This window comes from Perognathus longimembris, chromosome 1 (assembly GCF_023159225.1).
Source record: "Perognathus longimembris pacificus isolate PPM17 chromosome 1, ASM2315922v1, whole genome shotgun sequence".
Taxonomy (NCBI): Eukaryota; Metazoa; Chordata; class Mammalia; order Rodentia; family Heteromyidae; genus Perognathus; species Perognathus longimembris.
Genome location: NC_063161.1, coordinates 105,592,634 through 105,736,812, shown reverse-complemented (window position 1 = coordinate 105,736,812; position 144,179 = coordinate 105,592,634). Strand labels below are relative to the sequence as shown.

The following is a 144,179-nucleotide window of genomic DNA, read 5'->3' as shown; positions in this document are numbered from 1 at the left end:
GCACTGGTCAAAAGTACAGCGAAAAAATTCACTAGGATTATATAAGATTTCTATTCAGCAAAAAGACAGTCTAAAAATAAATATGTACAGCTATTGTTCATTAAAGTTGTCAATTGAAATTAAGTTAGAATTTTTTGTGTATGTCAGTAACTAGGATACGACCTTGGAGCCTTGTGCTCTCACTTGGCCCTTGTGCTCAAGGCTAGCACTCTATCTTCTGGCTTTTTGTTGGTTAATTAGAGTATCATGGACTTTCCTGCCCAGACTGGTTTGAACTGTAATCTTCAAATCTCAGCCTTCTGAGTAGCCAGGATTATAAGCATAAGCTACTAACACTTGGATAAGTTAGAAAAAAAACAACAACCAGTGGTTCAAAGTGGAGATAGAATATTATTTTCACTTGAGAATTCTCCCCCAAACTATCCAAAATGTCACAGCAAAAGCAAGCTTGCAAATAGGCAAAGTAAGTGTTCACTTGCAACCCTATATGAATACAGGTTATTCAGATAACTGATATATATGTGATATATTAAGATATTTTTGTCACATCATGTCCCAGAATTAATTAAAAAAAATTTAAATCTTATCCAAGGAAAATTAAATTTAAATTATTATTAGAACCAAACTGAGAAGTTATCTGAGAAAGAAAGGAGAAAATAGTTAATAAGTTATATTTCTTGTTAGTTTTTATTTCTTTTGTCTTATTATATATATATATATACATATATATATGCAGAGAGAGAGAGAGAGAGAGGTAAATAGTATAGGAAAATTCTTAACAAAACTTCTAAATCTTTTTATTGAAAAATGGTAAGAAGCCAGCTACAGGAACTCAGGAGTGTAATTCTGTTACTTAGGAAGCTGAGATCTGGGGATAGAAGTTCAAAGACAGCTCAGAGAGAAAAGTTTAAGAGACTCAATTTGCAACTAACCAGAAAAAGAAGCTAGCACTGGAGATGTGGCTAAAGTGTAGAGTACCAACCATGAGAGAAAAAGCTGGGTGTAAGACCCTGAGTTCAAGCCCTGATACTAGCACAAAAATACATGACACTTCCCTCCCTGCCCCCCCAAAAAAAGAAGGAAGGAAAGGAAGGGAAGTGAAAGGAAGAGAAGGGAAAAGAAGGAGAGGAAAGAAATTATACGATATAAAAAGATTTTTGCTGCTTAGTTTTGGAGATAAAGTCTTTTTTTCCCTCTTATTTATTGTCAAAGTGATGTACAGAGAGGTTGCAGTTTCATATGTTAGGCCTTGGGTACATTTCTTGTACTGTTTGTTACCTCCTCCCTCATTATATTACTGTTGTACTTTCAACATGCTATGTGAAACCGTCGCTTCTATTGTTGATGATCCTCTTGTATCCCCTTCCTGTGGTTGTACCTGCACTATCACTGTATCCTATCTGAGTACATTGGAAACTGTATATACTGGTATTAGAACTAGGAAAGTGAAAGGGAATATCAAAACTGAGAGACACAGGATAAAAAGACAAACGACTACAAAAGCAATACTTGCAAAACTGGTGTAAACCAACTGAACAACTCATAGGGGAAGAGGGAAAGGAGGAAGGGGCAGGGGGGAATGAGGGTGGAGATAAAGTCTTTTGGACTTTTCTGTTAGTCTGGCTTCAAACTTCATCCTCTGATTTCAGCCTCGTGAGTAACTAGGATTACAAGCATAGCCCTTAGTGGTCCACAAAGAATTGCTTTAAAAAAGTGCTCTACACCATGGACTAAGTCCACATCATGCTAAGAAGCTACCAACCAAGCCCAGTTTCTTCCCAGGCAGATGGGCCTCATTATGGCCTCAGAGTCCCTAACATTCCTCTTCCCATTCTCGTTGAGGAAGTTGGTGGGGGGAGATGGTGCATTTAAATATTGAAATAGGGATAGTAGGCCTAAGCTATGACTTCTTGACCCCACTGCCATCTTAATGCCTTAATAGGTAACCTGGACATTTCACTCAATTCTGAGAACTATAAGTTGGGTCATAGGTCATTCCCAGAACTGTAGATACGTCACGGGTTGTTCGACTCCAAGAAATCCCTGACCTTTACCCTGATTGTTAAGGTTGTTGGATTCTGGCAAATCTTTACCCCTGATTGTTCTCCCTAGTTAACTTCTAATAAACCCTAACTGCCTCCCTTAGTTAACACATAACTGGCTTGTTTTGCTTCTGTAAACATGCTTCACTATGCATCATCTGCAGTTTTTGCCTTTAGAAGCTTTGTGCTAACAACCTTTGGGGTTGCAAGTTTTCTGGGACACTCGCCTGCTTACAGTGGCTGGGATTCTAATAAAGGCTTCTGATTTGACATCTCAAAATGTGGCTTCTTTGTATCCCACAGATTGAATTCCCCTATAACAAGATGTGACGGAAAATGGGGACAGGCCAACACAATAGCACAACAACCCAGAAAGAAATGACTAAAACAGAAGACACTCCCCTAGTCCTCACAACAACTCATCGAACACAGAACAGTCGAAAACCCAAGGGGCCAAGATCAGCACTGGTGTTCAGAGTTTATAGCATCCAGGGCAAAAGAAAAAGTCTTCCTAAATGTGGGCCTCAGTCAAAGGCAAGTGAAGGTGGAAGAAACTGAGGAGATCCCAGAGCTAGGAGGGGTGAAACCCTGACCTCTAATCCCACTGCATCCAGCCAATAGGAGCCCAGCTACCACGGTGGAGATGCAGGAGGTGCACATCACAGATGAGAAGCCCCTGTTGCCAGCATGGACACACGAGGTGGCCAAGGAGACTGAGTTAGCTTCCTGAATCCGCCTGGACTAGGGACAGACTCACTCTGTAGAGACAGCCTATGGCTCTGTCACTTTTTACTACCTATGGCACCCCCAGACCTAAATGCCCAGTGATATTCACCTACCATGACGTGAGATTCAACTATAAATATTGTTTCCAGCCACTGTTTCAATTCAGGGATATGCAGAAAATCATCCAAAATGGCTTTTGGGTTCATGTAGATGCTCTTGGAATGGAAGAGGGGACTCCTGTATTCCCTTTGAGATACTTGTATCCACCTCTGTACCAGCTCGCAGACACTATCCTTTGCATCCTGCAATACTTAAATTTCTCTACAATAACTGGAGCTGGTGTTGGAGCTGGAGCCTACATCCTGTTACAATATGCTCTTTCCCACCTGGATACAGTGAAAGGTCTTGTTTACATCAACAGTGATCCCACTGCCTAGGGCTGGATGGATTGGGTAGCTCACAGGTTAGCCAGCCTCACTTCTTCCATTCCATAGATGATCCTTGGCCAGCCAGGAAGAGATCTGGAAATTCTGAGTTGATACAAAAATACATAAATATCATGATGCATGTACCCAGCAAGGAGAATACTGAACTGTACGGGAACAGCTACAACAACCTTCGAGACCTGAACATTGAGCACTGTGGTGAGACTACACTCAAGTGCCCTGTGACGCTGGTGGCAAGAGACCAAGCACCCCATGAAGGTGCAGTGGTGGAATGCAACTCAAAACTGGACCCTATCCAAACCTTATTCCTTAAGGTGGCTGACTCTGGAGGTCCATCTCAGCTGACTCAGCCAGACACACTGACTGAGGCCTGCAAGCACTTCTTGTAAGGCATGGGCTATGTGGCCTCATCTTATATGACTCCTCTGTCTCCATCTCGCACAGCCTCTCTGACTAGTGCAGAATCCATTGATGGCAATCAGTTCACTGCCATACTTGGTCCCTGAGTAGTGAGTCTAGGACTCTTCCTTCAGGGCCCCCAGGCACACTATGGAGGTCTCCTGCTGAGTGTCCTTTATTTCCCTGGTGTGGAACCCAACCCTCACCTCCCACAGCACTGGGAGGTACATAGGGCCTGGGGCCAGAGTAGGCAGGTCATGCAGGAAGATGATCTTGACGTTTGATTGCTACCCTAACCTTGACCTTTAACCTGTAATTCCCCTAGCTCCTGAGAGAGATGTCCTAATATCTCTTAGGGATCCTAACCCCTAAATTATCCCCTTTCCTATTTTGGTGTTAAGGAGGAGAAGGCATGTATTCCCTCTGATCCAGGTGTCTGTAGATGGGACAAGAGTTTTCTGATGATGCCTCCATCAGCCTCTCTCTTCTTATCTCATATTTCCAAGGTTAGGGCATTTGGGGTGGGGGCTCCATTCACCAAAGCTAGCATAACTTTTTCTGATCCCTGTTGACCTCTGAAGGGAATGGGCCTAAATGAATGAATACTGAGGGGAGGCTTGCTGGTGGGTCTGTGATCTTCATGATGTGACAAGAACACCCACTATGTATAAAAGAAATTGTGATGGGAGATGGTGGATGATTATTAAGTATGGTGGAAGGGTTGGAGCTGGCACAATTGGGAGGGGCCTATGGCCATTTGGCTTCACTAACTTTGGTAGTTATCAGTGTGTGTCTAGAGCAGGATGGGGGAAGGAACCAAGCTTGGGTCAGGCTGCTTGGGGCTTGACATGAGATGGGAAGTTCTCTAGAGCTCTGACCACACTGTGTTAGGTGTGGAAGGTAGCCTCCTGTCTCCCACTTCTGCAGTGACAGTAAACTAGAGAAATCTGAATAACAACAAAAAAGGAAAGTCTTCCTAAATTTTACCTAGGGAACATGTTTTACTTGTGGGAAACATCAAGAGTTAAATGAGATATGTCTTCAGCACTGGGAGACAAACTTTGCCAGGGACTGGTCTGGATTTTCCTCACCCATGTGCTCTGCTGACCCAATGCTGCTATAATGTAATAGGAGCCCTATGCCAAAGGCCCAACTCCAGGCTCCCCTGGATGTGAAGTCTGTTCATGTGCCCCAACACATCATTAAAGAAGAGCTGTGGGGGAGGGGCAGAGAAGTTCAAAAAGGAGACACCAGTAGCCACAGGAAGAGGTAATGCAATCGCTTCATCCCATCTTCAGGTAGAGAACCTTGTGTTAGCTCAAAACTGAGGAGGCCCTGGTAGAGCATGGGAGTTCTAAACAATTATTAAACAGTCTGGTCATAGATAGGGGCTAATCATTATTTCAGGATGAGTCACCTAGGGCCTGGTGACAAGAAAAGTCTCTGATGTTTCAACTTGGACTTTTGTCACAAGTTGTTTTTGGTTTGGCCTGATCTTTCTGGATTCCAAGGTGGCTCTGGGTGGGTGCAGGAGAGACTGACTCAGAGCAAATGACAGGAATGGGAACTGGAAACAGAGATGGTAGGTTCTTAGTTAGCTTGGTCCAAGGAAGGGAGTCAGTGCCTTCATGCAGCAAAAGCAGTAACACACAGCCAAGCATTTCAAGGTTTAAGCAGCATGAAGGAGTTATTCTCTTACTGTTGTGATTGTGAATGCAGTTAGTCTCACAGGGCTACAGGATGTTGGGTAGAGGAGAGGAAACTGTCTCCTGACTTCCTCAGCTTGCAAGACCTTGGCTCAGGTTCCCTTCTTCTTACCTCTACACTTTTTGTGCTGCTCCCTTCCTGCCACCCCTAAACCTTACCTTCTGCTCTTTTCTCACCTCCACACATCACTGTATGCTTCCCTCCCACCCATATACCTTGCCCTTTGCTCCTTTTTCCAACCCTACACCTCATATTCTGTTCTCTGCCTCCCACTTTCTGCTCTCCTCTCACGTCTATACCTAACCCTCTGTTCCCCTCTCTCTCTCCTACACCTCACCTTCTGCTCCCCTCCTCTACCCCTCCACCTTCTCTTCTGCTTACACATCTCTTGTTTCCCACACCAAGCTTTCAAGTCCTTCTTGAAGAACTGTGACATGCATGGCCCATCTGAATAATCTGGCCTAGTCTCCTCTCTTTAGCTCTGTGATTTTCATCAGTGTGGCTTCTTTACTTTTCACAAAGTAGCAAAAACGGGACAGCAGGAGTTCCATCTCTGGGTCACTCCTGAGAGCCATGGTCTTCACCTATAGTTCCTTAAGCATGGCCCCTGTGCAGGACCCAGTGTTATATCACTAAATCCTCCCAGAGTTCCACAAATCCATTCCAGCTACCTCCCCAGAGCTTTTGGCTTTGCAGTTTCCAGCCAGGATCCCTCACTTCCCTGGCTGGAAGTTCTAGCCCCAGAACTCAGTACAGAGCTTACCAGTTCCCATCATCGTTTCTAATGCTCCCTGAGACTATCTGCCTGTTTGGGAGTCTGGAGTTTGATCTTTCCTGTCTTGATTGAGTTCTTCTGACATGGATAGAGCTCTTCTTGAATCCAGAACTAGCTGTGGAGAGATACGAGTTTTAACTTCAGTAGAAAAAGCTTGCAAGTTAGCCACTAGCATTTATTTATTGCCAGGTTTTTAAAAATTCCTCTTCTATCAAAATGCTCACCAGACTTAAATGAAATGAAACTGAAAAACTCACAAGGAAATCTTACAACAAAAAGTATTCATGGTATCATTATTCATGTTAACTAATAAAATGACTCAAAATGATAAAAAAATATATATAATTTTCACTGTAAGGTCCACTACAGAACTTATTTGTCTACTAGAGCCAAATAAATGCTCAGAATATGCCCAGGATGCATTGTGTCCAGAAAACTGAGAGCTGATTACCATCTGGCCTAATTTTACTGTGGATAGATGTATTAAATTGTACAGAGTTTTATATAAACATACACATATTTATATGGTCAGGGTTTTATAAATAAAAATCAAAGGACATACAATATCATCAACAAAGACATGTGATTTCTAAAAGACACGTTTTATACCTAGATGATTTTTAGAAAACAATTATCATTCCAGAGCATGACCTTATTTGTGTTGCTGAGGTTGAAATATAAACAACGAAAATTCTGTAGAAACCATGTATGCAAACAATACTCAAATTTATACTGAAATTAGTTCTAAGCTCTTGTCTGAGAAAGAGGCAAAATCAATTGGCTTTATTACAATTAGAGTGAAATCTAGTTGCTAGTGAGTCACACAATATAATCTTAGATACTCAAGAGGTTGAGATCTGAGGATCATGGTTCAAAACTAGGCTCAGCAGAAAATATGAAAGACAGTCATTTTCAATCATCCAACAAAAAGCCATAAGTGGAGATATGACTCAAGTGGTAGAGTGTCAGCCTTGAGGGAAAATGATCAGGGACAATGCCCAGGCCTGAGGTTAAGCTTTGATACTGTCAAACACACACACACACACACACACACACACACACACACACACACACACACACAGAAAGTGAGACATACCTACTTCAAAGATAGGGACACCTTTATGCTATGTCAGCTTCCTACACCAATGAGCCAATATGGTGAGACCAACTAACCTGGCATATCCTCCTCAATGCTATCCAGATTTGCTTAAGAAAAGGAGGCTGGTTGGCTTTCAGGATGCTTCTGGTCTACTTAGGTTTAGCATCATCTTCCCTTCTGTATTGCTGATGGGGGATGTCCTTGAGCATAACTTATCCTATTGGAAATAACAATAGAACAATAAAAGAATTTTAGGGAAAAGTTCTGAGATCCATAAAAATGTTAAGCAGGAGGGTGCTGGTGGCTCACACTTGTAACCCTAGCTATTCATTCAGCAGGCTGAGATCTGAAGCCAGCCTGGGGAGGTGGTGCCCTGGCAACACCTTGTTTTTTTTAGCTCAGTGGCGTGAGATACCAGACATATTTGTCTGAAATCTATCTACTTACCTATGTATGTGTATGTATGTATGTATGTATGTATATATGTATGTATGTATGTATGTATGTATGTATCTATCTATCTATCTATCTATCTATGTCTATTTATTTATTATCTATCTCTCCTACCTATATCCTATTGGTTCCTTACTTCCTTCTCTCTCTCACTCCCTCCCTTTCTTCCTTCTTTTCTTTTACCTTTATATCAGTCTCCTGTTTATCATCCATCTTGCTTCTTCCTTGGTTGTAGAGCCCACATGTTCACATGTAGATGGGTGTCATGGTTTCACTTGCTGAACTGAACATAATGTGCTGATGACACTTGGTCCTTTCAGGAGTCACTTAATGCATTTCAAAAGGACTTACCTTCCAGACAGGGATTTAGCTTCATTTGGTAGCCTAATATATTTGTGCCTGTACCTAATTAACTTATTCTGGATTTATTGTTTAAATTATTATTATTTTTTGCCAGTGGCTCTTGAACTCAGGGTCTGAGCACTGACCCTGACTTCTTTTTGCTCAAGGCTAGCATTCTACCTCTTGAGCCACAGCACCACTTCTGGCTTTTTCTGTTTATGTGGTGCTGAGGAATTAAATCTAGGGCTTCATGTGTGCTAGGCAAGCACTCTACTGCTAAGCCACATTCCCAGCCTCTACTGTTTAAATTTTGTTGCTAAAATATATTGTTGCATTATGATAGATCTTGCATAACCATGACTTTTTCTTTCTCTCTCTTTCTTACTTTCCTTTCTTTCTCTTTCCCTCCCTTGCCACTCCCTCCCTCTCTCCTCTCTCCCTTCTTCCCTCCCTCCCTCCCTCCCTCTCTCCCTCCTTCCCTCCCTTCCTTCCCTTTCTTTCCTGCTTGCTTGCTAATTTTGTCATTTTTTATTGATACACACATTATTTATGCATGTTTATGGAAGGCAGTTTAATAAGTTTGTGCATGTAAACAATGCATACTTTTCAAATCAGGATAATTACACTTCAATTGTGTCAAATGTGTCTCTGGAAGTCAATGTGCTGCTTTTTGCTGGGGTGTATCTTTAAAAGCAGAATAGCAGCCAGGCACTGGTGACTCATACCTGTAATCATAGCTACTCAGGAGGCTAAGATCTGAGGATTGAAATTCAAAGTTAGCCCAGAAAGGAAAGTTTGTGTGACTCTTATCTTCAATTAACCAGCAAAATGCTGGAAGTGGAAGTATGGCTCAAGTGGTAAAGTATTAGCATTGAGCAAAATAGCTCAAGGACAGTACCCAGGCCCTGAGTTCAAGCCTCAGGATGGGCACCAAAAACTAACTAACTAACTAAGCAAACAAGCATAATGGCAAAACTTTCAGATGAATAGATTTTCTGATATTTCTAGATAGTGTTGTACAATTTCCAAGCAATTGTATCAGTGTTCGTCCCCACCTGTATGCACAAACACTTTGGTTACTTCATACCATTCCCAATACCAGTCAGTCCAGTTAATTCTTTTCATTTTGCATATAATCTGTATATAGTGATATTTTATTACCATCTTTATTTATACTTCTTGAGTGACTGATGAGTTTTGAATATCTTTTGGATATTTGCTTTTTCAACATTTTACTGTACTTTTTAAGATTGTAATACATTAAAAATATATTTTTTTAATTTTCTTTTTGGGTTAGAGTTTCACTTACTTGGCTCAAGCTGGTCTTGAACTTGCAATCTTCCTGCCTCTGTCTCCTAAGTAGCTTGGATTATAGGCACGTATCACTAATTCATCCAGAAACAACAACAATAACAAGCCTCTTGGTGTACAGCTTTATGCATTCTAACTTGTGTCAACATGAATAACCATCCCATAAGCAGGGTTTAATCATTCCTATCACTCTGTAACAATCAAGCTTATGTGTACCGTGTAACCCTCTCATTTCTAACTTCTGGAAACCCTGATTTACTTTCTGTTAAGAGTTTTGTTGATTCCACAATGTCTTCTATAGAGAATGCATTGTGTGTTTTTCTGGCTGCACCCCAGATTTTTCTTTCTCCTTATTCACCAGCAGTTGGAACACAGGTTATCTGTAATGTCTGCAGTGGAAATTATTCACCTTTGTTCAGTTTCTATGTTCAGTAAGTCTTCATGTTTTAACCAAGTTTTACAATGACCTACTATAATTCTTAACCTCTGCTTTATCTTCATCAAGCTTTAGCAAGATATTTCTCATTCCAACAGGTGAAAACTTCTTGCTTTTTTTTGTTTGTTTGTTTGTTTTGTTTTTTACTGGTCCTGGGGCTGGAACTCTTGGGCCTGGGTGCTGTCCTTGAGCTCCTTTTGCTCTTAGTTAGCACTTTACCACAGGAGCCACAGCAGTCACTTCTGGCTTTTTCTGTGACTATTTTGGAGAAAAGAATCTCACAAAGTTTCCTGCACCAGCTGCCTTTGAACCCCTGAGAAGCTAGGATTACTCATGCGAGCCACTGGCACCTGACAAACTTGCAAACACAAATACCGGAACATCTCGCCGCCCCTCCCCCCCCCCAAGTCAGTTTCTTTAGTGGACCACGATGGAAATCTGCTTTGTTCTCATAACTCAATGTTGTTCCCCACTTCAGTCCAATCTTTTCATGTATCCAAAGACCCTATATGCAGGACTTGCCTCTCTCCTCTCAGCCCAATCTTTTAATGGAGGACTGATTCCTGCCTTATTCCCCAGGTCAAGCAAAACACCAGGTGAGTGCTCACCTGCTTGCCTGGGCTTAGTGGAAAGTCTCCATCACCCCAGGCTGGACATTCCACTCCGGACCTCACTGCAAGTACCCATCCCTAGTCAAGTAAATGCAGCCTGATTCTTACTCCTTTGTTTCCTTGTTAAGACCCATATAAACTGGAGCCCAAATCCAGTCCCTTGCACAACCTCCATACCCACAAGAAGGTCTGTGCCCCTCACTGGAAATAAAAGGTCTAGCCTGTTGATGATCAAGTCAGTCCTATTCCTTTTCCATTCTCCTCCATTTTCCTAACAGATGCAAACCCATTTTGCTCTCAGATTCATGGGTTATTCCCCACTGCTTGGTTGTCAATGTCCCTTCAGAGATCCTTCCCATGTCCCTCTGCCTCCTCTATTTAAAGAAGAAAACTTTTGTGTCTGTTTGATTTTGAGGTGTAACAGATATCTGAGACTGAAGTGTTCCCCCTGTTGCAATAGCTTTATTTTCGTTTTGAAGTTACTTTCTTCCTTCTATAAGTCTCAGCTGACTTTTATTTGATGCTTTTGATAAATCTGGAGAATTTTTCAGTTAATATTTCTTAGAAATGTTTTCCCTAGACTACCTGGTTTCTCAGTCTTTGGAGCTTCTATGACTTGAATGTTAAATCTTTTTGGTATTGTGTCATAGGCATGTAGCTATGCTCAGCTCACTTCTCTTTCCTCAACTGTTTTCTCTGTTTCACACATTGTATAATTTCTCTCTTCCTCCTCCCTCCCTCCTCTCCTCCTCCTGCTCTTCCTCCTTTCCTTTCTTTCATTTTTAGTGATACTGGAGTTTGAACCCAAGACCTCATATTTGCTGGGCAGGGAGCTCTACCGTTTGAGTCATGCTTCCTTTAACGTGTGTGTGTGTGTGTGTGTGTGTGTGTGTGTGTGTGTGTGTGAGAGAGAGAAAGAGAGAGAGAGAGAGAGAGAGAGAGGAAGGGAGAGGGGAGGAAGGAGAGAGAGGGTACTGGAGCTTGAACTCAGGGCCTATGCACAGTCCTTTAGCTTTTTCTGCTCAAAGCTAGCACTCTACTTGAGCCACAGCTTTATTTCTGGCTTTTTGCTGGTTAAATGGAGGTAAAAATCTCAGACTCCTGAATAGCTAAGAGCACAGCTGCAAGTGAACCCCATGGTGAGCCCCATGCCCCTGGTGCTTCTAGCCATTTTGTTTTTATCATCATCTTGAATAGGCCATCATCTTTCCCCTGGGCCACTATAAATTGAAATGTGTCTGTTCATGCTTCCCACTATGCTGGAATGATAGGTGCATGTCAGCATGTCCAGCTTTGTTTATGATGGGGCTTTACAGACATTTTTTTCCCCTAGACTGGCTTTAAAATCAGGTCCTCCCAATCCCAGCCTCCTGAGTAGCTAGGATGACAGACATGAGGCTCCATGCCCATTTAGGTTGAACGATTATGGTCTTCAAATTTCCTGATTTCTCCCTCTCACCTCTTTTTCCCCCTACTGCTATTAAGGTCATCTAGTGAATTTTAAATTTTGCTGTTATATTTTTTAATGGTAAAATTTGTATTTGTTTCTTCTATTTTTCTCCTATGATTTTCTACCTCTCAATTAATTTCAAAAGCATGTGTCTGCCCTGCTGGAGCATGGTTTTAACAGTAAATTACTCAATTTTCAATATAAATAAAATATAAATTAATGTCAATATGAGTATAATAAAATACAAATCCTTACTATCAAATGATTTTCTGCAGGCCACTAGTGGCTCACTCTTTTTTTAAAAAATTAATTTTATTTATTTATTGTTCATGTGGGACCAGGGAATTGAACCCAGGGCCTCATGCATGCTAAGCAAGCACTCTATCACTAAGCCACATTCCCAGCCCTAGAGGCTCACTTAATCCTAGCTACTCTGAAATCTGATGCACAGTGGCCTAAAGTCACTTGAAGCAGAGAGAAGTCTGTAAGGCTCTACCTCCAAAACTTAACTAGCATAAAAAGCAAGGCTGGAAGTGTGGCTCAGGAGGTATAGTGGCAGCAGCGCAAGTGCAAGACTGTGAGTTCAAACCTTGATGCTCACAAAAACAAAAGCAATTTACCAATAACATACATTTAATTGATTGGGGTGCATTCTACACATCTATGAAAATATCATGATGAAATTCCTCTGTACTACTAACACATACTAATAAAATCTTTTTAAAAAGTAAAAAAATTAAAATAAATACAAGAGAATTCTAGGACATACACCCTCAGAAAAGCAGAAAAACACACAAAAATAATTTTTCTGTTTAGACAATACACTTGAAACATTCATGCTTTTTAGAGGAGTCGTTTCTGTATACACCTTGTCTTTTAAAAAATGAAAATCAGATTAACTTTTAATATTGGAATAGAAAGTAGAGTTCCTTTAGAAGGAGATAGAAGGTAATAGTCCCAGGAAATTAGCATTGGCTTGTTATTATTACCCATAATCCTTGCTTGTAGGTTTCTGACAGCCTTGAGGGGAACAATGGGAACATAGATCTCATTGTCTAAAAATATTTCCATAGTCATATTGAACTATTCAGCATAGAAAATACTGTGAAGTTAGCATTCATACATATCTTTTTTTACTTTTACAATCTTAAGTGATATACATAGGTACTTAGAAGGTTCTAAAAAAACATAAGATACTCTTGACTGAATCTGAAAGACAACATAAATGATAGTATCTGCTAATTGATACACAAAACAGATCGTATTTTAAATTCCTTTGCTGTCTAGTTGTGTTATTATTCTTAGCAAGCTTTAAACCTAGTAACAATGAGACATATTCCTTACTTAGTACCTTATCCAGTGGTTTCAATATTTTTCTACATTGTCATTTTAGGGAAACTATAGAAAAATTGCTATAAGTTCTATTCTTATTTGTGGGGCATTATAAAGTTAAAAACACCATTTTTTGTGTGAGTACAATACTCATGAAAAACTTACTTGGAAGCAACATGAGTGATCAAGTTTATTAACTATGTTACTATATCAGGATATTAAAAGTCACTTATTTAACTGAATATTATTTGGAACATCCAGTATTCTGATGTCTAAATGTGTATTTTTATAGCAGTAGATCTGACATAATGATAATTTATTAATGGTGATGATGTCAGAACTGTTAGTTCCTTAAGAGTATTTTAATTCAGAACAAGAATTGTGGACATTTTCCCTTCCTAATCAGCTTAAAGTGGACATAGCAATTATGATGGATGACAGAATTCTCCACCTGGCAGTGGTGGTTGCCATGGTGATGACCGTGTGGGCAAGAAGCACCGTGACTCACAGTGTTTTCTCTGCTTGGTTTCATCATCTCCAAAGGGGAGAATGTGCATCTGGCTGTGGATTGCTTTTCCGGTCCCCTTTGTTATCTTCTGAGCTGCCAGTTGGGGGAGGGGTGGGAAAGGATGGGGGAGGAAAGGACAGTGTGGAATTAAAAACCATTTCTCCACATAAAAGGGGAGTCATCTGTTTTACTAAAACACAATCTGTAAGGAAACAAAGGAAATCTGATTTTATATCATGGGGACTACGTGATTACTGAGACCCAGCCACTGAGGCATGATTAATCCTCTGTTCTTGATGATAAAATCAAAACAAATGTGTTCTGCCTAGGTGCTGGGCCAGGCTTCTACCCCACAGCAATTGCACAGTGAAGGAAAAAGAAAATGGACTTTTTTTTCATACATTTTAGGAGCACTTGGATTCTCTAGCAGTGAGGTATTATTTCTAAAATATCATTACTGGTTTGGAAAATATGTACAGTCAATTTGAAGTTAAGATTCAATGCTTAAATTCTCCATCTGCCAGCTCTGAAGGCTGCAGAATATTCTTTATTTTCCCAATGGCTTCAGTGTCTCATATGTAACAGAAAAAAAAATACATAGTAGTAAGGTTTCATAGGAGAATATGTGAGAAAATGAGCTCATATGCAGTTGTTTCCCTTTCTGCAGGAAGACATTCTAAAACCCAGGTGGATGCTTGAGAGCATAAGATATTCTTATATGTGCTATTCTTTTCTTCCCTCTACATTCACATCTATGACAAAGTTTAATTTATAAATTAATCAAAGCAGGGTAGGTACTTAGGGTGACTTGCCTTTAATCCTAGCTACTCAATGAGCTGAGATCTAGAGGATCTTGGTTCAAAGCCAGTAGAGGGCAGAAAAGTTTGCTAGAGTCTATCTTCAATTAACCACCAAAAAGCTGGTCTGGAAGCATGGCAGAAGTGACAAGCCAACAGGAACCCCTGAGTTAAATATCTGGTACTGCAAATAAATAAATAGACTAGGCAATGTAAGAGATTTACTATGAAACATAATAATGAAATGTAATAATCATAACAATGTAATGTAATAAAGGTTATGTATGTGTGTGTGCTGGTATTGGGGCTTGAACTCAGGGCCTGGGCACTGTCCCTTATGTATTCTTTTGCTCAAGGCTAGCACTCTACCACTTGAGCTACAGCTCTACTTCCAGTGTTTTGGTGGCTAATTGAGAAGAGTCATACACATTTTCCTGCCCAATTGGCTTTCAACTGCAATCCCGATCTCAGCCTCCTGATTTGCTGTAATTGCAGGCATGAGCCACTGGAACCTGGTGTAATCAAAGCTACCTAAAACCGATGAATTATTTATTTCTGGAAAGTTCCATTGATATGCTTGGAACATAGTTGGTCACAGATCACTAGGTGTATAGAAAGTTGAACCACAGGAAAAGGGTGCTACTATCTTGACACTGTATCTGACATAAATACTATCATGTTCTTGGCTTAGGGAACGTCATATCTATAAGGCTGTCACCATCATCACATTCAGTGGTTCTTTGAGTGACAGATAGTGGGTGTTATTAAGCTTCCTTATGAAGTGATTTCCCTTAAACACGTCAAGTCTTGTAGCCCATAACTTAGCTTTCCTCTATTCACTAGATGGTAGCACAAGTGGAGATGACAGCTACTGTTTTGAGTTTGTCGCTTCCGTGAAGCTGATATGTCACAACACTGAGATGAGGACCTCCTGTATAATGACAGGTATGTTCCCTCTGCTGACCAGATGTTTCCCTCTGGGGATTATTGCAAAATTTGGGTAAGTACATTGGTGTGCCCCACTGACACAGGCTGAGCTGTAATTCAACCCATATTAGTCATCAAACTGGAAATTGTTTGCTGTGCCTTCTACCGAATCTACTTACTCCTCAGGAGAAGAGCTCAGTGGGAAAAACTATTTACTGTCCTTTCTCAAAACCTCATGAATCCACATATAAATTTATCACAACAGGCCAGAAATTCAGGGATCTTTGTAAAAATCATTAAAAAAAAATTTTTGTGGTGAAGTTTCATTAGGTGTGTGTGTGTGTGTGTGTGTGTGTGTGTGTGTGTGTGTGTGTGCGTGCGCGCATGTGCGTGCATGTATGCCAGTCCTGGGGCTAGAACTCAGGTCCTGGGTACTATCTTTGAGCTTTTTTGCTCAAGGCTATTACTCTACACTTGAGCCATGGCTCCACTTCCAACTTTTTGCTGGTTATTTGGAGATAAGAGTGTCATGGACTCTTCTGCACAGGTTAGCTTCAAGCTACCATCCTTAGATCTTAGCTTCTTGAGGATTACAGGTGTGAGCCTCCTATTTCATAGAACTCTTTCAGTTTGGGGAAATTGTCAAACTTAAAATGATGTATTCAGTTACAGCTGCTTCTCTGTATATCTGGGTTCTGCATTTGTGGATTCAACCAACCGCAAACAAAAAATATTTAGGGAAAAATTGTATTCTGGAGTGAATACATATAGACTTTTTCTTCTTATTTCTTATTTTTTCTTTTTTCCTAAACAATTCAACTGTTGTTTGAATGGCTTTAACTTTGTATTAGGTGTTAGTGTTATGCCCAGATTTCAGGGTTCCCAAAGACCACCAAGGAGCCGAAAGCCGATGTAATCACATTAGAGTCTTTATTGCAAGCTTGAGCCTGGACTCATGATCTTCACTGATGCAGTGGGTCTGAATCAAGAGCCCTGACTCTTCATTCAGCAGGGTTATCCACAGAAGCATACAGCGAATCATATTTCATTGCGGGAAAATCATGAAACAACATAGCAACAAGCTAGTAACTAAAAGTGATTGGCTAACTTGTAGGCTTTACAATGATTGGTTTAAGTAAATGACCTAAGTCTCAGGGGTGTTTGTCCAAGTCATTCTTGACTTGAGGGGACATCTGGAATTTCCTGTTATTTCTTGATTACTGGTTATTATGAGAGTTTCACTGCCCAAAGAAGTTATTGACACTTTCTTGATTACTGGGCCATTATAAGAGTTTCACTGCCCAAAGGCGTTATTGACACTTTTCCTGGAATCTCTGTACTTCTGTATTTTGTCACAGGGGCAGGTTTATGGTCTTAAGCACACACCTGCTGGGAGTGGGCCTTATTTCTCAGAAGTGGCTACTCTCATTTATGAGGGACACAACACATTAGCCATGTTTCAAAAACGCAAAACACACTGGCCACACTTCAATACATTTCCTTTCTGTCACAATGGCTAAAGCATTCTAACTTTAACTGATCTCTGATCAAATGAAGTCTCTCTGGCTACCTTGATTATTTTAGACTGCATTTTGTTCAGTCTCTTCACATTGACATGTTCTGCAGTTATTCCAGGAAGCTTCAGAGCCTGATCAGGCCCAAGCTACAATATGGAGGTGCACCGGCTGCTCAGGTTCTTCATTAGATCTGGAGATGATCTAAAGAATACTAGAGAATCTACATGGCTTATATGCAAACATTATGTCATTTTGTGTAAGAAACTTAGCTGACCATTGATCTGGGCACCTATGGCAGCTCCTGGCACTCAACCCCTCACCCTCACCTCTCCTGTGAATGCTAAGAGGAACTATGCTTTAGAATTCTAATTTTCAGTGGGATGTCAGTGGCTCACACCTACAATCTTCGTTACTCAAGAGGCTGAGATCTGATGATCATGATTTGAAGCCAGCCTAGGCAGGAAAGTCTGTGAGACACTTAGTTCCAATAAACTATCAAGGAGCTGGAAGAGAGCTATAGATTGTGTTGTTATAAGGTGGGAAAACAGAGAAGCCACATTTTGAGAAGTGGAATCTTGGAGTCTTTACTAAAAGGCCAGTGACTGCATGGTGTATTCCTGTCTCAAAGACCAGCTGCCAGCAAATACACAACACTGTTGGGAAACTGAGCCACAAAGACCAGAGAGGAAAGAAAGCACAAAAACAATACCAACAAGCCAATTCAGCTCTAATGGAGAGCAGAATTGGGATGCCAGGGTGACCGGACAAGAGGCAGGAGACAGGACACAGGACAGGAACATGGAGACACGTGGCATGGTATAATAGCATCTGAGCTGGTCCAGGCCTAAATAGAGACAGGTGAAGGGGCAAGGCCACAGGAAACTCCCAGTCCTAGGCACTGGACTGACAGGTTAATAACCTATCATCCAAGTGTAAACCCCTGTCTCCAGGGATTTGGGCATACCCATCATCTGGCAGGTGGGGGTTTCACCTTCCCTATCCATGAAGACAAGATGCCAGACCTTACCATCCACCATGTGGCCAAGATAGTGTGGGCCAGACCCCAACCCCCTATTTCAAAAGAGTGTTAATCTTGATTGAAAAAGTTCAGGGACAGCACCCAAACCCTATCCATGTTCAAGCCCCAATACCAGCACTAGAAAAATAAATCAAACTTTCATTTGAAAACTCAAATCTTGCCATTTTTAATCAATAAAAGTCAGTTAGTTCTCCTGAAGTGATAAGCTCACTTTGTTACTTCTTTGAGGAAATGTCAGTAAAAATCTTAAGTTTGCTTAACCAGATTGTCAGTTATTCTAGAAATTACATAGGCTGTTCCATGATAATTGTATTTCATATCACAATTCCTACAATTGCACATGTAATGACTTTTGCCTCTTTGCAGCAGATAAATCCTACAGGCATTTCCCTTCTCATTGCAACTAAGATTGAAGAGATGTATACATAGAAAGAAGATTGAGGGAAGTTAGGGCCTTTTACTCTTTCATTAAGGGTATTCTTAAGCAACACTGGCATCTATTTAAAGTAAATGCAAGTCATCAGGGAATGTAATGGCCACTCATTTGTGTCCAAGTCCCTGCAGGCACACCCCATGCTGTGTCCACTATTGTCACAAATATGAGTGAAGCATAAAAAAAAATAACCCAAATGGAAATGAAGATAGTTTTGATCCATCAGCTCTCTTAAAGGGACTCATGCATCCTTCTGGAGTCCTCAGACTGCACTTTAAAGATTGAAATTTAAGCTCATTTTCTCTACTTTTTGAATACTAATGCTCTGACTACCTGTGTAAGTAAGCGCATCTACTTACATAATGGTGAGGTTATCACATAAAGTTATTGTGATCTAAGACACAGAAACATCATCTTATTCTAGGAGGCATGTTAAGATCAGATGAACAACCTTCAATAACTTTTGTAATGCCTGGAGTAAGCAATCCAATTTCCAATAAATATATACACAGACTGAGCTTTATTGACCATTTAGATTAAAAACTAGGCTACTTAGGAGTCTGAGATCTGAAGATTGCAATTCAAAGCCAGCCTGAGAAAGAAAATCTGTGAGAGTCTTACCTTTAATTAACCATCAGAAAACAGGAAGTAGAACTATGACTCAAGTGGTAGAGTGCTAGCCTTGAATGAAAAAGGTAAGGAACAGTGCCCAGGCCCTGAGTTCAACCCCCAGTCCCAATATACACACCTATAATGTCACATAGAAAACATTTTCTGGTTATAGAAAGCACAATCAGAATTCATGTTATAACATGACAGAATAATTGTAACTATAACAAGAAAGTGGCTCTATCTCAAACTTGTATCTTTAAAGTAATATACCAAGATAGAGATTTTAGATTACTTTTTTGTCAATTCGGCAAATTAGATTTTCAAAACATATGTATTATTAATATTCCTGTTGCTCAAAGATTTTTCTATTAAGTTACTAAACAAAATATGATTGCTACTATAACTCCATCTAAGGCTCTCAGAAAGAATTTGGACTCATGACCATTTTTATACCAACTGGCCTTATCTGGTTTTGTTGCTAAGGGAAAATGCCCAGCCCATGAGTTCAAATCCCAACACTGGCACACAAACACAGACACACACACACACACACACACACACACACACACACACCCTCAAAAATGTGCTTTCAGTGTTTTGAGTTAAACTGGTATTTCACATTCCTGTTCTTCTGACTTAGAAGCATGAACTTCCTGTTATACCAGCTTCAGCTGACTTGGCTCTGATGTGTCATTACATTGTGGGCATCCTTAGGGTCTCCTTTTAACTTTCTACCCACGTGGTCATAAACATTGAATTCATTTTCACACACATGATCACACACCAAGAAACATAATAGCAACATTTGTTTGGTCTTATTTAAGAAAACTGTGAGTAAGGTCTCTTCTATTCTAAGAATTTGATGGGTTCATCCTTTAGTCCATCTAAAACTGGTCTATGCATGCTGTGAAGAAGTACTTTATTTATTTATTTAGTGTTGCTACTGAGACTAGAACTCAGAATCTTAGTGATGTCTCTTAGCTTTTTCTCTCAAGGAGGCACTGTACCATTTGAGCCACAGCTCTACTTCTGGCCTTTTGGTGGTCAATTGTAGATAGGAGTCTCCTGGACTTTTTTTGACTGAGGTGGCTTCAAACTGTGTCAGATTTCAGCTTCCTGTGTAACTAGGATTACAGGCATAAGCCATTGGTTTTGGCTTATTGCTTCCTATGAATTTGTCTCAGTACCATGTATTGAAACGACTATCCTGCTCCCACTGGATCAATATAGATTGTCATCCTGTGAGATGTTTCTATAGCGATTATTCTGACTGGTGTACTTGAATATTTCTCTGCCTAAATACCATGGGCTTTTAATTTCTTTATGTTTAATGTAAATTTTTATGTATTTGATAAATCTTAGCTTGTTTTGATTAAGCATATATTTGGAAGTGGAGGCATGGCTCAAATGGTAGAGCACCAGATGAGCAAAAAAGCCAACCAATAGTTTGAGACCCTGAGTACAATACTGTTGCAAAAGAAAGGAAAGAAGGAAGGAAGGAAGGAAGGAAGGAAGGAAGGAAGGAAGGAAGGAAGGAAATATCTAGTATTTCTAACCATAAGCTTGTATTTTCTTTTCACTTATTTATTTAATTTCTTTCTATTTCTCAACAATACCCCAGAGAAACACAAACTCTCATGCAAGCCATTTATTATTATTATTATTATTATTATTATTATTATTTTGGTGTTGGTATTGAAGTTTGAACTCAGAGTCTGAGCACTTTTCCTAAGTTTGTTTTTTTCCCCTATCCTGGAACTTAAACTCTGGGCCTGGTCACTGTCCCTGGGCTTCTTTTGCTCAAGCCTAACACTCTTATCACTTAAGCCACAGCACTGCTTCTGGATTTTGCTGTGATTAATTGGAGATAAGAGTCTCATAGGGGAGGGAGGGGGGCATGAGGGACAAGGCAACAAACAGTACAAGAAATGTATCCAATGCCCAACGTATGATACTGTAACCTCTCTGTACGTCAGTTTGATAATAAAAATTTGAGAAAAAAAAATACAAATAAAACGCATTCATTCTGGAAAAAAAAAAAAGAGTCTCATAGGCTTTACTGCCAGGCTGGCTTTGAACTGTGATCCTCATATTTTGGCCTCCTGAGTACCTTGGATTACAGGCATGAGCCATGGGTGCCCACACACTTACTGCTTTTTGATGGTTAAAGGTAAAAAAAAAAAAAAAAAAAAAAAACTCATGGACTTTTCTGCCCTGGTTGGCTTCAAACCTCAATCCTCAGATCTCAGTTTCCTGAATAACTAGGACGACAGGAGTAAGCCACTGCTGCTTGGCCCAAGCTGATATTTTTAAACCCATTTTTCTTTTACAAAGTCAACTACAACTGAATTTCATTATTGCGTGTGGTCCACAGGCATTCTCTATCCACAGTTCATGACACTCATCATTTTGGACTCCTAGCAACTTACTATTGACCTTACTTGGTGCTCAGAGGCAACCATTGGTCATTGTTCCAGGGGGAGAGACATCTACTGAACAACACTTTTGGAAACTACTTATAATGTATAAATGTAAATCACACAAAGAAACTCATTCTTCTGTAGGATTAACGTGAATACTTAATATAAGTTACTAAGTAAATTATTTTTCAATTGGTCAAGAAGGCCTGGAGATAACTCTATGACTCATGTTTACCTATTACCAACACTATTTTTTCTGTTCCTTGTCTTTCTCTCAATACTGTTTCCCCTGAATGTGATATTGTTTAGAGGTCTTTGGGTTTATTGTCTCAATCTGACAAAGAGTTGAAGGAAAAGGCACAAGAAGATAGGGGAAGAATTTGAAAGTTTTATTATAAGAGCCACACTAATTGAAAGAGAAAGTAAAAAGGAGTTCCCACCAAATAGAGAATTATGGGACAGGAAAAGAAGGAGTAGATTGAAAGTAAGAATAAGATATCAGGGTAAACTGAGGAAAAGCCTCTTGGCTATTGGAAGGTTGGTATAAACATTCAACTTGGACTCCCAACTAGGAAGACCATATTATGCCATATAAGGTCTATCTATCTGCTTTCTAATAAGGAGGAGGTTGGGGATAAGGGGAGGAGGAGGAGGAGGAGGGAGAGAAGGGGAGAGAAAGGAGGAAGAAGAGGGCTCTTAGAGTAAGAGAGTGAGAAGTGTGGCTGGGAAATCCATAGCCCAGTTTATAGGCTCATGGGGATCCTTCTTTTACATTTATTTTTTGGCAAATCTCAACTGCTCTGGCATCTGACTGAGTCATACTCCCCCTCACCCACCCCAAGGGGAGGAGCTGACTGTCCCCTGTGTGGGAATGCGCCAGTCATCCAGGATTTTGGTTTCCCAGAGGAAGGGCTGTAGGCTCCCCCAACAGTCTTTGGTTTTTTAAGGTCTTATTGGAAGAGGAGGAGGTACAGGTTCTGTGAGCCATCTCTGCTTTCCCCAGGGTCAAGCAGGAAGAGGACAGGGTGTCACTTCCAACACCATCCCTCCCTCAAATGACACCCCTAGGTATGTGCTGACTGACATTTGTGATGGATACCTGCCCTCTAAACCTACAAGAATGGTTGGACAATTGTTCTAAGTGGCAATTCTGAGATTAGCAGTCACTGTTGGAACATAATCTTGGAACAAAGCCCAGCAGACTTCCTCAAGCCATTGACTTGATATCAACTTACAAAGGATGGCTTTGATTGGGACTCAATGCTGCTTTCTTATTATTGGCTAGAATTATGCTATTGAGCTTTTTATTTCAAAAGAAACAAAAGGACTCTTCTGTATACCATACTGTAATTGGACTGAGAGGTTATTTCTTGTGTATGTACCAGTCCTGGGGCTTGAACTCAGATGCTGAGTACTATCCCTTAGCTTATTCCACTCAAGGTCGGTGCTCTACTACTTCAGTCACAGCTCCACTTCTAGCTTTTTTGGAGGTTAAATAGACACATAAGAGTCTATGGACTTTCCTGTCTGGGTTGGCTTGGAACCTTGATCTTGATCCTCAGATCTAAGCCTACTGAGTCACTAGGATTAAGGTGTGAGCTACCAGCACCCAGTTCAATAGACAGTAGTTGTTTTTTCTTTAATTCAAAATGCCCAAGGTACATTAATCAATAGGATATTGCCTTATTTGTCCACATTTTCCTGCCATTGTGACTCAGTACTGTCAAAAGTAAATTTTTAATAGCATGTGGTGATAAAAACTTGGGCCATACTTTTCCTGGCTGTTCAACAAGGTCACTATGAAACAATAACAGTTTCTTGCCTAACTGCAGTTGCTCAAGTGAATCATCTGATATTTACAAGTCCTGTTCTTACTTCCTTTTATCAGATAGAGGGGAAAAACATCTCTTCAGAAGGAAATCTGAACCAGCCCTGTTTAAATTCCTTTTAGTTAGGCATGAAGGGCATTATGTTTTAAGTGCCAACATCTGGGATTTCATGATTTTGTTCCTTTTTTGTGCATTTGATATACTTTTTTACACTGATAATGACTTCAGAGTTTGAGGGCAGTTTATGTTTGAGATAGTTAAGACTATTTTTACTTTTTCCACTCTTATTCAGAACCACAGAAACTCTATTCAGAGCAAAAAAAAAAAAAAAAGAATAAACTCATTGTTTAGAGTAGATAATAGAAGAGTACCAGATGACAGAGAAAGAATACACTCATAAACCCAATTTTCTTTTGCATAAGAGCAAATGTACACTTTCTTTGCACATTATAAACAAGAAATATTTCCTTAACATGTGTACAGACTGTGCATGTGATAAATATATTTAAATGGGTCAGAGCTTCAGGTCAAAATTGCTTTACTTTGGTAAAAGCACAGACATTTGAAGCCTCTAGAAAGCTACAGGAGATCCAACAAGATCACAATGCAAAGCAAAAAATAAATTTCCTTGTCTGGGCTGACATTTACAAAAGATTTCCCTCATGGCGGCAACAGAAATTGACTGAGCTCTGTGCCAAAATCCAGAGCTAGTGCCTTGGCTACTTGCTATTTTTTCCTCCTAAATTCTCCTCTTTGAAACACACCATCTTGCTTTTTACCCATTTGTATCTTTAAAAAAAAAATCTAGAAATAATCATAATGGTTGAGACTTAATATATACTGGGTATATGTGTTTAAGGATGAAAGAGAATAATAATTCATGTGGTAGTCTTAAATATAGTATCCAGGATATGATAAAATAAACATGAGTTCCTAGGGCACATCTTAGTTTTTTCTTTAAAAAAAAGAAAAGAACTCTCAATACTGTTAAAAGTGAGCACACTGTAATATTCTGGGAATAATGAGGTCTCTCTCTCTGTCCCTGTCATATTTTATCACCTTTGTTTTACTTCCTTTAAGAAGACACATAGCCTGGCACTGGCAGCTCACACCTATAATCCTAGCTACTGAAGAAACTGGGCTCTGAGAATCATGGTTCAAAGCCAGCTTAGGCTGGAAAATCCGTGAGACTTTTATCTTGAATTAACCACCAAAAAACCAGAAGTAGAGTTATAGATTAAGTTGTAGAGTGTCAGGCCCTGTTGTAGTTGTAGTGCCCAGGCCCTGGATTCGAAACCCAGGACTGGCAATAATGACAAAGAGAGAAAACAAAAAAAGATATGCATATTCAGGTGCTGGTGGCTCACACCTGTAAACCTAGCTACTCAGGAGGTTAAGATTAGATGGAGGTTTAAAGCCAGCCGGGGCAGGAAAGTCCCCTTGAGGCTCTTTAGCTGAGATTATGAGGATCATGATTTTAGGCCAGTCCAGGGGAAAATGTTCATAAATGTCCATCTTAACAGGAAAACAAAAAGAAGAGGGAACTGTGATACATGCCTATCACCCTAGTTATGTGTTCCAGATCAGCCCAGAAAAAAGCAAGGCTTTAATCTAAAAAATAACCAAAGGAAAACAAAAACATCACATTTGACCTCTAGGACCAGGTTTACAGGTCTGAGAAGGTAAGTGATCTACTCAGGTAAATTTCCTAGTCCCACCTTACACTAGCAGGAAGCCCTAGGTGGATGGGATATTCAAGATACCTCTCCTTGCAGCAAGACCTTGCAGCACCCTAAAGCTGGTCACTTTCAGCTTGGAAAGCTTTAACACGATGTTTTTCTCTTAGAGAAACGTTCTGATCTCTTCTCCATTGTTAAGGTTCTTTTACATTTCCTCACTCCTAGCTAACAGCTACCTAACAACCAAAAAAAGAAATTATGCTGTTCTTAACAAATATAAAAGATGGTCAAATTTAGATTTTAGTATCAGAAAGTAAAATCAAGACAAAGAACAGGAACGAAAATGGAACAAGTAGTTTTCCCTCCCACCACACTTCCTCTTTGACTTTCAAGCACTTAGAGATACAAAAGGGCCTATGGGCTTCTGCCCTTGTCTTTGAAGTAGTAATAAGCTACTAAGTCTTCCTGTGGCACATTCTGTAATCCTAGCTCCTCAGAAGGCTGAAATCTGGATCCAGATGACAGTTCAAAACCGGCAAAGCACGAAAGTCTGTGAGACTCTTACTTCTAATCAACAAAATAAATATGGCAGCAAAAGAGTGTACATGGCATAGACATGCTACAGAAAGACAGGCCTTTTGCCCATCTCACTCATCTTGCTCCATTTTCCTTATTACAGAGCCTGGCCTTAAATAATGAGCCTGGTTAAATAATGAGAAGTGGACTACTTGAAAACTGGAATCCTCTGGTTGGCAGTTCTTCTTTCTGTCCCTGTCTCATTCCTATTTTCTCATTCTCTTTTCCTTCTTACTTCCTCATTTCTTTGTGGTTCTCTGCCCTCATTTTCTTAGCAAGCAGATATTAGTTTACCAGCATATCCTGCCATCTTCAAGTACTATAGGCAATTTTCTGACTTTTTCTACTAGCACACCACAAGGACATCTGAGTCACTCCTAGTTGTTCATCAGATTCTGTAGAAGTCAAGGTCACAATCATAGCTAAATTCAAAACTCACAATGGCTGAGGTGAAATAGCAATCTATCCTCCACACAATCCCCACAGTGTTACTCTAGATTGGAAAGTAGACTCCTTGAAAGTGGTTGTCCTGGGGACCTAGCTGCTCCTACTCTATCCCCAAGATGGTTTCAAGGTCATTTCTGAGGATGCTCTGTGCCAGCCAGCTGTAAGAGAAGAAAACTTGGAGAATTGTGCCTGGTAAGCTTTAAGGTACCAACCTATAAGTCAATCATCCTGTTTGCCAGAACACAGCCCTGCAACCATGTATAACTGCAGAAAAAGGAAAAATAAAAATACAGTTTGGCTAGGTGTTCAGGGAGAAAGAAGGCTGGGTGAACTGCTAATCAGTTCTGTCACAGCTAAGTAAAGCCATGTGCTAAGGAAAGATTTCTATTTCTTTTTCTCTTTTCCTTTTTAGCTTCTAGTCAGAAAACTGTGTAAAAACTTTCCTGTATAGCCATGAATACTCAGTGCTTATTATTTATTCCTAAATACATTGCAAGCCCAGTCATCAGGCATACCCATGAAGCTATCACATTCTGTTTGCCTGGGGACAAGGGAGCCCAGAAACTCCCAGGATAAAGACAAAAATACCCAGGAACCCACCAGAGAGCTACGAAGGCATTGCCTGAAGACTATACAAATTCACACATTCACTGCGGTGTTTTTAGATACAGTTGTACATTCCTCTTAACGTCCCAGTGGATTCACAGTGCTATGTATTGATGTGTGTATATGGTGTGTGTGTGTGTGTGTGTGTGTGTGTGTGTGTGTGTGTGTGTGTGTGTGTGACAGTACATCCTTTCAGTTTCATTTTCCCCCTTTGTAAAAATAAGGTCCTTAACTCAAGATGTTTAAGAATCCTATTATGGTAGATGACCAGTATCTGCCAATCATTATTAGGGAGTAAAGAACAGAATGTTTCAACTCACAATTTTGGATCCATCAGATTATTTCTCAGTGTTAAGATCTTTTGAGTTTATGATACAGCTCTGGCAATCTCAGGAATCTATTAAGTCCCCCACCCCATCTGCCTCTAGGAATTCAGGTGCCTAGCACCTAGAGGTGGGGGTGAGGAAATAGAATTTTACTTCTTGAGTTTTCAGCAAGTCTCCATCATCTATTAAGATGCAAAGATAGTGGTGAAGAAAAGATGGTGTTACTTAGACCCAATATCCAAATTTCAAAATGATATGCAAAAACAACTTTAAAATTTTTTATTGTAAAACACAGAGTCAAAAAGTGAGTTTTAGGGTTTCCTTTTCCGAGATATGCTTCTTGTTTTCCTTTCTCTACCCACTCATGAAGGGTTGGCAACTTTTGATCATTTCAAAGTAGAAGACAGGTATGGATAGCCCCCCTTACTCTCTTTTTCCTTATGTAATTGAGCAAATGGATCATGTCTGTAATCCTAGCTACTCATGAGCTAAAACCTAGAGTATCTAGGTTTAAACCCAGATGAAAGAAACACTCATGAAGCTCCACTTCTAATTAACCAGCAAAATTATTGACTGGATGCATGGTTCAAGTGGTAGAACACCAGACTTGATTGAGAAAGTTGAGGTAAGAGCAAGAGGCCCTATATGCCTCTCCATTATTGGCAATAAAAACAGCTAGGTACTGGGGGCTCTTGCCTGTAAGCTATTTGGGAGGCTGAGATCTGATGATTGAAGTTAAAAGCCAGCTCAGGCAGGAAAGTCTGTAAGACTCTTAGCTCCAATTCCTCTGGAAAACTGGAAGTGGAGCTGTGTCTCAAAATGGTAGAGTGCTAGGCTTGAGCAGAAAAGCTCAAGGACCCAGGCCCTGAGTTCAAGTCCTAGGACAAAACAACAACCCCACCCAGCCCCCCACCCGCAAAAAAACCCCAGGAAATTATGGGAGGGAAAACTAGTTGCTGCTATTTCTTTTACAGTTTTGCTTTCATTGTTTGCATCTAAAATTTTAATGTTTGTTAAATACAGATTTCTCTCTCTTCTCATCTATCTATTCTGCCTCAGATGGCAAAGCGGATTAGGAATTATCATGAGATCTGGGCATTGGTGGCTCATGCCTGTAATCCTAGTTACTCAGGAGGCTGAGGTCTGAAGATTGCAGTTCGAAGCCAGCCCAGGCAGAAAGTCTGTGAGACTTACCTCCAATTAAAAGACAGAAAAGTCTGGAAGTGGTAACATGGCTCAACTGGTAGAGTACTAGCCTTGAGCAAGAGTTGCTCAAGTATAGCACCCGGGACCAGAGTTCAAGGCCCAGGACTGAAAAAACAAGAAGGAGGGACTAGGAATATGACCTAGTGGTAAAGTGCTTGCCTGGAATACATGAACCCCTGGGTTTGATTCCTCAGCACCACATATATAGCATAAGCCAGAAGTGGCTCTGTGGCTCAAGTGGTAGAGTGCTAGCCTTGATCAAAAAGAAGCCAGGGACAGTGCTCAGGCCCTGAGGTCAAGCCCCAGGAATGGCAAAAAACAAAACAAAACAAAAAAAAAAAAAAAAACAAGAAGGAGGAGGAGGAGGAGGAGGAGGAACTGTGAAGCAAATGGATAATTTGAGAAGGAAAGAGGCTCTTGCTAAAACATATGAACTCCTCTCTTGGGCCAGTAAATATCCAAAGGGTAATCCCCAACGAAGAAAAACTTGGCACCCATGCCTCCATTCAGAATGTGTCTTTGCTCTAAGCTGTTCTCTCTGCAGTCATCTTTCATTCACCATGGGATCCAAGAAGGACAGGTCTGATGATACCATCTTGTGACAAGAATCAAAACTAACCACCCCCCCACCCTAATAAGGCCTTTTCATTTATGACCAGCAGCTGTCTGACCATCCTGGCATGATAACGAGTCAGCCTGTACTTGTGACTGGGATTCTTCTTCTCAAGTTCTTTCTCTGTTTCAACCTAGAGCTCATGTCTATTACCCCAAGGATGGTCTTTCTTTGCTTTTTTTTGCATTGTGCTTGTGTTTCCTAATAAATGTCCTTCTCTGACCTTCACCACTGCTCTTTCTTGATTTGGCATGTTGAAGTGAGTTGGGGGTGGAATCTGATATGTTGAAGCCTTTTGAATTGGGACTCTAGCCAACACATCTTGGTTGTACCTTGATGCCAGAAAGGGAGGCAGTGAGAAGTGCATGATGCCCAGTCTTAGAACAAAAAGGCAAAACATAGAAATCCAAAGAGCTAAGAAGAACAACTCTGGGTACTTCATTGTCAAATATACAACTCAGTACCTAGTTCAAAACACGGGAAAACATGGGCAACTCCCATGTAGTGTTGGGTAGATGGTATAATGGATATCAACTAAAGTATAAAATTGAGTATATTATAAAACGTCTGTCACAAGATCCTTTGACATGAATATCTTAAAGTATTTAAAAATCTTAGAAGACTTTCCAAGCCAGAGTCTTGATAGTCCACAGTCTCTGCTATCATTAACTTGTCTGCTTGAAGCAAAATGAATTACTCTAGGAAAAAGAAAAGGCTTATTTTGGTGCCTGAGTAGAAATGAAAACAATGCAAAATCTGATAGGATCACTTTTAATAACAAAGTGCCAAGATGCAATATTTCCTCACACCTTTTCTAAATGGCCTCTGAAAAGACATTATGGAGTTTCTGCTCTTCTTAGAGCTGGGTTTCCTTTTGTATCTCCAAATAGCTTGGGGGGGGGGGTGGAGGGCATCACCACATTGCTGTCACTGTTAATTAGTGTCTCTGGGATGCTGCTTCCTGCCCAAGGCTCTGGCCATACCCTGCCAAGCTCAACAGGGACAAGCAGAAAAAACAGTGTTTACAGCCCAGCATGGCCTCTGCTTATGTTCTTTTCTGGTTCTATAAAGGACTCATCAAGTTCTCCCTGTAGGAGTGAAGTCATTTTGTATGCAGTGAGATCTCCACCTAAGCTAATCTTGGAATGAGAGACCTCAGTTGGACAGAAAATTTTATCAGAGGAGGAATCAAACACCTCAGAAGTGAATTATCACGTAACCCAAATCAGAAGCAGTGAAAGAATCCCATTGACTTACCTTATGAATCTATTTTAAGTTCATGTCATTACACACACTCTATTATTATTGCTTTCCTCTTTCTGAAATCCTGGGTTGCTTCTTATGAGAGGAAAAAATAATCAATCAAACACCTCAGAAGTGAATTATCACGTAACCTAAATCAGAAGCAGTGAAAGAATCGCATTGACTTACCTTTATGAATCTATTTTAAGTTCACGTCATTACACACACTCTATTATTATTGCTTTCCTCTTTCTGAAATCCTGGGTTGCTTCTTATGAGAGGAAAAAATAATCATGTTCTGTAGAAACTTGCATAGCATTTTTTGAGGCTTTGCAGATAGCTTTATAAACGTATGGTTACAATTATGGACATTGATTCTGAGGATAATAGTAGATTTAGACACATACTAATATGCAGTACAGAACCATGTTGTGTATTGTCTTCAGTCCATTCTTCCTTCTCTTGCTAGTAAGATTCCTCCACTCCAGGGAGTGGGGCTTTGTCAGCTACTAAGGTTGCTTACCTATTAAAAAAAGCAAAGCAAAACTCTCACCTGTCCAAAGCTTGAAAAATGGACTCAGGAACAAGAATGCAGGAGAATGAGACTTTTATGGGTTGTTTTTGCAAGGTCAGTGTTTGGTGAGTAGGTACTCCCCCAAAAAGTTGCAACAAGTAATTTAATCCCTAATGCACGTATCTGCCCCCATGCCATCATTAATTTGAGTACTATGGAGTGTACAATCTTCCCAGATGCCATCTAAGTTTTATTATTTTTCATTGGGTAATTTTAATATAGGCACATTTTGGGGTTTTAGAGGAGTTCTTGTCTCCATCCCTCTCCCATGTGGAGGGAAGGCTCTCCTGAGCATGTGCTTCCTGGCAGGTACACAATGTTTTACTGGCTTTCTCATTTTGTTGCAGTCTCTCCCCTCCTCCTTACTGTGTGTATCTAGGAATTTTCCAAGTCCATAGGCTTTATTATTGTCATGTTAGCAAGCTATTATATCATTGTGCAAGCAACTTTTCACTCAGGGTCAAGTGCCTTGTCTTGAAAATGGACCACCCTGACTTGATTTTCCATAGACCTTAGCCAGGATAGTCCAAACGAGTGGGGAGAGAGTCACTGTGTTTATCTCTGTCTTCCAGCTCAGCCTGGGAGAGCTGAGAGGCCCAGCCATAAGAAGAAGACAGCTAGAGAGATGAGAATGAAGTGGAAGGAGTTAGGCAGGGTGGAGGGGAGAGGCAGAGGCTCTATTGTTTACTGTTGGTGAGACAGGAACTCCCTCTTCCTAATCATTAATTTTTATCAGGTGATAATCCTCCACCCATTTTAAGGTGATAATCTAGCATCTGCTTGTGTGTGTGTGTGTGTGTGTGTGTGTGTGTGTGTGTGTGTGTGTGTGTGTGTTGGGGAGTGAACTTAGGGTCTTGCATTCTTGCTTGGGTTTTGCACTCAAAGCTGGCATTCTTTACCATTTGAGTCATAGCTTGACTTCTGGCTTTTGCTAGTTAATTGAAGATAAGATCCTCATGATTTTTTTTGCCTGGACTGGCTTTGAACTGTGATCCTCAGATCTCAGCTTCCTGAGTAGCTAGGAATACAGGAATATATGAGCCACAGGCTCCTGACTCATCTAAACTTTTTTTTTTTGGCCTGTCCTGGGCCTTGGACTCAGGGCCTGAGCACTGTCCCTGGCTTCTTCCCGCTCAAGGCTAGCACTCTGCCACTTGAGCCACAGCGCCGCTTCTGGCCGTTTTCTGTATATGTGGTGCTGGGGAATCGAACCTAGGGCCTCGTGTAACCGAGGCAGGCACTCTTGCCACTAGGCTATATCCCCAGCCCCTCATCTAAACTTTTTAATGCCAGGGTTTTTTTTGTTGTTGTTTGTTTACCAGTCCTGGGCCTTGGACTCAGGGCCTGAGCACTGTCACTGGCTTCTTTTTGCGAAAGGCTAGCACTCTACCATTTGAGCCACAGAGTCACTTCTGGCCATTTTCTATGTATGTGGTGCTGGGGAATCGAACCTAGGGCTCCATGTATATGAGGCCAACACTCTTGCCACTAGGCCATATTCCCAGTCCTCATCTAAACTTTTTATAAATGAAAATATATTTGTCCATGTGTACAGTATGATAATTTAATACTCATGTAGAGTCTGTAATGATCATGTTAGAAATAAGCATTATTGTCTCCTCAAATACTGTTATTTCTACATGTCAAAACTTCTGTACTTCTTTATTTCTTATTTTGGAATATAGCATAGATTGTAGTAGAGAGCAGTCCTTCCTGTGTACACTTGAAAACCAGAACTATTTCCTCCTATCTATTCTTCCTATCAGTGCCTCTTCTCTAATCTCTTCTCTCTTCCTACTCTTGCAGTCTCTAGTAACACTAGTCGACTCCATTTTTCTACGAGATCAACTACTTAGTGTCTGCAATAAATGACAACATGAACTGTCTTTCTGTGCCTGTCTTCTATCATTTAACATGTCATGGAGGTATTTTCATTGGATTATTTGGAGCAGCAGGACTTCAATTCTTCAAGACTGAAAAATATTCATTTATTTAGACATAATATTTCCCCATCCATTTATATATCCATCCATCCACCCACCCCCACATCCATCCAAATAGGCTCTTAGGTTGAGTCTATAGCTGAGCTACTGCAATTAATGCTTCCTGACATAGGTTAGCTATAGGGAAAGATCACTGAAACCAACCTCTTCTCCTAGTCATGCCTTAAGACACACCCATAGCCACTTCTCTTTGGGGCTAGTTTGTGGTTTGGACTTCTCCTGAGAAGTAATAAAACTCTAAGCCAGTTCTAACCAAACTAAGGCACCTGTGCAGTGGAACCCTTTGCATTCTTGGCCTGATTTTTATGTGGGTTGCATCTCATATGCATCTTAAAACTATACAAGTGCAGATTCCTTTCAAATATCTGCCAAATAATGACCCCTCATTTCCCTACAATCAGTCCACTATCTACTATCACTATCCATTATCTACTATCAGTACCATAAACTCCCTCACTCTGAATCTTAGAAAGCTAAACATTTCTTGACCATATGTTTGCTCTTTAGCCATCCAGCTTGGCCTACTGTTTCCCTAGACACTGTACTTTTCTGGTTTTGTTTTGCTTTTGTTGCCAGTCCTGGGCCTTGAACTCAGGGCCTGAGCACTGTTCCTGGCTTCTTTTTGCTCAAGGCTAGCACTCTACCTCTTGACCTCTTGAGTCACAGCGCCACTTCTGGCTTTTTTCTATATATGTGGTGCTGAGGAATCGAACCCAGGGCTTCATGTATTCGAGGCAAGCACTCTTGCCACTAAGCCATATTCCCAGCCCCGAGTTTCTTTTTTTTTTTTTTTAAACTAATTTACATTCCTTCCAGTTCTCTATTTTCATTATGCTTGCCAACATTTGATATTTCTCTTTTTGGTAACAGCTCTCTTAACAGGTGTATAGTTTCGATTTGTAGTTCTATGATGATTAGTGGTTTTAATCAATTTTTCAGTTTTTAAACATTTTTTAGCTCCCTGTATGTCTTGTTTTTAGAAATGTCTATCCATTATCTTAGCTTATTTTGAAACCAGGTTTTTAGACCCCAGGCCCCAAAGTTTAGGAGTCCCAAGTCAGGTTAGACCACACCCCTATATAAAGAAATATGGTGAAGGGCAGAGAAAAGAGATGTATGACAGGACAGCCACAGGAAGACAACACTTCAGTACATCTTGACATCTTCCAGGGTACAGACATTGGCCTTAGGTTAAATAGGGAAAATTGGGGAAAGGAAATGAGGAAGGTATGCATAGTTAAAACAGTCCCTGGTCATAAAAGTGTGGTCTGATGGGTAAGTTGCTTAGCCTTTGTTCTTGAAAGAGTTCTGGAGAAGTTGCTACTAATTTATTATTGGAGCAGAATAGAAACAAGGTAGTCTCTTGAGTTCTGGACTATATTCTTTAAGAAGATAAGAAGGCATTACCTGTTTTAGAGTCTTCCACATACAATACTTACTACTCATTTTTCTCATTTCTACTGCAAACAAGATGCAAAGAGACTGCAGCAGAGAATAGTTCAGATCAAAAAGCACAGATACAAAGTTGGTAACTTTTAATTAATTCACAGAAACCAGCAAGAACATCCAACAATTTTAAAATTAGATTATTTAGAGTTGTTGTTGCTGCTGTGCTCTATGATGTCTTTATATATTTTTCTATAAAGTCTCCATCAGTGTCTAGTCTCTCTAGTTTCTATCTCTACCTGGTTAATGATTATTAGAGTTATATATATGCTCATGATAACTGGCTACTTACTACTTGGTAGGTCCAACCCTAGTGCTTGATACGTATTTTCAGTTAATTCTCTCATTTAATTTGTTCCCTTTTCAGTGAAGTTACTCATGCAAGACACACTACTAGGAGATGGTGAGCCTAATTCAAATGCATACCAGTAAGTGCTAGAGCTCATAATTTCGAATTTTTCATTGAGAAGGTCTAGTACTATCAACTGTGGGGCAGGAGACAGGTAGTCCCCACAGAAAAGGAGAGAGTGACATCAAGCTACCTTCTGGCTCCATTCATTTTTTCTCTCTCTTTCCTCTTTGGTATTACTAAGACCAAGTAAGTTTCAGGGTGGCTATGATTTTTTTCAAAGGCTTCCTTGGTCACTAAATATACTTGGGAATCTTTTCATTTGTTTGGCCTTGAAAAATGTATGGATACATCAACCAACTACAGATCTTTATATAGGAAACAACTGAATATTTATTGCCTTGCAGAATGATAGGGTTACTGTCTCCCATATGCTAGACATTGCTGGGTATTGACATAAAGAAGTAACTCCTCCAACACCCGTGGAATACTACAGATGTTCTCTACCCTATGATGTTTCCCACATAACCCACATGCACAGAGTCTACCCTGTACAGCTAAGGAGGAATGAGAACCTTTGTGGGTGATGATTGTTAACTGAAATGACTTGTAATTTTCATTTTGAAGTCTCTGGATACTTTTTTGAAATCTGAAAGTCAGAACTTGGATTTACCAGATGGTAGACTACCGGCACTGCTGTGTAGCCTTAGAAAATTTCTTTAACCATTCTGACTGATCTCTGGCCACAAAATGAAGATTGTAGGAGTTACTCACATTGTCTGGCTGAAGAGTGACATCTGCATGCAGTCTCCAGGGCCTGGCATTGCTTTAATCTGTCTTCTCTTCCTGCATACCACATACTGCAAAACTCACAAGAATAGAGGCTAATTAAATTCACAATTTATAAAGAGTTGACAAGCCCAAGCTCTTGGAGCAAGTGTGTAGTTGACATCTAGTGATAACCTATTTTTAAATGTAAAATTATATATATATATATGTGTGTATAATACTGATAAAATCATATCACATTATTATATTGCACATGTGATATATAATATGCATTATAATATATACTATTGCATATAGTGCATTACATAATATATAAGTAACCCAAAACATGTACAACATGATTTATGGCATATATGATATGTACAATACAATGTATGATATATGTATTACATTGTTAATATAATATACAATATAGCGCATGATACCATATATTATATTACAGATTATATGTATATATGAGATATTATTTATATTTACATCCATTAGTTGTACAAAGGGAGTTCATTGTGACATTTCCATGCATGTCAACAATGTATCCTGATAACCACACTTATTCTGTCCCTCTCCTTTACCTCATGCCTTCTTTGCAAAACAATTTCAACAAGTTTTAGCATTCTATTTTCATACATGTGAATAATCAATACTGACCATATTCATCCTCATTCACTCTCTTTGTTAGCCTTGTCCTCTCTTATGGTACCCTCCCTGAAGTCTGCTTTACTTTTCTGTCATTCATTATTTTAGTGTGTATTAATTGCACAAAGGGGTTTCACCATGGTATTTCAGATATATATCTGCAATTCTTTCCATTTTCTTTCAAATGACATTTATTTTTCTTTAAACAAAATATTCTATTCTGGGCTGGGAATATGGCCTAGTGCCTCATATACATGAAGCCCTGGGTTCGATTCCCCAGCACCACAGATATAGAAAACGGCCAGAAGTGGCGTTATGGCTCAAGTGGTAGAGTGCTAGCCTTGTGCAAAAAGAAGCCAGGAACAGTGCTCAGACCCTGAGTACAAGCTCCAGGACTAGCCAAAAAAAAAAAAAAAAAGAACAAAATATTCTATTCTATGTGATATATGATGTATGAATATATATATATATATATATATATATATATATATATCCATGTGCACACACATATAACTTATCTTCCTTATCTATTTAATTCTTTGGGATCACTAAAGCTGATTCTACCATTTGACTATGGTGAGTGTCTTTTTACTAAAAGTATTTTATGCCCAAAGCTTCACAAGACAAGATTGGAGCAAACTTAATAGTTCTAGGTCTCCTTATTTATAAACCACTAATCCTCTCATGGGGCCCCCACCCTCATAACCTCGTCTGGCCTTAATCACCTCCCAATATCTTCGCTCCAGATAACATTAACCCAGGACTTTGGGGATTAAAATTTTAACATACACAAGAGATTTGAAGACATATTCAAACCATGGCTTACGTGAGAATCAAAGCCATAGATGTTATGATGCTATTGCCTCCATTTATTTGTTTTTTGCTTCTAGGCCCTCAAAGTTCTGTGTTTATGAGCTCCTCCACACAACCTTGTGGTGTGGGGAGATTGTAACCTATGACCCCATTGTCTGTCTGTCTATGGAAAAGCCATAGTTTTCAGGGAGGAAATGATGGAAAGGGACATCAGAGAGCACAGGTGCATGCTGACTTTGGTCCTAAAAGAATGGTAAGGATTGGTTCAGAGAAAGGGATAGGAGGTCTTCCAGGTGGGGTGCACCTGCTCCAAGGGTGGAAAAATGAGAGTTAAATGACTGTATGTGGAAACAGACAGTGTGGATGCTGGAACTATTTGAGACATTCCAATGGCCAGTCATTGCAGCATTATAGGTTTGCAGCTCCTAGGTCTGGAAGTCATATCATGTCTGAAAGTCTGGATGTATATGACATGCCTCAGTGTGCCAGTCTGTGGGCTGCAGAAATGGCTAAGAAGGGAGTGACAAGGTCTCAGAGAGAACTAAGAGGACCTCATGAAGGATTAAGGTTAATGAATTTAAAGATTTAGATGAGATCATTCTATTTCTTTCTTTTTTTTCCAGAAATTAACAGAGCCAGAGGAAATAGTAAGATAAATAAGAACATGCGGTTGTGGAAATCTCCAGAAGCTTCATCAGGTACCACTGAGCAGCCACCTGCCTAACTCCGATTTCACAATGCTGTCATGAGCATCGACCTTGACTACCTACATAAACAAACCAGGAAAATCTTATTTAAGGATTAAAAAAAAAGATATGAAAATCACCATCACATCTTTGAAGCATCCAGTAAATCTGACATTTCTCCCCAGACAGATACATTAATGGAATCCTCACCAAAATTCAAGAATATTTTTACAGAACCTGACAAGCTCATTTTAAAGTTCATGTGAAGAAGGAAATATAGCAGATTAACTCAGTAAGTGGTGGGATAAAAAGAATGAGTCGCACCATCCCCAGTAGGTATCATACCGTATCAGGAAACACACAAAGAAGAGTAAAAACATATAGATAGGAAGAAACAATTCAAGAAGTAGCAGATAATTTTGACAGATACCCATACATGTGGCTATGATGAAGACAGGACAGGTCAACTGGTTTCAATGTAGTATGTAGAAAAGGAAGGAAAAAGGAACATGTTGCCTATAGTCAGCTGTCTTCAATGGAACAATCTGAGAGATGAGGGTGGAAAGGGGGTAAGAGCTGGCTTCTAGCTTTCACATCAACCATTTTTTATTAGCATGCATTACATGTACAAGAGGATTTAATTGTGACATTTCTACACACAATGTAACCTAATAAAATTCACCCCCTTTATCACTCTCCCTTACCAACTTCCTCTTCTTAAAATAATTTCATTGTTTTATTTCCATACATGAAAATTTACTTTGATTACATTCATCCTCATTTATCCTCATCTTTAGCCCTCCCCCTCCCTGTCATTCTCCCCCAACAGAACCTGTTTTATTTAACTTTCTTGTCATTTTTTAGTGTGAATTAATTATAGAAAGGGGTTTCAAAGTGGGATTTCAGCATGGGATTTCAAACAAGCATATGTCATATTTTCTCAGAGTAACTCTATTGTTATATTTTTCCCCACAACCTCTTATTGATCAAGAGGTTTGGGCTTTTTTCCTCTCTCTCTCTCTCTCTCTCTCTCTCTCTCTCTCTCTCTCTCTCTTTCTCTCTCTCTATTAGTACTGGGGCTTAAACATGGGGTCTCATGTTGTCCCTTAGGTTTTTCATTCAAAGCTACTGCTCTACTGAAATAGGGATACTGAGTCTAAGTAACATGGTCTTGTCTTCACTGCCAGCGTGGCAACTTGATGGGTGGTGGGGGCTTTTAAACCAGTTCTGAAAAGCCTAAAGGTGTGAAACAGGTCATTCTTTTAATTGCAGATGTGTCATGTTGTTTAACCCCATTAAACTCTTGCTCCTCAATTATTTCTCGAGATAGGCAGTTTGCTTTGCTTATGTATAACACTTTTGTTAGGTTTAGCCCTCCACCCTAATCATTTGGTTTTTATAAGCTATATTCAGGGCTGCAGGTCTTTGAGACAGGAGCCTACTTGGAGTTGCCAGCTTTCTATTAAAGACTCCCAATTCAGCCTCTCAAAATGTGGCTTCTCTGTATCTAGCTAATTGAATTCCTATATAACATTTGGAGGCCTCATGGAGATCTCATTGCCAATTCTGGGGGCGGGGGTGCACTTGGGTTCTTTGAAGCCACACTGACAAATGGCCTCAGCAATTCAGGTTGCCAGAGGATGGGAGACTCCATAGGGCAGGTGTCATCTGAGACTTTTCTCAGGGCCCAGTGGCCCTTCCTCTACTCTGACAGCCAGGATCATGGAAGCCTGAACTGTTAATAAATATTTTTGGAGTCACTCAGAAATCTTTGAGAGATTTTTTTTATTTGTCTTATTTTCTGTTCATCTGCTTTTCTGTTTTTGGCAACAGATCAGTTTGGACTATTGGGATAGGGGAGTAGATGTCCTGGAGATTCTCCATCCGTCTCTCAGAGTTAATGTTGATAACAGAGGTTTTGGAGGTTACTGTTGAGGTAGGAGATCATTGTTGATCATGCCTCTCAGCAGGCTTTGATTTCTGTATTTCTGCCTTGGTTTTGTCTTGTTCTGTTTTTTTAACAATTGGTACCAGTTTATATTATAGCTCCTTGCTTTCTGTGTCATTGTTCTTTTTGGTAACTAAAGTGCTCTTGTCTAAAAATGGGTGAAAGACAGAGTAAGGCGAGCTAAAGAAATAGCTTCAGGTGGCCCTCACCCTTCCACTAAGCTTACTCCTCCTCCTCCATCTGAAAGTATTCAAAGGTCAACATGTATGCTAATGTACATTGCTAGCAAAGTTGCCTCTCTTCACAGGCCCTAGAGACTGAAGCTCAGCTGATGTGCTTTGCTAGCAAAAGCTACCTAAACTTCTAGATCTTGTTTATCTGTAAGAGTAAGAGATTCTGTTTGTTTGGCAAAAATTTAAAGTTTTTCTAACACTGATTATGTGGTTCTATAGTGCTATGGGCAAAAGTATCTGTTGTCACTGGAACTCCAGAAAACTTATGGCCAATATTCATTTTTGAGTGCTTTAAGGCCTTCGTGCACAAGTGTGTGTGTGCATGTGTGTGGTAAATGTGTTCAAAACAATCAGGTATTTTGATACAAAAAAACTGTCAGCATGGCATAAGAAAATGGATGGGCTTGGACTTAAACTGTAGGAATAAAAAGGGGCAGGTTTAAGCTCAAACTGCCAGAAGGTCATCAAATTCAGCCATTATCAAATGTTTCAAAGGATTATTACATTGCATTAAAGAGGAACTTTAGCTAAAAGGTTTTCTAGGGAATGTCTTAAATGCAAATTAAAGCAATGCAAGTATAAAGCAAAAAGGGAAAGCTAGTTTAAAAAGGCATTGGAAAGGGAATGAAAAATAGCTTCCTAGATAAAGGGAATGGAGGAAGTAAAAATTGTCCTAAATATTTATTTCAAAGTGGAGAAAGGGAGAAATTAAGACTTCCAAAGTTCACTTATTTGTTTATGTCAAAGTTTTTCAAATGAACACTCTTTAACTCAAATACCATTTATGCTGCCCAATGTCTGTTTCTCAAGAGCACACTTGTGGTTTTGACAGTATGTAATTTTAAGTTACATTTATTGTTATCTTGCAGAAGTAACATAAAGGATTTAAAAAGGCATAGTTGTTAATGTGTCTTTTTTATTTATTCTAAATAATCATATAAAAGTCCTAGGATAAGTAGGGTATGAGACAAGGTTCTGTTTGTTCCCAGGGACTCTGTTTCCTCTGCTTTTGACATTTTAATCTTTCCAAGCATTTGCAGACAAGGTAGAAAAAGAAATCCCTTTTATAATGTTAGAATAGGAAAAAAAAATGATCTCATGAAAAAAATAATCTCAGCATAATGGATATTTGTTCACAGAAAGTAAATAGAGATATATTCAAGTAACTATTGAACTAAGAGGACAGATAAGGTTCGATACACTGAATGCTTTGCCCATAGTTTTGATGTTAAGATAGAGAAAAGCAAGCATATACCACAGAGAATTCTATTCAGTACTCAATGATGCATTCAGCAGTTGTTTTGAAAAAAAGAAAGATTGACTCGAGCTGGGAGTGGTGGTACACTTTGGTAATCCCAGCTATTCTGGAAGTAAAGGTAGGAGAATCTCAACTTCAAGGTCATCCCAGGAAAGGTTAGAACTTGTCTTGCCTCAGAAACAAAATAGAATAAATAGACTATGGGAGAAGCTCAAATGGTAGCATACTTGTTGAGAAATTGCTAGGCCCTGAATTCAGTCTCCACTAATACCCCCAAAAGAGAAGGGGGTTATTAGGTAATAATGCATACAAGGCATGCATTCATTCTAGATAATGCAAATATTTAATCTTAAATGAGTACCGAAATGTTTATTAAGCTGGGCACCGATGGCTCACACCTATAATCCTACCTACTTTGGAGGCTGAGATCTAGGATTCTTGTTCAAAGCCTGGCAGACAAATCTGAGAGATTCTAATTTCCAATTAAGCAGCAAAAAGCTAGAAGTGAAGATGTGGTTCAAATGGTAAAGTGCCATCCCTGAGTGTACCAGCATAAAATAAATAATAAATATACAAATAAATAAAATAAAAACAAAATGTTTATTAAGATTCAGAACTATTTTTCTAATATCAGTTATTGTCTTTCATATGTAAACATTTTTTGGCAAAAGCTCTGAAAGGGCAGATTTTTTTCCCCTAGGTTTTCTGACTAGGCAAAATGCATTTCTTTGTTTTAAATTTTAGAAACTTAATAAAATTGAGAGATTTACAAAATGGCCCACTGAATTCATTTGGAAGCTTTTTGTATTTGTGAATTCTAGTGTGTAACTTACTATAAACATTTACTGATCATGAGAAGATGAAATGATTGAAAAATTTTATGATACTATCTAGTATTTTTATTACTACTCTTATTAATGTACCTTAGCTAGAGACTTTTATTGGAATACTTGATAGTTTATGATTAGTGTGAAAAATTTTAAAAATATTACATTGTCAAAGAAAATAAATGGCATAACCAAATGCAGTGACCTTTACCCCTCCATATCTAGACAGAGGCTTGTAGAACATTCTGGAACTGTGTTTCTGTGGAGGCTCTGTGGAAGAAGTAATGTGTGCAGTACACCTGTCCAACCATTTTCCATCCACCTTTGGACATCTCTCTTAATCCTGCTCTGTGTCATAGAAGCTGATTTGATGATGAACCTCAGCCACAGGCTCCTATGTCTGACTACATTGGTCTCATGAGAAGGACTGTAGGGGAAATTGGAGCACAGCCAGAAAGAAAAGCAAGATAGAGATTCTTCTAGGACTTTCTCTGAGAGATGCTCTTAAAGAAAAAAAATAGTTCAAGATGTATTGTACATATCAATTGACATGTTTGATTGAAACTCTTTGTACAACTACTTAAAGATAATATAAAAAAAGATAATCAACACTTGGCGTTGGAGAAATGGCTCAGTTTAGAACAGTACCAGCCAAAGATCAAAAGCATCAGATACCAAGTTTAGGTTCCTGTATGACTTAAACTCTGGAACTTCTTTTTGTCTTCATGTTTGTTATGGAGTAATATATACTGGAGCACAATAAATGTGTAATTGATAAAAAAAAATTAAAGAAAAATAAATATTCTGGCATGTACTACGATGTTGAGTTAGATTTTATTCAGGGCTATTGAATCAGTGGAGAGAGATCAGAGTCTATGTTAAATACAAAAATGACTGTTGAGAATTACAACCAAGAAGAAGGGTGGGGATCAGTATGAAAATTACTACGAGAAGGCACTAAGGACAAGGGATTCTTGCTAAATGGGCCTATCAGTATTACCAAAAGCCAGGTTGGTCAGACATCACCTTGGGTCTGGGGTCTGTTGCCACTTGATTTTCCATCAGAGCCATGATGATGTAAACCAGAAGTTTGCAGGCCTGTTCTCCCTGAAATCCACAGAACTCTGGCTTCTCAGGCTGATTGTAGTGGCAGATCTTACAGTGCAGAACCTGGTACCTAGAGAACCTGGGACTCTAGCTCATATAAATCTGCTTCCAACTAGCAGGAGGCCTGGGCTGGAGACTTTGAGACTTGGCTTCTGGGTCCACACAAACACAGGCACATGGTCTGGCCCAGGACTAGAGGCATGCCTGAACTACTGTAAATGTGCCATCAACTTTTGTGGAATAAATGTCTAAAAAATACAGCAAGCCTTGGTAGCTCACCCCTGTAACCCTACCTATTCAGGAGGCTGAGATTTAAGGGATTTCAACTCATGGCCAATCCAAGTAGAAAAGTCCACAAGAGTTTTATCTCCAATTAACTAGCAAAAAGCCAGAAGTGAAGATGTATCTCACGTGGTAGAATACCAGCCTTGAGTAGAAAGCCTTGGCCCTGAGTTTAAGCCCCATAATCAGAAAACACACACACACACAAACACACACACACACACACACCGTACACAAACATACACACATAGACATACATACACATTTGATCTCTTTTTTATGTAAAATAAGCACATTTAATAGTCTATACTGGCTTTATTAGTCTGTAGTCATGCAGGAATTTTTTCTTATATCACTGTAGATAGATAGATTTACAGTATTATATTTAATGAGGTCCATAGTCATCATATAATTATATAATAATGCCATATTTTTCTTATGCTGTCTTTATTTTTTTAAATCATAGATTAATTATTTCATAAAAAACTTAACTACATATGTTGCCAAGTACATCCCTAAGGCAAATGTCCATCTATGAAATTAATGTTTGAAAGTATACATGAAAATAAGAATAGCATAGCCAAAAATTTGGAAAGCAGTTGACCTCACTTACTATAATAGAGACCAGTTCTCCACATCCTTTTGTCTGATTGAGACCAAAGGGTTGAATTTAAGGCCTCAAGCTTGCTCCACTAGTGTACTACCAATTTGAATTATACCTACAGCCCAGCTTTTTAGGCTGGTTAATTGCAGATGGAGTCTTGAGAATTTTTCTGGCTTTGAATCATGATCCTTCATATATCAGTATCCTGAGTAGGTAGGATTACAAGTACGAACCACTGATTTCTGGCTTATTTTTTATTCATTTATTTTTTTTGTCCAGTCCTGGGCCTTGAACTCAGGGCCTGAGCACTGTCCCTGGCTTCTTCCCGCTCAAGGCTAGCACTCTGCCACTTGAGCCACAGCGCCACTTCTGGCCGTTTTCTGTATATGTGGTGCTGGGGAATTGAACCCAGGGCCTCATGTATACGAGGCAAGCTCTCTTGCCACTAGGCCATATCCCCAGCCCTTATTTTTTAATATTCTTAAGAAAAACCTTTCTTTCTTCCTTCCCTTCCTCCTTCTGTCCCTCTGTCCCTCCTTCCCTCCCTCCCTTCCTTCCTTCCTCTCTCTCTCTTTCCCTCTGTCTGTCTCTTTCTTTCTTCTATTATATTGAGATGTGTGATGCCAGTTTCTGCTTTCACTTTCTTGATGGTGTGAGGAATGGGTCAAGAATTAATGCTTCCAGCTGGATGCCGTTAGGTCATGCCTGTAAACCTAACAACTCAGGAGGCATAGATCTAAGGATTGCGGTTTGAATCTTGCTCAGGCAGACAAGTCCAAAAAACTCTTTTCTCCAATGAATCAGCAAAACATCAGAAGTGGAGGTATGGCTGAAGCAGAAGAACACTAGTTTTGAGCAAAATATGCTGAGGAAGAGGGCAAAGCCCTGAGTCCCAATACTAGCACACACACACACACACACACACACACACACACACACAAAGAAAGAATTAATGTTTCCATATTATTATCTGTTTGTTCCTGCCCTTATTAGACAATTCATTCTCTCTATACCATCACAATGGTGGTAATATGCTGCCAAGATGACTATATTCACGGAGTCTATTTTCTGAGTCTATTCTATGGTTATATTTTAAAAATAACTTCTAACAAGACAGGCTCTGGAGTAAGTGGTCAGTTGACTGCTGGTGGAGCAGCTGTCAATTGAGGTCAAGTTCCTCAAGTAGCCACAGAGAAAACATTGCAACGAGTTGGTCTGAGTTTTGGCAGATCATTTCCAGATCATAAAGAGATGTATGAGCCTGGGAAGCTTGTGAGCATGGAGGCTGGCACAAAGCAGTTTCTACTTCCAGTTGGGTGTGGGTGTGACTTCGGGCTTCCTTGCTCCTCTTGGAGCCTCAAATGCTGCTTGGTAGAGCCTGACCTTGTAGCATCATATGACATCATACAACAGGATGTAACATGTGGAAGCAAGGTAACAGCTTCCTGCTATTAGAACCAGTCCCAGAGACAATCCATTTAGAAAGAGAAAATGTTTGTTTTGGCTCCCAGTATTAGACCTTTTGTCTATGATCCATCAGCCTTATTACTTTAGGCCAAAATGAGGAATGCATGGTAAAGGAAACTGCTCAGCTCATCAAAGAGAATCCAAGGAGATAGCGAGAAAGCAGCATGGCACAGTCATCTCACACCTCCAGGTAGGCCCATTTCCCAGAGGCTCCATCACCTCCCACACTGGGATCAATCCTCTAAACATCTGGACCATTGGAGACCAGATCCAAGCCATAGTGCCTACACATTTATCTGCAGCCTATCTCTTTGGTTTCATGGTCCCCTGGGTAAGAGGCAGGAGAGCTAGTTGGCTCCATGCTATGTTATAAACCATGAGAGACCTTCCTTTCCCCTACACCCATCCACCTTTGCCTTTGCCTTGTATATATTGTCCAGCCCAGCTCCCTGTATGACCACAGCTCAGGACTCCAAATTCCTCCAAGTTTTCCTCCTTAATTTCTTAAATTCTTGGGAAATTTCAAAATTCTTTTTTTTTTTTTTTTTTTTTTGGCCAGTCCTGGGCCTTGGACTCAGGGCCTGAGCACTGTCCCTGGCTTCTTCCCGCTCAAGGCTAGCACTCTGCCACTTGAGCCACAGCGCCGCTTCTGGCCGTTTTCTGTATATGTGGTGCTGGGGAATCGAACCTAGGGCCTCGTGTATCCGAGGCAGGCACTCTTGCCACTAGGCTATATCCCCAGCCCTCAAAATTCTTAAGATTAAAAAAAATCAAATCCACATTTACTTTGTATTTTATATTATTGTTATTATTATTTTGTGCTGCGACTGGGGCTAAACACAGGGCCTTGTATTCTACTTGGATTTTTTTTGCTTAAGGCTGGTACTAGCACTTGAACAACACCTCCACATTTGGCTTCTTGCTTGTTAATTAGAAATGAGTATCTCTCAGAGTTTTTTGTCCAGGTTAACTTCAAATTGTGATCTTCAGATATTAGCCTCTTGAGTCATCAATGCCCAGCTTCAACTCTACTTTTAAAATTAGTTTCAGGGAGGTATGGTCTAAATGACTTCATCTATCATAAATTGGAAACTAGACATTCTTTTGGAAGTTCAGTTTGAACTCAGGACTTTGTACTTTCCAGGCAAGCATTCAATCACATGAACCATACCTCCAGCCTTAAACTGGATGCTCCATTTGGGAACTTAATGTCACATTGATTTTGCAAAATTGACATGTTTGTGGAAACAAACCTTTTTAACCCACTTGTTCATTTCTTACTATGTGTCCTTCAGCAGTGTTACATAATTTTGAACATACGTAAGCTTTACAGTGTTCTTGTTAGCCTTTGTACAATTAAAGACTTTGCATTTCCTATAAATACAACATGTTCAGTAGACCTTCTAATAAAAAGTAGTACTATGGGGCTGGGGATATAGCCTAGTGGCAAGAGTGCCTGCCTAGGATACACGAGGTCCTAGGTTCGATTCCCCAGCACCACATATACAGAAAACGGCCAGAAGTGGCGCTGTGGCTCAAGTGGCAGAGTGCTAGCCTTGAGCGGGAAGAAGCCAGGGACAGTGCTCAGGCCCTGAGTCCAAGGCCCAGGACTGGCCAAAAAAAAAAAAAAAAAAAAAAGTAGTACTATGATGTGATATAATAAGAAACACAGGTTTGGTCTTTGTCCTGGTTCCCTGAATGGATCAGCTAAAATCCTGGTGACTTCTTAAGTGACAGGGAGTGAAGCCCATCTCTGTTATTCACATCAAGACTCCTCTTTACTGGGAAGGTAGCTTTAGGTGGGCCCTGGAAAAATCATTATGGATGAGGGCTAGTTGCCAGAGCAACAAGCCATGTAGACAATGAAGGAAAGAAGAGAGGTAGGAGATTGAGTGAATCACCATGAAACTCTCACAATATCCTAAACAAAGAGTTATAGGTATTGCACTAGCAGTAGAGCACCAGCTGTGAACAATCAAGCTGAGTGTGCTTTCCTTGGGATATAAACACATCCATTTGCTAGCAGGCTTGGGTCCCAGACCTTCATGGGGAAGCATCTCAGGACCCTTTGGACTTCACCCTCTGTGCCTCTTCATGTGGCTCTTATAACATAATAATGTAATAAATGCATTGCCCATTAATTAACAAGAGGTAGAAATTGTGAGAGCCTCTGATTTGTGGCCAACTTAGATAGAATTGGTATGTAATTTGAAGACCACCTGTGCTTGATGTCTGAGGCATGAGGGGTTCTGTGACAACTGTGGGAACAGGCTGACTGGGCATTTTATATTTTTCTAGTATGTCACCTTAGTTCTCACAGTTTTCAAATTCATTGCAAACTATTTCCTATAGAATAACTCATTTATGATTCCCATGACCACCCTACCCCAACTCCTCTTATTCTGGGGAAGACCTCTTAGTAAAAGGCAAAAGATTTATATGATCTGTAGAGAAAACAGAGTATGGGAAGACCTCTTAGATCACTAGTAATTTTGTAGCATTTTTTGCTTAATTCATTTTTTCTTAATTCCTGAGACTCTAAGATTAACTTCTCCTATTTAATTTTATAAAATTTTATAGATGTCATGATTCCACTTTATAATATTTATGTAACATATATAATGTCTTAACGTATCCTCTTATTTTAAGATTTCTTTTCTTAAACCTTTTGCGATTTGTCCTATCTTTGGTATTTCAGGGTTGTTTGATGTAGGCATATGTGTCTGTGTGGGTCTGCCTGTTGGCAGTTTGGAAGCCATATATTCTGCCATTGGTTTTCGTAGTTCTTTTTATAACACTTATGTTATACTTATCCTTCTGTTTCTGAATTTAGCGCTTTGAACGGAGCATCTGTTGACTCCATTGTGACTAAGAGAAAATTGCCACTCTTCCTTTTCCTCTCTCTCCCCCTCCACCTCCAGCCTTCTTGTGGTTTGCTCCTTATTTTTAGTTCTAGTGTTTCCCTCACAGCTCCAGGCTCCACTCACAAGACTAAGGAAGGATAGCCCATGAGTTTTTCTGCTTCCTTTCTCTTTCTGGTTTTTTGTCTGTGAGTTTTATTTCCTCAGGTTCATAAAATGTTTGGTCAACCAAATTTCCCTCAGACATTTTCAGAGATTTTTGTCTTAAATGACATTTCATGTGCCCTGTTGTCTGTTATTGCTTAGACAGACACATCTCTTGCCACTCAAATATCCAGATGCAAGCTTTTCTTGTTTGTGAAGCTAGGGTCTCAAGCTTTGTATCCATGGCCCTCAACTCCTATGTTGGAATTCTAACCTTCAAGTGATGGTGCTAGGAGTTTGTCTTTGGAGGATGCTTCCATCCCACAGGGGAATCCCTGGTGAATGGGATTAATAAGAGCTCTCTCAGCCCATCTACGATGTGAAGACACAATGGAAAGGTGCCATCTGTTAGCCACGAATCCAGCCCTCACTAGACATCAAATTTGCCAGAGCCTTGATCTTTGATTTTCTGTTGTTGATAAGCAAACCAGCCTGTGGTGTTTTGTCATAGCAGCCTGGAGGACAAAGAGAGTAATGCATTCCTGAACTATTTCCTGTGAGCTCTTTTCTCTTCCAACTCATGACTCATCTTCCAATCAATCACAACTGGTCTACCTTTGATATCCTGAGTCTTGTTGACTCCATTCTTGAAGCACCAGTAACCTATAATCTGTAGCTTTATTGTTTGCTTGAGAATGAGTCCAAGCTGTTGTTTTGTTCCTGTTCTTGCCTGTAATTGGTATTGTTCTGCTAGGACACTGGAGAAAATTTTGGTTTTTTAGAATCATATTTTAATTATCAGGCTCTGTGTCTCTCTGTAGTTGGTTTGGGGACATGGTACCCTTTAGATCTATAGAATCAATTCCTGAAGTCTAAGAAAGATTTTCTGTTATGTTTTGGATTTTTCCCCCTTTCCCTGAGTAGGATCAGTGCTCAGAGTTGTGATGCTTGATCTGGATGCTTCTGCTCAGTATCAATTCTGTCTCCTCTTTAACTACAAGTATCAGCTTCCCTTTCTCCTGTGCCAGAGAAAAGGATCTTTACAGTTTATAAATGATTTGGTTTACAGTGATTCTATTGTTTTCCCTGTTTCCTGTATCAGGTAGGCTCTAGGGATACTTTGATTCAGAAAGTGCCTTTTTCTTTTTGGAGTAGACCTTTTTTCTTTTATTTGTTGCTGCTCCTGGGTCGTGAACTCAGGGATAAGGCATTTACCCCTAGCTTTTGTGCTCAAAGCTGTTGCTCTATTTCTTGAATCACAATTCCACTTCTGGGTTTTTTTGGTGGTTAATTGGAAACAAGCATCTCACAGGCTTTCTTGCTTGGGCTGGTTTCAAATCTTCATATCTCAGTCAGTTGAGTAGCTAGGATTACAAGTGTGAGCCACTGGCAGCTGGATTGAGTAGGTGTGTGTGTGTGTGTGTGTGTGTGTGTGTGTGTGTGTGTGCTAGTACTAAGGCTTAAAATGAGGGTTCTTGCTAGGCTTGCTCATATATGGTACCCTACTAGGTCACCACCCCTCTAGCCCTAATTTTTTCTAATTATAGACAAAGTCTATCAGACTTTTCTGCCCTGTCGGACTTTGAACCTGAGTTCTTCAGGACTCATACTTCTGAGTAGCTAGGACTAAAGTTTTGAGCCACTAGCATTTAGTTTGAGTAGACGTTCTGTATACAATTGCATATTTCTTTTTTCTTCCTTCTCTTTGTATTTCCCCCTTTAAAAATCCTTTTACTACTCATTTATTTTGCATGTAAAACTATCCATTTATTTATTTTGCATGTGAACACAAAATTATTTCTATCACATTGCTCCTGCTTCAAGTAAGCTATTCTATCTGTTGGTCCTGGTGCAGTGTAACTGGATTTTTTCCCTATCCTTCATAAGACCTGGTCTCTTTCTTCTTTACCAAGCCCTGGGGTCTCCCTAAGACTTCTCAGCACCTTCTTCAATCTTTGCACCAGGAGATGTGCAAAGATGTCCAGGACATGGCTGGTCATTCCAGCTTCTCAGGGACATTCTTCAGGGTCTTACATGCAGTTTCCCGGGTGCAGTAACCCATCAGTGCCTCTCCTGTAGTCAGACCGTCTTAGCTTCTGAGAGTCCTCTCTACTCAGCCCTGGCTTCCTTTGACAGAGATGATGTTGTATTTAGTTCCTGTGATGTTCCAACAACCTTTCTCCAACACATACTCCCCTCCAGAACACTAGAAAGATATTTTAAGAAAAAGGAGGTTGAGCCCTGAAGAATGCCCACAAGTTTATTAGGGCTTGTTTAGTTCTTTTCTGACCTTCCCTCATTTTCTACTGGCTTAATTTATATGTATATGTCCTCTTTGGTTGATTCTCTTATGTGTGTATGCCAGTGTGAGGACTTGGGTTCACTACCTTGCACTGTCACTTGTCTTTTTCCACTCAAGGCTGGCACTCCAGCACATCTCCACTTCCAGCTCTTTGGTGGTTAAGTGGAGATAAGAGTCTAATGGAATTTCTTGCCCAGGCTGGCTTCCAATCATGATTCTAAGATCCCAGGCTCCTGAGTTGCTAGGATGATAGGCATGTACCACTAGCTCGATAAATTCTAATATAGGACATAATTACCTCTGCCTTGCTGCTTTCATTTTTCTGCTCTGATGGGAGACTGCCAATGTTTGAAGTTTTCTTTGTGTGGTCATTTGCTAATGAGCTCTCAGTCTTGCTCAAGTCACACTCAATATGGCTTTTCTCCAAGTTGAAATAATTTATGTGTGTTTTTTAAACATAGGATCTTCTGTCATTCAGTCTGGTCTAGAACTCACTTCTAGCCAGTTCTATCTCCTGCCTTAGTTGCACCCAACCCTTCATGTTCTCTGCTATTTTCCTTCTAATGCAATGTTGAGATTCTATGAAAGATGTTATCCCAACTAGTGAGGATTCCTAAAAATGTCTACCTTTTTCTGTGGCAAATGCTTCCTCTTTCCTTTATAAAACACTGTTATTGAGATTACTGTCTTATTATTGTTGTTGTTACTGTTATTGCTGGTTGCGGGGCTTGAACTCAGGTCCTGGAGCCTATCCCCTAGTTCTTTTGCTCAAAGCTAGCACTCTACCACTTTGAGCCACAGCTCCACTTCTGGTTCTTGGGTGGTTAATCAGAGATTAGAGTCTCATGAGGACTTTCCTGACTGGGCTGCCTGCGATCCGTGATCTTCAGATCTCAGCCTCCTCAGTAGCTAGGGATACAGGTGTGAGCCACCAGTGCCCAGATCCATCTAAGTGTTCTTACTTGTTATTCTTTGCTTTATATTTTGTGGAATGTTGGCTTTGATTTTTCATTTCCAACATCTGGACTAAGTCCATAAATTAGGCTTTTAAATGTTAAAAGAAAACATTCTGTCTCCTACCCTCCATGAACTTAGGCAACTTGAGATCATCTCTCTCCAGTCCCCACAATTGGATTTTATACTGTGGGGACATGCCAGATAACACAATCTCAGATCATTGCCCATCACACACCTGTCACAGCAAGCACATGGGATTGTGGAGATGTCTTTGGTCAGGTGTATGGACCACATGCTGTTAGAGTCTCTGGTTTTATCTTGTGCTGTTGTCAGGGTCTCAAAATGCTCAAAAGTGATGTACTTTGACAGGAAATGAAAGAATTGGATAAGAATTTTGTTTAGAAGGATGAAGAAGATGATTTTGATTCTGGAATAAACACTCTAAAAGAACAGGGAACCATCACCCTAAGTGTCCTAGCAAATAAGTAACCAACTGACATTCGTAAGTAATCAGGTAGGAGAGGGGCTGAAATGAACTGTTGTGTACCTGCTGTTCCTAAAAGCACTCATGCTGAAATAATAATCATCACTCAATATTCGTGGAGGATTGCTTTCAGAAAGTCCCACAGTTATCAGAATGTGAGGATGCTGAACTCTCTCATAAAATGATGTAGTGTTTTTGTAACCCCTACATGCATCCTCTATGTGCATTAAGCTGTCTATAGATATGTTACAACATGTAAGACAATATGCCTACTGTGTAAATAGGTGCTTTCCTGTATAATTTCAGAAATAATGACCAGAAAAATGTCTGTACATGTTCACCACAGATGGAATTTTGTTTTTCTGAGCATTTTTACCAGCAATGAGTGGGTTGAATTATAGATGGGAAACCCAAGGATTTGGAGAACATAATCACTCATGGGTAACATTTGGAAGGAACACTTCCTACATTCTGAAATACAGAAGGAACACTGGTTTCCATCATCAGTTGGCTGATAAATTTTAATGATGCATCTAGCAGCATAGCTTCTATCACTGACTATATAGGGTGAGATCATATTTTATACCCATGTATTTGTGTGTGTGTGTGTGTGTGTGTGTGTGTGTGTGTGTGTGTGTGTGTGTGTACTGGGTCTTGAACTCAGGGCCTAAGTGATGCATCTTGGCTTTTTTTGCTCATAGCCAGCACTCTGCTACTTGAGCCACAGTTCTACTTATAGCTTTGTGGTGGTTTATTGGAGATGAAAGTCTTAATGATTTTCCTGCTCAGGTTGGCTTCAAATCATAATCCTCAGATCTCAGCTTCTTGAAAAGCTAGGAATTCCAGCATGAACCAGAAGCAGCTATCCCATATCAATGTATTTTAATCATATAGTTCCTGAAAAACACTTCTTGCTCATAAATCATTCTCTTATGTTTTATATCAATTCATTATTTTACAATCAATAGATTACATTTCCAACTGCTCTTTAGAAGAATTATTTTCTCCTTAGTTTTAAAAATAGCATCCTAGATGACACCAGACTCTGAAAATGAGATATGGAGAAACTTCTCCCTCTAGCCCTTCCTCGGTGGCTAAGCCTGCACCTGTCACATCCCTAATGAGGCTGTGGATTTCATCAAAGTAATTTCTTGGCTACAGAAAAATCCCATAGAGGCCATCACCAAAGGTTCTATTAACAGATGTGCCAATAAAGTTTTAAACATCATTGTGATAAATGGATGTCAAAGAAGAAAATGTTCATCAGAAGAGTCCTTGAAACCTGCAAACTTCTCTGAATTTCCAAGCTATTTTTGTTTTTATTTGGGGATCTGGCTTGGTCTGACTACAGCTATCTTGAGTTATAACCACTGTGACTGTCCCCAAGAGTAATCCTGATTGGTTTCCTCATAGTTTCCCAACATATCATCAATGAACAAAGAGCCAGAGTGGCATGGGGTACATTAGAACCAGTCCCTAATGTTATTAGTTGGGCCTGAAGGTTTTGATAGTAACTGGGTAAAGCAGACACATTCCAGCTGAATGAAGTCCCTTCTGTCCTAACCTATGTGCTTGTCCTACCTTCTAATCCAAATTGTAGAAATCCAGTTGGTGCTGCTCAGGACCCCACTTCTCTCAGGAAGTTTCCAAGAAATTACATTCTGTGAAATCCTGGATCTGCCTGCCTCCTTTGCCCCCTTCTCAGTCTCAGGACACCTAGAGACTCATTCCTATGCATGGGATCATGTTGTTCTAGAACACCTCTGCAAACAAAATGTCATGAAAAAGTAAATATTCATAGTCACCATCTTATCTAATACTTACCATGTGTCCCCAGGATTTCCTAGGGAAGGATTTTCCTGTGTTCAGCCCCCCAGCACTCAAAGGCCACTGTAGACATGGTCTAAGGGACCCTGACCGCTCAAGTTGGTCACAAACTTTGGCACTATGAGGCTGATTTTGCAGACATACAGCATATGAATCACAGTGTCATGGAGGCTTCCAGTCAGATCTCAAATGAAGGCCTGGGATACTAGATAAATGCTTGGCAGAGTCAGGGTCCCTGATGGCAGCACCTGAGGGCCGATGCATGAAGCTACAAAGGTGAAAGCTAAGATTTAGTAAAAAGCCTTATGATGTTGGAGATGTGAGGAACAAATCATATCTAGTCAGGCAATGAAGGAAATCAGCTCAAGAAAGAGACCGGGCAGACGGTTAGCAAGGCTGCAGTGGGGGGCTTTCCAAGACCAAGAGAACTCATCATGCCACCACAAGTCCAAATGTCAGACAAGGAGTAGCAGGAGTTAATGTTTGCCCCGCTGGATTTCTCTTTTGTTTGCATCTGGTCCTTGTTTGCTATTCTCTTATCTCTTTAGTGTGCCATTGTATCTTTTTTTTCCTCTCTTCTCCAAATTTGTATTAGCATAAGTGTGTGTGTGTGTGTGTGTGTGTGTGTGTGTGTGTGTGAGTGTGTGCATGCCTACACATACACCAGTCTTGGAGCTTGTACTTAGGGCCTGGGCCTGGGCATGTCCCTGAGCTTTTTTGCTTAAGGCTAGCACTCTACCACTTTACCCACAGCCCCACTTCTGGCTCTTTACTGGTAAATTGGAGATAAGAATTTCATGGACTTTCCTACCTTTTTTGGCTTTGAACTGTGATCCTAAAATCTCAGCCTCTTGAGTAGCTATGGTTACAGGTGTCAGCCACCAGCACGAGGCACCATAAAAAAATTTACTAACATAAGTTAATCAACACAAATGGATTTCATTGTGATATTGACATATACATAAATAATGCACTTTGATCAAATTCATCTTGTCTATATTGCTGTTTATTTTTTGTGCTGATATTTGGGCTTGAGCTCATGATTTTTTACTCTCATTTAGCTTTTCTGCTCAAGGCTCAAGTGCTCAAGTGCTCCACCCCTTGAGCCACACCACCACTTGTAAGTTTTTGCTGGTTAAGTGGAAATAAGAGTCTCATATATCAGAAATGCCTGATTGTGATGGCTTCCAACCATGCTCCTCAGGTCTCAGCCCCCTGAGTAGTTAGGCTTACAGGTACAAGCTGCTAGCACCAATCACAAATAGCTTTTGTCAGCCAGGGCCAGTGGCTCATACCTGTAATCCTAGCTACTCAGGAGGTTGAGACCTGAGAATCACAGTTTAAAGCCAGCCTGGGAAGGAAAGTCCATGAAAGTCTTATCTCCAATTACCCACCAAAAAACTGCAACTGGAGCTGTGGCTCAAGCACTAGAGCACTAAATGTTGAGCACAAAAGCTTGGAGATGGTGCCCAGGCCCCGAATTCAAGCCCCAAGACCAGCACAAAACAAGTCAGTGGCTTAACACAGCAATTTATTATCATGTTTCTTTGAATTTAATTCAGTTACTCTTCTCTCTCTGGAGATCTCTCAGGAAATTTCAGGATTTAGGAGAAATATATATATGGATATAGAAAGACACAAGTAAAAAGGTTGAAAGGATTTGCTCAAGTTCTTGGATATGTTACAAGAATATACTTTATGGTATAGAATTACAAAATATGGTAGGAAAGATGAGCAAACCCATAGATAATTATCATCAAACACTATGTGGAAAATGAACTATGCAACGTATGGGCAGCGATGGGGAGGAGGAAACTAGTGGGGGGAAGCAAAGGAAGGGGTGACATTTACAAAAAGAAATGTATCCATTACCTGACTTATAAAACAGTAACCCCTATGTACAATACCTTGATAATAACAATAAATTTATATTTAAAAAGAAAGGATTACAAAACATCTGGTTTTTCAAAATTTACTTTCTGGCCAAATTTCTCCCCTGCCTTGCATGAACAGGTTCAAGAACTCATTCTTCCTTGGATACATGAAATCCTCTGATCAATAATTAACATCATTAGTAACATGTAGCTGAAGCACAGGTTCCTGATGGCACACATTACATCTTTCTCAGAAAAGGACTGGCTCCATTCTGTCTGTGCTAATTTAGATCTTTTGCTTCTCCTTGGAAATGCAGAGACATAAAGCAAATTCTTACCTAATTGGTACTGGCATGACCTGGACACGCTGGCTCTTTGTGTCTGGAAGATGTTTTAAACTAACTTCATCTCTAATGAGTGTTTTTAATGGTTCTTCAAACTGTATTGTTTGTGACCTAATGAGAGATCCAGGAATATGATGGCTTAAAATAATCCCAGTTTTCATAATCTCCTGAGCTGTGTGTTGGGAGCTCAGGTAGTGCGCAGTAAGAGTGTTTACATTACCTGGCATGTACTGGGGCAATCCTTGTCTCATCACTGCTACTCCATCTCCAGTGGTGTTTGTAACCATCTTGTGTTGCTATGACAAAATACCAGAGACTGGATACTTTCAAAAAGCTATGAGGTTTGCTTAGCTTATAGTTTCGGAGGCTGCAAATTTAAGGCCAAGGAGCCCCATCTGTTTGGCTGGGCAGAGTCTTCTAGTTGCATGATAATATGTTCAGATTTGCTGAAGAGAGGTTCCATAGTAAGAAAGACATAGGAGAACAAGCCATGGAAGACATACTTACTTTATAACAAACAACCCCATAATGACCAACAAGTTCCTAGAGACCCAACCCACTCCCACAATATGGGAATTGAGTCTCTCCCAAAGGTCAGATACTTAATGACCACCTAACCATCTCCTTCTAAACCCCATTCCTTCCCACCCCCACAGGTTTGGGGGGATGGGGACTGGCACTGGGCTTGAACTCAGAGGCTCATGTTCTCATTTAGCTTTTTCACTCAAGGCTGGAGTTCTGTCATTTGATCCACACCTCCACTTTTGACTTTTTGCTGGTTCATCCTTCAGTCTTTGCCAGCCCCCAAGCATCCAGAAGGATCTGAAGTCTCATTCCTTTGCCATCCAGTCCTAATGAACAGAACCTGCAAACTTGAACTGGCTATATCTTCCATCTTTTTAGAATGCTAGTTCAAATATTCTGGAAATATTCAGGTGTATTGTGCCCTGACCATCAGATTGTCTTCAATCAACACAAGGCTACTGTCTCCTCCTGTCTTATCATTAGCTACTCTAGAGATCTTCTCTGGCTCTTATGCTGGAGTCAGACACAGACAGCCAGAAAGCATTAGGCTAGAGAAGAGGAGCCAGCACATTCTTTTCCATGAGTGGGAAGGAAGTCTCAATCTTGTTCAGTGTGGCTGAGTAACACCTCCAGTTCTGTTAATGAATATTTTTAAAAAATATATATGCAAGGTTATTGATAATTTTAGAACTAGTAAGAAAAGTATAGGTTGTGTGTGTGTGTGTGTGTGTGTCTGTGTGTCTGTGTGTCTGTGTGCCTGTTTGTCTATGTGCCACAATTCTACTTCAGGCTTTTGGCAGTTCATTGGAGATGAGGGTTTCACAGACTTTTCTTCCATGGCTGGCTTGGAACCACAATCCTCAGATCTCAGCCTCCTGAATAGCTAGGGTTATAGGTCTAAGCCACTGGCACCCAGTTATCTTATTAACTTTTTTAAATGTTAAAGGAAGAAACTACATTATACATCTTTTTCTGAAGATGATGTAGTGATCTGTCATTCCATCACCTTTCACATAAAACTTCATTGTTTCTAAGTTTTGTAGAATGAATGAGATGTTTTTGGTTGAGTTGCCCAATATGTCCATCAACTCATTTAATTGATATTTTAATTGTATGATTTTGATAGTCAACTGTTGGAGGAGAACTTGAGAGAAAGGATGCTACTTTCGATTATTGAAAGAGCACCTTAATAAAATGAGTTCACACTTTTCAAACTTCACAGTTCAAATCCATCATCATTTTCCAGTATCACTGAAGTGCTGTACCAACTCCCCCAATACAAAAACTAAGAAAGACTTGTGTAAATATATACAATAGTTATTCAGCCAGGCTCTAGTGGCTCACATCTGTAATCCTAGGTACTCAGGAGGCTGATGACTGATGTTCAAAGGCAACCTGGGCAGAAAAGTCTATGGGACTGTTATCTCCAATTAAGCAACAGAAAGCCAGACGTGTGGTTCAAGTGCCAGCCCTGAGAAAAAAAAAGGCAAGTCAGAGCCAAAAATGAGTCCAAGCCCCAGTACAGGCATTAAATAAATAAATAAACAAGCAGCAGTAACTCTGCCTCCAGCAGCTCAAATCTAAACTTTATCCAGGGTGCGGGTCACAATGGGTCCTCAGCATGGGGTTGTGTGGACTACCCCTCCCACCACATGACAAAAGATAAACAGCCTTCCTGGGTTGCAAAAGATCTGTAAGTTTCAATTACGCGTCTTTCATTCATTTTTAAAAGTTAGAACAAACATTTCTCTGCTATAGAGCCAATCATAGGCACTTCCAACCTTAGGGAGAAGTTTGGAAATTTACTTGGCATCTGAACAATGAAAATTAGTATTCTAGATACCTCATGACATCAAGAACCTTTGAAAATCTAGAACAAATCTTTTACTGCTCTAGCACCATGGAATGTCCAAAATTACTGTGGAAGGCTCTGGTGCTGATGATGGAGATGAAGCATGTGAATTTAGAATCTAGTCTCATTTCATGCTTAGTATCAGTTTCATGCTTATATATGTTGAATTATAAAAAATAAATCAGTTATAAAAATTAAGGGAAATAGGAATTATTGTGCACAGGTGTGATGGCAGCATTCAAGAGAGGCTGAATTGGGAGGATCATGAGTTTGTGGCTAGTGTGGGCAACACAGCAAGGTTGTCAAAAAAATGTATGTTGCTCTGTTGGGTACATTAACGTTGTTTATTGTTTTGGTAAAGCAGCCGGCCATTAAGAATTTTACTAATGATATTTGAGTCATCAATTAGTACATGTTATGAATCTTCAGACGTAGCTGCCATGTTCCTAATTACTCAATATAAACATACAAATAATGCAAACTTAGGGGTCAGGCAGAGTGACCCGGCACCTATAATCTTAGTTACCTAGGAGCCTAAGATTGGGAAAGTCAATAGTTTGAGGCCAGCCTAGGCAAAATGTTCTGGAGATCCCATCTTAATCAATTAAAAAATGCCACGTATTGTGGTGCGTACCTGTCATTCTAGGTATTTAGGAAATGCTATTAGGAGGCCTGAAGTCCAGGTTAGCCTGAGCAAAAATTCTTTTTTTTTGGTTAAATTTTTATTGTCAAACTGAGGTACATAGAGGTTACACTTTCATATGTTAGGCATTGGATACATTTCTTGTACTGTTTGTTACCTCCTCCCTCATTCTCCCTTCCTCCCTCCTCTTTTCCCTTCCTCCCCCCCATGAGTTCTTCAGTTCATTTATACCAAACAGTTTTGCAAATATTGCTTTTGTAGTTGTTTGTCTTTTTTTTACCCTGTGTCTCTTGATTTGGGTGTTCTCTTTTTATTTCCTAGTTCTAATACCAGTATACACGTTTTCCAATGTACTCAGATAAGATAGAGAGATAGTACAGGTAAAACCACAGGAAGGGGATACAAGAGGATCATCAATAATAGAAGCTATGGTTTCACATCGCATGTTGAAAGTAATTACAACAGTGATAGGACAGTTGTTTCCATAACATGGAGTTCATTTCACTTAGCATCATCTTTTGTGTTCATAAGGGTATACCTATTGGGCTGTTGTGATCCTCTGCTGTGACTAGCCTAAACCTGTGCTAATTATTCCCTATGAGGAAGACCATAGAGTCCATGTTTCTTTGGGTCTGGCTCACTTCACTTAGTATAATTTTTTCCAAGTCCTTCCATTTCCTTACGAACAAATTTTGGAGGGGTTGTGGCCAAAAGGGACCCCTACTTCATTGTTGGTGGGAATGTAAACTGGTTCAGCCACTCTGGAAAGCAGTATGGAGATTCCTCAGAAGGCTAAACATAGAGCTACCCTATGACCCAGCAGCCCCACTTTTGGGCATCTACCCAAAAGACCACAAACAAGAACACATTAAAGCCACCAGCACAACAATGTTCATTGCAGCACAATTTGTCATAGCTAGAATTTGGAACCAACCCAGATGTCCCTCAGTAGACAAATGAATCAGGAAAATGTGGTACATATATCTGCCGAGCCAGCTGGCAGCGAAGAGGGAATCCTGATTGAGGGGGCGAGGACTAAAGAAAAAGAAAGATAGATAAGAGAAAAAAGAAGACAAGAGACAAAAGATGGGGTTCAGGAGGTCTGCATCTCAAGATTGTAACTCAAGACTGCAGCAAAGTTTATTCTTAACTTCCAGCTTATATGCAGTTTTGGAACCAGGGAATAGCATAGGGTTGCTGAAATTCAAGAACACAAAGAGGCTTTGAAGTTTGCAACATTTGATTACAGTAAACACAGGATGAGGTTGGTTAACATAGGAATGTACTCCAGCCGACATAGCAAGGCCCGAACATAGCAAAGCAATTCCAGATAGTGGCTGTGAACAAATGTCTTTGCATCTAGCGATATCCTGGTGACAACAGCATAGCCAGAGGTCAGAATGAATTTAGCTGCAAGTTTGGCTCTGGACACATATACACAAAAATTATTTCTTTAATCCTCATAAAATGTGAAATACAAAGATAAAATGCCAAATAATTTTCAGTTAGACTTCTAGTTCTGACTTGGTCTCAATATTTATTCACCAAAAACCAAGTAAAACCATAAATTAAGCAAATATTTCCTACCTCAACGTGACTGACAGAAATGTCAAATATAATTTGCACTTCCAAGATACAAAGAGATGATTTGAAAGATAATAATGTAATTGACATATTAAGACTATTTTAGATGAGAAGGAAAAAGATTTAATTATTTCTAAGGTAGAACCAATGTAAATTATGGGAAACCATATAACACTAAAGAAAAATCATCTTATTGGCTGTATGAATAATTTAATGACCAATACATAAAAATGGGAAGAAACCCAAAAGAAGTTTTTTTAGACGTGCTGATACTGGCTGGGAGTTGAACTCTAGGACTTACACTCTCATTTGGCCTTACTGAGTGAGAAAAGGCTGGTGCTCTACCACTTTAGCCACACTTCCCTTCCAGCTTTTTTCTGGTTAAGTGAAGAAAAGAGTCCTGAAGCTTTTCTGCCTTGGTTGACTTCAAACTGAACCTCAGATACCAGCCTTTTGAGTAGCTAAGATTACATAGATGACCAAACATCAAAGGAAGGGTTATTATATTTTTTTTCTTTTTTACTAAGCAATGTGTGTGTTTGAGGAGAACCTTCAAGTGGAAAAGATTTAATATTGGACTCTACAATGAATTTTTTTGTTGTTAAATAAACATCTCAAATGATTATTTTCAAAGTCATTTACAATGGATGTAAATAGTTTCCCTCTCCTGACCAGTGCATGTGGCTTGCTTCTGTAATCCTACCTACTCAAAAGGCTAGTATCTAAAGATTCAAGATTTGAAGCTAATCTGAGGAGAAAATTTTGTGAGACTCCATCTCCAATTAACCAGCAAAAAAGCCATGCTGGACGCATGACTCAGATGGTAGAGTCTGAGTCTAGTACTGGCAATAATAATAATTCCTTAAAGAAGGTTTCTTTCTCTGAAATTTACTAGTTCTAAAATAATCCATTTCTTAGTGTTATACAGATTCTGTTGTAGTCACAGCCTTGGAGAATCAGGAGGAGAAATGGCAGGGTGACATTTAGAGCTGCGTATTTAAAACATGAGCTGGGTGCTGATAGCTCACACCTGTGGTTCTACTTCCTCAAGAGGCTGAAATCTGGTTCAAAGCCAGCTGGAGCAGAAAAGTCCATGAGACACACATAATTAACTGTCAAAAAGCTGGAAGTGGAGCTGGGGCTCAAGTGATAGAATAGTAGCCTTGAGCACAAAAGTGCAGGAACAGCACTCAGCCTCTGAGTTCATGCCCCAATACTAGATAAATAAATAATGTAAGTGAATCCTTTCTGCCTTATGAGAAATTGGTAATTTAAAGGGATTACCATTTGTCGCATGTAATTATGTTTATGAGAATTACTTAAGAATACCACAGATGCTTTTTATTTAGAAATATATGGCTGTGGATTAAACACTATTTCCAATTTATAAAGATGTATGAAGATCTTTATCAACTTAATGTACCAAGTTGGATTTCTTAATCTTTTAATTGCCAGAGAACCTGTGAAGCTAAAAATAAAAAGGAATTTTCAAGATGAAAATACCTTTCCATTGGAATAGTTAGAAAAGGTTGTATATTTCAGGTTCTCACTCCCACTCATTTGGAAAGACACAAAACTGCAGATTTAGCTCCATTTCTAACTCTGCCTTTTGTTAATGATGACTTCCAGGCAGGTAGGTGGTTACCAAGAAAAGCACCGAAACCCTCCACAGGGAGGAGATTGGAGAGTTCCAACAGATGGAGAATGAACTACTACAAGCTACTGGAAGTGCTTTTGGATGATTAGCACAGCTCGTCTAAAGGTATTTCTCATCTATGTATCATGAATTTAATACAGGAAACCCATGGTTCGAGTAATAATGTGCTAGTTGATCACCACTGAGTATCATGGAGGTTCAAGGCTTTAAGTTCAAATTCCATTACTCCAAAGAAAAAGATTATTCTAGTAGGGGAGAGAACACTGAGATCGAAAAAGCAAAAGACCATGAAGGCAACTGAAGGAAAGGAAAATGATTAAGAGGAATATGGCTGAGTAGCAAATTTCAGAGAGGAAAAGCCCTTGAATGGATAGCATAGGTGAAAGGATTTTGGACACACTAGTTCAGCAGGATTCTTTTCTATAATTTAGCAGGCAAAACACAGAACTGAGGCTGGGGCTGAAACATGAGTCTGCCTGACTTGCCTCTCAGGCACTTGCTTGGTGATCCACTGGAGTTCTACCACTTGATCATACCTCCAAGCCAGCTGTTTGCTGATTAATTGGATATAGAGTCTTGCAGACTCTTCTGCCTAGGCTGGCTTCAAACTGTGATCCTCCAGGCTTCAGCCTCCTTAGTAGCTAAGATTACAGGTGTGAGCCAATAGTACCTGGTTAGAACAACCTTGAATAAAGTCACCCTGACCATTTTTGAGAAATGACAGAATATTTTCTCCATAATACACTGTACAAACTGACTCAGTGTAGCAAGTTACATCGAGTTAACAATCTAGTCTCAATCTTCTGAATATCCTTTCTTGAATCTAATTCTAGCTGACTATATTCCTAATTGTGTTAGACAGTGCTCTCTTGAGAAAATGAGCCAATTATATCCGTATATGTATTTGTATGAGTGAGAAAGTATGTGTGTGTGTATGTGTGTGTGAGAGAGAGAGAGAGAGAAAAGAGAGAGGGAGAGAGAAAAGAAAGAGAGAAAGAGATGGAACTGGTTTATACTAATACAGATGGAAGATTGGAAGATTCCATAGTTCACAAGCTGGAGACCCAGAAAACTGAATGACATCATTTCCTTTTGGACCTTCAATGGACTGGATGAGGGCCAAGCAGAATGGAGAGGACCATCTGGTCTAGTCCACTAATTCAAATGCTAATGTTACCTACAAATTCCCACACAAACATACCCAGCAGCAACATGTAATCCTGGAACCCCAGGGCCCATAGAAGCAGATGCATAAAGCTAACCCTCACAGCAACCTTACTTGAGTCTCAAGACTCTTAGAGGACTTCTGGATGTCTTAGAAGTAACCATGAACCTTCAAGTTAAAATAAGAAAAGATAGCAAGATAGCACACACACACACACACACACACACACACACACACACACACACACTCCTGTTAGTGTTGTTTTATGCAATTTAGCTTTTATGATCATCAGGAATAACTATGAAAGATTGTAATGGGCAAAACCCCCAAACATTAGATATTCAGTCAAACTCATTCATCTGGTTTATCTCTGACTTTCTTGATCACTGAGCTATTTTACAATTTGGTAAATTGTAGAAAACTAGGGATATTGCAAAGACACTTAACTATAAATGCAAATTGTTTGTGTATGATAGAGAGATTGACTATTTTCTTTATGACAGTGCTTTTACATCTATTTTTAAGTGGCTCTCAGAATTCTGTATTGCATATATACTAAATACATAGAATATAATATATGTATATATGAATGTAATATGTATGCTTACATGTATATTTATATGTACACATGTGCATATATGCACATGTACATACAAGTGCATATATGTACTTATTTGCATATATTTATTATATATCACATATTATGTTATATATTATATTATACATTCATGTATATTTATGTATTTATATATTGTGTGTCTGTGTCTGTGTCTGTGCACTACTGGGACTAAACTCAGGGTCTGGAGGCTATCCTTTACCTTTTTTTTTATTTTATTTTATTTTGGTGTTTTTTTTTTTGGCCAGTCCTGGGCCTCGGACTCAGGGCCTGAGCACTGTCCCTGGCTTCTTCTTGCTCAGGCTAGCACTCTGCCACTTGAGCCACAGAGCCACTTCTGGCCGTTTTCTGTATATGTGGTGCTGGGGAATCGAACCCAGGGCCTCATGTATATAAGGCAAGCACTCTTGCCACTAGGCCATATCCCCAGCCCCATCCTTTAGCTTTTTCACTCAAGGTCACTGCTCTATCTCTTGGACCAGTCGTGGCCCCATTTCTGATTTCTTGCTGCTTAATTGGAGATAAGAGTCTCATGGATTTTCCTGCCCCAGGATGGTTTTGAGCCATGATCCACAGAGCTCAGATTCCCGAGAAACTAGGATTGCAGGCATGAGACACTGGCACTCAGTGTCTTTGAGCTATTTTACAACTTGGTAAGTTATAGAAAACTACTGATATTGTAAATGCCCTTAATGTACAACTACTGATACTGTAAATGCACTTAATGTACTTAATGAATACAAATATAGTATACTTAAAATATAATATGGTATAAATATAATGTACTTACAATGTTACATATACTGCATATATAATGGAATATATAATATATACTGTATATTGTAATATAAATACTATGTAACATTATATATAGTGTAACATAATGTACTTATAAAGAAAATATAAAGTAAATATAATGTCCTAAATGAATATAATGTACTTAATAAGTATAAACTGCTTGTAACTGGTGATTGACTATTGCCTTCTTGGTAGATCTCTTTTGCATCTATTTTTAAATGTTTCTCTTGATTTCTTCTTTCCTATGTATTTGTTATTTTTCTTTTGAATTGGTTGTAACATCTCCTATGTTCACCCATTAAATTTATGTCAATAACATACGTGACATATGTTTACTTGATGCATGTGACTACGTGTATCCATCATTTTCTTTCTTCTTTGTTTAAACCTTTCATCATAATGTGGAGATTTCTATGGTCTCCCTCATAGGGAATAATTAGCACAGGTTTAGGCTAGTCACAGCAGAGGATCACAACAGCCCAATAACTATACCCTTATGAACACATAAGCTGATGCTAAGTGAAATGAACTCCATGTTATGGAAACGATTGTTATATCACTGTTATAACTACTTTCAACATGCTATGTGTAACCGTAGCTACTATTATTGATGATCCTCTTGTATCCCCTTCTTGTGGTGTACTTGCACTATCTCTATATCTTATCTGAGTACATTGGAAAATGTGTATACTGTTATTAGAACTAGGAAACTGAAAGGGAATATAAAAATCGAGAGACACAGGGTAAAAAAGACAAACGACTACAAAAGCAATACTTGCAAAACTGGTATAAATGAACTGGACAACTCATGGGAGGGAAAGGGAAAGGAGGAGGGGGGAGGGGGGAATGAGGGAGGAGGTAACAAACAGTACAAGAAATGTATCCAATGCCTAACGTATGAAACTGTAACCTTTCTGTACATCAGTTTGACAATAAAAATTTAAAAAAAATAATGTGGAGATTTATAATATGCACACTTGGAACCACATTCTCTGTTGTCCTGTTGGTTTTCTCCCTGTGGAAGTGATTGAGCCAGGAATCCCCCTGGAAGTTTCGCTTCCCATTTTTCCCACTGTGTGACAGCCTAACTAGAGATCTCTTCACCCTACAAGGCCAATCCATGAGGAGGAAGATCTTGAGTTCTTCTTTCTTTCCTCCACCCCATATTTGTATTCTTTTCTTTTTCTTCTACCATTAGATGTCGTTGTGTGGGGTTACTCTATAGCCCAAGGGGGCTAAGACTGGAAGGGGGGGAGTATCAGTGCATGGTGGTGTGTAGGAAGGTAGGGTCCAGTGGAAAACTGCTGGATTGTGTGTTTGTCTTATCTTGCATCATTGTGAAGACACAGGATTTTGTGTTTGACGTTTTACAGTGATTGTGTCCTAAGACAGGATTAGAGCCTGTGTGTGCTTATCTTAGTGCTTCCTGATACCCTGCTACCTGCCCCTTAGAATGTACCCTTTGATCTGTAAACAAAGCATATACTCTCTGACCCACTACAAGAAGAGGATGGAGGATATTCTGCAGTTTAATGGAGTCTATTCCACAACTTCATTGCTGTCAAGGAAATATAAATATATGTCTTAGTTAAGAACATTGTTGCATGAGTAGTCCTTTTTCTGCTCTTATGCTGTCTGCTGAATGGAACAGGAATAGAGAAATCCAGGGTTCAGCCTCCTGAGTACCTAGGATTACAGGCATGAGCCATCTGTGCCTGGCTGCCTTTTACTCTTTAATGGGTAGAGAAAACAAATATATTCTCCTAGACCTGTCAAATGGACAAAGAGGACTGCATGATCAAAACACATATTTGAATAACAAAATAATGTAAATGAGAATCAAATGGAAGCTGAGTGCCAGTGATTTACACTTCAAGTTTACTTTGGAAGGGAGACTGAAGCCTGGAAGTTCACAATTCAAAACCAGCCTGGGTAGAAAATAATATAAGACCCCCTCTCGACTAGTAGCTTGCTGTGGTCACATGAGTCTGTAATCTCAGCTGCGTGAGAGGCTGCAATTGGGAGGATCACAGTGCTAGGCCAGCCTGGGCAGAAAAGTTAGTGAAACTAAGAAACTGGGAATCTTACCACATGACAGTCATCCAAGCTATCATGGGAAGCCTAAGATAGGTGGGTAATGGTCTAGGCAGGTACCTAAGTAGGATGTAAGGCTCTATTTCACAAATAATAATTTTTAAAAGACCAGGAAAGCACCCACATACCAAGTATGTGGGTTTCATACTTGGTGACACAAACAAAAAGCAACTAAAGGGGCTGGGAACGTGGATTAATGGTAGAATGCTTGCCTAGCATACATGAAGCCCCGGGTTCAATTGCTCAGCACCACATAAACAGAAAAAGCCGGAAGTGGTGCTATGGCTCAAGAGGTAGAGTGCTAGCCTTGAGCAAAAAGAAGCCAGGGACAGTGTTCAGGCCCTGAGTCCAAGCCCCAGGAGTGGCAGGAAAAAAAGAGTAACTAATAACTAATGCAAATTATAGTAGGGGAAAAAAGATAATACTTTACTGATAATATCAAATTATGAATAGATTTTGGTACATCTGCTTCCTGAAAATTTGATATAACTGTTCAAAGCAATCAGCAAAATAATTTCACATTTGATCCAAAAGGTTTGTGCAAGAAAATGAAAATGAGAGAGTGAGAATGAGCCTACAAGAAAATACCTTGCATGCAAACTTTGAACAATACAGGTAGTTCAAAGGACATTACTAAAACACAAAATACAATTCCTGAAGAGAAAGTGGAAAAAAACAATCAATTGTAATCACCATTAACTGGGCTCATTAAGTTGGTAACTTTATTCCTTTCTCAGACAAGAAAGATATAATAGTTAATGGTAGAAGAGAAGAAAAACATGGATCAACATGAAAGCTGGTATTCAAATACACTTAGTACTTGGCTTCAGATCAAAGAGCTAGTGAGATTCAAAGTAAGAAACTGAACACAGAACCCACACAAGTAACTCATAGTTATAATTCTACCTATCTAGGAAGCTGAATGTTGAGGATCCCAGCCAGCCTAGACAGACAATCTAATAGATTCATATCTCCAATTAACTAGCAACAGCTAGAAGTGGAAGCATAGCTCAAGTGGCAGAGCACTAGGGCCAGACTGTAAGGCCCTGAGGGTTCAATCCTCAGCTACCGCCCCCACCACACACATCCTTGTCCCCATGCATGCACACAGGCATGCACTCATGCACACAACCCCCCCCAAACACACACACACACACACACACACACACACACACACACATGCAAGTTTGACTTTAAAAGCCAGGATTTTGACCTGTGAGGAAGTCGTTTCAAAGACTGTGACTTCTGTCTTTGAATCAATAAAAAGTGTGTCACAGGGGGCTGGGGATATGGCCTAGTGGCAAGAGAGCTTGCCTCGTATACATGAGGCCCTGGGTTCGATTCCCCAGCACCACATATACAGAAAATGGCCAGAAGTGGCGCTATGGCTCAAGTGGCAGAGTGCTAGCCTTGAGCAAAAGGAAGCCAGGGACAGTGCTCAGGCCCTGAGTACAAGGCCCAGGACTGGCCGAAAAAAAAAAAAAAAAAGTGTGTCACAAATTGTGCTGATATTTTTTCCTAGAATAGACTTATGGCTATGCATTCTATAATCCATTTTTATGAAAAAGATGAAATGCCTAGAAATAAAATTTAGAACAAAGACTGGCTCACAGCAATTGAGTCCTCAAGGATTTCCTGGAAAATAAATTTATGACATTCTAAGTCCTACAACATCTACCTTTAGTTGTATTCACAAGACATCATATAACCAATGGCTTAATGTTGAGGCCAAATCTAGTGAATTTCAAAAGACATTTTAATTAGGAATGAATTTCCAAGCATCTTATATTTTACATCACTGGGATTATAATCTGAGTGGGCCAGAGAAATGCCATCAGGATTCAAAGCAACCTAGTGTAAAGAAAAACAACATTGCTGGGCACTGGTAGCTTACACCTGTAAGTCTAACCTCTCAAGAGGATGAGGTCTGACCCTAGCTAATCAGAGGACTGAAGTTCAAGCCAGGAAAGTCCAGCAAAAAGCAGGGTCGTAGACATGGCTGAAGTGGTAAAGGGCCAACTAAACAATTTCAAGCTCTAGTACAAACAAGTATTCTTTCTTTCTTTCTTTCTTTCTTTCTTTCTTTCTTTCTTTCTTTCTTTCTTTCTTACCTTCCTTTCCTTCCTTCCTTCCTTCCTTCCTTCCTTCCTTCCTTCCTTCCTTCCTTCCTTCCTTCCTTCCTTCTTTCTTGTTTCCTCTCTCTCTCTCTCTCTCTCTCTCTCTCTCTCTCTCTCTCTCTCTCTCTCTCTCTCTCTTGTACTAGGGCTTGAACTCAGGGCCTAGCTTGTTTTTTACACTCAGGGCTTGCACTCTACCCCTTGAACCACAGCTCCACTCCTGGCTTTTTACTGGTTAATTGAAGAGTCTGTACATTTGTTTGTATTGTCTGGCTTTACAGTAAAATCCTCATATCTTAGTTTCCTGAGTAGCTAGGATTTCTGGTGTGAGCCACTGGCACCTGGCTTTTATTTCTTAATACTTCCTATTTTTTTACCCCTTACCCTAGACTTAAAAAATGTATCAAGACTTATTTATAGACTTGGTCATGTTCTCAAGCTCTCAGTCTATAGTGTGGAGGGATAATAAAACTGATAAAGGAGAGGTAGGGAAGAAGAGTCCTGCAGACCACAATGTTTCAAGCACCAACAATGTTTGGTGTACATGAAAACAACTAAAAGGAACTCTTTCACCCTATCACACTTTTATTTTGTGTGTGTGCTGGTACTCAAGCTTAAACTGAGCTTAACACTGCCCCTTAGCTTTTTTACTCAAGGATGGCACTCTACAACTTAAGTTCTACTTCTGGCTTTTTGCTGATTAATTGGAGAGAAGAGCTTCATGGGCATTTTTGCCTGGCTGTCTTCAAACTTCAATCCTCACATCTCAGTTTCCCGGGTAGCTAGGATTATAGGTGTGAGCCACTGGCACCCAGCAACTCCACCACAGTTTAATCACATATGCTGGCCCAGTTTTTCAGAATCATGCCTTGAAGGGAATTTAAATATATACACAAGTCCTTCTGTCTTTCTTCCTGCTCTTTCCAGAGCATACAAATGGCCAGTAGGGCCAGAAGGAAAAAATGCTGTATTCCAAATGACATCATCCCAAACATGTCCAAGTGTAGGCCATAATCAGGCATGAAAACTTGCCAATTAGTGTAACAGAATCATATCGACTACATGAAATGACACTTGTCACATGGGTGCACATGTTTGCATCAAGTCAGTAAATTCGATCCACCTACAAAAAATAAAAGTAAAAGTTTCTGGGTGCCTGTGGCTCATGCGTATAATCCTAGCTACTCAGGAGCCTGAGATATGAGGATCTCAATTCAAAGTCAGAAAGTCCATGAGACTCTTATCTCCAATTAGACAGCAAAAAGCCAGTAGTGGACTTGCCGTTCAAGTGGTAGCCTTCAGCCAAAAAAATCTAACCAAGAGTACAAAGACCAAGGGCCCAAGTTTCAAGTCCTGGTAACAGCATACACACACACACACACACACACACACACACACACACACACACACAAATACACATACACAGAGAGAGAGAGAGAGAGAGAGAGAGAGAGAGAGAGAAGTACGTAACTTTAATGTCAACTAGAATTTATATGCAAAATAAGCTTCCTATATTAAATTTCTTTAAAAATAAGCAAGATAGAGCTCATTTGTTCTTATTGTTTTTTAGTTAAAAATTTGTACCAGGGGCTGGGGATATGGCCTAGTGGCAAGAGTGCCTGCCTCATATACATGAGGCCCTGGGTTTGATTCCCCAGCACCACATAAACAGAAAATGGCCAGAAGGGGCGCTGTGGCTCAAGTGGCAGAGTGCTAGCCTTGAGCAAAAAGAAGCCAGGGACAGTGCTCAGGCCCAGAGTCCAAGCCCCGGGACTGGCAAAAAAAAAAAAAAAAAAAAAAAAAAAAAAAAATTTGTACCAACACTGGGGCTTGAACACAGGGACTTCGCTCTTTGGCTTTTTCACTCAATGCTGGTGCTCTACCACTTGAACCATACTCTACTTCTGGTTATTTGCTGCTTAACTTCAGGTAAGAGTTTCATGGGGCTAGCCATCTTCAACTTATGATTCTTGTATCTCAGCCTCCTGAATAGCTAAAACTATAGGCACGAGCCAACAAACCCAGCTTGTGTTATAAATTTTTTTATTATTAAATTTTATTGATAAGATGATGTGCAGAGAGGGTATAGTTACATAATAAGGTAGTGAGTACATTTCTTGTCATATTTGTTACACCCTCATTCATTTTTCTTTCCCTTCCCCAGTTCAGATAAGCATATATACAATATCCAGTGTACCAGAATCATATACAGTACCACAGTGGGTACGTCAAACATTAAACATTGACAACAGTAAAATCCTCCTGTTTCCATCTCTTGGAGTTCATTTTGCTTAGCCTCATCTTATATAATCATATGTATGTAGCTGTTGAGACCTTTTTATGTTTATTTAGTAATTGTTTGGGTTTAGAGAGATGATGTAAAGTCGCTGACCAAAATATGTAGAAATACCATTTGAAAAAAAGTTTGTTGCTTTACAGACATGATCTCTACTGTTCTCCCCTCTCCCTCTCCCTCTCCCAACAACCACATGTCAGGGAGACCATGCGCCTTTGTCCTCTGTGCTCTAGGCTTGTCTCGCTCAATATTATTCGTTCAAGATCTGACCATTTCCCTGTGAAGGCCATTATTTTATCATTTCTTTTTTTTGCCATTAAGATTACTTTTATTTTAAGTACACATTAAACAAAAGATTGATTATCTAAAATCAAATGTAATACTTTTGAAAGAGACATATTCTAAAATAACTGATTTCAATGACAAATTAAAAATTTATTGAGTAGTCTGATTTCTAAGTTTATCTTGCTGTTAATTTCATTAAACATATTGACTATTTTTTCAGTAGACAGACAATTATGTTTACTTTAGAGACAATATTTTTTGTTGATTATTCAGTAGAATTCATTATGTTACCTAATATGCACAGAATGGACTTTTCTAGGAAATTATGTCGGATGTCACGTTATCTTCTCCATATTAATAATCTAATTGTATTTTCATATGTGCAAGTAAACTTTATGAGCAATATTCTTTGTTAGCTCTCTCTACTCTAGTTGCTTCTCACCACACAATCTGAGCCTGTTTTAAGAGTTCTTTTTTTAAAAAAGGATTTACATTCATAAGGCTTTTATCCTGTTTGGCTTCTCCAATGTAAACTGAGTTTTCTTCCAGGTGAAAGACATTCCACATCTATTACATTCCTAACGTTTCTCACATGTGTGAATTCTCTTAGGCCTGCTAAAGTGAGTTTTGGTTGAAAGACTTTCTGTTTACAAGGTTTCTCACCTGTGTGAATTCTATTATCCATGCCAAGGTCTGTCCACATTTGTTGTATTCATAAGGTTTCTCTCCTGTGTGTTCTCTGATGAACATGAAGGTCTCTCCCATTTCTAGGTGAAAGAATTTCCTCATTTGTTACATTCGAACTTGCTGCTTGTGGTCCATTGTTCCTCCTCCAGGCTGGGAATCAGCTGAAATGATCCCAGGGTATCCCAGACACCAGAAATCTAGGCCATACAGGTAATGATAATATTATCCCATGAGCTCCGTGTGCACCTTGGACATGCCATAGATGGTCCTGGGCCTCCAAACACAGAGGTCCGGGGTTGGGTTCCGGGGAGAACCCCCAAGACAACCAGCTGGGCTCCCCAAATCACCTGTGGGTGCAGCCACCCAGGACGCAGAGCCAGGATGTGGAGCCAGGGCATGGGGCCGGGCCATGAGGTTTGTTTTCATGAGTTCCAGTCATAGGTTTGAACTTGAGGTGTTTTTCTAATGGCTAAAGCTCTATTACTTTTGGCTTGCTGGTGGTTAATCAGATATAAGAGTCTCAGGGTCTTTCCTGCCCAGGCAGGTTTGCACTAGGATGCTCAGATTTCAAGCTTTTTGTGTAATATTCTCGGTTTTCCATGGGACACTTATCTCCTGGATTGAGTAGATAGGCCATTACAAGGCAGGGGATCTGAACTGGAAAAGAGAAAGAGAGAGAGAAAGAGAGAGAGAGAGAGGAGAGAGGAGTGAGAGAGCAAGAGAGCTTATAAATTTTTTCATAGCACTGTTTTGTTTTTTTTTTTTTTGCTAGTCCCAGGGCTTGAACTCTGTGTGGGTGCTGTCCCTGAGCTACTTTTTGCTTAAGGCTAACACTCTACCACTTGAGACACAGCACCACTTCTGGCTTTTTATGTTTATGTGGTACTAAGGAATTGAACCCAGGGCTTCATGCACGCTGGACAAGCACTCTAGCACTAAGCCACATTCCCAGCCCTTTAATAGCACTTTTGAGGTTAACAGAAGACTGAGCAGAAAGTATAGAGTTCCCATATCCACTTTACTCCTCTCAATATGCGACACTTCCTTCACCATCAACCTCTAACCACAGTGGCACATTTGTTACAACAAACCTCCATAGATACATCATAGCCTCACCCCTGCAAATCCATACTTTATAATAGGGTTTACTCTTGGGGTTGGAGATTGTATAAGTTTGGACAAATGTATCTGCCATTATAGGATCCAGTTTCACTGCCCCTCCCCTCCTCATGCTGTCCATTTATCTATTCTCATGAGTTTGGAAACTTTTGACCTTTAATACCTATGTAATATTCTTTTCCCAGCATAACATATAGTGTAATTTTACATCATGGAGCTTTTTCAGATTGTCTTTGTAAGGTTCATTAAAGTAGGTAGCTGATAATGGAGAACACTGTAGGGTATTCAGGTAGGAGAGAAAAGTTTATTCCTGAACGGCTGGCCTGTGGCCAAGATGATGCATGGACAGAGAGAAGGGCTGAATCACTGAAGGGCCATTCCGTACCTAGGGCAGAGGCAGGAGGTATGGCCAGGTGGATTGGATGTGACCTCAGAGAAGGGAGAGGAAACTGACTCCAAGTGTGCCAGTTACCTAGGTAATTTAGGTACTGGCACAGACTTAAACAGGTGGAGGGCAACTGCATGGAGCCCTCTGCGGAGTGGACCTTACAGTCTTCTTTCACTTAGTAAAAAGCAAAGAAGTTTCTTCCATGTATTTTTATGGATGGATAACTGGTTTCTTTTTAGTGATGGATAGTAGTTTATGTATTCAATCATCTAGTGAAGGACAGGTTAGTTACTTTCAAATGCTGTCAATTATTACTAAAACTATTACCAAAATGCACAAGTAGGATTTTGTATGGGCATACATGCTACATTTCAAAAAGGATATTTTAAACATTTATACGACAAGTTTGTCATCATTCAGCCTTATGATATAAAGCAAAATACACATATGATACCAGATAGGTGAGTTTTACCAAATCAAGAGTAATATGAGAAGGTTTTCACTGAAATCATAATACCACTGAAAAGAGCATATTGAATATATAAACACCTAAAGATTTACAGTTATATCTAAAATAGCAATAACAACAAAAATCTCACTGGTCATAACTGAAGAGATTGTGTGTGTGTGTGTGTGTGTGTGTGTGTGTGTGTGTGTGAAGTGCCAGACTTTGAAGTCAGGCTCCACTTTACCACGCGAACCCCACTTTACCATGTGAACCTGAGATAAGCAGGCCCTGTGAGCAGACCCAGGACAAGCTTATTAGGGCCCAGCCAGTCAAGAACTCTAACCACTGGGAATGCTTAACTCTAACCACCCCTAGAATGCCTCGAGCCCTGTGCCTCGAGCCCTGAGCCAATCAGATTTGTACTCGTGTCCTGGTCTTGCTTGCTTGAACACCTGATTGCTGTAACTTTGTTTTTTTGTCTTGCTTGAACACCGGATGGTTGTAACTTTGTTTTTGTCTTGCTTGAACACCTGATGGCTGTAACTTTGTTTTTTGGCCTTTATAAGTCCTGTGTAATCGCAGCTTGGGGCTTCCTCCTAACCTCCGCTGTGTCGGTGGGGAGGACCAGGCCCGAGTTGCAGCTCGCTTGAATAAAGCCTTGCCTTGCTTTTGCATTTCGGAATGTCTGAGTCTCGTGGCCTTCTTGGTGGTTGTTTTGTGACTTGGCACAACATTTGGGGGCTCGTCCAGGATAGCCCCAGAAACCCCCCGAGACCCCAGACTCCAAAGGTAAGAAAACAGTGCTGTTCTTTGGCTTGTCCTGTAATTTGTCTGTTTGTCTGTTTTGCTTTTGCTTAGTTCTTGAAGGGGTTGTCAAAGCGGATGCACTTACTCGGCAATCCTGGGGAGACTGGGGGGACGCCCCAGACTCTCCACCCTTGAAGGTGGAGCTCTGGAACTCTGTCTTGTTACTTGTAGGGCACGAGTCAGTTCGGTTTTTGGCCAGAACTGACCGGGAGGGCCTCCTAACCGAGACTCAACCCGCCCACCTTGTACTTGGGTCTGCTCCTTCTGCTTAGCTGGCAGGAGGTTGTGGGCCAACTTGAGTCCACTCCTTCTGCACCCTGGCAGGAGGTTATGGGCAAACTTGGGAGATCTCCATCTCCAACCCATAGTTTTTCTTGTTCTCAGGCCTGTGTGTTGTACTGTTATAATTGTTTAAAATACCTCCTGCCACTGGAAAATGTACGGCTGATGCTTATTTTGCGTGCTTTAAGATCTTTTGAATATGTATGTGTGTGTGCATGTGTGAGTGTGAACATGTTCAAGACTGTCAGTATGATGTAAAATTGAGTGAGTTTAAGTTTAAATTCTAGTGGTGAAGTTTGGGCATTACCAAATGCTTTAAAGTATTATTGCATTGTTTTAAAGAGGAACTATAGTTAAAAAATGTTTAATCAGAGTTAAGTGTCAGAAATTTGGATGTAAAGGTTTATCACTGTTTAAAAAAAAACTGCTTGGGTTTCTCAGGTCAAAGACCAATAAGAAAGGACAGGAAACAACCTGGGATGGGCCTGTTTGCCTATCCACAGGAGTGAGGGGTGACCTGGCAAAGGTGCAGCTTAGCCAGCCCATGTGGTGGGACAGCCATAAGGGGGTGTCCATTCATGGTGGAAGAGGACAAGGCAGCACCAAGACAGTTCATCAAGCTCTGAGGAGTAGAATGGAGATAGGCCATTCTGTAGGACAGGCCAACGGAGGCCTTTCTTTCATCTTTGTTTTCAGGTGAACATTGGAAACTTTGTGGTAAAAATGAATGATTTGACTGTAATTTCTAAAACTGCCCCTTGAGAGGTACTAAGAATTGGAAAAGTTTTTTAAATGGTTGAAAAGTTTATCTGAGGCCCACCTCGATAGGGATTGGTTGGGTGCTGTAAGTTTGGATATTGGCTTTTGCCCATCCCTAGCTTTATCTTCCTTTCTTTTCTTCCCTCCGCCCCGCCCCCCACACTTTTTCTTGTTGGTCAAGGGGCTTGAACTCTTGGCCTGGGCACTCTCTGAGCTCTTCAACTCAGCCACTTCTGGGTTTCTGGTGTTTAATCGGAGATAAGAGTCTCATGGGGGGAGAAAGATGGCGTCGACATAGTAGGGAGGCACCCCGACTCACTCCAACTGAAAAGCGAGCTGGGAACTCCAACACCCAACACCCCATCAAGAACGCAGCAAAGCCAGCAGCCAGAAGCAGTGGGGATACGCAGGAAAACACAAAGGAGTAAAAAAGAAGAGCCGAAAACCTACACGGAGCCGGAGAATCTCCGGGGCACCCTCCCCCCACCAGCTGACCCTGGCCTGAACAGGGCCAGGCTGGGAAAGGGGAACCCGGCGATCGGCAGATAGGCTGCCGGGAGCACAGAATCCAGACAGCAGGGGACCCCACAGTCACTAGGGAGGGTGCGGACCAAGACATATGATGGTGGTGATGAGAAGTTCGGGTCCACACCAGGTTTGGACTGACGGCGGCTGGGGAACCCAGTGCGGCAGAAGTGGGGAACAGGGGACACCACCACGACACTTCGCCACCCTGAAGGACCAACGGCTGCTCGGGACACACACACAATCCAGAATCAGTGAGTCCCCCATTACCCCCTCACCCAACGGGAGACCAGCTATCAGAGACCCAAGCCCTACAAAGAAGCTAGATCTCCCTCCCTCCCCCTCCCCACCCCGAGGGAACAAAGAACCCCCAAATCAGGCGGGAAGCTCCCATCAGGCGCTGGGAAGTCAGTTTAGCAGGGGAAGGGTGGAGCAGCCCCAAGGCCACACAGGATCCTGAACTGGCCAAATTGGCCCTGCCCCCTTCCCAAAAGGGGCTGGGGGACGGCCGGCAGTGCAAGCCCCACCAAAGGGGCCTGGACCTCATGGACTCTTACAACTAAAATCACAGGCGCTGGTGGGCAATACCAGCACAGCAGGGACACCTGGGCCTGATCATGCCCCCCCCTTGCAGCGGAGGCAAGGTCTGAGGGTGCTAACCCACGCCCAGACAGTCGATCCCACTGGACCCCACACATACCGCCCCCCAACGGACTCGCAGGAGGGCGCAAACACAACCCAACAACCCGGGGCTCGCTCTGGGAGGCGTACCCCGCTAAAGTGGACTGGGCCACAGCACCAGCGCCTGTTGTAGCGGGTGCACAGCGCACAGGTGGGCAGGGCCCTGGCGACAGCGCCCGCTCTGGTAGGCGTACCCCGCACAGGTGGGCGGGGCCACAGCGGCAGCACCTGCTCTGGTAGACACACCTACACAGGAGGGAGGGCAGAGCTCTAAACCAAACCTGAGAAGCTATCCACAGATCTCCAGATGTGCAAATCACAAAGAAACATAACACAGTTCATCAAAGAGCAAGCCAACTTGCCAGCTCCAAAAAGCAGCATGACTGAAGAGGAGATGGAGAATAAAAAAGCAAACAAGGCTGTGTTAACAGGAATGATGGAAAGCGTCAGAAATGAAATCAGAAAACAATTCCAGGAGTTTAGAGTGGAAATCTTGAAGGACACCCAGGAAGCCAAGAAAGAAATGGAAGCAAAAATGGATACAATGCAAGCCTCCTTTAAAGAAAATCTTAACATCCTGAGAATTGAAATGCATGAAAAAATAGATTTAAAATACAACTCTTTAAAGGAAGAAATTTCCACGATCAGAGCTGATCTGACAACCATAAATAGCTCTCTGACATCCATAAACTCCGCAATTGAAACCATAACACAAAGAGTTGACCATATGGAATCCAGAATCTCTCGCCTGGACAATGAAGCAGCCAACAACAACCAGAATATGACCACACTCCAAGAAACAGTGAAGCTTCAGGGCAGACTAATCCAGGAACTAATGGACAAAGATAAGAGATATAAACTGCGCATAATTGGAATAGAAGAAGGAGCCGAATACCAGAGCAGAGGGCTTAAACATGTTCTCAATAAAGTTATTGCAGAAAACTTCCCCAATCTCACAGGGGACCCCATCCAGGTAACCGAAGCCTATAGGACACCTGGCAGGCCAGACCCCAGAAAAACCACCCCAAGGCACATAATATTCAAGACTTCAGACGTTAAGATTAAAGGGCAAATTCTGAATTCAGCCAAAGCGAAGAAAGAAACTTTCTATAATGGAAAGGGGATTCGAATAACATCTGACTTATCCACACAAACTTACCAAGCACGAAGTGAGTGGAAGAACACCATCCAAGTACTTCAGACTAACAATTTGCAACCTCGGATCAAATATCCAGTGAAATTGGAGTTCACATTCGAAGGGAAAACCATATCTTTCCACACGAAAGAGGAGCTAAAGGAGTATGTGAATAAAAAACCAGCCCTATAGAGAATTCTAAGAGGGGAGCCCTACCCAACAGAGATTGTACAAGACACACAGACAGAAACAGAAAGAAACTACAATAGCCAAAGTCCAACAGAAAGAACAGCTCACTACAGACAAGAAAATAAAAAGAGGAAAAAACAGCCAAACAAGAAAATGGAAGGAGAAAAAACACCCTTATCCTTGATCTCTTTAAATATAAATGGTTTAAACTCTCCGATAAAGAGGAGCAGACTGGCAGGATGGATCCGCAAACAAAAAGTTGACATCTGCTGCCTACAAGAGACCCACCTTACAGCAAGAGACGAAAACAGGGTCTGAATGAAAGGATGGACCAAGATCTACCAAACAAACGCACCTACCAAGATGGCAGGTATGAGAGGGCTGGGAATATGGCCTAGTGGCAAGAGTGCTTGCCTCGTATACATGAGGCCCTGGGCTCGATTCCTCAGCACCACATATACAGAAAATAGCTGGAAGTGGCACTGTGGCTCAAGTGGTAGAGCACTAGCCTTGAGCAAAAAAGAAGCCAGGGACAATGCTCAGGCCCTGAGTTCACGGCCTAGGACTGGCCAAAAAAAAAAAAAAAAAAAAAAAGACAGCAGGTGTAGCCATCCTGATCTCAGACAAGCTGGACTTTTCATTAAAATCAACTCAAAAAGACAAAGAAGGACACTACATATTAATACAAGGAAAAATCCAGAATCAAGACATCATGGTGATAAATGTATACTCACCGAACAAAAGAGGGCCTACATATATCAAGCAAATACTCACAGAATTACAGAACAAGATAGACGCAAACACAATCATAGTGGGTGACCTTAATACCCCACTCTCTCCAAGAGACAGATCCAACACCCAGATGATTAGCAAGGGAGCTGAGGACGTAAGTAACACCATATCCCAAATGGATCTGATAGATCTATACAGAATCTTCCACCCTACAAAGACCCAATACACCTTCTTCTCAGCAGCCCATGGATCATATTCCAAAATAGACCATGTCATAGCCCACACAAAGAACCTCAGCAAATACAAAAGTATTGATGTCATCCCATGTATTATATCTGATCACAGTGGATAAAAGGTAACCCTCAACAACAAAGGATACCACAGAGGCTATACACACTCTTGGAGGTTAAATCCCACACTGATATCCAACACTTGGGCCACAGACCAAATTAAAGATGAAATCAACGAATTCATAAGCCACAATGACAATGAAAACACATCACAAAGAAACCTATGGGACACAGCTAAGGCAGTACTGAGGGGCAAGATCATTGCCCTCAGTACTCACATTAAAAGAATGAAAGAAGAGCAGGTGAATAACCTCACAATGAAACTAAAAGGACTGGAGAAACAAGAAATGACAGAATCTAAAATGACTAGGAGGAGAGAGATCACAAAGATTAAAGAAGAGATAAATCTGATTGAAAATAGAAAGACCATTCAACAAATAAGTAAGACTAAAAGCGGGTTCTTTGAGAAAATAAATAAAATTGACAGACCCCTTGCAAGACTTACAAAAAAAAAGAAGAGAAGAGACTCATATACGTAAAATCAAGGGCTCCACTGGAAAAATTACAGCAAGTACTCATGATATTCAAACAATCATAAGGAGCTATTTCCAAAACCTCTACTCAGCAAAAAACAATAATTTTACAGAAATGGATCAATTCTTAGAGAAGTACAAACTGCCCAAACTGAACCAAGAAGAAATAAATCAACTAAATAAACCAATAACTTACAGTGAGATACAGGAGGTAATCAAGAACCTCCCAACAAAGAAAAGCCCAGGCCCAGATGGATTCACCAACGAATTCTACAAAACCTTTAGTGATGAGCTAATACCAATACTCCTCAAACTCTTCCGCGAAATAGAAACAGAGGGAGAAATCCCAAACTCATTCTATGAAGCTAATATCATACTCATTCCCAAACCAGGAAAAGACCCAACAAAAAAAGAGAACTACAGACCAATATCACTAATGAACACAGACGTAAACCTTCTCAATAAAATATTAGCTAACAGGATCCAGAAACTGATCAAGAAAATCATACATCATGACCAAGTAGGCTTCATCCCACAGTCACAAGGATGGTTCAACATCCGTAAATCAATCAACGTAATTCACCACATAAACAGATCTAAAAATAAGAATTACATTGTTATCTCAGTCGATGCCTAAAAAGCCTTTGACAAAATACAACATCCATACCTATTAAAAGCTATGGAGAGAACAGGAATAGATGGAACATTCCTCAAAACAATAAAAGCCATATACAACAGACCAAATGCTAATATCATATTAAATGGAGAGAAACTTAAATCATTCCCCCTAAACTCAGGAACAAGATAAGGATGCCCACTCTCCTCACTTCTTTTCAACATAGTGCTGGAATCCCTAGCCATAGCAATAAGGCAAGAGGAGGACATCAAAGGGATCCACATCGGCAAGGAAGAAATCAAGTTATCCCTATTCGCAGACGACATGATCTTATATCTGAAGGAACCAAAAAACTCAGTCCCCAAACTCCTACACCTAATAAACCAATTTGGCAAAGTAGCAGGATACAAAATCAATCCACAAAAGTCAGCAGCTTTTCTGTACACCAGCAATATACAAACAGAAAAGGAAATTATGGAAACAATTCCATTTACAGTAGCCAAAAAAAGAATAAAGTACCTAGGGATCAACTTAACCAAGGACGTGATGGACCTATTTAATGAGAACTATAAAAATCTAATAAGGGAAATCAAAGAAGACACAAGGAGATGGAAAGACCTCCCATGCTCATGAGTAGGCAGAATCAATATAGTGAAAATGGCCATATTGCCCAAATTGTTATACAAATTCAATGCAATCCCTATCAAAATCCCAGTCACAGTCTTCACTGAAATAGAGAAAGCAATCCATAAATTCATATGGAACAGCAAAAAACCTAGAATAGCCAAAGCAATTCTAGGCAAAAAAAAGCAGTGCAGGAGGTATCACAATACCAGACTTCAAGCTCTACTACAAGGCCATCATAACAAAAACAGCATGGTATTGGTATAAAAACAGATCGGAAGACCAATGGATTAGAATTGAAGATCCAGAAATAAAACCACACTCTTCCAGCCAGCTGATATCCGACAAAGTAGCTAAAGACATACAATGGAATAAACATAGCCTCTTCAACTACTGGTGCTGGGAGAACTGGGCAGCCATATGCAGAAAACTCAAACCCAAGCCTATCACCATGCACCAAGATCAACTCAAAATGGATCAAGGACCTCAATATCAGACCTGAATCCTTGAAACTACTGAAGGACAGAGTAGGAAAGATGCTAGAACTTATAGGCACACGAAGGAACTTCCTGAATAGAGTTCCAGGGGCACAACAAATAGGGGAAAGACTTGACAAATGGGACTACTACAAATTAAAAAGTTTCTGCACAGCTAAGGACATAGCCACCAAAATAGAAAGACAGCCAACGATATGGGAAAGGATATTTACCAGCATAGCAACAGACAAAGGCCTGATATCTGTCATCTACAGAGAACTCAAAAAACTAAGGCCCTCCAAGCCCAATAAACCTATTAGGAAATGGGCAAAGGAGCTAAAGAGACTTCACAAGAGAAGATATAAAAATGGCAAAGAAACACATGAGGAAATGCTCAACATCCCTGCTAGTAAAGGAAATGCAAATAAAAACAACCCTGAGATACCACCTCACCCCAGTTAGAATGGCCTATACTCTGAACTCAGGCAACAACAAATGCTGGAGGGGGCGCGGGGAAAGAGGAACCCTTCTCCATTGTTGGTGGGAGTGCAAATTAGTACAACCACTTTGGAGAACAGTATGGAGGTTTCTCAAAAAGCTCAATATAGACCTACCCTATGACCCAGCCATACCACTCCTAGGCATCTATCCTAAACAGCAAACCCCAAGATATCAAAAAGACATTTGTACTTCCATGTTTATCATGGCACAATTCACAATAGCCAAAATATGGAAACAACCCAGATGCCCCCCACAGACGAATGGACCCAAAAAATATGGTACTTATACACAATGGAATATTACATAGCGATTAGGAATTTTGAAATGTTATTCGCAGGGAAATGGTCAGAACTCGAACAACTAATGTTGAGCGAGACAAGCCTAGAACACAGAAAACAAAGGGGCATGATCTCCCTGATATATGACTGTTAACAAAGGGAGATGAAGAGACAGTAGAGACCAAGTCTGTGAAACCAAAAACTGCTTGTCAAATAGTATTCCCCACAGGATTGGGGCAGCGACCCAACAGTATGTAACTAAAACCAATTTCTCAACATATAAAGGTCAAAAATTGACCTCTCAGGGGAATACAATAGCTCAAAAGCTATGTATGTACGTTCATATAAGACTACTGTCGACATATGGTCTAATATTGACATTGCTTTTAAAGCCCTAGGCGAACTTTCTTCGGCGTAAAGCCCTAGGCGCACTTTCTTCAGCGTGGCCACGTGGCTAATGTATATGTTCTTGATACATTGTATATTGTATATATGTCTACCTGACCTAGAGAAGGGATAGAAAAACAGGGCGTAAGATATCACAAGAAATGTACACACTGCCCTACTATGTAATTGTACCCTTTTTGCACAACACCTTGTCAAAAAATTTGTGTTCAATTAGTAAATAAAAAAAAGAAAAGTTTATCTGATGTGATTTGATTCCTGTGCTATTTTTGTAATTTGGATTTTAAAGGATATATATTAAACTAATGGGGATAGAAGTAAACTCTCATTAACTCTATGTATGTAGGAAGAAATGGCAAAATGGGCCAATGTTTCTCACTAATGTATTGGAAAGCTGAATGGATAAGTATTTCTAATTCTGTAATTGTAATTCTTCATTAAGGAAAAATTCAAAGGTCTTCATGCCATGCGGTAACTGGGACTGAAGAAAAAAAAAAAAACGCTCTTTTGAAACAAGCAGCCTGTAGGCAAAAGGGCGGCACCTGGTTTCAGAATGCCTGTAAGCTTCAGAGTTTTTCCACTGCAGATAAAAGCCAAAGTGTTAGTGTTAAAGCAGAGGTTAGTAAAAAGGCTTTGGAAATCAAGAATACATTTATAAGAAATTTGGAAAAATTGTCCTAAATGATTATTGTAAAGTGAGAAAAGGAGAATTATGGCTACTGAAATAATTGCCATTCCAGTTTCTTTGTAGGTTTTTTGTAACAGTTTCCAGCAGGCCCACAGAGGACAGGTGATTCCTACAAGTTTGTCAAGATCTAACACTGGCCCTTAATAAGTTCCGGGTAAGAGCATGCTTGAAAACTACTTCTATGTGGACCACCTTGTTGCTTTAATTGGAGTAAAGTGGCCTCTTGTAAGACTCACTGATCTGAAATCTGCAGTTCGAAGCCAGCCCGGGCAGAGAAAGGTCCCTGTGAGAGACTTGTTTCTAATCATCCAGCAGAGTGCTGGGAACGGAATTGTGTGGAGCTCAAAAGTGGTAGGGTGCTAGTCTTGAGCTGGAGAGCTGAGGGACAGGACTCAGGCCCTGAGTCCAAGTCCAGTGTAAAGTCACTCCTCTTGGGACAAAAGTGATGGAACATCGAGAGGCAGTAAGCCGCTGCTTGGATGGCAGAGATGGTGTCAGATCCTAGAGTCATTCCTGTTTGCCTTTCAAAAGTTAATCAAAGCCAGGAAGTCCTAGAAGAATAGTTCGTAAGCATGCCTTTCTAATGCCCATGTCTGTCTACTGGGCAGGAACTTGCCAGTCATATTTTGGCAGCTCACTCTAAAGTGGGGTGACCCCCTTATTTTAGCAACTAGCAGGAGTCCTGTAAAGTCCCATGCAAGCAAGAAGGCATTGGTAGTTTTGGGCTTGCTCAGGAATACGGGTATAATTTCCAGTTTGGAGTAAAGCTCCTAATGGACATCTGATCCTGCAGTCCCTTGGTAAAGTATAGGTTCCTGGCTAGGTAAGGTCAAGGTCCCTCAGTCAACCTGAAGAAGCTACAGAAGATGGATGATCTTCACCCATCAGCCCCCCTTTAAAACCAAGGGACCAGAGTTGTTTTATGTTACTACTTTGGGCCTTATTGGCCCATGCCTTATCTCTATATCATCCCCTAGACATGCAAGCCATTGAAATGGACAGAATGAAGCCATGATTGGCTCCCAAGGTACCAAAGAAAAAAGGGGGAAATGAAGTGCCAGACTTTGAAGTCAGGCTCCACTTTACCACGCGAACCCCACTTTACCATGTGAACCTGAGATAAGCAGGCCCTGTGAGCAGACCCAGGACAAGCTTATTAGGGCCCAGCCGGTCAAGAACTCTAACCACTGGGAATGCTTAACTCTAACCACCCCTAGAATGCCTCGAGCCCTGAGCCAATCAGATTTGTACTCGTGTCCTGGTCTTGCTTGCTTGAACACCTGATTGCTGTAACTTTGTTTTTTTGTCTTGCTTGAACACCGGATGGTTGTAACTTTGTTTTTGTCTTGCTTGAACACCTGATGGCTGTAACTTTGTTTTTTGGCCTTTATAAGTCCTGTGTAATCGCAGCTTGGGGCTTCCTCCTAACCTCCGCTGTGTCGGTGGGGAGGACCAGGCCCGAGTTGCAGCTCGCTTGAATAAAGCCTTGCCTTGCTTTTGCATTTCGGAATGTCTGAGTCTCGATGGCCTTCTTGGTGGTTGTTTCGCAACTTGGCACAACGTGTGTGTGTGTGTGCATGCACATGCACGCGCCACTCCTGGGGCTTGAAATCAGAAGCCAAATGCTGTCCCTAAGCTTGTTTTTCTCAAGGCTAATGCTCTACCAAATGAGCCACAGCTCTACTTCTACCTCTTTTTGAGTGGCTTACTGGAGATGAGTCTCACAGACTTTCTTGTCCAAGGTGGCTTCAAACTATGAATCCTCGAATCTCAGCCTCCTGAGGAGTTAAGATTATAGGCGTAAGCCACTGACACCCAGCTTTGAAGGGACTTTCTGATTCAAAAGTGCTACCTAGCCGGGTGCTGATGGCTCACATCTGTAGTTGTAGGTACTCAGGAGGCCAAGAGTTTATAATCATGGTTTGAAGCCAACCCCATAAAACTCCAATTAACTACCGAAAGCTGGAAGAGGAGGTATGGCCAGCTTTGAGTAAAAAAGGTAAAAAAAGAATTTCAGCCTTGAGTAAAAAAGGTAAGCAGATTTCCAAATTTAAGTAACAGTACTGGCACAAAAATAAATAAATAAATGATAAGAAAGGGGGGTGATATTTAAAAATGACCAAGAGGCTAAGCTACAAAGCAATGTAAAAGACCTCTTATTGATCCAAATTTAAATAAACCAAAATAAAAAATATTTTTGTATCATTAGAGATATTTAAGTATTTGAATATTATCTGTAATTAAAATAATCAATTATGCATTACAAAGTCATTGAGATTATGTAAGGAAACGTGTGTGTGTGTGTGTGTGTGTGTGTGTGTGTGTGTGTGTGTTAGTACTGAGGCTTGGACTCAGGTCCTTACTCTCTTCCTTGGTTTTTCCACTCAAGGCTTCAAGGCTTCAAGTTTTCATTATATAATCACATATGGTATCAGAAATGTATAAAAACTTGAAATGAACTGAATTTGGGGAAAAAAATCCAGTTAGAAACCTTTTGTCTTAAAACGAGCTGATAGATTTCATCTTGGCCCCCAACCCTCTGCTCCAGTACCTCCTGTTGTACCTGAACCAAAGTTTTGGATTTCTCTCTTTCTCTCAGTCCAACCAGGAGAGCTTCTGGCCAAGAGTCACCTGGGCTGGAGTAGTGGTAGCCATAGCATTCTCAGCAAGGGCACAGACATAGCTACCGAAGGTCTTGTTACTTTTGCTTTCACCAGTTACTTTTCCTTCACCAGTCTCCACTGTACTGCTCATTGTTCCTCCCCTTCACTTTGACGTTCACACATATTTGAGCCTTCATAGCAGCAACACCAGAGAAAACATGATCCCTTTCCTTGACTTACCACCAGCCAGCTCCAAAGCGCACGCTTGGCTTCAATCTTGCAGTGATGCTTTCTCTGCAGCTGCTATGGTTTGAAACCTAATGGCCAATGAGGTGGTATTCAGAGAGAGGGGCTTGAAGAAGAGATTAAATCATAAGGGGAGAAACATCTAAATTAAGGGAGTTAATGTGCTTATGGATGGTCTGGAAAGAGTGGATTTGCTCTTTCAGTGTCTGCCATGAGACACCAGGGTTGCCTCCTCCCCAGTCACATCTAGAATCATGAGAAATAAACTTCCATTGTTTAGACATCATTCACCTTCAGGTATACCAAAAAGCTACAAGTATTAGTGATGTTCAAGTGGTAGAGAATCAGCTCAGAGAGGGTATGAGGGTCTGAGTTCAAGCCCCAATAATGGCACAAACACACACACACAAACACACAGAGATAAAAATCCACAATAAGTCATATATAAACACATATGAAAGCACACATATAAATATTCAGTTATGAAGCAAGAAATGAGCCCAAAAAGAATGAAGAAAGATGTTATCTTTTTAGCAGAGACATCCATTATTAAACATAACACCTAGGCTGAGACCTAAATAAAATGAGTTACAAGACACACAGCTAGAAGGGTGAGAGCAACGTAGAGAGAAAGAGCAAGCAAGTGTTCCCATTTGGATGACACAATCTATCCGAGTGAAATTCTTATAACATGAATGTAAACATTCAAAAGAAGCAGCATTTAATGCCATCCTGGTGCTATGCTTCCCCTGTGCCATTTCAAACTGGCTTCATTATTCCAAAGCAAAAGTCCCCGTGGCTTTTCAACTTTTTGGCTAAGAGCAAGTGCAAAATAAAACCCTGTGTCCACTGAACAGTTTCTTTCCATTCTCTCCAGTGACTGGTAATCAGCCATCTGCTATCTGTTCCTATGGATTTATCTGATCTGTATATATCTCCTGTAAGGAGGATGATTGCTGGATGGTATGATAATTACATGCTTTTGAGTAACACCAAGTTCTTCACACAATGAGGGTGGCAATCACTTTTGGTCCTCACTGATAGGTGGTAGATAATCATAGTTGACAGGAAATATACAGGGTGCCTAACATGGAGAATAATATCACAGGATCTCTGAGAAGAAAGCTTTCTAACTTACAGGAGACTAATCCACTTGGCCACCAGTGTTATAAAATGTCACAAGATGAATACGTCACAGAGCTAAGGATTAACAGTAGGCTTTCTGAAAGCCTCAGATGGATGGACAAACAATGCATCTTTAATTTATATACCCAGGCCAGTACAACTGCATCCTAGAGGTCAAATACAATTCAGTAAATCTTCCCCACCCCTTGGACGGTAGCTGCCCCATGAGCTGGTCTTGAGTAGGTACTTCGTAGTGCTCCAGACCCACTCTCTGGCAGCCCTCTTGACTCCAGGAAGGACTGAATTGCTTCTTGTAACAAGGCCCCACCTAACTAATTCTGAAACATTGGACTCTTCAGGCAGCCTGACTCTACCTCTGAACTAGCCTGGGACATGGGACTCTTCCTTTGCGTATCTTCTCAACGAAAGGCAGTTCTCCCTATTTAACAGAAAGGCAATATTTGAACCCCTGAAAATAGCAGAAGATGGCTGAAATGGAACTAAAGTGCTGAATTCCTGTGACTTATTTCTTCCCTAGTAAACTTCCCTATTGCATTCACTATATTCCTATCTTGCCCGAATTCTTCTCAAGCTGGCCACAAGGACTGAGGTTGATCAGCTGTGCAAAATCTCTGGCAGTACTAGCAGCAGTGCAGGAGAGTTTCATTCAATATCTTCACATTCTTATCCAGAGATTAGATTGTGGTTAATGCTATCAGGAAAACAGTGAGAAGGCCATTGGACTGGAACTTAAAAACTGAGCAGAAAAGGAGCTAGAAATGATATGGATGCTGGGGTGTGTGTGGGGTGTGTCATTTTGGAACTCAGTCATGAGAAACAGAGAAGCCACATTTTGAGAGAACGAATTGAGAGTCTTTTTTGGAGAGCTAGCATCTACAGGTGGACTCTTGTCACAAAGACCTGCAGCCTCTCCAATACACTTAACACTGTTAGAAAACTTAGCCATGAGAACAGGTGAGGAAAGAAAGAGCAGAAAAACACCATCAATAAACCAGATCACTCCGTGGTGAGCTGAAGTAGGACACCATGGTGACCAAAGGAGAGCCAGGAGACACGAGATACACTATACTAGGCATGGTGTAATGGCACCTGAACTGATCCTGGCCTACCAAGGGTGAGAGTCAGGGGGCAGTGTCACAGGAAACTTGATAAGTTCAAGGCACAGGTCTGACCGGTCCACTAACCTATCCTCCAAGCCCCTGCCCCTGCCTCTAGAAATTCAAGTATTGCTATCACCTAGGGGTTGAACTTCCCTGCCTCTATCATGAAGACAAGATGGTGCCAGTTAGACTCAACTCCTTATCACCCACAGTGTGGCCAAGATGGTGGCACTGTTTAAACCCAGTATCCTTATTAGAGCACATCATGGCCAGTTGGCCATGGTAAAGAATGTTTGAGAAGTTCTTGCCCAGACAATGAAAGAGAAGTAGGAGTTCTAAGTATTAAGTCTATGCCTTTCATCCATTTGGAATCGATTTCTTCTATATATGATGTTGTTATGTGTTATGTGTAATGTTCCCCTTCAACCTTCAAGCCCAGGTTTCCTCAACATCAGTTACTACAGTCCATCCTTCCTCACTGTGTTCATGGCTCACTTGTGGAAGAGTTCTATATGCTTGGCACTCAGCTTTGATTATTTCAGACCTGATGGAGGGTCAGAATTGGGTAGGCAGATGGGGAGGGATGTATATTGGTGGACGTGACATAATTTCCTTTTCCTAGAGACCCTGGGGAAAGTGGAGATGGCTAGGCTAGTGAGGCCTGCACCTCCTCCTCTTCTGAAAGACCTTGGGAAATCCAAGACAGCCTAGTAGAGTCTGTAGCCCCTCTTCTGGGAAGCTGAGCTAACAGCCCCGAGAAAGAAAAGACCTTGATGACTCTGGAGCATTCCTGCACAGGGGACAGGCCACTCCTCCCCTTGGAGTGAGGTGAGTGGTAATTCAACAAGAACCAAGAGCAATGGAGACTCATTAAGAAGACTATAAAAGAGGATCCCCATGAGCCTATTGTGGGGCTACCAATTTCTGGGCATGATTTCTTAATCTCTTACACAAAGAAATCTATATCCTCTCTCCTCCCTCCTCCCTCCTCTCACCCCTCCCCCTCTTCCTTCTACCCAGGAAGCAGGTGATTGGACCTCATATGGCCTAACACAGCCTTCCCAGTTGAGAATCCAGGTTGGGGGTTTACACTAACCCACCAAAGAGCAGCAAAAGGAGATCTATTACATGGCAGCCACGGAATGACAGCACTTCAGTACATCTTCAGCCATCTTTGGGAATACCAACATCAGCTTCAGGTTAAATAGGGAGGATTAGGAGCAGGAGATGAGAAAAATATGCATAGTTTAAAACAGTCCCAGATCACCAGATGTGGCTGTGTGACCTTTAGTTCCATCTTTTTCCTTGGAAGAGTTCCAGAGTATTGTTAGCATCTTATCTTTGGAATAGAGCGGGGACAAGTTGCTGGACATCTTCTGAGTTTCCAGTAAAGTGATTAGAAGGCATTGCCTGTTTGAGAGGCAGTTTGCCTTTTCTCTACAAAGTACTTAGGAATCAATTTTCTCTTTCTTGAAGTCTAAGGTGATTGGAAAGTGGCTGCCCTAGAGAATAGCTGAGATCACAGGGCACAGATCCAAAGTTGGGGAACGTTTACTTCATGTACAGGGCCCAGCAAAAGCGTCTTTCAGATTGACTCCTACACTGCTACATGGGGTGCTTCACTTTCTATTTGATTTTGTCATCAAAAGCAACCTGTAGCCACATCACTCCTTCCTCACATGCCTGTGACTTGGACCCAATTCTAGGAAAAGAAGAAGTGATTTTCATTTATCTCCTTTTTCCAGAAGGCACCAACTCCCTCTTGAATTGCTTAGGAAACTCCAGTAAAAATCAAACTGAAGGAGTAACTCACTGCTCTCTCCAATGCCATCTAGCAATGAACTTTCCTGGCCTTTTTGTAGTGGCAATGCTGGACTTTGACCCTAGCGACTTTGAGAGCTGTCCCTTCACTTGACTCTGTTACCAGTGAGTGACACAAGTCTCAAACTGTTTTTCTTTTGGGATAGGTGGTACTGGAGCTTTTCAGGGCCTTGAGTTCTTGCATGGCTTTTTTTGCTCAAGGCTGATACTGAAATGATACCATTTGAGCCACACTGGGAATCCTAGAGCCCTGTGGGGATTGTGACTGGCTGCAGGGGATTGGACTGTATCCTTGAAATATGAATGATACTAGTGAAAAACCACTGGCTGGCTGAAATTTATTTTTTTATCCTATGTCTGAAAGAGACAGGATTATGAGATAAGATTATAAGGGTTTGAACTTCTGTATTAATTCTTGTCAAAAGTCAGAGCCCCTTACCTTAGTGAGGAATTCCCTGGATCTCTTACCAAACCTGCTTAAGTGCTTCCTGACTTTTTGTCTCCTACCCTCTGGAATGTGCCCTTTGGTCTGTTTTCTTGTAACTCCCTTAAGTTTTCCTGGGCCAATTTGAATGAATCAAGTTTCATCTGAAGCTTAACCATCTCTGCCGTTCACCCCATAGTGGTGAATGGAATATTAATTATTTAATAAACAATATTCTGAGGTAAAACTGCATGGGCATTTCTTCATACATCACCCCAGAATCTGCTGGTCAGAACTAGCACCACACCTCTACTTCTGGCTTTTGAAAGTTAATTCGAGATAAGAATGTCCTACCTGGGCAGGCTCCAAACTCTGACCCTTTTATCTCAGCCGTCTGAGTAGCTAAGATTACTTAAGTGAGCCACCAGACCCTGGCTACATATTGTTCTTTTTCTGGCCCAGCAATGATCACAGATACTCAATATATATTTATTCCATGCATAGTATTCTGATGAATAATCCATTATATCCAACACACACATACACACACACACACACAACACACACACACACACACACACACACACACACACTACAAATCCAACAGGTACCAAATAGATAGTAATTGTATTCCAACCAGGCAGGATACATAGATGGAGACACAAGGAAATTGTATTATTTTTAACAAATAACCAAAGGGACAGATTCCAAAACTAGAATTATGAAGTAAACTGGACAACAGCCAGACAATGCTCCCTTCCAATGCTTCTTAGGTGTTAAGACACAAAAATAAGACATAAGAATAATTGGCTCTTGCCTGTCATGATAGCTACTTAAGAGGCTGAGATCTCAAGATCTCAGTTCGAAACCAGCCCAAGCAAGAAAGCCTGTGAGCCTCTTATCTCCAATTAGTCTCAGAAAAATCTTCAAGTGGCACTGTGGTGCAAGTGGTAGAGTGCTAGCCTTAAGCAAAATAATAGCACCCAGACCCAAAGTTCAAGCCCTAGGACTGGAAAAAAATAATGCAATTAAAGCAAAGAGTTGAAAGTAGAGCTGTGGCTCAACTGCTAGAGCACTAGCCTTGAGTGGCAATGCTAGGAGACAATGCCCAGGCTCTGAGTTCAGTTCCACTACTGGCTCACACATGCATAAGTGCACACACACACACACACACACACAGTATAAGGATCTATATGAGAAGTCATCTTCATCTATCCTCTCCTTTGAAATACAAAACCTTGCAACCTCTTAGTGAATGGACAGAAAGATAGAATAGAAAGAATAGAAAAAAAGCTAGGATGCACATCTCGAAACAGGAAACCCTAAAGGCTCACCTATTGTCCCTGTGTTTCAGGTAGACCCAGAAACATCTCTCTAGGTTAGAATAATAAGCAGCCCTCATCTTGGCCACCTAGAACTATTTCCTAAGCATAAGGGGTTGCTAGAGGACCTAACCATGTGATACCCTTAAGTTGGGGGTAGTGGTGGTGGTGGTAGTGGTCAGATAACAGCTGATGTTTTGAGTCTTTAATTCCCATTTCCTACATGAGGAGCAGGAAATGTGTCTGTCTGTTCTTACTTTTTACGTTCTCCTGTTATAATAAAGCAAACCCTTGCTGAAATGTGTACCATACGAGACACTTTTGTTTGTGAGAAACCTTGAGATTCTTTTCAGGCATGGGTCATGTGGTTTGAGATGGAAACTGGGATGGAAACCCAGGTGCTCAGTTCACCAATGTCTGCTCACAAAACCAAATCCAGAAACCAGAAACGCTGTGTGCAGCCTTTAACTGCATTCTCAATTTCTTCTCAGCAGATTCCAGATTTTTATAGCTTTCACTTGAGTGCTTTTATGGAATAAATGGTAGATTTCAGGGTAATTGCTTTTCAAATTCTTGTGTGTTGCCCTAGGAAAGTTATTGAGAAAATGGCAACATTTCATGGAGTTGCCATCAGACAGTTGTCAGAGCTGGGATGTACAGATTAAAACTTCCCCTGGAACCATCAGGGGTTGATCCCTCATTGATTTTTTTTTCTTGTGTCATTCTGGGGCTTGAACTCAGGACCTGGGTTCTGTCCTGAGCTTTTTTCTGTTCAAGGCTAGTACTCTACAACTTGAGCCATGGCTCCACTTCTGGCTTTTTTGTGATTAAGTGGAGCTGAGTCTCATGGATTTTCCTACTCTGGCTGACTTCAAACTACATTCCTCAGATGTCCGACACCGGAGTAGCAAGGATTACAGGTGTGAGCCACTGGCTACCGACACCCTCATTGCTCTTATGTCTGCTTCCGTCTGAACGTGGTTTTTGTGTTAGTATGGCGAAGTAAGAACAGATGCCTAGGGAAAAGGTAGTTAGGTAATGGCTGCAGCATTCTTGGAACAGATGAAGTAGATCTTAGACAACTGGGTAGTTCTGTCCAATGGGTAACTGAACACATATAAAGTTATCTCCTTCCCACTACTTGCTTTTCTGCCTTTCCATGTGATGTCTCTCTTTAACATGTACTTCTGCCATCAGCCATATTTGGAGTTAGCTAAGGGACCCTCACCAGAGACTGGTTCAATGAAATTGCTTGAACTCAGACTTGTTAAAAAAAGCCCCATTTCTTTATATAGTGCATACCCTCAGGGTATTTGTAACAGTACTAGAAACACACTAACATAATTGCAAAATATGAGTGGTAATATGACAATAAAAACAAATCAAATAGAAAAAGAAAAGAATGGTCCCTCATTGACAAGGTCCTGTTTGCTCACAAACAAATTCAGTAAATATCTGCCTGTGAGTGGTTCCGTGGTAGGAGTGGAGAAAGCAGAGATGACAGGGCAAAGGGAGACTCCCCTAAATGGCCAAATGCTCTGCATGAGAAACATTAAATGGAAACCTGAAAATAAGCACTGCTTTTGAGAGAGTGTAGTATTTATACTTTAGATTTACACCCATAGCAAGAAGGGTGAAGTCTGAAGTCTGAGCATCCTGGTTGAGATGTGACTCTATTGTCAAGTTGTTTTTGCTCTTCCTTGAATGGCTGTCATGGAAGGATTTGAAGGGAAAGCTGGAACGCAACTGGGTGGTTGGAAATGGGAGGGACTAAGCAGCTAATCCTGTCATCTGTCCAGAGGAGAAGAGGACAAAGCTGATGAAGTGCCATAGAGTAAGAAGAGAGAACCACAAAGGGGATTTAAAGAGAACCCTTTCAAGAAGAAAGAGTGGCTGTCTGTGTCCAAACCTCTGCAAGAAATAGGCTCTATGGCTTTGAAATCTTTGATGGACAATCCTGGTCTGAATATCCGTGTCTTCCTAAAATACTTCTGTTAAAGTTCTAATCTTCATCATGTTTATATTGGGAAGTGGGGATGTACATGGATATATCCATAAGGGTGGAGTCTCATGAGTGGGATTAATCAGTTATAATAGAACCCCCAGAGACTTGTTGGCCTATCCCCCATGTAAGAACATATCCAGTAGATGCCATTTCAGAAGCTGGTAGTGGCTTCCTCACTGAACATGTCATCTGTTGGGGCTCTAAACTTATAACCTTCATAACTATAAGAAATGAATTCCTTCATACTATGCAGTGTGTGGCATCTTGTTAAATTAGCTTGAATTAATTAAGATCTTTTTTTTTTTTTTTTTTTTTTTTGCCAGTCCTGGGCCTTGGACTCAGGGCCTGAGCACTGTCCCTGGATTGTTTTTTGCTCAAGGCTAGCACTCTGCCACTTGAGCCACAGCGCCACTTCTGGCCATTTTCTGTATATGTGGTGCTGGGGAATCGAACCCAGGGCTTCATGTATACGAGGCAAGTGCTCTTGCCACTAGGCTATATCCCCAGCCCCTGAATTAAGATCTTGACCTTTAGAAAAGAGTGAGAAGTGGAGGCTGATTGCTGGGAGGCAACTTCTCAAGAGGGTAGCGTGAAGCCAATGAGAGATGAGGTCGAGGGGGATAAGAGGTTGTAGGCATTGTCTGGCTAAGGACTGTACATCATTGTTCCTAAGACTTATAGGATCTAACTCTGTGCTAATTAGTAGGATCTGAATAACCTCCTCCCAATTATCAACCATATTAAGACTTGCAAAGTCAATTATCACTAAGGAAATTTACTTTCTCCCTGTGGTTGGTTTGTGATACTGAAAGAGAACTGTACCTTTGAGTGTGGACTAGCCTCTCCAACACAGATGGCCTGTTTATCTTGACAATCCCATGCTTCTGTTGCCTCCTTTCCTTGCTATCAAAGAGGCTGGACTTGGGTATTGTCTTATGTTTTGATTTTTGCCTTACCCAGCTAAGAATAGATCACAATCTTGCTATTGTTTTTAACCATTTGAAAGCACACCACTGCAGACAATAATAGACAGGTCAATTAGAACTTATTTGTATTCTATGAATGCATTAAGAATAATCTTCCAGAGAATTTAAAAAAGGGCATATAAGTGTGTGTGTGTGTGTGTGTGTGTGTGTGTGTGTGTGTGTAGAAAGTGAGATGTAGAAAGGTCCAATTAAAAATTAGAAATGTAGAAAGATCTAATTAAAAAAGTAAGAGGCTCCCCTCATCAAAGTACAATTTACAAAATCAAATATAAAGTAAGTTAATGGGAACATACTCCAATTTATATAACTTAATTTACCTATTTGAAGATTCAGCCATACATTTTGTAAAATATAATTACTTAACTCACACAAGTTTCTGAAAATGATTATATGGATTTTGCATAACAAAAAGTCAGATATACTAATTAACCTTGCTCTTCTGATAGGATTGAAAGAGTACAGATTCTAAGATAGACTACTTAGCAGAATAATAATGCACTATAATTTCTGGCCCCAAATATACAATTATTCAGGTACTCTGCATGCTCAATATATTTAAATTTTTATTATTATTGTTGTTGTCATTACATCATGAAGCTGGATGCCAGTGGTTCATGCCTGTAATCATAGTTACACAGAAGACTGAGATCTAGAGCATCAATATTTGGAGCCAGCCCAGGCAGACAAGTCCATAAGACTGTATCTCCACAACGAACAGAAAAAAGCTGGGCTGGTGGTGTGTCTCAAGTGTCAGAGCAACAACTAATAAGTAAAATGCTAAGTTCAAACCCTAGTCCTGCCAAATAAAAATTTATCAACATTTGCAACATAGACTAGACCTAGACTTTTTGAGTATAGAATATTCTTTATCATCTGTATGTGTTTATGCAGGTGAAATGTACATCTTTCTTTCCTTGCTAAGTTCCTGGTTAGATGGCATGGTCTACAGGATTGCATACTGGGAAATTTCTGAGAGACCCAGTGCTCCAGCCTTGCTCCTGGAAGTCAGTCAGGTACAGGGCAACATGGTGAACTTCCAGAACTTGGCTGGACCTGCAAGATTACCAAGAGCAAGAGGCTGATATCTGACAACATGGTGAAAGTTCAAATTCCTTATAGCAAACATAGCAAATGATGCTCTAGAAGATGCTAAAAGACTCAGTGCAAAAGAATTTGTTTTAAAACCTTATATCTTAGCTAAAGGAAGACTAAAAAATGTCTCCAATGTTGGTTTTAAAAGAAAGACTCTTTTCTGTGTATGTGCCAGTCCTCGAGCTTGAACTCAAGTCATGGGCTTCTGAAATTCTTTGCTCCAGGTTAGCATTACTACCACTCGAGTCATAGCTATACCTCTGGCTATTTAATGGTTAATTTGATATAAGATTCTCACAGGTTTTCTGGCTAGGCTGGCTTCTAATCATGATTCTCAGATCTCAGCCTCTGGAGTGGCTAGAATTACAGGATTAAAGCTATCAGCACCTGGCTAGAAATGCTATTTTATGACATAGTTGGCTAACTGGATGTTTGAGCAAAATGGAGCAACTCAACAAGTTCCAAAACGAACCCATGAAAGTTAAATAACTGATGACTGCTGAAGTTGTGGGCATAATTAGAGAATCACACTTGATGCTTCTGAAGGACCCATCCTTCCATAGCCACATGCTGAAGCATTGACACTGAAGATTTTCCAATTTAGAACTTATCGTTTAGTAACACATTGACATTTCTGCAGGGATAAAGGACAGCCAGGCTCAGCAGATTCCTCTGAGAACTCTGAGCTTTCCAAGGCCTTCAGAAAACCAGGTTGTAGGTCACATTAAGCAGTTATGCCACTTCTTCCTGAATGCTGATGCTACTCAGGTGGAGTGAATCCCTTTTGATAAACCTCCCTAAGAACAAGTCGTCTGGTTTGATGCCAAGATAAATTTTGGTCATAGTGCTAAATTACAATAAAGGATATGTCTACTATGTACAACCTATCAAAGAATAATCTCACTGTAAATGAAGCTGTTACTATTATTTCAAATACACTGGACTAGTTAGAGACATTGCCTGCTTTGCCAATGCGTTGGGACTCACCGTAGTTATTTGTTTCATCATTTTCCTCAGTAATGGGAAGCTACCAAATGTATTGGGTCTTAGATGTCCTCAAAGGAAGCTCCAAGTCAGTCACAGTGGCTCACATCTGTAATCCTAGCTACTTAGGAGGCTGAGATATGAGGAATGCAGTTCAGCGTCAGCTTAGGTAGGCAAGTCTGTGAGACTCTTATTTCCAGTTAACTAACAAAAAAAGCCAGAAGTGGAGCTGTGATTCAAGTGGTAGAGCACTACTAGTCTTGAGCAAAGCAGCTCAGGGACAGTGCCCAGGCGCTGAGTTCAAGCCCCAGGACTGGTGACAAATAAAAAGGAAGCTCAAGTGTTCCAAATACCGCTCTAAGACTAAAGCTATCCTTGTCAATAATTTCATGGTATTGTCAATGATGCCATCAAATTAAGAGCAGAAAAAGAGCCTTGGAAAGGCAATCAAGACAAAGGTCCCCTCCCATAGAAGTTCTGCATCCCTCACCATGGCCTTGAGAAATCCTGGACGCAGAACCCTAGACACCGAGTCATTATATAGCATGTTCCATTGTCCATGGAAGGCTTGAATGTGAACAAACCACTAATTGACCCCATGGATATGTGCTTGATGGGCATCCAGTTACAGGGTTAGAGGACACATAGAGAGCTCATGTAGGCAGTGTGGAACCTTGATGGGGACTGGGGACTGACATGGCCCTCAGACTGACCAATGATCTTGAGGGTCACACAGCTCTCTCCTAGAGAAACCGTAACACCTGCACAATGCAGGTGGTACCCTTTTTGTCATTTTTCCTGTGCAACAGGAGCTTATTTCTATCTTTTCCTTCAATAAATCCTTGCCATTTTATTTCTCTCTGTGTGTCATAGACTCATGAGGCCACTGGGATGAAAGACATGATCCAAGTGTTGTGTTTCTCAATATCAAGTCCCCAAAGCTGGAGCCAAGCACTGGTGGCTCATGCCTGTAAATCTTAGCTACACAGGAGGCTGAAATCTGAGGATCAAGGCTAGAAGCCAGCCAAGACAGGAAAGCCTTCTTTTTGTTCAAGGCTAGTGCTCTACCACTTGAGCTACAGCTCCACTTCTGGGTTTTTGTGATTGTTAGAGATAAGAGTCAGATTTCCGCCTCCTGAATAGCAACACAGGCACAAGTCACTGATGCCCAGATCACTCTTCTCTTAAGTTAAAGCTGAGATGGGGTGAAGCATCAGCCAAGGGCTCTTCAGTTCTCTGCCTCACCTCACATCCTGTCCAAAGTTTGGCCTTTGGTGGCTCAAGAATGCTGATCTCCATGTTGTCCTATTTCAGAAACTACAGTGGGCCTTTCCCAGAGCCTGGTTGCGGGATAAGAGGCAAAATTGCAAACCTCTTGTGACCTCCTCCTGGGAGCCTTCACATGGTAACTGTGATTTGGTGAAAGTGGGCACAGATGCCCTCTTTAGTTCATTATATTCCTTTCAAAGAACAGAAGATATATTGGATGAAATTTAGAGGCTCAGGATAGGATTGGAGACTGATCCCCTGAAGGTGCCTTGTTATTTTCATCTCAAAATGGATCTAAATTTACCGATTTGGGTGCTCTTTTATTTTTACAAAACAAGGCAGTTGCACAGGTAGGTGACTCACTCACTCAGATATTGTATTGCTTTGACTAGAAGTTGGTTCACTTCCAGATCACACATGGTTTCAGAAACAAGTGAGCAGTCTCAACCTATCTGCAGGCATTATTTGAATCTTGGGTGGTCTAGTTGGATATTTCCACTGCATCTATCTTTGTCCTCTCTGAATGCTCACCATGTAAGCCTAGAAATATGTCAGTACCAGCTAGGTTGCAACACACTTGGTTATCAATCTCACTCTCAACCATCCTATGCCACTTTCTCCAAAAGTAACCACTCCTTTGACTTCTGGGCCACATTTGCTTTGCTTTATTTTGAACTTCATCTAAAGAGAGTCATAAACATATTGCACATTGGCTTGATTGTTCTCAGCTCTTTGTTTGTGTCATCCATATTGCATGGGACCATGGTCATTGTTTTCCATGGACAGTGTCTTACTTTATTTGACACTGGTATAGCAAAATACCTGGGCTGGGTAATTTACAGAGTAAAGAAAAACCAAAAAAAAAACTATCATTTATTTTTTCAAGAGCATGGCCACAGAATTCTGATGAAGGCCCTTGGTGGTGTCACAATATGGCAGAAAATAGGAAACTTATGGAAGCGTGGGAAAGGCCAAGTGTGTGTGTGTAGGTGTACCTCATGTCACAAGAACCCCCTCTCCCAGGTAACTCTGGAGCCAACACCAATGATAGTTGAGGGGGACTGATGGCCTATCCTAGAGGACCTAACTCCCTCCTGCTTGGACCCAACTTTCAATGGTCCCACTGCTTGGCATTGTCACACTGGGGACCAAGCTTCCAGTGTGACCTTCTGGAGGACAATCAACCCCTGCCATTTCATTATGACAACTAAGCTCCTGCCCAGGAATAACTGAGTTTATTTTAGTGTCTATCACACAGTAGTCTCTACTACAACTGTGAAGTAGTCTCTCACTTGCATGATTTTGGAGCACATGCGCACAAATGTGTATTGAGGGAATGAAAGAAAGGAGTTGCTGGATCTTAAGACATGAGTATGTTGAGTCTTAATAGCTCCCAAGCCAATCCTATGGCTTTGGATGTGATCTCACACCCAATGCAAGGGGTTACATGTATGTCTTCATTACCTAGAGTAACAAAGTATGAATAGTGTATACATATTTACACACTCATATATAAGGATGTGAGATATCCTTACTCACAATTGCTATTTTCATTCCTTGTGATTTGTGTGCACGCATAATGCTATTTCAGTATGGCATGATTTTGTTTCACTGATGATGAAGTGATTTTGTTTCACTGATGATGAAGTTATACAGTTTATCTTATATTCATTGGCAATTGGGCCATTAGGATATCAGATTCAGTGGCTTGATCACAGGGCCTTGCGGTTGCTGGATATGCTTGCTTGGCTGGTACTCTACCACTGAGCCATACCTTTAGATTAGCTTTTTGCTGGTTAAATGGAGGTAGAGTCTTTCTGACTGTACTGCCCAAGCTGGCTTTGAACCGTGAACCTCCATGTCTCAGTATATTGAGTAGCTAGAATTACAGGTGTGAGTCACTAGTGCTTAGCTGGATATTTGTAAAATTTTTATGTATGAGGTTTTTTCACTTTCTCTTTTTGATTTAAATAATATATATTGGGCATGAGTCTTATGCTAGATCTTATACATTTATATATTTCACATATAATATACATTGCAAATTTCTTCTCTCTAGCATACCATTTTTTCTAAATTATAACTTTTGACAAATACAACTTCAATTTTAATGAGGCTTTTAATTAATCCTTTCCATTATGCTTAGCATATTTTATCTTGTTTGACAAGTGACTTCTTACCATAAAATCATATGTTAATTTCTTATAGAAAAATTTTAAATTTAACTTTCACAATTGAATCTATAAGCCATCAAGAATTACAGTAATTTTTCTGCATTCTGTAAAGTGGTAATTTTCATATTTTCCCATATTTGTAGCTAATTTACTCAGAGCTGTTAATTTTAAAGAAAAAAACTTCAATTTAGCCTGGTCCATTGTGTCCACCCCTCTGTCAAAATCAAGTGCCTATTTATGCTTGGTTTTGTTAGGAGTGATTATTCTATTGGAGTAGGTGATTGTCCTTGTGCCAGCACTATTATTTTAAAACATGCTTTGCCAAAACACCTACCTAATATTACAAAAAATTAAGATTAAATTGTCCATTTGTTTGTTTATTTAGAACATTAAGGTTTATATGAACTCAGGGCCATGCCTCCTATTAGTCTTTTTGCTAATTATTTAGGAAATGAGGTCTCTCATCTCTCCTGCCTAGTTTGGCCTGGAATCTGTGTCCTCAGATGTTAGCTTCCTGAGTAGCTAGGAAAGATTCCAGGCATGGCCTAGCAGTGCCCTGGTTTCTAGTTGGCTCATATTAGCATTTCTACAAGCAGACAGCACTTCATTCTGTAAAGTAGAATGGGTGTGGTGTGCCAATGATCAGATGGTGCTGACATCACAGCTGTACTATACAGGCCCTTTTTGTCTTTTGGGGTGGAGAGGGAAAGGGTGGGATGGGGCTTTACTCAGGGCTTTAGTGCTATCTTGGAGCTTTTTTTGCTCAAGGCAAGCTCTCTACCACTTGAGCCAGAATTTCACTTCCAGCTTTTTGGTGGTTTATTGAGATAAGAGTCTCTCAGACTTTCCTGTCCAGGCTGGCTTTGAACTGAAATCCTCAGAACTCAGCCTCTTGAGGAGCTAGGATTATAGGCATTACAGCCACTGGAGCTGGCTGTTTTGGTTAATTTCTAGCTTCATGTCTCAGCTAGTCATGTGCTTTCCCTCATCCCTTGAAAAGCAAGCATGTGTCAGTGGGCCCAGCTCATTGGTTGAGTTGAAACCTTGCCAATATTTTTGCCTTGGTTGGCCTTGTATAGTAATCATCCAGTCTCTACCTCCCAAGAAGCTAGGATTACAGGCTTGCCTGCCACATTGGCTTATGAAAAATACTTTCAAATTGTGAGTTTTAGTTTTCTCCTAGGAGACATAGAAATACAATTTCTTTTTTATGCAACAGTTTTGTCTAAATGCTTTTAAACTAGTGACTGATGCCTGTAATACTAGCTACTCAGGAGGCTAAAATCTGAGGATCACAGTTCAAAGCCAACCAAGGCAGAAGAAGTCTGTGAGGCTTTTATTTCTAGCTAACTAGCAAAAAATTTAAATGTGCTTTAAATGGTAGAATGACAGCTTTGCCTGAAAAAAAGCCAAGAAAGAAGCAAGACCCAGAGTTCAGGCCCCAGTACCAGCATAAAAGAAAAACATAGGGCTGGGAGTATGGCCTAGTGGCAAGAGTGCTTGCCTCCTACACATGAAGCTCACAGTTTGATTCCCTAGTACCACATATATGGAAAACGGCCAGAGGGGGCGCTGTGGCTCAAGTGGCAGAGCGCTAGCCTTGAGCAAGAAGAGGCCAGGGACAGTGCTCAGGCCCTGAGTTCAAGGCCCAGGACTGGCCAAAAAAAAAAAAAAAGAAAGAAAGAAAGAAAGAAAAACATAACTTTACTTCATAAAATGCCAATTTATTTATGTGTGCTTTTTTATGTCTTATGTGTGTAGATGAAAACAGTTTCTGTTTTTTTTTTCTATTATCTATAGCTTTTCTTTCTTCCTTATAGCTTTACATTGATCAGAAGCTCAAGTAGGAACTTCCCGTTTACAGAGGACATCACTATCTGTCTCCGGGTTTTAGATTTTCCAGCGTCTGCTAATAGTGAGATGTTTCTTGACTTTCTTGTGGATATGTGCTGTAGTTTGGATGTTACGTCGTCCATGAAATACCCACTTTGGACCTATTGAGAGTAGAGGTATCTTTAAGAGACATAGCCTAATGAGAAGGCTTAGTTAGGCAGGGACCCAAGTCCCTTCTTTTTGTTTTTTACAATTCGTTTCTTAAATTATTTTTTTTTCTTATTTATTGTCAAAGTGATGTACAGAGAGGTTACAGTTTCATACATTAGGCCTTGGGTACACTTCTTGTATTGTTTGTTACCTCCTCCCATATCCTCCCCTCCCCCCTTCCCCCTTCCCTCTCCCCCCATGAGTTATTCAGTTGGTTTACACCAAATGGTTCTACAAGTATTGCTTTTGGAGTCTTTTGTCTTTTTATCCTTTGTCTCCCAATTTTGATATTCCCTTTCACTTCCCTAGTTCTAATACCAGTATATACAGTATCCAGTGTACTCAGATGAGATACAGTGATAGCACGGGGACAACCACGGGAAGGGGATACAAGAGGATCATCAACAAAAGAAGCTATGGTTTCACATGGCATGTTGAAAGTAATTATAACAGTGATATAACAGTCGTTTCCATAACATGGAGTTAATTTCACTTAGCATCATCTTATGTGTACATAAGGGCATAGCTATTAGGCTCTTGTGATCCTCTGCTGTGACTAGCCTAAACCTGTGCTAATTATTCCCTATGAGGGAGACCATAGAGTCCATGTTTCTTTGGGTCTGGCTCACTTCACTTAGTATAATTTTTTTTCCAAGTCCTTCCATTTCCTTATGAATGGGGCAATGCCATTCTTTTTGATAGAGGCATAAAATTCCATTGTGTATACGTACCACATTTTCCTGATCCATTCGTCTACTGAGGGGCATTTGGGTTGGTTCCATATTTTAGCTATGACTAATTGTGCTGCGATGAATCTTATTTCTCTCTGTTTTTGCTTTTCTGCCATGGGGCAAGTGGCTTTCTTTCACCATGAGCTAATCTAAAGCAACAGAGCCAACAGATAATGGACTGAGACCTCTAAATGGTGGTAATACAGACCTGTTCTTTTTATAAGTTGGTTACATGAGTTAATATTTACTATAGGGATGGAAGCTGACTAATCCATAATTCCTTCTGAGACTTAGGACTTTCCCTTCTAGCACCTGGGAGCTAAGGGTTTTAACCACAGGCATTGGAGGTTTAAGTTTGTCCTGAATTGTTGAGAGAATAGTGTGATTTTACTCTTATTTCTTCCATAGAAATATGTATTGATCTGTTTTTCAATATTCAACTAACTTTGCTTTCTGGAATAAATAAAATTTAGTTTAGTCTGGTGTCAGTTTTATATTTTTTAATTTGTTAGTATATATCTTTCTTTGAATATTTGTATGTGAATTCTGGAGGAGGGTTTAGTCTGTCTTTTTGTTTTTGTTTTTCCTTTTAAGATACATGAAGGTTTTAATGATAAAATTATGTTGTTGCATTTGGTCAAGTTGGGGATTTTTCTGTTCTTTGAAACATTATGGGTAAGATTCATTTAATTGCTCCATTAATTTTTTTTTCTGTTTTTTTTGCAGTTCTTTGGTGTAGCCATCTGGTGCTGAAAATTTCTTTGTGAAGTGAGTCTTAATGACAGATTTTTAAAACTTGTTAGAGAACTATTAATATTTTCTCCTTAATATGGCTTTAGTTTTGTTTGCCTTTGAATTTGCTCAAAATCACTGTCATGAATTTCTAAGTTACCATTTTTGTGTGTATGTGTATTATAAAATTTACTCTCTTTGTATCAGTGTTCCAGTATTGGAGCTTGATCTGAGTGCCTAGGAGCCATCCCTTAGGCTGGTGCTCTACCCCTTGAGCCACAGCCCCACATTCAGCTTCTTGCTGGTTAATTGGAGATAAGAAGCTCATGATTTTTTACTGCCTGAGCTACCTCTGAGCTTTGACTCTTCTATTTCAGCTTCCTGATTAGTAGCAAGGATTACAGGTATGACCCATGAGTGCCCAGCTTGCAGTTTTTTTGTTTTGTTTTTAACATTCCTGACACTTGAGTTTACTTGTGACTTCCTTCTGTTTTGTGATCAGTCTGGTCAGAAGCTTATCCATTTTTATAATTGCCGGGCAAAACTTTTTTCTTTAATACTAATGAATTAGACTTTCTGTCCCAGGACCATATGTTTAATTAAAGCTATATTTTTTTCCTCTAGGCATATCTTTTGATTTATTTTACATTTTGGCCACTGTGTTCCTATTATTTTTTTTCTAATTTATTGTCAAAGTGATGTACAGAGAGGTTACAGTTTCTTACGTTAGGCTTTGGATGTGTTCCTATTATTGCTTACCTTTTTGTGCTTTTTGTTTTTTTGTTTGGCTTTTGAGATATGATCTTATAATGTAACCCATCCTAGCCTAGCCTCTGGAATGCTGGGATTACAAATGTGTACCACCGTGTTCATCTTTGCTCAAACATTTTCTAATATCAATTGAGTCATCTTTGATTGACTCGAGAATTAGTTAAAATATCCCTTACTGTTCTTACATATAAATGTTATCTAGTTTTTACCCTTATATGGATAAAATCATACTTGGTATCATTACAAACCCTAAAATTTCTTGATGCTGGATTTATGGCACAGTGACTGTACTGTTGGTTTAGCCAAATATTTCCTAAGAGCAAACTTGATATATGATGCTTTATATTCGTCCTTTCCCTGATTTTTTTTACCTGACTTCTCTTTTTATTTACTTAGAGTGTTTGGGATAATGGTTGAGTAGCACATAGTCATGTAAAATAAGACAGAGAAATCCTTTGTACACGTCACCTGTTTTCCCCAGAAGTTTACACAAAGCTGGAGTATACAGAGCCAGAATATTTACACCGATGTGGGATGCATCTGTCACAGCCCCCTGGCAGTCCCAGTGTCTCTGGGCAGTGGAAGGTCTCAAGGTTGGTCTGGAAAGACCAGCTTCTGCAATATGGCCCTTCTCCTGGCTCCACTGCCATTCTGGTTTTATTTCTGTCAAACAAGGAGATTCAAGCTCAAGTGGATATACCTGGGATGAATTTCTGGTGGCCCCCAGTCCCAACTTTCTGATTGATATCTGTGCACAACTTTTCAAAGCATAGGGAGCAATGATCTGATTGTATTTGCAGTCAAGAAACACTCTGATAGGGGCTGGGGATATGGCCTAGTGGCAAGAGTGCTTGCCTTGTATACATGAAGCCCTGGGTTCGATTCCCCAGTACCACATATACAGAAAACGGCCAGAAGTGGCACTGTGGCTCAAGTGGCAGAGTGCTAGCCTTGAGCAAAAAGAAGCCAGGGACAGTGCTCAGGCCCTGAGTTCAAGGCCCAGGACTGGCAAAAAAAAAAAAAAAAGAAAAGAAACACTCTGATAGAACTAAACTGCCACTGGCAGAAAATGAACAATGGATAATATAGTAGGGCACATAAGAAGTTAGTTTGGCTATGGCATGAACCTACACAGTAATAAATCAGTGATAATAAAGGCTGTGGGAAAATAATAGCATAGAATTATTTTAAAATAGATCATACCTCTGCATAACCACTTCTCAATAATACAAAGATAGTAATACAAAAAGAAAACAATTAGACTAGGCTCTGGTGGCTCATGTCTTAATTCTAGCTAATCAAGAAGCTGAGATCTGAGGATCAAAATTTGAATCCACCTGGAGCAAGGAAATCTGTGAGATTCTTAGTTTCAATTAACCCTTTCCTCCCAAAAACCAAAACAGAAGTGGAGGTGTGGCTCAAGTGGTAGAGCACTAGCCTTGAGCAACAAAGTTCAAGGCCAGTACTCAGACCCCCAAGCTCAAGCCCCAGGACCAGCATACACACACATACACACACACACACACACACACACACACACACACACACACACAGAGCAATTAAGAAAAGTCACATTTGAAATAATAAAAAATAAGGGAATCACAGAGGAATTGTAGATAGCACTATGGATATTGTATTACATTAGCCTGATGTCCTGAAGAGGCCCACATAGTGCAGAGTCAAGTGGGCAGGAACATGACATATTTTGCTGTTAAACATGGGGTAGGGGTAGAGTGAAGAAGGGTGAAACTTTCTTTTCTTTTTTTTTTTTTTTTTAACCAGTCCTGGCGCTTGGACTCAGGGCCTGAGTACTGTCCCTGGCTTCTTTTTGCTCAAGGCTAGCACTCTGCCACTTGAGCCACAGCGCCTCTTCTGGCCTTTTTCTATATATGTGGTGCTGAGGAATCGAACCCAGGGCTTCATGTATATGAGGCAAGCACTCTTGCCACTAGGCCATATTCCCAGCCCAGGGTCGAACTTTCTTTATACACAATGTACTCATGACAGAATACACTAATCATGGAAGAACAAAATATATGTCATTTGTTTGTTTTTTTCTAAATCACTTGGACAAAATCTATTTACAAATCATTGCTCCAAAATACAGGTCCACTGAAGCCATTCCCAATTCATCTTTTAATATTTTTACAAAATTGCACTTTCAATATTGTTAAAGGCACCATCTGAACTTCTCGTGTTCACAATGGCTAGAATTTCCTTAGAATTCTGTTTTAACATCATCCCTTTATAAGAGACAACTTAAAAGTCCCCCACCTTCGAATCTGTGCCCTTTGATCTGAGCTTTTCTCTGCTGTGGTCAGTTTTGCAATCATCAGTGGTTCTAAAACCAAATGCACAGATGTCAGTCTTGTGTTGAAGGCAAATTGCCCTTCAAACAAGTATTATCATTTTAAAGAATACAGACAAAAATTCAGAGGATCACTTTGTTGCTGTTCTTTTCTAGTAATAAAATAGCCATCTCTATGGAATTTCTCCTGAGAGAAAGACCAAATTAATGGTCAACCAGGCTACAGCTTCAGCTTGTGACTTGAGTCACCGCTTCATTTCTGGCTTCTTGGTGATTAAATGGAGATAAGAGTCCCAGTATCTTTCTTGCCCAGGCTGGCTTCAAACATTGATCCTCAGATCTCTGCCTCCTAAGTAGTTTGGATTACAAGCCACTGTTGTCCAGCTACTGTATTTTTCTTAATGAGAGGCTCTCTGAACTCAGCATGGAGTAGAAAAGCCCAAAGGGAATGAGCTTAAAGCCAGATGTCCACTAGGACCTGATGATTAGTCTCAAGCAAATCATCTAGGGAAAACAGTGTGGTTCTTATGCAGCTTCGGTGTCCAGATAATTCCCATCTTGCACAGGGCTGCCCCTATGCTACTTTTCAATAAAAAGTTCCTGAGTGATTCTGTCCATCCATAATCACATAATATTGCTTCTATGTAACATTTGAAGAGTGCTTGATGTTCTGTAAGTTGTTTTGGGGCATCACTTTTCTAAATTTTTCAACTATCTTAAAAGGTAATAAAAGTGATAGTAATGCTAGGTGCTGGTGACTCATGCATATTTAATCCAGCTACTCAAAAGACTGAGATCTAAGGATCAAAGTTTAAAGCCAGCCCAAGCAGCAATTCTGTGAGTCTTTTTATCTTCATTTAATGAGTCAGAAGTGGAGCCATAGCTCAAGAGTGCGAGGCTTGAACAAAAAACAAAACAAAACAAAAAAAACAAGCGAGAGTGGAAGATTATGAGTTCAAGTTTCAGTACCAACACCCGAATGCTGCCAGTGTGAATTAGAACTCAGCTGTCCCATTAGCCTTATGCTCTCAGTGGGCTTTTTCACTCAAGGCAGCACTCTACCACTTGAACCATCCCTTCAAGCTTTTTGCTGATTGTTCAGAGATAAGAGTCTATGGACTTCTCAGCCTGGGCTGGCTCTAAACATAGATCTTCAGATCACAGCCACAGAGTAGCTAGTATTTCAGGCATGAGTCACCAGAACCAGGCCTGACCTACATCTTGACAGCAACTTAACACACTTTTGGCAATTTTGTGTAACAATTATCGTGATATTAATTATAAATAGAGAAAATAAAACATTTCTTTTCACACATAACCTGTATTTAATTGCCGAAGTCACACTTTGAAAAGTAAGAAAAAGACAAAAATAGTATGTGATCATACTATTATAATTGTCACAGAGTTTTGATTAAATCACTTGTAGAAGAATTTGTTGTAATTTCATAAAATATATAAGCTGGTGGTCTACAGTTCACACCTGTAATCCTACCTACTGAGAAGAGTGAGATCAGAGGAGTATGTTTTACGGCCAGCCTAGGCAAACAAATCTCTATGATTCTTAACTCCCAAGTGCTGGACTGGAGATGTGGCTCAAGTGGTATAGTGCCAGCAGTAAGCAACAAATCTGAAGGAGCTCCAGGCTAGCTAACTGTGTATGTGCTAAATCTATATTCATGGTTAAACTTTAGATTCTTTGCTCTTGTGTATGGGCTGTGGAGCCACTTTCTTGCTCAATTCTAGTAAATAACTTGTTTACTTTTTACTGAGACATTCTTTGAATCAAAGAAAAACCCAACTGGCTTAAGTAGCAGAACATGTTGCTGTCATCTGACTCTCTAGTAATCTAGAAAAGCAAACACAAGTTTCCTTTTAGCCTTAGTCACGTTGGGTATTTATCTTTTCAAATATTATTACATGCTATTGTAATAGAGAAATTTTTTTTTCTTTTGAGGATGAAAGCTTATTTTGCTTAAAGACACTGGAGGTACCTGGATGAGACACTTTGGCTATAGAGCAGGGGCTGCTTCTAGGTGAAGCCAGCATCTGGGTGAGGCCTAGGTGAGGCTGGTCCCTGGGTGAGGGCAGCTGCTAGGTGAGACCAGGCCCTAGGTGAGACCATCCCAAGGCCAGCTTTTCCTTCTTAACTGGCAACAGTGAGAACAGAGGCCTCCTGGATACCCATGGTCCCCTTCCTGCCTCCTAACTGGCTGTACTTTCTGTTGCTATCACTTGAAGGTCTCCAGCATCCTTGCAATGTTGGCCCCTGGTCTTACGTTTAACAGGGTCCTGAGCCTGACATAGCAGTGCTGCTTGCCTGCAAGTACCCCTCCCTGGCTCCTTCCTAACTTGTCTTCAGGGAATGAACTAACTGAAATCTTTTCACAGCATCCCTTCAAATTTGTCCTTCACTTGAAACTTCACTTCCAGAAGATCCTGTGTGTGGGTAAAATGCAGAATCTGTGGATGTTCAACACTAGGTTTTGTACAATATTTGAGGGATACCTATTTACATAAACTCTGAAATGTTTCTTAGGACCTCTGACCTCTGGCCAATCCATAATTCCCTGTTCTTACTCAACCTGTATGCCCCTATCACTACTTTAGTTTTTTATTTTGAATGAGGCTTTAGGCAGCTGCCCCCTCTGAAGGTGGGTGTGATGGCTTATGCTTGTAATCCCAGCTATTCAGGAGGCCTTGGTAGCAAGTTTGTAGACTGAGGCTGACCCAGAGAAATCCATGAGTCTATCTGAAAAATACAGAGAAAGGGTTGGAGGCATGACTTAAGTGGTAGAGCCTTTGCCTATTAAGTATGAGACCTTGAGTTCAAACCCTAGCATTATCAAAGAAAAAAATACAAAAAGTGAAAAAAGATATAAGCCTGCTCTTAAGTGTCTTTTTTCTCTTCCTCTTTTTTAAATACTATAAACTTGCCATGAGCCTGTAATCCTAGCTACTCAGGAGGTTGATGAGATCTGAGGTTCATGATTCAAAGCTACTCTGGGCAGGAAGATCCATGGGACTTGTATATCCAATTAACCACCAGAAAACTGGAAGTTGCATTGTAGCTCAAAATGGTAGAGCACCAGTCTTGAGCAAAAGAGCTCAGGGACAGCACCCAAGCCCTGAGTTCAAAGCCTATGACTTCTCAAAACAAAAACAATTGTAATGATTCTCTTCATCATAAGGGTTTATGGGTATCACTTTTGTGTGTAGATAATTATTCTCATATACAAGTAATTATTCGGTTGTTGGAATTAATGTAAAATAGCCCACATTCCAATTTTTCATGTGCAAAGGATATACAAACATTTCAAAAGCAAAAAAAATGTGCATTTTAACAAAACCAAACAAGATTCCTGTAAATAATTTTTTTCCAGGACAAATGCTTGATTTTTAAAATTTAATTTTCTTAAAAGAACAATTTCTGCCTTTAGTTTTGTCTATTATTTCATTTCCCTCAGTGCGTATCCTATCTGCACCATCTTTGGGGGCCCATTTGGGTCCATTCTCCTGACACTTGCTGCTTGCTTTTTTGTTTGATCGTCTGGGGAATCTTTTATTGCTCAATACCACTTTTATTTGACTTTATAACATTTTTCCTTGTCTGTCTATATTCTTAGTATTATCAGATCAGGAGCCTTGTATCATCTTATTATCTATAGATCCTAAAACGTTGCAATGTACATAGTAGGTTTGTTTTCCTGCTTAAGGCTGGTACTCTACCACTTGAGCTACACCTCCACTTCTGACTTCCTGGTTAATTAGAGTCTCAGAGACTTTTCTGCCCAGGCTGGCTTTGCACTGGGAACCTTAGATCTAGGCCTACTGAACACTGGTGGCCTGAACCACCAATGCTCAGTTAAGGTGATTCTTGAGTGTGTGCCAGTATCAAAGCATGAATTCAGGGCCACAGCACTCTTGTTTGGCTTTTTTCTCTCAAGACTGGCACTTTGCCACTTGAGAAACACCTGTACTTCCAACTTTTTGCTAGTTAATTGTACATAAAAGTTTCATGGAGTTTTCTACCCAGGCTAGCTTTGAACCTCAATCCTCAGATCTCAGCATCCTGATTAGCTAGTACAGGAACTATCCACAGACACTGGATATAGTAATTTTTACTGGATTGAAAATAGAATAAGCTCTGTAATGATACTGGCTGGAAAAGCAGCCTATTGAGCTGCTGGACCCTCAGTCTGTAAATTACTTCAGAGCATATATGAACTCAACTCCTTTCAGTACAACCCAGATTATGAGAAAAAGTAATCTGTTTTGAATTCATGTCTGTTGGTCATTTACTGCCACTTGGCTTTTAAAGTGAACAGGGAGCTGACATCATTATGAAATGACCAGATCTGTCTCTGACACTAATGACTATGGGAATGTTCACATTCAAATTCTTAAGCCTTCCTTGGAGATTCTGCAGTAGCAGCCTCAGGGTGGGGCCTAGATCTCTCAAAAGAATTCTGGCACCTCTTACCACATTGAAAACCCTGTGATGGAGCAGAAGTTTTCAGAAACAATGGATCTCACAGTTCAGACAGTACCTGGAAGGCCTGAGGAGGCCTGGAAGCTGCTGCCTCCGATTGCTCCTGCCTTTCAGGACTAGCTGATGAAAAGGTTCCTCTGCTGTGCTGGTGTCTGTGTATAAGGTTTGTTGTGTCATTGTAATTACAGGGTAAGCACAAGCTCCATTCCTCAGTGCAAATAAAGCAGTCAGAGCCCACTCTGAGGCAATTGTTTCCCATTAGGGAAATGCTAGGTTGCTTCTAATGATGAATGGCAATAACATAACATATAATTCCTATAGCTGTGATATAATACATCCCCCAGCCCCCCAACACAACCAGGTCCTCAGCCGGCCTAGAAAGATGAGATGGGTGTCCAGACTGAGCAACAATCTCTGTATGTTTGGCTCGTGTGGATTTACATCTCCCCTCTCCAGAAGGATGGAGTGTGACAAAGGATGTAGAATCACCTGCCCTTTCTACTTTCTGATTTTTTTCCCCATCCAAGTCTCTAAGTACTTCAAATAATTCTAGCCCTAGAAGTTTTGTAGAAATGATCTAAAATGTTTCTATCAAAACTCTTCAGTGTTAAGCCTAGTGACTTAGAAGGCTGAGGATTGGGGCAGGAAAGACTGAGAGATACTTATCTCCAATTAACTAGTAAAAAGAAGTAGAGCTGTGGTTCAAGTGGGAAGAGCACCAGCTTTAGGCAAGGATAAGGCACTGAGTTCTGTACTGGCATAAACAAACAGATAAAAATAAAACCTCTCTAGCTTTGCAAATAAGTAGAGCTCTGCATGCCCCCATGAAGGACCACCTCCACCTAGTGATTTCCTGCCTGACTCACTCTCAGTGATTTTATTCCCAAGTAGGCTGGTCTATGTTCTTCATGTAAAAACCAACCAGTAAACAAGAAAGGATGAGTTAATAGGGATTTAAATATGGAGAAACACAAAATTTTATGTCAGAATCATCTATTTAATATTTATTTATTTATTCCCCTACCTTGTAGCATGGTGCAAAGGATAAAGCAGTTGCTGCTGGTAGAAGGGAGAATATAGTTTTTAGGGCTTCTCTTAGCTCATTTTCTGTCATAGAATACGCAGACTATCCCAGACTGTGTAAATTATCCATAATAGATGTTTATCCAGCCCATAGTTCTAAAGTCTAGGAAGTCCAAGGTCAAAGGAATATGTGTGGTAAGGGTGTTCTTGCTCCATCATCTCATAGTAGAAGGTAGAAAGGCAAGAGATGAAGAGTGGAGTATCAGGGAAGAGAAAAGGAGAGAGATAGACAGAGAGGGAAAGAGACAGAGAATGACAAGGAGAGATAGAGTGGGATAGAGATAAAGAAATTTATCTTTTCTTCAGGAGCTTATCCCCTAATTGATCAATCACCCATATTCATGAAGGTAGCCCTAATCTCACCCCTTCCAGTTCCTACCTTTCAACCCAGTTGCATTGGAGATGAACTAAACCTAGAAATTTGGGGAGTTGCATTTAGACCATGGCAATGCCCTTGTCATTCAGTTCAGAACCTTACACGCAATGTCTAGTAGCACTGGCATATCCTGTTGGGAAGTGCATGGTAGAGGAAAATGCTCTTGTAGTGGGGGCTAGGAAGCAAAGAGAGAGAGAGAGAGAGAGAGAGAGAGAGAGAGAGAGAGAGGAACAGAGACAGAGAAAGACACACACAGAGGCACACACACACAGAAAGACAGAGAGACAGAAAGGAAAGGCCTAGAGTTCAATAGCCCCTTCAAGAACATGTCCTCAAACTGCTAACTTCCTTGTACTAGGCTTTGCCTTTGGAATGGTCCTTACTGTCCTGGTAGTACCATAGGCTGGTAATCAAGTCTTTAATACACAGGCCCATAGTAGATATTCACAATCTAAGCTATGGTAGTGGGATGCAACTTCCTCCTGGGTTTCTTCCTGCCTCCCAGGAACTCTATTTTCTTTTTTGGTTAGTCTCTCTCTCCTCTGTGAGCTCTACAAATGCTACATTGGCTCATGGTTCAGGTACCAGAACTTTCTATAATCTCCTAAGATTGGTCTCCCCCAACCTGGTGGTTTATGATATCTTCTCTGTATGGGAAACTCTCAAAGTCACAGAAGTGACTTACAACTTTACTCCTCCATTCAGTCATTTTAAATTACATTTGATGCACTGTTCCAGTGAGGATCACCTCATTAAAATCTGATAGATGTTAATGAAAGAATCCTAAAATACATGGACATTTTCTGAAGTGAGAAATGCTAGGTTATTTTGCTCTGAATACACATAAATTGTGCATGTTATTCCAAAAATTAAGTTTTGAAACTAAGTTTTTAAACTCCACACCCCAAATCCAGAAGTTCCAGGTTAGATTTGGGCACTACCACCATGTGCCAAATAAAGACACGATGAAGGGCAGAGAAAGGAGATTTATTATATGGCATGGGAAGATAGCACTTCAGTATATCTTCATCTATCCTTGGGGATACAGACATTGGCTTCAGGTTAAATAGGAAGAATGGGACACAGGGTAGGAGAAAGGTATGTGCACAGTCTCAAATCACATGTGTGGCCTAGTTGACCGTCAGCTCAGTCTTTGTCTCTGGAGGCCTGACGTGGACTGCAGCTTCTGGCTGTTTGCAATGGTTCTGCCTTTTGCCACAAGAAAAAGAGATGACATTGTTTGCCTGAGGAACAGTCTCCCTTTTGTTACTGGATGCTTATCAGTGAAGCTTGCTCTTCCTGGACATCACTGTTGACTGCAAAGTGACTGTAGGAGGGAATGGCTTCAAAGGACACAGATGCAAAATGGGGATGGGAACTGAGAGTCTGCCCAGAAAAGGCAATTTTTAGGTTGCCTCTTACTGTTTTCCCTGAGGTAATGCTAAGGAATTTGGAAACTGAAAAATGAGCATGAATTTACCAGGCAACAAAGAGGAAAGGGTGCTCTGACAGTGGGGAAATTACTGTGAGTGAATGAGTCCCTTGGTGGAACAGACAGAGAGAAGAGTGGTGGATCTGAGTGAGCACGGCACAGGCTGCGGCTGAGGAAGAACATCATGGCCCTCCCAGGAGGGCTGCCTACTCTTCCCCAAGAGCAATAGCAACACAGGGCCAAAGGATACTTTGATAGGCAAGGCAGAGAGACGAGCACGTTGGTGGAAGAAAGTTTGCTATTCAGAAATATCAGTACTCAGTGTACTACAATGTAAAATCAGTTGGCCAGCTGGTTGGACTACGAAAGAAATGATGGCTGGTAAAAGGGAGATTCATTGTGACTTCCTGAAAGTCCTAATCATATTATCACATTATGCTATGATGGTCTCTTTCTCATCATTCTGTCTTAGTTCTATTATCTTCTCTTCAAAAGAAAATTATCCCCTAGAAATTCTATTTGTTGTTACTTCCTTCCTATACATTGGTACCTGACTCTTAGCCTTGAGGTTTGTATTCATAACCTTACCAAGATCTCATACTCCAAAATGTTTCTTAGTTCATGTTTTTTTCTTTTTCTATAATGTAATCTCCAGGAATCAGAGGATACTACTGCATAATAATACCTGCAGATATAACAGATACCCAATGCTATTTATTTGGTGAATTGACAAGGACACATACGTATAGTATAGAGATGTTAGAGAGGGAAAATGGGCAGGAATTAGTTAACAGATTGGCCACAGGATTGAGAAACATCTAGATGGAAACATTTCTACTTAACATTCATAAATTGATATGTGAGACAGAATATGACTGAAGACAGATTAACAAGAGAAAAATAAGCAAGATTATGGAATTCTGAAGCCAACACCTTGTGGGAGAAACCTTCATGCAAAGTTAACTCAGAGCAATAGTTTAGAATTCTGACTTACAGTATCATCTACAAAATGATCAAAGCTTGAAAACTGACACGACAAAGAACAGAGACTTTGAATCTTTCTGGGCAGCACTCTGGGAGAAGACAAATGGATGGCAGATAATGGTTAATAAAGCTTCCTGATTGAAACCCTTCTATCAGTTCAAGGTGAACAGTTACCTTAGACATATCCCCAGCTGGTACAAATAGAGCTACATTTGTGTCTCTGTTCTTTTCTCTTCTTTTCTTTCTTTTCTCTCCTCTCCTCTCCTTCTCTTCTCTTCTCTCTCTCTCTCTCTTTTTAATACCAGTCCTAGGGCTTGAACTCAGGGCCTGAGTACTATCTCTGAGGTTTTGTTTTTAATTAAGTCTAGCGCTCCACCACTTGAGTCATAGCTCCACTAGAAAGGTTTTCTGGTGTTTAATTGGAGATGAGAGTCTCATGGGCTTTCTTGTCCGTGTTTACTTTGAATCAGGATCCTCAGATCTCAGCCCACTGAGCAGCTAGGATCTTTACAAGCATAAGCCACCAGTGCCTGGCACATCTGTGTCTTTTTAAATCTGCATCCCATTCCCAGATAAACAAGGAGAATGGAGAGCCCTCCTGAAAAGCCTTCTCTTGGTTTTGAGGTAGTACTTATCTCCAACAATGGCCTTGGGGTTGACTTCTAGGCTTGTGTCATTGGACAAAATGGGGGATGGAGATACGCAGACGTGGGGAAGTGATAAGTGTGGGAATGAGAAAACAAATGAATGAGTGAGTGCAGTGAATACACATGAATACATTATAACAGAATAGTGCCTTTCCAGATTGGTCACAGCATGGGAGCTTGGCTCTATGCCATTGGGTTTAGGGTGCTAGTAGCCACCACGCTCCATTTTCAATTGACTTGATGAGCAGAACAAACAGAGAAGAGAAGCATGGGCCATGTATTTGCTGCCTGCCTGCTGAGCTTCTATTTCTGGCCTTACTAGGGCAGTCTGTCGGAGTTAAGCTATGCTGAATTCTCTGCGTTCTCAGTCAGCAGGGCCTCAAAGCTGCTGGATTTTGGAGCATGTCACTCTTGCTGATTAAATCGTGCGGCCTGCAGAGAACCCTCCTCTTGGCCTGGGCAAACACCTTCTGAAAAGAAAATGGAGAAGACCTCAAGCAGAGAACAGGAAGAAAAATGTTCTGCTGTCCTGTGAGAAGACAGGAGAAAACCCCAGCAAGCTATGGATAAATGAAAAGAGACTTGTTTTGATTTTTGCCTCGGGGGATATTCAACAGATGGATTTGTCTATTTTCTCTCTGCTAAAGAGTCAAGCTATCTCCAGGGAACCAATATATGTTGCTGCTTTCTGCCAAAACCGCCTTGAAGAGCTTACACTCCATTCAAAAGCATCAGAGCTTTTCTTGAGCATTTTTCCCAAGGCATTTTCTTTGTTGATATTAGAAAATATTTTTAAAAAGGGAGGGGGGAAGAAAACTAACAATAATAAATGTTGAAGGGGATGTGGCCAAAAGGGAACCCTACTTCATTGTTGGTGGGAATGTAAACTGGTTCAGCCACTCTGGAAAACAGTATGGAGATTCCTCAGAAGGCTAAACATAGAGCTTCCCCATGACCCACAGCTCCACTTTTGGGCATCTACCCAAAAGACCACAACAAGAACACACTAAAGCCATCAGCACAACAATTTTCATTGCTGCACAATTTGTCATAGCTAAAATATGCAACCAACCCAGATGCCCCTCAGTAGACAAATGGATCAGGAAAATGTGGTACATATACACAATGGAATTTTATGCCTCTATCAGAAAGAATGACATTGCCCCATTTGTAAGGAAATGGAAGGACTTGGAAAAAAATTATACTAAGTGAAATGAGTCAGGCCCAAAGAAACATGGACTCTATGGTCTCCCTCATAGGGAATAATTAGCACAGGTTTAGGCTAGTCACAGCAGAGGATCACAAGAGCCTAATAGCTATGCCCTTATGAATGCATAAGATGATGCTAAGTGAAATGAACTCCATGTTATGGAAATGACTGTTATATCACTGTTGTAATTACTTTCAACATGCCATGTGAAACTGTAGCTTCTATTGTTGATGATCCTCTTGTATCCCCTTCCTGTGGTTGTCCCCGCGCTATCACTGTATCTCATCTGAGTACACTGGATACTATATATACTGGTATTAGAACTAGGGAAGTGAAAGGGAATATCAAAATTGGGAGACAAAGGATAAAAAGACAAAAGACTCCAAAAGCAATACTTGTAAAGCCATTTGGTGTAAAAAACTGAACAACTCATGGGGGGAGAGGGAAAGGGTGAGGAGGGAGGGGAGCATGAAGGAAGAGGTAACAAACAGTACAAGAAATGTACCCAAGACCTAATGTAGGAAACTGTAACCTCTCTGTACATCAATTTGACAATAAATAAGATGAAAAAATAAATTTAAAAAAGGGGTGGGAGTATGAGTGAAATGAAATATTTAAGTCTTACTATTTTGAAGCAAAGCATTTGAACTATGAGCTTGATGTTTGCTAGGCAGGTGTTCCACTATGTCAGCCATGCCTCCAGTCTGCTTTTTTTAGAGAAGTTCTAGTATTTTTAACTCTGGCCAACCTCAAACCATGATCTTCCTACTCATGTCTCCTACTTAGCTGGAATTACACATGTGAACTACTAGGTCTGACAAAATTCTACTTGTTCAGTTGTACAACAAAAATAGAAATGAACTGATCAATGGGCAAAATGAGGGCTGAGTCACAGAGAAGAACAAATAGGCAAACAGGATGGGAGGAGTAGAAGTGCTTGAGAAGGACTCAGGGAAATTCTTGGAATGGTGGAGCAGTTCCATATCACGACAGGACATTACTTGCATGGATTTATGCATTTGTCAAAATTCACTAAATGGTCTTCTCAAGACTTATGTGTTTTGCTTATTGCTCCTTCTGCGGCAAAAATGTCAACTAACTGCAGAGGTGAAGTTAATGATGTGCTGGTCAAGGTGTGAATGGTTAAATGGTGACAGAGGTCTGTAGTTTACTTAGAAATACATCACAGAATAACTAAAGTTTGGACACAATGGGACATGATTCCTTTAAATAACAAGAGCTTAAGTTGCCTCTAAATTCTGCTTGAGATCTTTGAAACCAGCTTTCCAAGGATAAGCATGATGCCAGGCACTGGTGGCTGATACCTGTAATCCCAGCTACTCAGGAGACTGAGATCTTAGGTTTGTGGTTCAAAGCCAGCTTGGGCAGCAAAGTCTGTGAGATTCCAATTAAATGGAAGTGGAGCTGTGATTCAAATGATTCAATAAAGCACAGGGACAGTGTCCAGGCTCTGAGTCCAAGCCTCAGGACTAGCCAAATAAAAGAAATAGATATGAGCAGAAGAAACCATGTTGTTCTCTCAATGACGTATATTTTTGTGTGTATGCCAGTACTAGGGCTTGAACTAAGGGCCTTTCAGACCCCTCTGTTTTCCCTTACTCCCCAAGACTGGCACTGTACCACTTGAACTACAGCTCCCCTTTCAGCTTTCTGCTGATTAGCTGGAGATAAGAATTTCATGGACTCTTTTGTGGGCTGGCGTCAGACCACAATCTTCAGATCTTAGCCTACCGAATAGCTAAAATTACAAGCATGTTCAACAATATCTTAGTTTCACAAGCTTAAACATGATAATTTTCCCCTCCCTAAAAGACACTTTTGAAGAGATGTGAGTATTGTCCATGCCTGAACCAAAAATATATTCTCCTTCTCATCATCTAATCAGCAAGCAGCTTCTCCCTTTCTGTAGACTCAGATCTGCCTCCTCATTGGTAGGTAATGCTGAGTATATACACTGTTCAGGGCTACAGTACTGGCTTCTGTGATATTAAAAGCAGATGGTCTGGTGGTCAGAGGGAGGGAAGGCTGGCTGACATCCTCTCTGGCTGGGTATTTATTTTCATGCAGAAGCACACTCAGCAGTAGCCGAGGCTTAAGGGCTTATAGCACTGCTTAATTTTAGAGAAGATGTATTCCCAAGAGTAACGCAAATACTTGAGCATATACTTGAAAAAATGAACATTGAAGAAATGAACACTGACCTCTCTCATTTACCATTTACCTCTTCACTTATGTAGGACACAGCATCATCACATTTACAGTCAAGTATAATGCTGCTTTGCAGGGGCAGAGCAAATGTTAATAAGGATACTTTCATGAACAAAGTCACAGCACAGATAGTCAAATACAATCTTATTCTATGTGCGTGCATGTGTGTGTGTGTGTGTGTGTGTGTGTATGTGTGTGTCACTGGTGATTGAACTCAGTACCCAAGCCTCACCCTTAGCTATTTTGCTCAAGATTGGTACTCTACCACATGAGCCACACCTTTTGGCTTTTGTGTCGGGGTGGGAGGGGTGGCTGGTTCTGGGCTTGAATTTAGGGCTGAGTGCTGTTTCTGTGTATTTTTATTCAAGACTAGTGCTTTACTACTTGAGCACAGCTCTATTTCAGGCTTTTTTTTTATGGTCCTGGGGCTTGAACTCAGGGCCTGGGTGCTATCCCTGAGTCCCTCTGTACTCAATGCTAGTACTCAATCACTTGTACCACTTGAGCCACAGAACTACTTCTGATTTTTTGAGAAGTTTATTAGAGATAAAAGTCTCATAGACTTTCCTGCCTAGGCTTGCTTTGAACCATGATCCTCAGATTTCAGCCTCCTTTGTAGCTAGGATTACAGGTGTGAGCCACTAGCACCTGGCTTTTTGAAATTGTTATTATTAGTTAATTGGAGATAATTGTCTCATAGACTTTCCTGCCTGGGTTGGCTTCAAACTGTGATCCTCAGGTCTCAGCCTCTTGACTAGCTAGAATTATAGGCATGAACCACTGGCCCCTGGCCTCTTCTGGCTGTTTGGTGGCTCATAGAAGATACAAAGTTTCATGGGCTTTCCTGTGCATGCTGACTTTGAACCTCAATCCTCAGATGTTAGTTTCCTGAGTAGCTAATATTACATACAGGCAGGGCCTACCCAACATCTGGCTCATGTGTTGTTGGTTTTCTTTAAATATTTTAAATTGTTATTATAAAGATGATGTACAGAGAGGTTAGGTCTTCGTAAGTCAGGTTATGAGTACATTTCTTTTTGGACAATGATACCTCTTCCTTCACTCTCTCCCAATCATATAGTTTTTATATTGACCTCAGGAGCCAGTTCTGTCTGTTAGAGAAATCTCTTCAAGAGCCACATGATTCCAGCTCTGGCTTCTTCTGTGCTTTCTCTAGAAGACAGGGGTAATGAGGTCAGCTTGCATTGAGACTCCAGCTACCCAGCCTCTGGTCCCTGGTAGGAAGCTGTAGCCCTAACAAGGCATTCTTCAACCCACTGTGATGGATTTCCCTTTCTGTTAGGTTTATTCTTTAATAGCAGCAGACACTGAAATGTGCTCACAACTGTAGTTTTTAACTCTATGACTAATCAGGATATTTTTAGTTATATGGGTTTTAAAAATATATTCTTTTCCTTGCTTGCTCTTCTGTTATCTCCCACCCACCCAATTCTTCCAAGTGTGAGAATTGAAGAATGTTTTCACAGCTTCCAGCAAGGTCACAGCAATCTTCTCCTTATCTTGCTGACCAAGGAGTGAAGGAACATTCAGGATAACAAGGAAGACAACACTGGAAACAAATGGTCAGCACATTTAGAAATAAGCTATCCCAATTCCACCATCTAGTTTAACGTCATGCCACATAAATATTTAGAGACCCATGCTCCAGACTTTTCTACCTAAAAAATTAAGCCTTCCCTTCTCCTGCTAGGACTGTACTCTTTCTTTCAATAATGGTGCAACTTCCTTGTTTTGTCTGGTAAAGTTAATAAACCTTTATTTCATTTTCTCCAAGAGATCCTGATTTTAGTATTTGAAATGGCATCAAGTTTGGCAAACCAAATTTCTGGTATCAATTCTGTAAATTGATGACAGGATCTATGGGTGAATTCTATGTGGAAGTATGGGACAGGACACGGGTATGCTGTACGCTTTTGATTTAATGCCTGAAAACCCCAGATGGAAGCCAATGGCTCATACCTACAATCCGAGCTACTCAAGAAGCTGAAATCTGAGGATTGTAGTTAAAAGCCAGCCCAGGCAGGAAAGTCTGTGAGACTCTTGTTTCCAAACTAATCACCCAAAATCTGGAAGGGAAACTGTGGTTCAAGAGGTAGAGAACTAAGCATAAGCAGACAAGCTCAGAGACAGTTCTCAGACCCTGAATGCAAGCCCTGAGATTGGCATGCACACATACATTCACACACATGTGCAAAAACATCAAGATGCATTGTACTCAAGACTAACATGTTGAATTTTAACCCCGTCATACAACTACTTAATGATAAAAAAGATATAGTATTTTTTAAATAATAAAGTCTGAAAACACTCACATATTACACCTTTTGTGTTCCCTGGTACACAGGCCATAACAGAGAAATAGTGCAGAGTGCTTTGATATGTCAATTCCTAGCCATACACTTCTAGAGGGCTCTCTAAAGCACTGGTGGGCAGACATATCATTGTATTTTCCAATATTCCAACTCATGAATGATGCTCCTGCTGTGAGTCTCATTTTGTAGTTTCCCCTATTTCCCAGGTCTCAGGAACCTTGAATCTTCTCACGACTTATCTCTCTAGAACACCTCCACAGAAGAGTAGAAATCAGCAAATGGATAGGCACAGCTAGCTCACATTTGTGATCTTAGCTGCTCAGGAGGCTGAGATCTGAGGATTGAGGTTCAAAGCTAGCCAGAACAAAAAAAGTCTGTGAGACTCTCTTATCTATAATTAACCAGCAAAAAGCCAGAAGTAGAGGTGTGGCTCAAGGGGTCGAGGCCAGACTTGAGCAAAGAAGCTAAATGAGAGCACCCTAATTTTAAGCTCCCAAATACACACACACACACACACACACACACACACACACACACGCATACACATACGCACACGCACCAGCAAACTTTGCAAGCCCTTCCCTATGAATTGTATACTCATAAAGAAACTTGGTTCAGAAGAAGATTGTGCAGATACTACCTTTAGGCTGCTACCACACTAAGGCAAGGTCAGTCCTTGTTCCAACTTGACACAAAGAGCTAGAAACTCTGTTACAGCAAGTTCCTGGCATCTTCTGATATTACAGGTATATCAAAAGGTATCAGGTACATCCTATGACTTTGAGTTTCCTTGTATTGACACAAAGATTATATAGTCCTATATTTCCTGGTGATTGGTAATCTCAAATGGCCTGACCCACGTCTCTGTGGCCACCCCAATTCCACTACTGACAGAGCTGCTCTTGATCACTGGGAAAGAGGCCTGGCTTCAATTAGAACAAGCTCAGTTTACTTGATGGCTTGACCTTCAAGCCACAAACCTTTTATTTTTTCCTAGTGGGACCCAGTTCTTCTGAATTTCCAGCCAAGAATATTGTCCCATTGAGAAGGAGAGTTTGTGTCTGTCAAGAGGAAATATCCGGAGCTGTAGAGCCTAGGTATTCAAAGTACACTGCATTGTCACTTAGGCTCTCTCTGGTAACAGTCCCTCCTGCTGTGGTGGCAGATACCAGCCCCATGGCACATGTTCACAGTATAAGTGTTTTCTCTTTCATCCGCACTGAGGCAGGTTAGCTACAGGGGAAGAATAATCAAACTAGCTCCCTTTGCTATTCTTCCCCTAGGAGAAAACCTGGAGTTCTTTCTCCTCCCTCTGCACCACTCCCTTTTAAGATGAATGAAAATGAGTGCCATTGGCTCTGGCCTGTAATCCTAGATACTCAGGAGGCTGAGATCTGAGGATCATAGTTCAAAGCCAGAGAAGGCAGGAAAGTCCATAAGACTCTTATCTCAAATTAATCAGCAAAACCTCAGAAGTGGAGCTGGGGCTCAAGTAGTTGTAAAGTGCTAACCTTGAAGAAAAAAATTGAAAAGCTCAGGGAAAGTGCCCAGGTTCTGAGTTCAGGCCCAGTCTCTCTCTCTCTCTCTCCCCCTCTGTCTCTGTATCTCTCTTTTATACACACACACACACACACACACACACACACACACACACACACGACCATGAGGCAGGACAACTGGTTTCTGGTCCCATTGCTCATTTTTCTGAGTGAGCCTTACTTTCTCTTTACTAAAAAAACAAAAACAAACAAACAAAAAAACTCTTTAAAACTGTGCTCATCTTTTCTGGTATTATTTGTGTACTACTGGAGAGCAAGAACCCACCACAATCATGTCTCCTGCATCATCAGGATCTGCAGAGGAAGGAAGACTTGTGAACTGGCTTCACCATCAATTAACTCAGACATGGCCAATTTCCCAAGTTAACCTTTCTTTAGTCTCTAGTTAATTTCCTTTATGCCACATGCAAATCTCTTTTCCAGACTCAAATTTTGCTTCAACAGAACCTTCTTTTCCTTCTGCCTGCTGTATACCTGGCAACGTGGTTGTAGTGGTAGTGGTGTGGGAATATACACAAACTATAGAAATGTGTTTAATAAAAAGAGACAGAATCTCAATCAAAAAATCCATAATGATAATTATGTCCTTGAGGCCAGGGCCACAGAACTCTTGTTAAGATTCACAAGTAGCTTGTGACAAGCTTGATATATTTCTGACCTGGGAAAGCAATAGAGCCTGTGCCCTGCTGGCATTTCAATCATTTAGGGCAAGAAAGGAGCTTTAAATACCATCACTAGAGCAGCTCAGTATCTGCCTGATTAACTGGGAGTTCTAGTCAAATTAATTAATATGACTCTAAGAACATGAAGTGACATTAAACATGTCCACAGGAAAGCCAACTTTTAGTGATAATTAAGTGAGGGAAATTTAACATATTATAAATAAAAGACTAGAAAGGCCAGGAGCATGGCTTGGTGATTATTGATAATATATTTTTAGACACTTGGTGGGAGTCTGTGGGCCTCACTGCCAGATGAGGTGTTGCCATAACATGTGCTGTTGTAAAGCCATTGGCTGTGTCATCACTTCAGTCATTACTTGATGCTGTCAGTGGTCCCTGGTGAATCAGAGTGCCATTTTTTATACTATTTACATTTCCCCCTTTGGAATGAAAACTAGCTGGCAGAGTCTTGCTTTATAAAGATATAAGATAGAAATACTTCGGGGATCCAAGTGGGGAAAAGGGGCTCATGGGAGAGGAAAATTGCAGGTGAATACAGTCATAATATTCAATAAACATATGTGAAAATGGAGCTAGGAAATTTGTGGGGATGAATGGGGCTGGGATAGATGTGGGGGAGAATGGTGGAAGGTGTTGGGGATTCACGCTGCCCTTCCCCCAGCCCTGGGCAGTGTGGGAGGGAGCCCCTCCCACCTTCCGGCCTAACAGGAAGAGAAGCTCCCACCCCTGGGGGGCAAACAAGTGCGTGCCATCATGGCGGGGACTTCTACAGAGACCCAGCTCTTAGGGGGCTGTAATCCCCGCCCACAGAGGAAGTTTCACGACATCACCTGATGGGCAGCCCAGTCAGCCAATCAGTCAGTCACCCCAAGTCCTTCCCCTTCCGCCTTTGTCATCGTAATAAATTCTTCTGCCTGCCCTCTGCGCGGCTGAGACTCATGGACCATCGAATACATCTCCCCGATGCCTCTCTCTGCCACCATTCCTGACACATGAGGGGACTGGGGAGGGGGGTATCGGCAACCTTTCCTCAGCTTAGCGTAATCCATAAGAACACTCTTTGTTCCTTCCGTGGGTGGGAGGTTAAAGCCGAGTGTTCTTTCATAGTTTGGAATTTGGGCATCTCCTCTGGCGAAGTGGGGAAAGGGGTCGCGAACCCCGACAGAAGGGGCGTTGATGATCAAGATGCATTGTACCCATAAACTGACATGTTGAGTTGCAACTCATTTGTATGACTACTTAAAGATAATTTAATTTTTTAAATAAAATGCTTCCTAAAGGACCCTTCCCTGACACCCTCCCACCAGATGGTACATCTTTAAAAAAAATGTTGCTGGAACCAGAATTGGGGAAGTGGAGTTCCTCAGTAATGGACCATTGCAGTCCGATCTAAGAAAGAAGACGTGTGGCTTATGTGCATGTGTATACAGGTGTGCATATATGTGCCAGCACATGCTGATGCATGTATATGTTGTGCATGTATGCACATGCATGTGTATGGAAGCCTATGCACACGCAGGCATACACTCATTATCATTTCTATATGAATGTGGGCACATATGTAGAGATTCCATTAGGTATGTACATATCCAATTGTGCACATCATTGCATCTGTATATGTGGGTGTGCAATTATGCACATGATGGCATGTGTGTAGGTGGGTACCTATGTGGAAGTGGATGTGAATGTGGGGGGCTGCATATAAATGAAAAGTATGACATCAAACAACATTAGCTGCAAAGCATTAGGAGAAATGTCTGCTACAATAGAGCCACGCCCCTCACAGGATTTGTGCTTTTTTTTCTGTATAAGGCAGATCTGCTGGCAAGTGAAATTACCAGGAAGGTGATGCAGTCCTCAGAGAAAGGATGATTGTAGGTTCAAATAAGAGCTCCTCAGGTCCACAAAGGGAGCTCTTTTCTTCCTGCCTGCCTCTGAACAGAATAGTTCCTTACCTGACACAGCCATGATTTGTGGTATGATTTTAGAAGCCATGTTAAAATAATTTTTAAGAAAACATTCATTTTCAAATCCGGGATTCATGTATATCTGAGGAGCACTTTGATTTTGCTTAAGGTTCATGGGAATTGAGAGATGAGACATAAATAGCAGCTTGTCTCATGTTCTTTCTGGTCAGGATAGACAGAGCAGACCTGCCCTGTGATTCCTTCTACCCTGGAAATTTGAGACTTTTGGTTGCATTTGAATTCATGAGCACCAAACGGATGTAAGATTAACCTACTGTATTAATCAGTAACATGTTCAGACAACCTTGAGAACTGTACTCACTTAATTTACTGTTTTCAAAAATGACTTGACACCCAGAAGTTCTGCTCCACAGCTTCTGGGCATAGCAAGGACTGTTCAAAACTCAAAGGAGAACTAATTTACAGTGTCTTGTAATCTGTTTTTTAAGTGTGCATAACTCATCCTGAGAAAGAAGCCTATAAACTAGAAAATAAAATTCTGATTCAAGGCTTTTGAATAAAACATTTGTCCTAGAGCCTTCAGAGGCCATTTTGAGTTGGAAAATCTGTGTTTCCTGTCTTCTGTGTTTATCTTCCAGCGGAAGTGGAGACCTTGCAGGACAGCCATGGCTATTATCGAGCTTACATTCCCACCAGCATGCTAAGTGACTCCAGAGGGAGGCTGAGAGGCAGTGCAAGTTGTTGATTGACTCTCACATTTTTGGCTTTTTCATTACCAGAGTCTGATAAGGAGCATGAATGCTGAGTGCTAATGCCTCTGTATTTCTAATGCAGTTGAGAACATGTCCTAGATTCCATCGGAAATGACAAAAGAAGAATGGGACTGAGCTGTTCCTTCTCCCCATGTACAGCCAGCCATATTTGGAATCTTGCCAAGCAGAGGTTCAAAACACCAAGACACACAGTGGTGGAAGGTAGCAGGGGCTTTATGAGGCATTTGGAAACCAAGTCACACTTCCACAACATCTTTAGATTACTGAACACATGACTGTGGCTTGAATTTACTGATCACACTGAGTGAAGCAAATTATTAATACAATGAAACAAGTGGGTTCATAAATCCTGATCTCCATCTTGTAACCCTTCCTGTCTGGGCAGCACTTGATCCCACATATGGATTTACTGGCAGGAAATTTACTGTTCTCACTTTTGGTCACTAAATTCTACTAATCATGCATGGACTAGGCAGAAGCCCCTGTGAGTCCCAAGAGGAGGGAGTGGGTGTTCTTATTTCCAATGGAATGAGCTTCCTGTGCTCCCATGTACGCATGAGACTACGGGCAAGCAGTACTTCCCATCAGTGAAATTTCCTTTGCTAGCCACATCGATCTCTGAATGCGCTCCAAGAAACTTGAGGCATTAATTTGGTTTCCAGTATCCATTCTCATTTTCTCCAGCATTTCTGAAAGATCCCCAAAGCTTGATAGCTTCTTGCTTTAGAACTGTAGTCCAAGAGAAAGCCACAGATACCACTGGAAGCCTTACGTTTGCCATGAGCCTCAGCTCTAGGGGAGTTGCTATGTGTGTAAAGGTTTTGAGTTGGAGGAGGAGGGAAATGGGAATAGGGCAGTAGAGAGACCTGGGGGAAACTCAGTCAGCACTCAGGATCTTGTGATGTTTTCTATGTTGCTTGGGAAAGAAGCTTAGATGTCAGGGATGCTGAGGCAATGTTGAGCTTGTAAGGTAAGGAAACTCTAAACGTTACTCCATCTCAAGTTGGGAAAAGATGATAATGATCCACATCTAGCACCAAATATAAAGATGGTAGACAGATAGATAGATAGATAGATAGATAGATAGATAGATAGATAGATAGACAGACAGACAAAAAGGTTTCATAAGACCAGAAAGTAGGTGTCACCCCTCAACCTTGTTTTCAGGGACCAAAATGTACCTGTGTCTTCCTAAAGATGTAGCTGGGACACCTGTGAGTATTATAAATATGGCTTCCTCAAGAGCTGCAGTCTTTTAGAAGGTGATTTAAGTTAAAGAAAGATGAGAAATATTTTTTGTATATCTCCATTTTGGAACTGAGAATTCTACCTGGTTGTCCTTTTCTTTTCCTAGAATCACTTCCTTTAAAGTCACATAGTTAACTTTGATCTCTGTATTTCTAAAAGCTTACCTCTAAACTTTGAAGCTTGGAAAGGCTTAGATGTTTGTCAGGTACCTTCAAATTTCAGTTGGTTCTCTTTCCATATTAGGGTGGTGCTAAATTGCTCTTAGCTTGGAAACAAAACCATAGAGGTAAGGCTCAAAAAAGGAGCCGACTTAAAAATAACACCACTGCTACAGCAATGGTGTGCTTCAGGCACCCAGGGCTAAAGCCGGGACTTCTGATTTTTCAAAAGATAATTTTATTCGTCTGATGGGAAAATGTTACTTACAGCATGACAGTCAATTGGCAGAAGTTCTTACCTTCTATCAGGCAAGGAGATGAGACAAGAGGACCAGGAAGGATATGGAAGATGTGTTTTATAAAAATGAGGCTGGGAATCAAAGGGGAATCAATTCACTTAAATAATGGAAGGGGAAGACAATATCCTTTTCCTTGTATCATCAGAAGTTTATTCAGAAAAGAGATTTCCCTGATAGAAGAGGAAAACTTTCTACTCAATTTTTTCCCCAGTTACCCATTGGAAACCCAAAAGCTTGGATTAACAAGGAATAGAATTTCAAAGCTGTCAAACAGGGGGACAAAATAGCAGCCGGCATAGGTTCACTTTTTATAGCAAAACAAGGCAGGGAGAAATGAAAAATGAAAATAAACCAGCACACATTGATAAATAGTCAGAAGGTTGGGGCTAAACTAGCATAGTGCTAAACTGTGCCCAAAGTCTTTTTCCTGGGGGTGTTTAGTTCCCTTTAATCGACTAAAGGGTTTCCATTTCAAAACTTGTCAACTTTCTGAGCACAGGAGGCTCTTGCCTATAAACCTAGCTACTCAGGAGGATTACAGTTCAAAGACAGCCAGGGCAGAAAAGTCCACGAGATTCTTATCTCCACTAACCATCAAACTTCTGGATGTGGAGCCGTGATTCAAGTGGTAGAACACTAGCCTTGAGCAAAGAAGCCAAATGAGAACACAGAGCCCTGAGTTTGAACTCCAGCATCTGGGCACAGCCAGGGCAATGTTGATCTCCTGCATGTATAACTTTCTAATTGGATACTGGTACCCAGCCATGGAGACAAAAGGCCTGGAATGGCCCTACATGGTACTTGTTACTATAGTCTTTTTCTTGATCAACTAGTAAAATCAGATACTTTGAATTCTCAGACTAAATTTCTTACCTAGGAGGTTTATATCTCATTTAGCATCTGCAATTGTGCTAGAAATAATGCATATACATTGTTCCTTTATTCAGTTTCTTGAACTCAAGGCTTGGGTGCTTTCCCTTAGCTTTTCTGCTCAAGGCCAGTATTCTGTCACTTGAACCAAAGCTTCACTTAGAGCTTTTTGGTGGTTAATTGGAGATAAGAGTCTCACAGGTTTCTTTCATGGTTTGTCTTTAAGCCATGATTCTCAGATCTCATCCTCCTGAGTATCTAGGATTACAGGAGTCAGCCACTAGCAACCTACCAGATGTGCTTTCTGTTGCTCTACTGATTCCTTGAAGCTCTAGTAATTTTTAACTTTACTTCCTGCTTCTTTCTCAGCCCCTGAATCCAGTTTATTCATTTGGATATATTTTCTAATTGCCCCATCACCTATCACCTTCTCTAGCTATCCTGCTTCACTTCTATACTTATTAAATATTGCAAAAGAAAATCCAGATCTGGACCATGAAGTGGTAAAAATAGAATTTTTCCTTTGGAATTTTGCCATTGGGGGAAAGGGAGTTTGGTACAGAAAGACAAAGAGAAGCATGGTCAAGGATTGGGAGAAGTTCTGGTTCCATAAATCTACCAGGGCTCTTGTGGAAGGCAGGACATGGAGATCAGACACCACCAGGGCGAGAGTGGGTGGTGAGGAATTGGATAAGCTGAGGAGAGTGGGGGTTTCCCCCACACTGACTGAGCAAGATTTGTGTCGCAACTGAGTGAGTCAGACCTGACAAGGACAGATGTCACAGCGAAGGCTGGAAGGGCTTAGAGAAGCATGAGGAAGGAGTGTAGGAGACAAAAAAAAAAAGAAGAAGAAGAAGAAGAAGAAGAAGAAGAAGAAGAAGAAGAAGAAGCCTCACCGTACATAATGTATTTGAAGTTCTCAAGTTGGCTATTCAAAGAAACTATAGACCTCTGCAGTCATGTAAAAAAATACTGCTCCAAAACCTGTCTTTTGATAAAGAATTTAAATTTAGCTACTTTGATGAAGTAAATTGCTGGCAGGCAGAGGTGCTTCTGTCTGCTGTGCCTCCCCTTTTTGTCTCAGAGGGATTTTACCACAGGAAGAAGAGGTTAGACACCCAACACAAGATGAGCACTCCTTGCTACCTGGAGGACCACACCTGCAACCAAAGTCAACACTAGCTTGCTGTACACCTTGATCCCACAACCTTCCCTAATGCGAACTACTCCCCATCTTCAAGAAACTGGAGCCCCCACCACTTTAATAGGTCAGCTACAATACTCCACCCTGAGTCTAATACTGTAAAGCGTGCCACAAACTTTCTGTATTCTTCTTCTAGTTATGTATCCCTTGTCGGTTTCTTTCAGGGAATAAAATATTTTTCTTCCTGGGTAAGAGTAAAACTTCTATACAAAGCAAGCATGTCTAGTCTAGATGACTAATGTCTGGTTAATTAGTACAAAAAAGATAAAAACTAAAAGAATCATAGATAGCTCATAAAATAAGCCAAGATCTAGAAGTCCAAGTTCTGAAGTTGGAAAGATACAAGAGACCATGGGGTCCAGGAGGTGGAAACCTGGCCAACTCCCCACAGTCACCTCAGAAATTCCTAATTAAAAAAAAAATTCAGCATTTGAGGTCACTTATCCAGTCCTTGGCTGAATCACATGTCCATCAAACAGGGACACATTGGGGAAGTGGTAATTGCCCAAGTTACCCAAAAGATGACACATGGTATACCTACAAATAGGCCAAAAGGATGCTGTGAATAAAATTAACTAATGTGTGCGTGTGGCGGGGGGGGGGGGGGGGGTGTGGGTGTGTGCATGTGTACCAGTCCTAGGGCTTGAACTCAAGGTCTGGATGTTGTCCCTGAGCTTTTGTCCTCAAGGCTATTGCTGTACTATTTAAGCCACATCTCTACTTTCAGCTTTTGGGTGTTAATTGGAGATAAGAGTCTTACAGACTTTTCTACCCAGGCTGGCTTTGAAGTACAATCCTCAAATCTCAGCCCCCTGAGTAGCTAGGATAATAGGCATGAGTTCAAGCCCCACAACTGACTCCCCTCCCCGCCAAAAATAGACTTGAGCTTTGCTACTGGCTTCATCATACATTGTATTTGGTGAGGTGGGTAAGTTAGTTAGGAAATACAAAGCCAAGGTTGCTCTTGTACAGCATGTGGGATGATTTAATCATATCTGAGTCATAGGACAAATGTTACAATGCACATGCCTGCTCAGTACAAGATCTGGAACATGATAATCAAACAGAAATATTAAATATTTTCCCCTCTTCAATAATTGTAAATAAAATGGTTTGAACACGTCCCAGTCAAATCCACATGTTGCCACTGGTGGCTCATACCTGTGACTTTTAGCCTTTCAGCAGGCTGAGATCTGAAGATTGCAGATCCAACCCAGCCCAGCGAGAATGTCCATGAAACTCATGTCTCCAATTAACCACCAAAAAACTAGAAGAAGAACTGTGGCTTAAGTGATAGAGCACCAGCCTTGAGGGGGGAAAAAGCTAAATGACAGAGCCCTAGGCCCTGAATTCAAGCCACAGTCCCCTCCCCACTCCTGCCATTACACAGTACCTATGTAATAGTATTTAGAAATGAGTCTTTAAGAAGTGATTATGCATGAGGATGGCTTCCCAGTGAATGAGATCAGAATCCCTTATGAAAAGACTAGATGGAGGTGAGAAAGAAAGGGGAACTTTCAGGTAGATGTGTGAGCTTAACATGTGGCTGATAACAGGTTCTTGTTCACAAACTGCCTGGAGATCCTGCTCAAATGCTTTTATATGCATAAATGTTCTTCTTCCCATGATGTTCTGGGTACCTGCCCAACCAATGAAAAGAGTCAAGGCAGAACATCAGTCAGCACAATGCCCAGGGGAGGAGATATGGGGCTGCAGGGCAAGTGGGAGGGGGGGGGCGCAGGGAGGCGGGGAGGAAGCCCCTACTATAAAACCACCCTTGCAGTGAACTCCATGTTAGTCCCTTTTCTAGATGGACAGTGTCTGCTACTTCTTTCAGGACTTTCTTTTTACTTCCAAATAAATGTTTCTTTATTCAAGTTTTTGTAGTTCCTGGCTTTGTTCTATAGTGTTCCAGAGAATAAGAACCCTTCACTCGTGTATCACTTTGGCCCCCAATGTGGGGCTTGAAGACACCAAAAGGTCTATGTGGTTTGCCAAACTGGGGGCAGGCACCTAGGAAGTAGTTGTGAGTGTCTGGCACCCCAGTGGGACTAGCTTCCCAGGAGATCCCCACCATTACCTGTGCTAACAGTTGAGCTCCCAGACAGATGTTTGTTTCACTCTTTCTGGTCTAAGGACTTTCTCTCTGAAGGAGACGCCACAAGCCCACTATGTCTCCTAGCTAAGCAACCCAAGAAACTTGGTGAATGCATCCACAGCACCTTGGCTCAACCTTGGGGGTTGGCCAGGGGTGTATACTGGACTACTACGTACCATGTCGATGTGGTTGAAGCCCTTGGTACCCGAGGAGGCCTGACTCTCCTACCTCTTTTTGTCTTGTTAGCCAAAAGTGGTTGCTAACACTTTCCCTGCAAAACTGGGGAGATTTTTACCAACTGGTTTTGGAGAGATTCCTTCCCTTCTCCTTTTCATTCATCTCTCCCTGGCAGAGATACTGTGTCCCTTTTTGTGACCACTCCTGCCTCTGGTCTGTCGATCTCAGCCATGTTATGATTCTGGATAGATTTGCCACTTATGTCCATTACCTGATTAGTCATATTCCTCCCTATCAGCCCTGGTGTAGAAACCAAGATCTTTTTGGGTCCACAAAGGAAGACTTAATCTTCACAGCAATCCTCTCGCTGATCATTCTGTTTAGAAACTAAGAAAAACAGAAAAAAACAAAAACAAAAACAAAACTTCCCTGGTTGGGATCCATTTCTACAGCCTCACATGATTAAATTCTTCTGCAACTGAAAAGATCTTCATTTCCACAAGGCTGCTTGCTTAGCCTTGGGAAAGAGGTCCACAGGAGGCCGAGACAATTCATGGATAGAAGTGGGGGAGATGAGAACATTGGATGTTATGTTGAAACCAGGTTTTTAGACCCCAGACTCAAAGCCTAGGAGTCCCAAGTTAGGTACTGTCACTCACCCCATATGCCAGATAAAGATACATGGAGAAAGGCAAAGAAAGGATTTATTATCTGGCAGTCATGGGTAGACAGAACTTCAGGGATACAGACAGTGGCCTGGAATTAAATAGGGAGAATTGGAGTCAGACAGGGAGAAAGGTATGCATAGTTAAAACAGTCCCAAGTAACAGGTGTGGCCTGGTTGGCCATTAGCTCAGTTTTGTCCTTGGAGGAGTTCCAGAGAATTCCCATTGGAATGGGAACAGGAGCAGTTTACCAGAAATATCGCCTGAGTGTTTAGGCTGTTCTCTTTTAGATGAAAAGAAGGCTTTGCCTGTCTGAGAGGTAGTTTTCGTTCTACATAAGATATGTATCTGTGAATCTCCTCTTTCCTGGAGCTGGAGCTGGTTATGAAGCAACTACAGAAGACAATAATTCAGATCAAAGGGCACAGATGCTAAGTTGGGGAAATTTTAGTTACTCCACAGTGCCCAGCAAATCATCTTTAAAAGTCATCTCTTAAAATGTGACCAAAATAGTATTAAATAGATACTCAGGCATCAGGTTTCTTTTTCTACCGTAGTGTCATCTGCTTTGTCTATTCTACAATTCTCAAACCAAGACTGTCACTCATTGTTTTGTGTTGTTAAAACTAAATATCACAGACTGGATAATCTATGGAAAGATGAAATGTGTTTCTCACATTTATGGAGACTGAAATCCAAAACCTAAGGTGTCAGCATAGGGTGAGGCTTTCTTGATGCCTCATAACATGGCTGGGATATCACATGATAAGACAAAGCTGTGATATCTCAGGTCTTATTTTTTTCTTTTAAAGCCACCAGTGCTGTCATATGGGTTCCATTTTTGTGAAGTTGTCCAAAGGCCCGAACCTGCAGATACCATTAAAATATGAACCTGGGGGCAGAGTTTGGAATACATGATTCTTGGCAAGGGAGGAACCATGCATTCAGAACATAAAACTGTATTTCCTCAGAAAGCCCAGGATGTTTGCTTGTTTTTTGGGGAGAGGGGGCTGCTATTACTGTGGGAGGACTGATACACACTCTAGGCTTGTTCACTCATAGCAAGTAGTTATATATTCTACCGCTTGAGCCACAGGTCCAGCCTACCTTTTTGCTGGCTAATTGAAGATAGATCTGTCAGATCTTTCTGCCTGGGACAGCTTCAGGTTATGAACCTCAGGTTTCAGCCTCTTGAGTAGCTAAGATTACAGGTACGAGGCAACAGATTTTGGATTGTCACAGTCACTGGAAGGAAGCTAGCTTGGGGACAGAAGATTCTGTTCCCAGTTGCAAATGCTAATCTATACAGCCTCACCATTTTTTTTTTTTTTTGGGCCAGTCCTGGGGCTTGGGATTCAGGACCTGAGCACTGTCCCTGGCTTCTTTTTGCTCAAGGCTAGCACACTACCAATTGAGCCACAGTGCCACTTCTGGTCTTTTTTGTTATGTAGTGCTGAGGAATCGAACCCAGGGCTTCAGGCTTGCTAGGCAGGCACTCCACTGCTAAGCCACATTCCTAGCCCCCAGCCTCACCTTTTTACTAGAAGAATTCTTCAAGGAGAAGGACCAATGTCACAATGAACCACTGGCAAATTCTGAGAAATTAATATCATTTCGTTTCTTTTAGTTACTTGGCATGAACTTTGATGGTGTGTGTGTGTGTGTGTGTGTGTGTGTGTGTGTGTGTGTGTGTACGTGCGCACGTGTGTGTCAGTGGTGGGACTTAATCTCAGGTCTCTTAATCTCTTTTCTTGCTCAAGGCAAGTGCTCTACTACTTGAATGACACTTCTACTTTACTTTTGACTTCTGATTGGTTGATTGGAGATAACAGTCTTATGGATTTGATGGCCCAGGTTGGCTTCAAATTATTATCCTCAGATCTTAGCCTCCTGAGTAGTTAAACTTATAGAGCTGATACATTAGTTCACAGCAGATCCTTTGATTTTGCCATGCTCTTGCTGTCAGTGTTTCTGAAATCACAGTGGATGGAGTGTATTTATAGGAATACTTAGTCTATGGTGGCTAAGAAAAACCATACAATGCCAGGAACCAGGGCATACAGAGAACAAGGCCATGCTTGACTGGAGTCACCAGTGCCACCTTCTCATCCTCCTGTTTCAGCTCCTAAGGACCTTCAAAAGACAGAGACAGTTTTCACCTGTTTCCATGGGAAGTCACATATTAATGTTAGAAATGTGCAAATAAATGATATCTCTAGTAAGAGTGCATATGGGAAGTGTATGAGTTATAGATACTGTTAGTACTAAAACCAACTGCCATGAAGGACTGCGTGCTATTAAATATTTCATTGGTTTTTGAATTTTAGACATCAAATGTCAGAAGTAAGCTTGGGAATCTATTTCTGTAAAGATGATTAATTTTGTATGTGTGTCTTTATTTGCTCTTTCCCTTTATTGTAACAATTTCTTTTAGCATTTGACATTTTCTTTTATAAGAACAGATTTTTTTTTTCTTCCAGTTCTTCCTGTTCTTCTTGGATTTTTTTTCTTTGTGCTAGTACTGAGGCTTGAACTTTGAGCCTCATACTCTCACTTTTTCCCCACTCAAAACTACTGTTCCACCACTTAAGTCACTTCTGGCCCTTTGCTAATTAACTAGAGATAAGATTCTCTTGGGTTTGTCTGCTTGGATGGCCTTAAACTTGTCATCTCAGATTTTAGCCTGCTGTGTAGCTACGATTATAGGTATGAACACCAGTGCCTGTCTCTTGAATGTTTATTTTTTAACAGAATTTTTAAGAGTATTTAAGAATATAGTTTTTTTAGACTAATTAAATTTCACCTTTATTTATTTTTTCCAGAGTCTTCTTTCTTTAATAAGCTAGTAAGAATATTGTAAAAATAATATTCTTTTTTAGCATATAGTTTTATCTCAAAGAGAAAAATTTTGTAAACTTGACTTATAAAACTAAGTAGACTTTCAGATTCTTACTGAACTCAGGAACAGAACTGGCTGTAAGTATCTTCTTCCTTTGGTATATTACTGTGCTTCAATGTTGACCTGAAGAATTGCATTTTAGATCTAGAGGGGTTGTTTAATGTGATACCCATCTTTCTCATGGCATGTGTGGTATTATCAGTTCTGTATGGAAAATGATGCTTAACCAGACTATCATATCTGTAATTTCTGAATTGGCAAGGCCAGGTGAGATTTTTATGTTTAACATACATGCCATCCTCAGACTAACTTTAATGTATTTTTTATAACCATTTGACCTGAAATGTTTTCACAGATTGGCCTCTCATCATGCTTTGAAGGCCTACTGACCCAAGGTGTGGGTGCCAAGGGGTAGTTGTGGGGGGTCTCCCCTCCCAGATGTAAATGTTACATTTGCCCATATTCTGCTAACATAATTAGCTGTGGTACAGTTCTGCTTAGCCAAACCTCCCAATGTAACTGTAGTACCAAAGTCAAGAAACATTTCAATCCATGCAAGGGAAGAGAATTTACAGTGGAAGGAGAACATGTCTAGCTGGTACCACAGTAGACTCTGAGATAGGCTTCGGGGTATCTGGAGATAGAAAACTTGCAGGCAATCTGGCATAGCTTTTCTAGAGTCACAGGATCAAATGGACATTGAAGGCCTCTGGTATAGTGTATGTCTCCTTAGCTGTTGACCGGCTTTAATCAACAAATGTGGTAACAATGGCATTGTTATCAGTTATGAGTCTCGGTTCTAAGCTACTGCGCCAAGCTTTGGCTAAACCCATTTGCTATGTAAGATGTATGCTTTCCATACAATCCCATGCTGTGAGGAAGCCACAGCAACCCACGTGGAGCAGGCAGCAGAGGACAATCTAGGAGCCTGGTCCTGAGGGAGTCTTCTAAGTGTAATGAGACAATAAGTCTGAGTCCTTCTCCTGCCTCAACTGATGTCACACAAAGCCCAGAACTGTTCTTACAGATCCTGGTCTGACTTCTGACCTCCATGATTGGGAAAATAAAAATGTAGGTACAGTGGTTGTTTTAAGCTCTCAAATTGTTACACAGCAGTAGATAATGAACACATACGAGGTGACTTAGATGATTGAGTTTGGCTAGACTTCCTACTGGCCAGGAGAAACATGCAATGACCACAGGGCTCTTCTTACATATGGCAGAGAAGTTGTGGGATGATCCTGCAGGTCAACAGTGATGAGTTCTTCTTCAGGTAGAAGCTTCCAACAAGGACTCCCCAGAAATGTGGCTTTGGGGTGGCTGTCACTAGTTCTCGTTATAATTGCCACTCTCTCCACCACATCCCTGAGGACAAACTCTGTTCCAGAAGAAAAACAATCTCAAACTTTCTGGAGATGACTCTTAGGTACCAATTTCTGCTCTTTCATGGCAATGTGGGTATCATCTGAAGAAGGCCTCCAGATGATGAGCAGTTGCCAGGCATGCTGAGAGCAAATCTTAGTGCAGAAAAATGGCCCTGGGGCTTTGTTTGACTAAAGATGGTCTACAGATTAAGAGAGATGGAGGGTTCCCTCTGGTAGCTGGACACTGAATCCAGGGCCCTCAAACAATGAGCTTAAAACAAGAGGCTATACTTCAAGAGCTTGGATTTACCAGGATCTTTCATTATACTCCACAATGAGAGTGAGAAAAATGTCACTGTCCCAACCTGCCTCTGTCAATGGTATGTTTTGCTAACCCAAATATTGACATCAGAGGAAAAGGGTATGTGGCAAATGCTGTCAAGAATTCAATGTAAGGGGCTGAGGATACGGCCTAGTGGCAAGAGTGCCTGCCTCATATACATGAGGCCCTGGGTTCAATTCCCTAGCACCACATATACAGAAAATGGCCAGAAGTGGCGCTGTGGCTCAAGTGGCAGAGTGCTAGCCTTGAGCAAAAAAAAAAAAAAAAGAGGCCAGGGACAGTGCTCAGGCCCTGAGTCCAAGCCCCAGAACTGGCCAAAAAAAAAAAAAAAAAAAAATCAATGTACATACTACAAAATTAAGGAAAGTAAGGGGGGTGATGGGTTAAGACAGATAAGAATGTTGAAAAGAAAGACACTGATTAAGATGCATTGTATTAATAAGATGCTCTGTTAAATGACAACTCCATTGTACAACTACTTAAATATAATGTTAAAAAATTGCTCACAATTGCCAGGCACCAGGGACTCATGCCTATAATCCTACCTACTCAGGAGGTAGAGATCTGAGGATCATGGTTCAAAGCCAGGCGGGAAAGTCAGTGAGATTGTTATCTTCAATAAACTACCAAAAAGACAGAGCTGGAGGTGTGGCTTAAGTAGGAGAGCACTAGTTCTGAACAAAATAATGATCAGGGGCAGCACCCATACCAAGTTCAAGCCCCTGGGACAGCACAAAAATAATTGTTTGTCTGCTAAATTGTTTCTAATTCATTCAGATATCTTTTCTTTTCTTTTCTTTTTTGGTACTGGGGATTGAACTCAGGATATTGCACTTGCTAGGCAAATGCTTTGCCACTGAGTTACAACCTAGCCCCAGATATAATTTTTGAGAAGGGAATGCTAGGGTTTGAGCCCAAGGCCTTGCACTCTTGCTTGGCTTTTTTGCTCAAGGCTGGCACTCTGAAACTTCAGCCACACCTCCACAGCTGGCTGTTTTGCTGGCTAGTTGGAGATAAAGAGTCTCATAGACATTACCATCCTGGCTGGCTTCAAACAACGATCCTCAGATCTTAGCCTCTTGAGTAGCAAAGACTACAAGCATGAGTTTCTAGAGCTGGGTTTAAAACAGTGAAACTCTGAAGTTTCTATGAATAATATATTGATCCATTTTCTTTGCAAAAAGAAAAGCTATTTCATTTGTTCCTCTTCGCCATGGAGAGGTTAAAGAATACAACAAAAATGCTTAAATTTTCATGAAAATTTCTTTTGAGGTTTAAAATATATAATGATTGGAAGATTTATTTGAGAGAGAAGAGTGGAAATGATTCATCAAGCCAATGTCTGTAACCAGCAAATAACAACTAAAAAGAGTATAAACAGGAGATGCCTACACATTTTTTTAAAAAACAGGAAACAGGAACAGTTTCAAGTGTAAATTAGGAGTGCCTGTCAATTTTAGAATTTTAGACAAAATTGGAAGCATTTACTTTTTTATTATCACATATTTTTGTGCCAGTACTGGGGTTTCAACTCAGGACTTGGGTGCTGCCCCTTAGGTTTTTCTGCTCAAGACTAATACTCTATCACTTGAGCCATAGCTTCACTTCTGGTGTTGTGGTAGTTAATTAGAAGAAAGAGTCACACAGATGTTCCTGTACAGGCTGGCTTTGATCAGTGATTCTCAGATCTGAGCCTCCTGAGCAGCTAGGATTACAGGTGTGGACCACTGGCACTTTACCAAGAAATTTACTCTTAGCAAATGCATCTCTATAGTGCAGGATTAATGAGCTGCAAACATCCCAAACCTCCATCCTTCCATCCAAGACTGGGAGCACATCTTATTCCCGAACTTCAAAGCTGGAAGGAAAGAGAGATGTCTGGGGAACCACACAGTTTTACTATCTAAGTAACAGAGCTGTTCAGCATGGAGGACACACATGGGTAGCACTTGGCTGTAAGGCTATTAGTAATAGTCAGCTCTCATTTAGTTACTGCTCAGAAACACACACGGTGCAGTCTTTCTTGGTCACCAATGGACTGCTACTCATTCATGAAAGATGGTCAACCACATGTTTGGAATGCCAAGGACAAAAAGATGATTAAGATGGAGTCTGCAGCAGAGCAGATGGAGCAATATCCAATGCAATGTTGAACTGAGATGTCTAATAGAACAAGCCACTCCCTTGGCACTCATTTCCCACTCTACTGAGAGTGCAGACCTCCAAGAAAATTCTTTTTTCTATGAAGTATACTACATAGAAAAAGACCACAAGGAGACAAGGGCTCTTATGACGCTCCAATAATGCTGACAGACTACCAGAGCCAATACCCAAGTAGATTTCTGTGTCCAATCTCCAAGAGACATTGGCTACATTTCAGAAGAGATCATTGAGAAGCTTCTGTTTCTCACTGCTTCAACATATAAAAGACAGTGCTCCAGTGAGGAGCATACCATGAGACCTCTAGCACTCTCCAACATGTCTTTTGTGAGCATCTTCCTACTGCGTTACCTGAAAGGCCATACCTTTGAGTGGGGCCCTGACTAGTGGAACTTTCTAGCTAGTGTTACTACCCTCCAACACTCAGTGTAGACTGAGTGAATCTCACTTTCATCTGAGTTGCCTGCATCAGTTTATCAAAAAGTGTCCATGGGGCTGGGGATATAGCCTAGTGGCAAGAGTGCCTGCCTCGGATACACGAGGCCCTAGGTTCGATTCCCCAGCACCACATATACAGAAAAAATGGCCAGAAGCGGCGCTGTGGCTCAAGTGGCAGAGTGCTAGCCTTGAGCAGGAAGAAGCCAGGGACAGTGCTCAGTCGCTGAATCCAAGGCCCAGGACTGGCCAAAAAAAAAAAAAAAAAAAAAAGTGTCCATGGCAAAAATAAAGGTAAAAGATAAAATAAACATCCCCCATGGTCCAGAGTGTAGAATTTCCCAGAAATTACTGAATAGTTCACACTTGTGAAGAACAATGATTAGCCTGCTATTAGACTTTCGCAAGCACTAAGCATATGACTCATGGCTGTAAAATAATGTTAAACCAAAAGCTTCAATGATGTTGTTGGTCTGATTTAGATTTCTTGGTATAGCAGTTCAGTGTTTCTCTAGTTTAAGAAAAGCAGTGCTTACAAATGCAAGAAAGACATGGATTGAGATCTTATAACTTCAAGAAAAGGTTTAGAAAGTATCTTATTCTCCACTGTACATTACTGAAGGAGATAGTCTCTACTGACCCAAAAAGGCTGAGATGTATTCTCTTGTATTAGTAGGAGTCCTGCAGAGAGGCAGAACCAAGGGGACAGATGGAGATTTAAGTAGAGAGAAAGATGTGTGAGAGATATTATGGAGGCTGAGAGGTTCCTGGCAGGCTGTGGATGAACAAAATAAGCAGAGAAGTTGTTAGTGAAGCGCGGTCCAAGTGTTAAGGCCTCAAAAGCAGGGATGCTCATGGTATAGTATTAATTTGAGTCCAAAGGCTTGGGAACTGCAAGTGGGTGTCTGCTGGCCTGACTTATCAGTTCAAAAGTTAGAGAACATGGAGTTCTAATGTCCAAGTGCAGGATAAGAAGTGGGGTTCTAATCTAGAAAAGAGAAAGTTTGCTTTTCCTCTGGCTCTGGCACACACACACACACACACACACACACACACACACACACACACACTTCTAGTGCTAATAAACCTTCTGTTGCTCATGGACATAATTACTGACAATCCCAAGATACAGAGAGAAAATGCCAGCTATCAGGGAAGACCAGCCAATCTGTAAAATGTGGGAACAGAAGGATCAGCTCTGGAGCCAGCAAATGTCCAGTTTGCTACCCACTGGGTCCACATGAAGATGGCCTGAAAGGCATGGGGATCTCAGAAATGCAGAGAATAAGGAAAGCTACTGTACCTGACGCAACCAGGCTGAGGCTGTACCCAGTCCATGACTCAAGCCCACAGGCCCTGAACAAGTTTCTCTCAACACTTTGGTCTCTGATCACAATCCAGAGTTGGCCCATGTGACACATCCTTGGTCCACATGGGCTATAGGATGGACTTTCTTCTTATTACCTTTAAGCAATGTTCAGCAAATGACTTTCAAATTCCCCTAAATGCATATGGCAAAACAAAACTCATAGAAAGCCTTTAAGTAATAGGAAGGTAAGGAGTTGGGGAAAGTGAAATGAGGTCCATCTGACTAAAGTATGGTATATGCATGTGTGAAATATCTGGTGAAGCCCCTTTGAATTTGCATGCACTTTAATTAAAACTGATATTCAGAAGCTGAAACATGTCCAGTGTGGCTATTGTAATGAGAGGTGGGAGAAAGAAGAGAATGGACAAAGGAGAGTGAAGACAGTCAACATCCTTCATATGCATGTGTAAAAATGGAATGAAGAAGCTGTTGAGAGTGGTGTGGGAGGAGGAAGGAGGGGAAGAGGAGGAGTTTCAGAAGGGGTGGAGCTAATCAAGGTAACCTTATATACATGTATGAGTATGTCAAAATGAAATCTTCTTGTACAACTAATTGATGTTACTAAAAATATGGGGGGGCGGGGATAAAAAGAAACATAAATCCTCAAGTCTTAGAAAGGTATAGAAAGGGACAGAATCTGGAAAAGACATCAATGATTTTTCTTTTTTAAACCTCATCGTAAAAGTTTTCTTCTCATCCTAAGCAAATACACAAGCCTCTCCCATGCTCTCTCCCTCTCCTTCCAGCCCTGCCCCTGTGCCCACATATATAATGCCAAATGTAAGACAGAGGCCTGGACTCTGAGCACTTCCAAAGGTCACCCACCCCCTGAGGCCAGTACACTGATGTCATAACAGACGAAACTGGCTACAACTGCCCACCTCAGGCAGTCCCTCTAAAAGCAGAGACTGAATTATTCAGAGGAGATTGAAATGCCCAGGACAAGAAGCCACCAAATAAAAGGCCACATTAAAAACTCCATTAGCCCAAGTGCCTCACTCATGCATTATACTTAAGCATCTCAACATTACCATCTTTACTGGACAAGGGAGAAAGCCTGCTGTTTTGGTTTGGCTAAATACACTCTCCCCCGCCCCCAACACTAGTGTTAGAGCTAGTTGTCAGCTTTGGTGCTATTGAGAGGTGGTGGAAACTTCGAGGGACATAATGGAAGGAAGTTAGGTCCTTGCGGGCATACCCTCAAAGGGTATTTAGGACTCTGGTCTCTCCTTTTCTTATGTCCTGTCTGCAAGGTAAATGGCTTTGTGAATTTCACATACTCCACCATGATGTGCTGTTGAACTGCGGGCCCCAAAACACAGTACATCCCGTTGAACTGGGACTGTGAACCAAAAGCAAAACTTTCCTCAGTAGAAGTTTATTATGTCTTTAGAAGTGGATTACCAAAAACAAACCTTTCCTCTTAAGAAGTTGATTGCGTTTGGTGTTTTATTAGAAAGCTGACTAACAGAAAGCTGACTAACACACACGTCCTCTTGGATGGTACTCCCTGTGTGTGGACATGGCTTTCATGATGGCACCTCCATCCAGCTGGCTTCTGTCTCCACTCAGACCTGGACTTGCCTCAGATCAAGTATGTGTCGTTCAAACACATTTTTTAAAAGCTCTTATCTCTCCAAAGTAGACTCAAATTGCCCAGGAATATTAGATGCTGCTTAGTAACAACTGAGAATCAAAGACAACATTCAGACTTCACCCACTGAGTGAACCTGGCTGTCTATCTTCCCCACAGTGATTGGAGCCTTGGTTGTCACCTCAGTCTTGGCCCCTAGCCTGCTGCTCATTTTAATTGCCTAACTCTTGACACAATTCCTCAGGTGAAACCTATTCAGGGCTAAGACAAAACAGCTTGTGTGTCTCCCTCAAATCT

General features: G+C 40.8%; 1 pseudogene; it reads left to right on the top strand.

The window, feature by feature from the left end:
- The first annotated feature begins 2,663 nt into the window (after positions 1-2,663).
- Positions 2,664-3,781, top strand: LOC125355562 (annotated as a pseudogene).
- The last annotated feature ends 140,398 nt before the right edge of the window (positions 3,782-144,179 follow it).